This window comes from Simochromis diagramma, unplaced genomic scaffold (assembly GCF_900408965.1).
Source record: "Simochromis diagramma unplaced genomic scaffold, fSimDia1.1 OVJJ01000816.1, whole genome shotgun sequence".
Lineage (NCBI taxonomy): Eukaryota > Metazoa > Chordata > Actinopteri > Cichliformes > Cichlidae > Simochromis > Simochromis diagramma.
Genome location: NW_024386908.1, coordinates 414,660 through 536,555, shown reverse-complemented (window position 1 = coordinate 536,555; position 121,896 = coordinate 414,660). Strand labels below are relative to the sequence as shown.

The 121,896-nt window shown below is 43.6% G+C and overlaps 8 protein-coding genes and 1 long non-coding RNA gene across 13 annotated transcripts in view; 4 read left to right on the top strand and 5 right to left on the bottom strand.

The window, feature by feature from the left end:
* Positions 1-952: 952 nt before the first annotated feature.
* Positions 953-4,346, bottom strand: LOC120736142. Its single transcript, XR_005696422.1, has 3 exons — positions 3,920-4,346; positions 3,712-3,792; positions 953-2,463 (listed from the first exon to the last, which is right to left on the bottom strand). It is a non-coding gene; the product is annotated as an uncharacterized LOC120736142 (long non-coding RNA).
* A 3,187-nt stretch (positions 4,347-7,533) lies between these two features.
* Positions 7,534-16,415, bottom strand: ushbp1 (Usher syndrome 1C binding protein 1). The gene is made up of 14 exons (XM_040036099.1): positions 16,199-16,415; positions 14,986-15,209; positions 14,652-14,779; positions 14,299-14,462; positions 13,915-14,073; positions 13,546-13,793; positions 12,603-12,743; positions 12,386-12,474; positions 12,131-12,266; positions 11,788-12,001; positions 11,172-11,330; positions 9,837-9,934; positions 9,233-9,355; positions 7,534-9,121 (listed from the first exon to the last, which is right to left on the bottom strand). Exons 1-14 carry the CDS (start codon positions 16,202-16,204, stop codon positions 8,956-8,958), a joined length of 2,055 nt encoding a protein of 684 aa, XP_039892033.1. The 5' UTR covers positions 16,205-16,415; the 3' UTR covers positions 7,534-8,955.
* A 382-nt stretch (positions 16,416-16,797) lies between these two features.
* babam1 (BRISC and BRCA1 A complex member 1) lies at positions 16,798-21,937 on the top strand. The gene is made up of 9 exons (XM_040035983.1): positions 16,798-16,930; positions 17,820-18,269; positions 18,358-18,416; positions 18,492-18,612; positions 18,799-18,877; positions 18,958-18,982; positions 19,083-19,212; positions 19,311-19,397; positions 21,094-21,937. Exons 2-9 carry the CDS (start codon positions 17,835-17,837, stop codon positions 21,292-21,294), a joined length of 1,137 nt encoding a protein of 378 aa, XP_039891917.1. The 5' UTR covers positions 16,798-16,930; positions 17,820-17,834; the 3' UTR covers positions 21,295-21,937.
* Positions 21,938-23,993: 2,056 nt separating this feature from the next.
* Positions 23,994-28,429, top strand: plvapb (plasmalemma vesicle associated protein b). The gene is made up of 9 exons (XM_040035982.1): positions 23,994-24,399; positions 24,698-24,874; positions 24,956-25,037; positions 25,322-25,523; positions 25,611-25,830; positions 26,518-26,667; positions 26,828-26,884; positions 27,282-27,386; positions 27,545-28,429. Exons 1-9 carry the CDS (start codon positions 24,199-24,201, stop codon positions 27,551-27,553), a joined length of 1,203 nt encoding a protein of 400 aa, XP_039891916.1. The 5' UTR covers positions 23,994-24,198; the 3' UTR covers positions 27,554-28,429.
* Positions 28,430-31,991: 3,562 nt separating this feature from the next.
* Positions 31,992-49,431, bottom strand: gtpbp3 (GTP binding protein 3, mitochondrial). Of its 2 annotated transcripts, XM_040034935.1 has the most exons (11): positions 46,905-49,431; positions 46,333-46,607; positions 45,011-45,097; positions 44,207-44,289; positions 42,832-42,951; positions 40,024-40,096; positions 39,238-39,381; positions 36,024-36,189; positions 33,409-33,524; positions 33,045-33,219; positions 31,992-32,829 (listed from the first exon to the last, which is right to left on the bottom strand). In XM_040034935.1, exons 1-11 carry the CDS (start codon positions 46,967-46,969, stop codon positions 32,598-32,600), a joined length of 1,536 nt encoding a protein of 511 aa, XP_039890869.1. In that variant the 5' UTR covers positions 46,970-49,431; the 3' UTR covers positions 31,992-32,597. The 2 variants fall into 2 exon arrangements, with proteins under 2 accessions (XP_039890869.1, XP_039890870.1); XM_040034936.1 differs by lacking the exon at positions 39,238-39,381.
* Positions 49,432-49,550: 119 nt separating this feature from the next.
* Positions 49,551-85,663, top strand: ano8b (anoctamin 8b). Of its 3 annotated transcripts, none has more exons than XM_040034932.1 (20): positions 49,551-49,923; positions 68,490-68,600; positions 69,680-69,812; positions 72,840-72,978; positions 73,070-73,166; positions 73,315-73,431; positions 73,519-73,646; positions 73,737-73,898; positions 75,452-75,604; positions 75,868-75,994; positions 76,495-76,550; positions 76,635-76,709; positions 76,799-76,933; positions 78,856-79,103; positions 79,392-79,551; positions 79,634-80,011; positions 80,874-81,065; positions 81,222-81,353; positions 82,013-82,123; positions 82,444-85,663. In XM_040034932.1, the coding sequence occupies exons 1-20, from the start codon at positions 49,746-49,748 to the stop codon at positions 83,191-83,193; spliced, it is 3,582 nt and encodes a 1,193-aa protein (XP_039890866.1). In that variant the 5' UTR covers positions 49,551-49,745; the 3' UTR covers positions 83,194-85,663. The 3 variants fall into 3 exon arrangements, with proteins under 3 accessions (XP_039890866.1, XP_039890868.1, XP_039890867.1); XM_040034933.1 differs by lacking the exon at positions 49,551-49,923 and adding an exon at positions 65,492-66,460; XM_040034934.1 differs by lacking the exon at positions 76,799-76,933 and having other exon boundaries at positions 49,552-49,923.
* A 1,297-nt stretch (positions 85,664-86,960) lies between these two features.
* dda1 (DET1 and DDB1 associated 1) lies at positions 86,961-89,987 on the bottom strand. 2 transcript variants are annotated; one of them, XM_040034940.1, is made up of 6 exons: positions 89,895-89,987; positions 89,623-89,814; positions 88,988-89,068; positions 88,835-88,886; positions 88,648-88,709; positions 86,961-88,229 (listed from the first exon to the last, which is right to left on the bottom strand). In XM_040034940.1, exons 2-6 carry the CDS (start codon positions 89,629-89,631, stop codon positions 88,125-88,127), a joined length of 309 nt encoding a protein of 102 aa, XP_039890874.1. In that variant the 5' UTR covers positions 89,632-89,814; positions 89,895-89,987; the 3' UTR covers positions 86,961-88,124. The 2 variants fall into 2 exon arrangements, with proteins under 2 accessions (XP_039890874.1, XP_039890873.1); XM_040034939.1 differs by having other exon boundaries at positions 89,623-89,950.
* A 10,550-nt stretch (positions 89,988-100,537) lies between these two features.
* abhd8b (abhydrolase domain containing 8b) lies at positions 100,538-106,363 on the top strand. The gene is made up of 4 exons (XM_040034938.1): positions 100,538-101,962; positions 103,670-103,840; positions 104,181-104,397; positions 105,453-106,363. The coding sequence occupies exons 1-4, from the start codon at positions 101,055-101,057 to the stop codon at positions 105,690-105,692; spliced, it is 1,536 nt and encodes a 511-aa protein (XP_039890872.1). The 5' UTR covers positions 100,538-101,054; the 3' UTR covers positions 105,693-106,363.
* A 1,601-nt stretch (positions 106,364-107,964) lies between these two features.
* Positions 107,965-121,896, bottom strand: part of LOC120735546 (receptor-type tyrosine-protein phosphatase C-like) — a 16,269-nt gene continuing 2,337 nt past the window's right edge. Inside the window, 32 exon segments of the mRNA XM_040034941.1 lie at positions 107,965-109,220; positions 109,741-109,876; positions 110,651-110,814; positions 110,921-111,037; positions 111,119-111,253; positions 111,420-111,559; positions 111,643-111,733; positions 112,026-112,175; positions 112,745-112,880; positions 113,152-113,309; positions 113,427-113,552; positions 113,710-113,807; positions 113,890-113,926; positions 114,015-114,091; positions 114,179-114,269; positions 114,473-114,582; positions 115,127-115,164; positions 115,375-115,483; positions 115,606-115,666; positions 115,779-115,834; positions 115,836-116,003; positions 116,157-116,309; positions 116,814-116,963; positions 117,073-117,204; positions 117,364-117,474; positions 117,563-117,802; positions 117,910-118,191; positions 118,424-118,435; positions 118,644-118,793; positions 118,937-119,311; positions 120,616-120,636; positions 120,816-120,830. Coding sequence (XP_039890875.1) covers positions 108,903-109,220; positions 109,741-109,876; positions 110,651-110,814; positions 110,921-111,037; positions 111,119-111,253; positions 111,420-111,559; positions 111,643-111,733; positions 112,026-112,175; positions 112,745-112,880; positions 113,152-113,309; positions 113,427-113,552; positions 113,710-113,807; positions 113,890-113,926; positions 114,015-114,091; positions 114,179-114,269; positions 114,473-114,582; positions 115,127-115,164; positions 115,375-115,483; positions 115,606-115,666; positions 115,779-115,834; positions 115,836-116,003; positions 116,157-116,309; positions 116,814-116,963; positions 117,073-117,204; positions 117,364-117,474; positions 117,563-117,802; positions 117,910-118,191; positions 118,424-118,435; positions 118,644-118,793; positions 118,937-119,311; positions 120,616-120,636; positions 120,816-120,830 — 4,157 coding nt within the window. The 3' untranslated portion in view covers positions 107,965-108,902.

Here is a 121,896-nt window from a genome sequence, read left to right as displayed (position 1 = left end):
GGTGGGTTTTCCATGTCTTTGTGGAAAATTGTCCCCGCCGTTCAGTGGAACCGTTTAGATCACAAAGAATCTGTTTGTGACTGAAAGAGTGAATAAAAGTCATTAACGATCACATCACTGACTGGGAGGCAGTGGTATCTGGGAAAACAGCGCGATAAAGGGGACAGCAACACCGACATTAACAGAAAGTATCAGCAGCATCCGAGTGAACCCAAGCCCATGTTGTGATCCGATTACAGCGGCAGCATTATAATAAGATGCTGACTTCCTGACCCGTCAGTGCTTAAGCCCTTACTTGTGGTGATTACCGAGCCTGAGTGCGGTGTACTCCGGCTCAGTAACAATGGGGCTACACCCACCTTCAACCGACCTTCAGCTGTCTTGACAGTTGTGCTGAAATTGTGAAAGATTGCATGTTACACGGTTATGACATGAACATGTTGACAAAATCAACAGACAGACACACGCGCAAGCACGACAATTTTTCCTTAAGCACTTCAAACTGTCGTTGTGGTACCCTGTGCTGCAATCAGCATCTCCAGAAACGCAATTTTCCATAGTGAGACACACACCTGCGTTGACACTGACAGCAGCTGTGACAGACACCTTTGGGGCCCACATCACGTGCAGCTGGAGCTTTGTTTCAGGACACCGGCGTGGAGTTCGTGATCATCTGCGTTACTGCGTGTTTCATCTGCGATATCTTTGCCAACGTCGTTCGTCGGCTGTAGACAACAGGCTTTATGACGGGGTTGTGTCAGACTGATTGTACCTATAATCAATCCAGTCCTTTTTGGCCATTTAAAACATCTTCATAGAACTGTTATGTTCATTTTTAATTTCTCTTTGCTGTTTGGGCTGATTGGGACCTGATGACTGTAAAAACAAAGAATTACTGGATTTTTTTTACACTATAATGTCCTCGTAAGTGTATATCAGGCCTTTGTAGAGCAAAATTTTGTATTTTGATTTAGACAAACCAAAATGTGATGTCCACATATGTGGACGCCAGGTCCTAGGAGGTTAATGCTGATGTAGAAGGAAGCCTCCCGTCACTCTGATACTGAGGAAGTAAAATCTCTGATGAGCTGATCTGCAGCCCGGCGCTGAGCTCATTAAGCATGTGTGGCTCTCTTGCCAGGACTTCAGGCTTTTACCTTTGTGGTAAAAGTAAAATACTCCAGAATAATGCAATAATTGTATTGTGTAGGGTCTTCACCTTATGATATGAATCACTTTGAAATCACTGTTGTTGTGATTCGGTGCCATTTAAATAAAACTAGATTGTGTGATGGTGTGTTTCTTGTCCTGGTCTTTGTCCAGTCATTCAAAACAGAAAATCCCAGCACTGCTCAGAAGTGGAGACGTGTTAGAAGATGCAGGCTTGTGCGCAGTAGTAACTAATTACATTTACTTATTTACAATTACTTGAGTAAAAAAAATACTTTTAGGAGTAGTTTTACTACACTGTACTTTTTACTTTCACTTGAGTAATATGAGAAAAATGTGAAAACATTTCTGGCTGCTGAGTGTGAGTGACGTCACTGAATGAACAATAAACAGGAGACACAAACCTACAGTTTCTGTCAAAGTGAGACGTTTTGTTTGTGCATGAAGTTTGTTGTTGTGTCATTTGGAGAGCAAAGAAATGAAACTCCAGATATTATTAATATGAACTCTTTTTTTTTTTTGCTTTTCGGTGTTTCAAATACCAAAATTTGCTCTAAACTTTATATTTTTGTTTGTCTGATTGTCTCATTTTTAAACATTAAATCAGGTGTGATGTTCAGTTACTCAGTACTCAAGTAGCCTTGTTTACTAAATACTTTTTTACTCTTGCTTGAGTAATTTCTTGGACAGCTACTTTTTACTTTTACTTGAGTAAAAGTAGTGCTACTATTACTTGAGTACAATTTCTGGCTACTCTACCCACCTCTGCGTGCGCTACATTTCACTGACCATATCAAGATTTGTTGTTTTTTCCTGGAAATGATCGAATTCCGATATTTTTTCCAGGATTTTCCTGCTATAAAGTCATGGTTCCTGCTACTCTGTGGACAAACGCACAGACAGCAGCTGCAGACATAACAGACTTGAGCTGTAGTCTGCTTAGAGGTTGTGTGTAGCTAATACTTTGGTGGTTTCTTGTATTCACGCTCTGATGATGCCACTTGTGTCACTCTGACACAATCGGTCGCTCGGTTCGGTCACAGCGACACCATCTGTGTTACATTTGTGAATGAGTAACTTTAGCTTAGACTGAGAAAAGCAACACGAGGCCAAAGTATTAAAAAAGTCCTAAACATCAACAGAAGATGTTGGAAAACTGTGTTATTGGTCTTTTGGAACTTCCATCGTCAGCTGTGTGCTGTCGGAAACTGGAGGCACCTTCACTTCCTGCCGGAGTCCTTTCACTGATGTCGCCAGAGAGCTGCTGTGGTTTGTTGGTTCCTGTCTCAGTTGCTGTTTGATAAATAACAAAAAAACGTACTTTAGTGGTATTAATATGTATGTAAACAGGTCTGTATGTAGCCCATCTCCTTAACAGTGGGGAGAAACTAAACATTACTCTGCATGAACATCAGATTATTAACATCTTTATGCTTTTCCAAAAACATTTCACCACTAAATACTAAAGACTTAGAAGAGTTTTGTTATTTGAAAGCCCACCGTGCTTTTTCACAATTATTATCATCATTATACCACCGTACAATCGTTATAGATGTCTAACACGTCAAATACAAATCCGTGTGTACTTCAAGGGTACATACATCTACAGATTTTAAGCAGTTGTTTCCAGTACAGCTTAAAATAGACTAAAATGCACAAGGTGTGATCAGCTGCACCTAAAAGCTTCTATAAGTGGGTTTTTGATTAGGTCGCTGACCTCTTCCACAGACCAAACAGCAGTCTCGAGCCTGAAGAAAGCAGATGCATGACCAGAAGCATTTCCATCTCTTTTTTTAATCCAACATTGGCAGGTTGTCCACCATTCATCCACTCCCCACAGTCAGTCTGATGTCTGTGGACTTCAGACATGAACTGGAGCACTTGCCGTCTTATAGGCAGGATAAGCATAAAAATAGCAACTTTGCTCTTTTTTCATAGTAAAATATGAAGCAATGGGTCACCAGTTTGAGATGCAGTGTGCTCAGACATGCCCACCATCAAGTCATCAGAGCCGGACCACCCGAGAAAGATCCAAATCTTTCAGGTGGCCTATGAGCCGTGGCTCAGTTTAAATCAAGTATTTCAGCTTTTACAGGCACAGTCAGAACAAATGTGATATTGGTGACATCGAACATCTGTTGGCGATGTTTTGTTATGAAGCCTTGAGTTGAGTTTGGAGTTTTCTTGATCATCATCTCAGTGTTTTCAGACTGAGCTTGAGGAAGACGAGCAGATCTAACGAAACCTTGGACACATCCTGCTTTCTGACTCTAAAAATGACTCGTTTAGAAAATGAACTAACTCATAAATTCAGTTCCACAGAAGTCGTTTTGAAAACAGGGGCCAATGAAGAGAATGGAGGTTCAAGGCGATTCTGCATTAGCTTCACTTTTCAAACCTGCAAGCTCAATTTTTTATACTGACCTGTAACTTTTTAATTCCACCTTCAAACTAAGCAAGTACAGGCAAACACACACTGATAACACCACAGTTTATAAAATCCCAGCAGCATGAAACAGCAAAGGTACAGACTAAGTTTACCCATCAGGCTTCCACAGCTGGAATAACCAGAGTCTGAAATATGTCATCAAACAGGGACAGTTTAAGCCTTCGGACTGTTCACTGGAGGATAATGAGAAGAACCAGAGAACAAATCATTATTAATGCTGTAGATGCCCACAGCGTGTTTGCTGAACAATAACTCCAGATAGCTAGCTGTTAGCATATTTCCTTGTGGTCCAACACTTACAGGAGATGAAGGTTTGTGAGGTTTGGACTTGCAGGAGGCCTGAAGCAATGACGGCTTGCTGTCATAAATCCCCATTCATATTCATACGTCAGGTAATGAGAAAAGCCTGCAACCTATTCTGGGATACAGCTGGATTTGAAGGGAATGAATACTTAGCTTACATTGGAAGATAAGTGAGCTCCCACATCTGCTCAGGGGGCGGAGCTTTGGGAGGTTAGCTGCCGGCTAACCGCCTATGGTGAAGGAAAAAAGTAGAAGTATAAAGGTACATGGCTCTATGAATAATTACTTATTAGTTATTTATCATTAACATTAACTAATGCTGACAGTAGCCAAACAGGCTGAAGCTTTGTGCGGTGAACTTAGGCGATGTTGTCAACCACAGGTGATTGGTAACCTACTGTTAGCTCGCTAGTCGTTATTTTAATATAAGTTAAATTATATTTGCATTGTTATGTAAAACATCGTATTTAGGTGTTTGTTAAGTTCTTTGTGACTGCTCTGCCTGTTTACACGTTTCAAAAACAATCAAAACGGTTAGCTTGTTTTAAAAAAGCATCAGCAGCTGGTTTATTTTCTTTCTTTCCAGCACAATAGGCTGTGATAATGGTTGTGTTAAATGTATAAAGCAGAAATGATCAAGCATGAACAATATATAGTTAATATTTTCCAGAGGAGGGTTGGGAACGCTTTTAGCTGAGGTCAGCGCCAAAGTTAAATTCTGCTCTGATATCGAGAGCACCAAACCACCTGTCGGTGTGGTGTGTGGACGAGCAGGTGAAAGTGTGAAGGTTATTAAAGTAAGTGAATTTATAATGCGTCCTTCACAGGCAAATAAAGCAGTTAAAAAAGAAATAAAACGGATAAAGGTGAGACAAATATTCCTTAAACTGAGTGTGAAAGCTCTGAGATTTACTGCAGTGGTTAAAACAAGATTTTAAAAATGTGTCTATAAAGTTAAAAAACATTTTTTAAACCTGAAGAGATCTCGTTCCCGAATTAGTTAAAAGACATGCCGCTCCGTTTTAAAGAGATGATTTGTTAAGACGGGTAAATAGAGAGTTGCATTGATCCCAACGAGGAAAGATAAAAGTATGAACAATTTCCAGCAGTGATGAATGAGGGCTGAGTCAGCTTCCTGCCAGTCTAAAGACAAAAACTGTTCAGGATAACCTCAAAGTCACATAAGCTAGATGTAGCCAACCGATTTAACCAAGACCTGATGGCAGCTTGTTAGGTTGGAAAGAACAGGAGAGATGGATGTCATCTGCATACAAAATATGGTTAAAAAAAAAAATGACCAAATTATACAACATACAAGCTAAACAGTATAGGTCCCAAAACTGATCCCTTTGGGACAAGTAGCCTTTTCCAAAAGACGGAGATTAATGGTGATAAAACAGAAAATTCTGTTTGGTAAAATTGAAACCAGTCTAATGCTGATTTAAACACAATCGTCATGGCTTTAAGATTGTTGCAGGACATGAAATCAGCACAAGTAGATGAAGATACGGTGCTGAGGTAGCTGGGATAGGTTCCAGCCCCTTACCCTTCTGCTCCCTGATAAGGATACGCAAAAATGGATGGAAATGGTACTGTTAGAGAATATGGGGGATGCCAGAAAAAGATAGCGACACCAGCCTGTTTATTGCATCAAAAGGGACTTAAGGATTTCTCTTCCTGCGTGATATAAGATTAGCAAGAATTTGTAGTTCCGGCTTCCTTTATACCAACATTATAAAAACAGTTGTGCACTCTCTCAGATGAAGTCTGTGCATTTCTAATTTTTACCACATGTACTTGATATACAGTATGTGTTCCATTACAATAAATCACATACTGGTGTTGAATATTGCATTGTACAGAGAAGCACATTAGAATAGGAGCACGCTGTAAAAATGACCTTAAAATCTTGTTTTTGTTCATTTTTCTGATGTGGAAGCTGTTTCCATGAAAGCTTTAGCTCTGATCGAAGCACAATGAAACACTGATCTTAACTGAATTTGTAAATCTAAACAGCTTTCTCAACCTGCTGACAGGCAAGCATGCAATCCTATAAAAGCATGAAAATTCCCTAAGTGGACTTATAATGTGCAACAAGATTGCAGTCTTTATCTGTCGGCCTCAGTGGTGCGATGGGCTGCTGGCCTGAGCTGTTTGATCTCATTATCTGAGTGTGTGTGAGCACAAAAGCAGATGTGATAGGCCGTTTGATTGAGGTCAAATCTCTTTTGCGCTCCGCCGTGCCAAAAGCCCCCTCCATCATGCTCCCGACCCCTCTGATGGGCCGGCTGGTGTCAGAGAGCTCAGGAGTGACATGTCAGGTCAGCGAGGCAGTGTCCTATGGCACCAAGCAGAGAAGAGAGGCGTAAAGAGAGCAGGAGATGGAGTGGAGATGGAGTGGTTGTGGTAGGTGAGCTAATGGCTTTGAGAAAGAAGAGGTACAGGCCTGAAGGTGCAGACTGTGATGTCTTTATACAGCGTACGAAGGGACAAATTATTAAAATGCAGGAACGGATGCAGAGAGTAAATGACTTGACCTAAAACCCATGGGTCAGCACCCCCACCCCTCCACCCCCATCTCCGTATGTGCATGTGTGATTGTGTCCACCCCCACACTGATTGACAGCCGCTGTCTTTGTCTAATAATGCTTTGGGTATTTTTCCCAGGCACTAAAAGAAACGCTGCTGTCCAAAGGCTCGAGTGGAGGCTGCTACACGTGGGGGTAGAAGTGTGTCCAGAAATATGGAGCCTAAATGCTAACAGATGAGACTGTTGGGGCTAATCGCTCGGTTCTCATGCTCTTTGTTTGACTTTCCAATCTCACATCCTTTGGGAGTGCACTTTTGCAAAACTGTATTTCAGCGCATGCTTCAGCGCACACGTATCAGCTAGATTAGATTAGACCTTTCTCGCTTTCTCACTTTTTAATGGTGGAAAACTACATTAGATCACAGGCGTTTAACATTACATTGAACTATTTTATTTTTGTAATTATGTTGCAAATGAATTCAGTTGAATTAGGATTTTACATGCACACAAAAACGGCCAGAAGAAACAGCTGTAGTCATTATATATCTGTATGTTTGTGGACTGTTAATGAGTCGGAAACGAGTCAGTCTTTTTTATTATTTTATTAAAAATGTTTCAAATGGTCGGCTCAGTTGTGTTTAAAGAACAAAAACATTTCATGTGGGCTAACGTAATACACACATCTTTAAATAACAAACATGGAATATTAGCAGGGAGCCGGACAACAGCAAATATATATGCATTTATTGAAATCAGACATTTTTTGTTGTATCTACTCGATCTGGAACTTTGTGTGTGCATTTCTCAAAACAGGCAGTAATAATGTATCAAAGTATATTTAATGATTACTGCACTTACACTATGTTAGTATATTTTAAATGAAAATATACATTTTACTCCAGTTTGCCATGGTGGCGAGATATCTGAAAAATAATACGCTGTTTAAAATGAATAAACTGTCACTACTTTTATTTTGATAATTGAAAGACGACTTTTAATAGAGTGCTTTTAGGTACCGAAATAAAACATCTGGACACTTTTTCACCCCTCGAGGATAAACAAAAGAACAAAAATCCATTTCTTTCCAAGAGACATTTTGCTTTATTGCGTTGCCTTTGACACAAGAGTCACACAGAGGTTACAACAATCGTGTCATCGAAAAAACCTTTGATGAACTCAGAAGCTTAACGCAGATCTTAGAGAGCGGCAACACAAAATGGAAAGATAATTGTATCATCTGCTCTAATGGCAGCTATTACAACAATGGCGATGGTGACCTGGAGGCGTGGGGGGAGCGGGAGGACGGGCCCTCTCCGGTGACCTCTGCTCGGGAAAGGGCGAGCTCAGGCAGGAGTCGGAGCGTCAGGGGCTCGCCACCTCGTCTGGCACTGTGAACTCTCCATTCACAGCCTAACACAACAGGCAGGCATCGCTGTGACCCTGTGGGTGTGACACTCAACCTTTGCCTTAACCTCCTGACCGGCAGTCACAGCTGCAGCTAACCGGCTCGGGCAGGTCAGGGCGAGGGGTGAGAGATGAGAGAGGGGAAGATGGAGGGGGAGGAAATAAAGAGTAAAGGCAGAGCGACTGAAATATGAACGAGTGGGTGACAAAGAAGGTGAGAAGCTCAATAAGCCGGGTCTTAAAGGGTCAATCCACTGAATTTAGAAATAATAATTTAAAAAAGCCCAGTGCATCTGGAAGTATGCACATTACCAACAAATAAATAGGTACACTAGAATAAAGAGGTAACAAATAAGGTTTTTACAGGATATAAAGAAATAATTATACTCTAAGTAAATTTAAAGACTGTCATTTCCTGGTGATTTAACAGAAAAACAAACAACATGGGTACTTTTCAGGGTGCAGACTGCATTATGGAAACCTTATGTTTAACCTTGCATAAAATGTTCCTCAGTATAACGGGATTACAGCATAAATGTACAAGGCAGATATTTCCAGACACGATAACTATACACAAGGTAAGTTTAGACACACGAGAGTGAGGCGAGGCTTAGAAAATGAGTAGTTACGCTACTATGTCGACTACTAACCCTGCTGTCACAAAAGGAAGGATGCCTGGCAGCAGCTTCGTGCAGTTGGCGTTTGCAGGAAAATGGACGCGTGCACTGTTGAGGTCAGTCCCGAGGCCTTTAGTGGGCTCAGTCTTTGAGTCCCAGCTGTTTGTCTGATGTGGATCCTTTTAGAGACGCCAAGCTTTAGAGTCCAATTCAGTTTATTGATAAATCTTACACAACCGTTCAGGTAGAAATCACAGTGCTATGTTTTATTTTTTACCCCCCAAGAGCCAAAGAAAGTGCTGGATGTCATTAATGATTGCTAGATAAATAGATATTCTTTACAGGCCCAGAAAAAGGCTAAAAATATAAGCATGTAATATAAACTAGATAAAAGCAGAAAGCTATACTCGTCATATTTACACATGTAGCTGATGTGATTAAGATACGGATGTCGAGATGGCTTTCAGCGAAGACTTGATGTCTTATAAAACAGTCTCTTCCCTCCTCCACTCCAAGGCTTCCTCTGCAGCTTTTGCAGCTCCGCCCTGGCTGTGTCGACTCTCCATCGAGGCCGCCAATTTCTGCTCCAGCCGCCACACCTGCTCCCGATACTTCCTCCGTATCTGACGGTATGAACTCAAGGCTTTGCTGCGACGAAAAGATCCACATGACTTTTTAACTTTGACTCAAGCTGAGCACAAAGGGCCTGATGAACAGACACCAAAGAAGTATATTCAGCAGCTTTCTTTTTCCATTCACCTGTGAGCTTGTGTGAGGCGAGCTATCTGCTCCGCATTGTCCCTCCTGTGGGAGGAACTGTCTGAGACGGCTGCGTTCAGTGACTCATGGACCAAAGCCAGCCGCTTCTTCAAGGCTTGCTCCCTGGAAAAAGAAATAGTGAGGTCAGTGGGTAAACATGCTGTGAGGTTATTCATTTTGCTGCAAGCACAAAAGATGTTTACTCACAGACTCATATTTAATATGCGTCCTTGGCCTTAGGGCCGCTGTGACGCATTGTGTTAACAGGAGTGCTTTATTTAAAAGTATTCAGCACTCTAGGTCAGAAGAGAAAAGGTGCTCTCTGAAGCACATCGTGGAGAGAAACAGCTAGAAATTCTTTATGTGCAAAGTCTGCAGCGTTCCTAAGCAACAGTTCAAAGCGGCCAAGAGATGTCTGACACATTTTCAAACCTGATTATATTCAAGTACGTCCACATATTCAACATCCAGATAATTACTATCATAATTATTATCAGATTTTATTGTTAAGACACGAAACTAGAAGTTATCAAGAGCTAAAGTGCTTCTATAAAGAGGCCATATAACACCGATAGGTATGGAAAAGACCGAATCCAACCCTCACCTCTGCAGGACCGCCTGCAGCTCTTTCAGGATGGGTCTTGTCCTATAACCAGCGATGTCCCCTTCACAACCGAGCTTCGCTGCGTTCTCACAGAGCCTCTGAAACACAACGTTCAGTTAAGATAACGCCCAAAGTCCCAAAGGTGTCTTCACTTCTCTTCTGGCGTATGTGCACTTTAATCTAAAGCTGTGGCTCCAGGCGTCAGACTGTCATCATGCAATGTCTCGTGTTTTTAGCTCTGAAGTGCTTTTACACTTTAAGGCTGATGGGACACTGTTGGCCGTGGACACCGAAGTTTGTGAGTATGGTAGCTTGAAAATGAGGTGGATTTGATATCCCAATATTGACCTCAAGGTCAAGGTCAGAGGTCAAGTTTTCTCAAAATCTTGTGAATGCAATTAATTGAGATTTTCTAATTCATACCATACGAGCTACTATGAGGCTGGGGCTGCTGGTCGCCAGTATTTCTTGCAGTTCAGTGTCCAACAGACCGAATAAAGTGATCCGCGAGGCCAGTAGTGTTGTGGGGATGGAGCTGGACTCTCAAAGGGGTGTCAGAGAGGTGGACGTTGTCCAGGACAAGGACGACGCTGGACGATACCTCCCACCCACTACATGACGTGTTGGCCAGTGACAGGAGCACGCTCAGTGAGAGACAGAGGAACCATCCCTGCCTGTGGTCAGCTACTGCTCTTACTGTCTCAGAGCGATGTGACCGCATAATTTCCTCAAACGTATTCTGATTCTAACATCATTTGTTTTTATCATTGACCGTATCAGGGACATAATACTTGGGTCTAATTTCTCCAGCTGAGCAAAATCAGCTGGTTCAGACGCCTGCATGTACACGCAGCATTTATTACACGGCCTGGGCGCTGACTGAGATTTTAGGTGAAGTAGCCAAACAGGACACAGTCTGCAGAAACCAGGCAGCGTGCAGCACAGGAAGTTTGAAAGCTATTCACATTTGTAATCTGGAGGCAAAGAGCCAGTGCAAATTAACATCACGGGGGGAAGGAAAGCTAAAGGAGCTGTTCCACTCTTTGTCATTTGACAATGACAGAGATGCGCGGTATGAATCTGTGCTGCAGTGACAGGACAGCTCAGCAGAAGACCTTGTGGAACCAAAATATCCTTCCTGGCCTGGAGGGATTCTGCTTTTGTAGATGTGTGATTTCCCACGTGGGGCACCCATATTTGAATCGGGTCTGTCACAGTAGACCAGCGTCCTGCTCCCTCTTGCTCGTTTCACCTTGACTTTGTATTATTTTCCAATTTGAAAAAAAGAAAGGATAAAAACCCCGTCTGGATTGCTGCTGCGGGAGTGTATCCTACCTGTTGTTCAGTCCTACGATCCTCCACCTCCTCTTGGAGACTTTCTGGGATGAAGACTCCAGCTGCTCCCTGAGCCTTCTGGCCCATTAAACTCCACTCCAGACACCTCAGCTCTTTCTCCTTGAGGCGGATTAAAGCTCGCAGATCTGACATCTCCTCCTGAACAAAAGCGGTTATTTAAAGAGTAAATGGCAGCTACATGATTGGATAGAGGAACCAAAGCCCAGCTTTGGTGCCTCTATTGATTTGATAAATATTACCTCAGATTGTCAATGCATGAAGATTTCTTTAGAATATCCTGATGTTGTGTCCCCTGATTTTTCTTTTTTGTTTGCATGTAAATTCATGAAACTCTGTCTCGTTTAGCTGGTTTGCACTTTTGTTTGAGTTATTATGAATTTATTATAAAGGCCAATCTGTATATTCATGGCGTCTCATCCACTATATCCTGCATATGTATTTAGAGTACTATGCAAACAGTGTTTTAGGAAATTGTGCAAATATTTTACTCCTTTCATAGAATAAATCTGTTTCACTCATAATCTCTTTGCATCCATAGTTTTGCATGCTTTTATTTTTTTTCCTGGCCATGGTGTGATTGTAATGTACGTCATACCCTGACTGAGATCAGTTCATAAAACAGGGAAGCCTTCTCCTTCTTGTTATCAGCAGGTTTGTCTTTAGTCATGTGACCCCCTCTTTGTCCAGGTGGGCTCAGTTTGGCCTCTGCTCCTGGACCTGGCTTAGGGAGGCAAATGGCTGCCCGGTCCCTCTTCAGGCGCTCAATTTGCTGCCGGAGAGCCGCCTCCCGATCCTCGGGCTCGGCCGTCCTGTGGGGTTACTTGCAGTGAACAAGCTGACAAAAGCGCAGCCCAAGAAATTTGCATATTTGAAGTTCCTACACGGTGATCTCGAACTCTTTCGTCAGCTTTGTTGTGTGTAAGCGTTTTAAACATCACCTCTGCCCCGTGTGACTCGCTGTTTCCGTCTCCTCTGTGACCCCTGCTGTTGAGAAGGAGGTGGACAGCTCTTCAGTGCCCATTTTCCTCAGCTGAGCTAATGGACTGTCTGGGTCCCGACTGTCACCGACCGGCTCTGATGATGGGAAAAAGAGAGAACCCAACTGTGTCTGATGCTTGAAAGCCGTATATTGTACATGTGAGTGTGTGAGTGCTCTTTGGTGCGAGCAGTATTAAAACTCGGTATTCCATCACCTGCTGAGACACTCTGCTGAGGACTGCTTTGCTGCTTCCTGGCGTCATAAAGCGACAGCAGCTCGCCGTAGGCCTCTTCACACTCCTCACTGTCAGTCGCAAAACACAAAACGTGACCTTGCTAATACTGTTAAACCGACCTGTGCGTGCTGATGGTTTCTGACAGGTGATAACGAACTCGTCCAGCGTTGACACAGACAGAAATATTTATTGGTACCAGTATCTGAGAGCCATCTGCAGGGCCGAGCAGTCGGACTCAAGCCTGTTCAGCGTGAGATTGATCTGCTCCGACTCTCCTTTCCTTCGCTCCAGAGCTGCAGTGAGACGTTCGTTTCTGGCCTTCAGCCTCTCGATGCATCTGCGGTAAAGTGAGTGAGGATGAGGGGATTAATTCAATTCAATTTTATTTATATAGCGCCAAATCACAACAAAAGTCGCCTCAAGGCGCTTCATAGAGAAAAACCCAACAATCATATGACCCCCTATGAGCAAGCACTTTGGCGACAGTGGGAAGGAAAAACTCCCTTTTAACAGGAAGAAACCTCCGACAGAACCAGGCTCAGGGAGGGGCGGGGCCATCTGCTGTGATTGGTTGGGGTTAAGAGTGAAATGGCTTTAATGATCAAAATAACACATGTCACTAAGGAAGAAGCTGCTTTACTTGATTGGTTGAGTTAAACATCAGCAATTACATCATCAATCAGACCAGCGAGATTTGAGATTTGACCCTTATATGCACTTTGAGGCGGTCTTCAGGAGGTAGAGCAGGTCATCGACTAATGGCAAGGTTGGTGGTTCGATCCCTGGCTCCTCCAGCCTGTATGCTAATTATCCTTGGGCATAAAAAACTAATCCCAAGTCGGAGTGTGAATGTTAAATAGAAAGCACTGGTGAGTGTGGCATGTTGTATAAAATGCTTTGAGTACTCTGTTAGAGCAGAAAGGTGATAAGAACCAGTGTTACAGATATCTACCTGAATCTTTAACTGAGCTGTGGGAGGTTATAAGAACATGTAGTCATAAGTCTAGTAAGTGAAACTGTATCTGTGTCTTTCTTTACATACATGTAAATACAGGGACAGCGTGTGTCAACAATGTGGTAGTCGAGTTTTTATTTTTATTTATAACTCCTAAACCTTCTAAGCTGCTAATCACTCCCACCTGTTGAGCCGCTCTGTCTCAGACTCCAGGCTGAGGGGGCTGGGACAGAGACTGCCCGAGTTAACTGATCCCAGTGGAGATTCATCCCCACCCACAGTCAGAGGCGTCACAGCTCTGTTGGCTCTCCTGTGGAGTAAAGGTGAACCGGGATAGGGGGGCGAGGCCCAGTCTGGACTTAGGGCCCCAGCAGTGGACCGGTAGGAAGGAATGTGGCCGCCAGACCTCCAGGCTTTATGGAGACCAACCAGCTGAAACACAGGAGAAAGGCAGCTGCACTGATTCTTGTCAGTCTCTTGTAGTGTTTATTGGATCTTTGGCCACTGAACGAGATTCATTCTGGCTAATAAAGTACGAGACATCTTCTCCCACCTTGTTCTTCTCCTCTTCCACCTGGCTGATGCTGCTCTGTGGGGGGCTTCTGAGAGCAGACTCCTGTTTGTCCCCATCCAGCATGTCTTCCTGGTACTGGTCTCTTGGGAAGCTCGACCGGCACGAAATCCCAAACTCTCTTTCCATCTCTTCCAATATCTGTCGGAAATGAAGCAGGATCATGAAAGGGACTGATGGGAGTCTAAAGACAGTCTGAACAATGACATTTTTTTCTCATAAACTGATCCTTGCTGAATTTTCTTTTTTTATGAAAGAAGAAGAGCCAGTATATGGACCTGAAGCTCTTTTTCTTGGGCTTTGCAGCTTTAAATTACTTAATAGATGTTTTAATTGTGATTATTCTTATTTGTTTTTAACTTATACCTGGCTGGCTTTAACCCAGTTCTCTTGAGCTGCTCTCAGATGCTCTCTGTGCTTTTCCTGGTCAGAAGCTGTGATGGGGGCCGCCCAGGTCCTTCTGAAGCTGATGGAGTCCTCCACTGATGATAAAACCTCCTGCAGTTTGCTCCAGACAACACCACTGCCTCCTAGTGGATAGAAAGCAAAGGTGCAGGGATATATGCAGTATATGATGCTCAGACAAACATAAAATATGCAATAAAGGACATAAACATAAACTATTAATCATTCTCTTTGGTGGAAGCTTCTGGATTGGATGAAAGTGCATGGCATCAGCAGCTCTGCTGATGAACGAGTGATGCTATGGTAACGCCAACCTTGGTCATTCAGTGGAGGTTTAGATGTTGGGCTGTTTCTTTCTGGGCTGCTTCTAACGAGCCGGTGAGACAGAAGATCTGGAACCAGAGGCCTGGATGGAGCCGGCGGTCTCGTGTCATCTGGTTCACTGCAAGAGTAGTGCGTTTACACGAGCTATAGGTTGAATATCAAACTCCCTATTAATGTGAAAATATGTGTGGTATTGCCCACAAGGATGAATACAAATCCACAGATTTCAGGTGTCTTGTAAGGATGGCATTAGTATTCAAGTCAAAGTGGAGCCAAAGGTGATGCTGCAGTAAATCCAGCCGTCGCGCCGGGCGCCTCGCTTACCTCGGAGCTTTTAGTGACCCCATCTTCTTGTTCAGTTCAGCAATGATGTTGAGCAGCGTGCCCACTTCAGCCTCACACTGAGCCAGCTCTGCTGGTGTAGGCTCGAGGATGACTGCAGGGTCACAGCCCTCGTGGTAGAGGGAGATATAGTCACTCGGGCTCATCGCCTCCTTGTCACACCTTGACCCTGCATCCAGACTGTCACATCTGCCTCGCCTGAAATCCTACAGAAACATGGAGTTGTGTTTGGACTGAAAGAAAAAATAACTTGGTGGACCCATTCATTTAGTTTTTTGCTGTATTTTTTTGTATATTTCTGCAATCTGTCACGTCTGTGTGCACCAATAATAACACACATCACACCCGATGTATGCAGCCTTCTTTCGTCCTGTGAACAAGCACCTTTCAGCGAGTACAGCAAAATAATTTAATTATATAATGTATCAGCATTAAAAATCTGTTACGCTATTGAGCCAAACATGTTTGGCAGCTATTGTTCTGAGCAACGGAAAAGGAGGAAACTAAAACATCCTGACATCCAACTTCCTGCCAAGCAAATATTTGTGGACCGAACCATCTATTGTTTTCATGAAGAACGCTGAACAAATCTCTCAGACACAAAATGTTGAATCAGAACAAAATGTTACTCTTTAATTATGGAATTAACTACAGTTAGATGTAGAATGAAAATGTACTTTTTAAATGATTGAACACATACATCTTTTTAATAACACACGTATATATGGTGCAGGCCAGAGTTGGCAACATACTTGAAATTCCTTATCCTCATTACCAAACTATTCCCAGTCAGTGTCAGAGAAAAGTCATTTAGGCATGAAAAGGGGGAATAAAGACTTTACGCATGCTGTCAGATCAACTCTCTGATTTCAGATTTGTGGATTTAATTACTTATGTGCAAAGTGCATGTTTTCAAACAGTAAAAAGTCTTACTCTGCCTTATCGATGGGGCAGATTAAATCATTTAAAAGTCTCTATTATGAGGCTGCAGCAGTTCTGCAAACAACAGTTCTTCTTTTATGGGGCATATTGGAGCAACATGCGACATCTGCATTAGGCATTTACCAGTGACAGCTTTGAACTGCATTACAAACTCATATACTGTGTCACATATCATAAGCTCTACTGGATTTATGTTGCTCCCAATCTCACTAAACCTTCAAAACAATCCCTCAAACATTTCATCATAACTTACCTCCATGCTCGCTGATCTGTGTGACTGCAGAAGTGACTCAGTTTACCACGTGTGTAAAAAAAAAATAAATTTGACAAAATGAGGGTCTGTTTTCTTCCGTCCTACTATTTTGTGTAATTATATTTTCCAAGAGTCAGTCAGTCTCTGTAATAAGTCTGCTCTCTCCATGTCTGCCTAACACTGTTTTGTGTGATGGGTGAAGTAAGTGGAAAAGTCATCCCCACCCATTCCCTTTCACTCTGAGTCCTTTCCTGTTTTGTCCGTAGTGTGCTTCCATGTCTGATTATGACCAAAAGGGGGTGTGAATTATCCTATCTGGTTAAAATGTGATATATACGCAGGAAAATGCTACCTGTTTATTTTTTGGATACATTCTGCAGACCGGTGTTGGCAAAAAATATAGTAAAAGACTCATTTTGGTAGAATAAATTCAATACATCAATAAATCAATCGATTACTTATGCATGACAGTATCTGTGGACTTTTTATGATACTACTACTACTGCTACTGCAGTAAAAACTATATTATTAGGTCAGCAAAACTGTTTTTGAGCACCACAATCTATAAACTTCATTACCCACAATTCCATTGTACCCGTTCCAGTTTCTGGTTATATCATTTCCGTTCAGGAAGTGTCCGTTCAAAACAAATGTTAGCTCGCTGTTGGAATATTTCTCAGTCCTCAATGAGTTTTTACCGTATATAAATACAAGACCTGTCGTAATAATTAAGTAAGTGTCTGTTCTTCTTCTTCCAAATGTAAAAGTTATACTTCAGTTCACAGAGTGACTGATTTGACGTATTTGTTTTAGTTAAAGCTAACTAATGCTAACGGCTAATGTTGCTACAGCCGTGGAGCATCAGCTGCTCTGTCTGCTGTGGTTTTTAGCACTTTGTCAGGTTTTCTGGTCGCATTGACTCAAGCTTTTGCCAATTAATAATATTTCCTGTAAATATACACCACTGCGTTTATCTACACATTACACTCGAGCTAACACGTAGAGAAGCAGTCCTTGTGTGTAAAATGAACTTTACACTGGACTGAGTTTGTACTGAAAGTAGAAATATGATTTTAAAGTTAATGAGAATGGTTGTGTGGTGGTCTGGTGTAAATGTGCCCTCTGTAAGATAGGGACAAGCGGTGTCGTTTATGAGAAGCCCGTGTTTAGGATTTTAGGTGGATTTGCACTCGTTGGTCTTTGTGAAGGATGGACAATAATAATAATAATGGATTGGATTTATATAGCGCTTTTCAAGGCACCCAAAGCGCTTTACAATGCCACTATTCCTTCACTCTCACATTCACACACTGGTGGAGGCAGCTACGGTTGTAGCCACAGCTGCCCTGGGGCAGACTGACAGAAGCGAGGCTGCCATATCGCGCCATTGGCCCCTCTGGCCAACACCAATAGGCGGTAGGGTAAAGTGTCTTGCCCAAGGACACAACGACCAGGACAGAGAGAGCAGGGGATCGAACTGGCGACCTTCCGGTTACAAGCAAGCAAAGTTACAAATATTATACCAGCCTTTTAATGTCAAGTGATTCCATCACCTGTTAAATGCTAGAAATCTTTGAGAGCCAGAATAACTAACTTCACCTCACCACCTCCACTTCTGTAGCTTCCTCCTTTATCAATGGACACACCAGAGCCCGGCCAGGCAGATGGAGAGGAGCGTCTCGTAGAGCTCCGACCTCGAACGCGCTCCAACCCAGAGGGTGCTGAGGACCGACGCAGCAGCACCGGCAGCCTCGGAGGCAACGGGAACCCCAGCATATCTCAGCCTGCCGTGGGGAGTCGTGTGGAGGGAGAAGGTGAGGCCTCGACCAGCGACAGCCCTCCAAGTTCCACCACCGCAACCATCTCAGTGTCTACGGCTCAGGCTGTGGCTCCCACTGCCGTCACAGGTGCGACTGCTGCGGCCAGTGCTGCGGTACCACTGTCCACTACGGCCGTGTCAACCAAAGACAGGCCAAAGTCCACACAGCAGCACCCCACACTCACCACGTCCGTCCCTTCACCGGCAGAGTATCAGCTCAGAGTGCCCCGTGTAAACTGCCCAGAGAAAGTGGTGGGTCCTCTTAGCATTTCTGATTTTTGAAGAGTCACAAGAAAAAAAAGGAGTCATTTTCACTGTCAGTTCTTCTCTTTTATGACAGATTATCTGCTTAGATCTTTCTGAAGAGATGTCTTTGCCAAAGCTGGAGTCCTTTAACGGGTAGGCGGCTGCATGGTAAACTTCATTGTGTGTCGTCAAAGTTTCACCGCCTAATTTGACTGTTTTTCAACCTAGGTCTAAAACGAATGCTCTGAACATATCCCAGAAGATGATTGAGATGTTTGTCAGAACAAAACACAAGATTGACAAACGGCACGAGTTTGCTCTGGTGGTCGTCAACGATGACGCCCTGTGGGTGAGTACGAGAGCTGTTAGGATGCTTTTCCTTATGTGTGACTTCTAAAAAATGTAGAAGACTCAACACACTCTTAGCCGTTTGTTTGGGCATGATCATGTAGTTCCTTTTGTTGTTGTTGTCTATGGCGGTTGAATGCACTTCCCTAATGTAACGTCATTTAATCCATCTGTGGACATACCTCAGCTGTCAGGCTTTACCTCTGATCCCAGGGAGCTGTGTAGCTGCTTGTATGACCTGGAGACCAACGTGTGCGAGTCCTTCAGTATCCTTAAACTGAAATTGACAAAAAAATGCTAGTAACTTCTAGATGTTTGGTTTTGACCCTTAACTCCCCTTTTATAGACCTGGAAGATCTCCTTAATGTCATGTAAGTAACAGATCTGCTGTAAATTTGATTAAAAATGCGATTTTTTTAGCTTCTAAACACATAAGTGTTTCAACTGTTTGCTCATTTTGTGCCTTTGCAGACGTCAGAAAATCGAGCTGCCGTTGATGGAGAATATTCAGACTATCCCGCCTCCGTATGTGGTGCGGACTGTGCTTATCTACAGCCGTCATGCTGGGCAGCTGCAGTTCAACCCATCTGAGGCTGTTAGTGTAAGTACAGCACAGTCTCTCTTTGTGTCCGTATTTTAGTTTTTACACGTGGGACCTGTTCCTGACTGTGCACTTTGTGTTTCTCTGTCCTGTCACAGAAAATGCTGCAGTCGCCATATTTTTTCTTCGACGTGGTCTATTTGCACAACGGGGTGGAAGAGCAGGGGGATGAGACCAGCTGGAGGGTGAGTGCAGAAGCTGGTGATGGAGGGTTATTGGTTCAAACTGTGTGCAGCAGCTCCATGTACCAGGTTTGACCCCCTTTTACCTTCAGAAGTGCCTTAAATCTGTATGACACGGGTTCAACAAGGTGCTGGAAACATTCATCAGAGGTCTCGGTCCATAAACCATTGCATCAAATAGTATCCAGTCTCAAACTGACGCAGCCTTAGACTGTCACTGACTTAAAGGAGTCAAACAAGCTTCATGCTGTGCCACAGCGATGCAGTTACTGTCCTACCAAAGGGGGGGACGTGTGGATGAATATTAACATGAGGAATAAGAAAACAGAGGAACATAAAATACCTCGTGATCAAGATCAAATCTGCTAAAATAAGTTAGTTCAGTGGATAAGACGACACAATAATGGCACACAGTGCGTGAGTGCTTTACTGACAACAAACTTTTCAGCTAGCAAGTATTACACAAGCCACACTATACGCTCATGATTACTATCTAGGCAAGCATAAGTTGCGTATGCAAATATCGGCCATCCAGTCAGCATCAGGTGATTAAGTCCTTTAACGTGACGTTTTTGGTGCTGAAGTTGAAGCAGACGGGCTACAACAGCAGGAGAGCGCGTGCTGCTCGTCAGTTACAAACGGAAAATGGGCAGCTCTGCACAGGTTCAACAAAATTAGAAGATTGGAGTGTGGCAAATATTTCCTTGGCACACTTTGGTCCTTTTAGTACCAGCTGAGAATCGTTTAAACCAGGGGTGTCCAACTCCAGGCCTCGAGGGTGTCCTGCAGGTTTTAGATCTCACCCTGGGACAACACGCCTGAATCAAACGATGAGTTCATTGCCAGGCCTCTGGAGAACTACAAGATATTTAAACCAGCTGTGTTGGATCAAGGACACATTTGAAACCTGCAGGACACCTTGAGGCCTGGAGTTGGACACCCCTGAGTATTGTTGCTGACCACAGTGATGCGATCTCCTGATGGCTGCTCCCAGCAGCGTGACGCACCATCTCATAAAGCTTAAATCATCTCAAGCTGGTTTCTTGAACGTGACGATGAGATCACTGCACTTAGATGGCCTCTGCCGTTAGAGCGCGTTGGCCTTTCGGATGTGGTGGAACGGGAGATTTCCACGATGACTGTGCAGCAACTGCGTGATGCTATCACGTCAAGAAGAACCAAAAACTCTGAGAAATGTTTCCAGCGTTTTGTTGAATCAGTGACCCAAAGGATTGAGACAGCTGAGACAAGCGGTACCAACAAGGTCCAGTGAGTGCATGTTGTAACCTTTGAATAAATCCAAACCTTTACTTGTCTAAACATAAAGTACGTCCTTGTTTCTCTTCAGTGTTCAGCATGTTTGAAAAGTCTTCTCTCCACTGTCCCATCTCATTAAAGGCTAAAAACCCCCCAAAATATATATTTGAAAAAATGAACCATCTATGCCTCCAAGCTTAAAAAGTTTTCTGCACATTGTAAGACAGCGATGCCAAACTCTGGGCTGTGGAGCTTTTGCACGCCCGACTCACCTTCAAACCCTTTGCTGCTCTCGTGTTCACACCCGGTGATGATAAAACTGCAGTACTGACACTAAAAACCAGCACCGGCCTTTTGATTCTGTATGTAAAAAGCTGTTTTACACTGTCTCACCTGATATTCTCTCGCATACTCTTAAACTGAGTATTTGCTTTTTCTCCAGGACAACTTCACCTCTTTCAGTAACCTGGACTCTAAGGGCATGTGTTACCGCTTTGAGGTTTCCTTAGGCGGACCCGCCATTGAGCTGCACAATTGCATGGCCAAACTTCTGGCTCACCCTTTACAAAGGCCTTTCCAGAGTCATGCATCTTACAGCCTGCTGGAGGGGGACGACCCCCAGGACATTGAGGCAACAGTTTAAAATGGGACACTGGCTTCTCTGTGAAATCCACACGCACGCGTTTCGGTTTTTCCTCCACATTATGACCATTTTTTCTCTTAGCTGCTGTAATTCATGTATTATTTGGGATGTAGGTGTAGATCTAAGGATAACCAAGGGGTTTGGTAAGTTGCCAACTGCACAGACATTGTATGTCCATACTAAAATAGACGAGTGATTTTTTTCTTCATCTTAGCTGCAGACATGCAGCTGTTAGCTGCAGGTGTCGTGAGAATGATTAAAAGTCCCAGAATCCAAGAAAAAGATAAAAGAGCAGCTAAACGGTGTAAAGGCATCATTCATCCCTCGTTGCTTTCTAACACACCACGCTGCTCCGAAGCAGGCGATCGGGAAACTAATGAACCTTAATTTGAAGTAGTGAATCACAGAGACACGTGATCCTGCCTGTACGTCTGTTGCCTGTTTTAATCTACTTTGTTTTATAAGGGCTTGTTTTCTTTCTTAGCTGTCACACTTACGTTATGTTACACAAGCAATGAAAAAATAAAGGGTATGATTGTAAAAATGGCCCTTTGCACTGCCCGTAGATGCACTCGAAACACGTTGTGTACAGATGACGTTTGTAAAACTGTTTCTGCGGATTAAAAACGTTCGTTTAATGACACGTGTCGTGTTCGTGTGTTTGATGTCATTTTTTTAATGTCTAGCTTTTGTCAGGAGATGGCAGCAAAGCCTCTGCTGGGATCCTTCAGCTGTAACTATGATTTCACTGCAGCTCAGATGTCTTTATATTCGTGTTTATGGCGGTGATTGAGCAGTCGAGCAGCAGACACCGTTGTAAACAGGAAGTCTTCTCCAGTTGTAGCATGAAGATGAATTCAGTGTGGAGGTTCTCAGTCTTGTTCTGATGCTTCACGTGTGTTTGAATGTTAGTGAAGCACTGACGGCATCAGTCATGTCTCTATCATATTCAGTTTGGTTCCGCTCCCTATTTTCCCCTCGTTGAGCTGCAGCGCTCTGTCCCCCGGGTTGAGAATCACCGCTGTAGCTGTAAAATATGTTTTCCCGTCACCTCAAAGATGTCTAGTCTGTTATCTTAAAAGGTGTCTTATCACGGTCTTCAGCCATTTGGTTTCCTGCTTTTGTTCACGTTTTCTAACACCTCTTTCCCGACTCGTTGTCTTCTGTCACTCTTAACATGCCTCATAAATAAGTTTTTTCCACTTGAGGACAGGTTGTCAGGGAGACAATGGGGAGCAGGAAAGCTTCAGGCTCAGAGGCCCTTTCCCCTTTCACACCCTTCCCCGGCTGACCCGACTGCGCCTGACGTCACCGGCTCTGCCGTGGATGCCGTGGGTGGGACGGGGGGTGAAGGGTGTCTGCGCTCTGCAGGGAGAATTTGTTATTCCCCATCCCCACAGAATGACAGGTCCCTATTGTTTTCACTCCTTCACTCCTCCACTACCACGACTCCTTTCCGTGCTCGTTCAAGACAGGATATGCTGGAAAAAAATTTTTTTGTTTGGCATTTTCTGCTTTTACTCCTTAAATGGTTCATATTGTTCATCAAGCACCAGGGGAATACATCAGTCTGCAGCAGCTATAATTAAATAGGAATATTTCCTGTTGTTTCTTCATTATTTTTATATCTCATGAAGTCATGGGTAAAAAAAAACATAAGCAGTCTTACTAAAGTACTGAACGTCTGTGCTTCTGGTGGACATGAGTCCTGACTGATTGGATATTTATCTGAGAAAATATGATGTATGTAGTTTATGAATGTGGCGTGGTTGTTGATGCAGCTGAGCTGCTTGGAGTATTTGAGAAACTGTTGATCTGCTGGGATTTTACTGCACATCCATCTCTAGTGTTAAAAAAGAGGTTTTATTTATGTAGTGGCAAATTACAACTGTTACTTTATACGTAAGGTCAAGACCGTACAGTAATACAAAGAGAAACCAGAGCGCTTCAACCAACGTTTGTAGAAGAGCGTCTATGAACGACTGTGGCAGATGGGCCCCAGCAGCAGGAGGCCTCACCTGCCAACAGGAACCTGAGGATTGAAACTGGACCACAGAAGATTAGAAAAATGTTGCCCGATCAAATCATCGACCCATCCCGCTGCAGCCCAGCCTGGGTGTTGTTGCTGGGTCCATATCTATGACTGCAGTGCACCTTCTTCTGATGCCGCTGTGATGCTGTCGCACCAATATGGACCAAAATCCCTGAGAAATGTTTGCAGCACCTTGTTGTTTCTGTGCCGCAAATTATTATTAAAGTGCTTCTGAATGCAAAAGTGGGTCCGACCCGTTACCACTGAGGCACAATGAAGTGATTGCTCGCTTATTTTAAACCCTAATTTAAGGTCATTTAATAGAGTTCGTAGATTCCACTACAGGAGAGCATGCAGCCTCTGCAAAGGCGACTTCTTTAGGCAGCGTGAGCACATTTTGTTAGAACTGACGGTTCTCTTACAGTTTTTGTTGAAAAGCTTTAAATGTATTTATGTCTTGAAGATCTTTAAATCTAATTCCCATCACACCAACTTATTTTTGTTTGAAACGTTCCATGGAAAGTTTCTGATAACTTGGGCAGCTTTGCAGCAGGAGGCTGTCCTGCGACACAGGCTGATTAGGGACGGGAGGGGAAGAGGCAGGAGAGGTTGGGCTGGGATGGGCAGGAAGTGTGCCTCTAGCACCAATTATAAACATGACCCTTCTGGACACCTAAGGGTCATTGTTTACGTCCATCATTGCCTGCCACTTGTGCCTGTCTGCTTCTTCACGTCGGCAGGGCTGCAGAGCTGTAAAAGGTGAGCAGAAGTCCGGGAAACCATCACCTCACTGCACGCTCGACTTCTTCCATCTTCCAGGGGGAATACTTGCGGATTTTCTTTATGGACAAATAATTTCTCTGTAGTCAGTCATGTACAGCTCCAGCTACTCTCGGGCCAAACTGAGCCCAGGGGTAAGGCACCTGAACAAGTCCAAAGCGAAGAGCTGCGGCTACTACATGAGGATCGTCTTCCTCTTTTCTTCTCTCATCCAGTCGCTCATCATCGTCAGCTTGGTGCTTTTTGTCATCTACGGACAGCCGGAGAAGACTGCAGCAGATAAAAGGGTCAAGGTCAGTGAGCTGGTCTAAGTTTGGTTTATTAAACTGAAGCATTCAAATATTTTAAAGACATTTGAATGTCCCGGCCCACCTTAAATAACAATACAACAGCTTATTAGTAGGATTATTTTCTGAGAGGTTTTCTTAGATTTCAGTGATGTCATGTTCAGAAACCATTAATGTGTTTTTTTCACTGTAAATATTTTAATTCTAATTATTTTAGTATTTTACGTGATTTCCCAGTTGTTCTACCATCATGTGTAGAGCTGTAAGAAGCATGGCTTTGATGCTGAGTGCTGTTATCCTGCAGGAGCTGGAGCTGGGCTTCAATAAACTGAGTGACAACAACATCGAGCTGAGGAAGGAGAAAAGTAAGCTGGAAGCTCAGCTGAAGGCTCGCGCTGAGGAGAGAGCAGCTCTGGAGAAAGAGATGGCGAAGCAGCAGATTGACGCCAACAAGACGGAGCAGGATCTGAAGAAAAAGTCTGTAAGTTCACTTCCCCGTTGGTCACCAGGGCAAGAAAATATAATCGTGAATCAAATGTCTTTGTGTGTGCTTTCTTCACAGGAGGACTGCAACAGGTTACTGAACCTAGCACGGCGCCCCCTCCCTCCGATACAGCCCCATATCACTAGAAGCAGCACGAGCAGTATGTACCTCAGTGCCATCTTCTTCTTCTCAGGCATTTGTCGTCTCATCAAACATGAAACACAAACAGTGTCTGCAGACGTCACTCCGAAGTTGAACAGTTAAAAGAGTCTTGATGCTGCGGAGGTTGATCTCGTTCTGCCCAAACAGTTAAACATGTTGCAAACCATCTGGAAACTCGTTATCTAATAACTCTGAAGCATTAATAAATGATGCGTTAAGCCTTAATTAGCATTATTGCAGTTGGCCTTAATAAGAGTGAAAGTTTCTGTCTGAATCCTCCAGGCGAGCTGAGTAATCTGAAGAGACTCTACGATCAGCAGGAGGCCAAGCTGGACGTCGTCAACTCAAACTTCACCCAGACGGTGCAGAATCTGCGGGATGAGTTAGACACAGCCGTCAAAGACCGAACGCGCCTCAACGACGAGGTGGTGGAGCTGCGGCGCGACAACACCTTTCTCAGGGAGCAGCACGCCTTGTACACCAGGTAGGTGTGTGTGGCGTGTGCGACTGAAACAACCTGAAAAATAAGCAAAGTTAAAGCGTTTTATTTTATTCTTTCTGCCTCCACCAGCAAGTGCAAAGAGGACTTTGCAAATTCTCTAGAAGGCATCACGACGGTGACCAGAGAATTCTTGGACCGGATTAACAAACTGTTTCCTCACCAGCTCACCTTTCACCTCACCTGCAGCAGCCAGCGGGAGCACATGGACAAGATCAAAAACAGCTGCACGAACCTGTCCAGAGACGTGGAGAACAAGTTCCAGGTTTATCTCGACAATGTGGGGAAAATGGTAATTTAACATTTTTAATGCCTCAGTGGAACCGTGGTTATACTTTCAAATCACTCTTTGGTGCAGCTGCTGCCAACTCAGAGATGCATCAGACAATCAACCAGATCTGTTTTTGTTTTTAAAGGAGGGGTGATAGGCAATCGGGATTTCAGTTCTCATTTTATTCTGAAAGGTCAGATAAATATAGTGAGCTATAACGTGGCAGAGAGATGTCTGCATAAAAGAGGTTTGCTTCAGTAAATTAACTACTTGAGGGAGAGGACGTGTTTATTTTCAGGTCAGACTTTCAGCCTTTAAACTTTTGAACTCTCCCTGAAGAAGTTAATTCTGTGGAACATCCCAGAGTACAATCTGAGTGGGAAACCGCTTTCTCAAGGGAGGAAGTCTCTGCATTGTATCATTGCTGATAAATGCAGCTAAAGAGACAGATGTCCTGTGAGGCAGTGCCAGGTTAAAGCAGACGTGAAGTATGTGTCTCTGCTGATGCAGCACTTTAAAATGAGCCTCGGACGCCTTGAAAGTGTCGGGTCAAAGTTCTCAAAACAGCTTAAAAACGTTGGAAACGTCATAAATATTTTGATATTTTTCATGTTTTTACTCAAAATTGCAGCAGGGAAAGCAAAAAAGAATTCTATCTACTCATATGTTGTCCAAGATTAAAATAAAATTGTGTTGTTTTGCTCTCAGGTGTCTGAAATTCAAGAAAAGTCCAGTCAGCTGGAAGTGAAAAACAAACACTTAATCTCCGACTTCGAGGAGTGTCAACGCAATCACTCGGAGTTTGTTGAAAAAACGTCCAAACAGTCGCAGATCACACAAAAAGCTCATGATGATAAGGTAAATCAGATCTGGGTGGACGGGAAGCGAGAGCCACTGTGTCGTTACAAAGCAAATGTTCATCTACTCCTGTTTTATCTGCTTTTCTAAGAGTGCAAATCCTGCAGTTTCATATTCGACACAAACACTGTTTGACTTACACCGTGTGTACTTTCCACAGGTTGAGAAATTACTGCGGGAGAAGGAAGAACTGAGACAACAACTGTCCAATATGAAGGTAAAAGACACAAACAAATTAATACTCTGTCACAGAACGAGAGCTTGATTAGGACTCGGGACAGATGTTCACTTATTGTATTTACATTTGACTCAGTCTTGAATCTCAGCTGATGAAGATTCGATTTCCCTCCAATCGGAATTATTATTTATCCCCAAAAGCAGAGATGTAATCATGTCACATCCTTCTCGGAGTGTCATCCACCTCTGAGCTGTGAAATCACAGCAGATCTGGTGATTACATAGACGTCAGTGCAGAGGTGAGGTGGTGAGGGGGAATTGGACAGGAATCTGAGAATCTGCAGCAGCTGCAGGGCGGATGGAGAAGGCGAGATGACAAAAGAAAGCTGCACTAATGTGCTGACTGTGTCTAACGTTAAATGACCTTTGTTTTGCAGCCCGGCGCTAAACCTGCAGGCTTTCAGGCGTCCTCGCTGCAGGGCAGACACACTCCAACTAACTGGACTTCTGTAGGAATAACCGGCATCTTCAAAGCTCCAACGGTAAACCTTCAGATTGCTGTTGACTGCGAGCTCGAAGCTTCATCAGCCTGCAGATATCATCCCTGTGACAATGATAAAATACTGATGCTGAGCAGGGATGAGACCTTTTACACGTCCAGCTTACTTTACTTACAATTTTTTGATGTTTTATCTTCCAGGTGAAATGAAATAATGCGTCCTGGTGGTCAGAGAGAGGAGAGAGGCAAATCCAGCCCACAGCGCTCAGGACTTTGTTTTTTAAAGCATGTGTATATACTAGAGTGTGCAGATGCTTTGCCTCCATATAGTAACTGCATCGTGTGTTTTTGAACTTCTGCTCTGAAGCATGTTTGTACCCAGGTAAATGTAAGAAGTAGGTGTACATGTGTCCTTTTGTGTGTCTCTCTGTGCAGGTAGAAAAACTGACTCTGGAAAAATACTTTTGTTTGCTGTGAAACGATGAAATTTCGTCCCGCTGACATTAAAAATGTAACAAAGACTCAGACAACAGCTGCTCACTGGGCTGTGAGAAACAGACTAGTCTTAAAATAGCAACTGTTAGGTGTCCCAGTGGCTGGCAGGTCTTCACACGAGATGCTAACGTAGCCTGGATGACAGTACAGACGTCCATTAAGTCATAAACACGTGGTCACGTCAGCCGAGTCGCTCGAAGTCGTAAACACTGGATGTCAAAAAGAGGAATCCTGAATTTGACTGAAAACACTTTGTTTTTATTATCAGCTTAAAGAAAAGAAAGAAAAACAACAAAACAGCTGAGTCTTCATGAACTGTCCCAGTTTCGTTGCAGTTTTCAGGCTTTACTGCTTCCTTTGCTCATCATAAGCACGCTGAGCACGTCCGGTCTGTGGCAGGAAACAGAAGCCTGCTTTTATGATTATTGTGGATCCGTTTGGACATGAAAAAGATGTCAGGAAAACAACAAACACAGTGAAAAGTCGTGTTATTTGCAGTGTTTTCAGCTTCTGACTGAAGACTGTTTCATGGCTACTATTCATGTAAATACTGTATATTTAATAAAAGAATAAACAACCATTTGATGTTAACAGTTATGCAGTTTTGTTTTTATTTTATCAGACGTTCAGCTTTACAGGGTTAAACAAAAGTTACATCGTTATACAAACATCCTCAGAAACTCAAAGCTGCAGGTGACTGACAACCAGTTTCACACAAGTGTTCTTTCATTTCAGAGGTGAAGCTTGTGTCGCGTTATCTTTTCACTGTAATAATTCTTTGAGGTCCAAATGCACGTCACAGCCTGAACTCACAAAAACACGCTTTTTAGTTTTTAAATGCAAAAACCAAACGCTGAGAGACCCACAAACAAGCAGCAGCTGAGGCGGCTGCAGCGACGGCCTGGCACAGCACGTTAACGAGGACACGCAGCACTGGTGTCTGTGGGCCCGACTCGTGTCCTATGAAGCCTTTAAGGGATTTTGTGCATTAACACTGAGACGGTCACCGCCTCCTCGTTGATTAGTGAACACGGTGTTTAAGTTCAGACACAAAAGCGTTTTTGCAGAACATCTTTGCCTATTTGTGTAGATAATAGCATCACTTCTTTTATCCTGTTAGACACCAGTGCACGTTTTCTATCATTTGCACGATTATCTAACAGGTTGTGTCCTCATTTAAGTTTGTGTGAAGTCACAGAAGATGTTTAACCTTTGACCAACAAATTCTACTCAGTTTATTCCTGAATCTGATGCAATAATTGTGCTAAATTTAAAGATATTTCCTCCAGGTGTTCTGCATTCACAAGAACGGGATCATGGTGACCTTTGACCGGCTCCATCTCAACAAAGTTTTTCTGTTCTGTCTTATAAATCCCGAGGATTTGTTTTAGTTTCATTTTGTGACAAACTTGCGTCAGAAGTGGAAGAAATAAGGCCAGACAGAACAAATATTTGAGTTCGTTTCCATATTACATAAGAAACAAACCAGGATTATCTCCCAGACTCGCTGTACACAAGGATGTGTGTGTTACAGGTGAGCTGGTCTGCCTCCTGTTTTCAGGAAATCCTTTGTTTTGCATCAAGTGTTTCCAGTGCCGTGTATAGCTACGAATGCACTCACACTGGTTTAAGTAAAATGCGTGCAGGGTGGACCTGGCTGCAGCGGAGCGGACAGTCATTAATCAAACCTACAGGAAGCTAAAAGTACCCATCATCAGTCACATACGGACCAAACTGTGACGATGAGGTTAAGCTTATGCGTCATCTCTTTTTCCCATTCGTGTGCAGACTGATGATTATGAGGACATGTTATCATGTTGAATTTGTTTAACTACATTGTTATAACTCAGGGCACTGATATTTGCAATCGTGATGATTCAGCTAAAATAAAACACCTCAGGTTTAGTCAACACGAGGCACTGATGGGCGAGAATATCCAGAGCTGCGCTTTTACTGTCACAGATCTCTGTCATATACCCTCCAGATAAAAAGAATTAAAATTACATTTTCTGGTTCTTACGAAACATGAATGCAGATCTAAGCCATCAGCACTACAGTGGTGCAGGACGTCGGCGCAATTATTCTTCTGGGAATCCTGAATTTGTAGATAAAATATCAACAGGACACATAAAATTGACAACAACCACTGAGCTTTCACAGAGCGGCACCATTAGCGTTGTGAGGTCCCAAAGAAGTACAACTTTCCTACTGATATACAAAACATCCGACTTTCACAGCTGTAGTAAACACAGTGACCCGGAGGCCATCGCACACGGGCAGGGCTTCAAAGACAAAGCTCCAGAATTTACTACCACTAATTTGTCTGACAACAAGCCCCACTTTTAGTTTACACTTCCCTTGTTTTGCAATTAATCAACGCAGAACATGAAAGTCAACAAAAAGGGTGACAGAGCAGCACAGGAAGAGGAAAGGTCAGATAGCACAGCCAGACGCCAGAGACGCAGAAAAGGCAGAAAGGCAGCGGTGGTGCTGGGTAACAGAGGTGCAAATGTCGTCAGAGACGGGGCAAGAAGACACCAACTGGGGAAGAAGGGTGAGGAGTTCAGCGTGGAAACATAAATATTTGATCAAGGCTAAACTGACAGGGAAACAAAGGGCACAGAAAGCAGTGCCAACAAGAATGTGTCTAACAAAGGGAACGCTGGCTTTAGACAACACTAAGCCAGTCTCTGTAGGAACAGACAGGAATATATGTAACGCATAATGAAGAAGGTTAAAGCATGCGATTCGTGCAATCTGTTCTTCGCCTTTACTTCTCTACTGTAACACGTCCGTGCACCTTTAAACTTGTGTAATAAAGATTAATTCAAATCATCGCTGAGCGACACATTCCTGTTTCACCAGTGATGCAATGGACTGTGGAAGTCATCCCAGTACAATGAACTCACCGTCATGTTCAAGAAACCAGTCCGGGATGATCCGAGCTTTGTGACATGCCACACCTGCAGACCTGTGGTCATAAAGGGACGGACGGTGCTCAGGTAGGCTGTGGTGTTTGGACAATGCTCATCTGATACTAAGGGGCACAAAGTGCGTTAAGACAATTTTGTGGATGTGGTCTGTAATAGTTCAGCAGCCCATTTAGCACCAACGATCACACCATGGTCAAAGTCACTTAAATCGCTTTTCTACACAAATCAATTTTATTTATACAGCCGTGCTTTATATTGTACAGTAGATCCTACAATAATACATACAGAGAAAAGCCCAACAATCATATGACCCCCTATGAGCAGCACTTTGGCGACAGTGGGAAGGAAAAACTCCCTTTTAACAGGAAGAAACCTCCAACAGAACCAGGCTCAGGGAGGGGCGGGGCCATCTGCTGCGATTGGTTGGGGAGCGAGAAGGAAGACAGGATGAAGACATGCTGTGGAAGAGAGACAGAGGTTAATAACAGATATGATTCAATGCAGAGAGGTCTGTTAACACATAGTGAGTGAAGAAGAAACACCCAGTGCGTCATGGGAATCCCCGGCAGCCTACGTCTATTGCAGCATAACTAAGGGAGGATTCAGGGTCACCTGGTCCAGCCCTAACTATATGCTTTAGCAAAAAGGAAAGTTTGAAGCCTAATCTTGAAAGTAGAGATAGTGTCTGTCTCCTGAATCCAAACTGGAAGCTGGTTCCACAGAAGAGGGGCCTGAAAACTGAAGGCTCTGCCTCCCATTCTACTTTTAAATACTCTAGGAACAACAAGTAGGCCTGCAGAGCGAGAGCGAAGTGCTCTAATAGGGTGATATGGTACTACAAGGTCATTAAGATAAGATGGGGCCTGATTATTTAAGACCTTGTATGTGAGGAGCAGGATTTTGAATTCTGGATTTAACAGGAAGCCAAAACAGCAGAAAGTTAGAGGCCATCCAGGTCTTTATATCTTTAAGACATTCCTGCAGTCTAACTCATTGGTGTGTGTTATATTTGTTTATTATGTAATATGTAGTAATATGTTTTGAAAAGCTGTAAAAATCCCTTGATGTTTAATAGCATGAGGGAGGCTAATTTTGTACTGTTAACGAGTAGCTGATGGGTTTATATTATTATTTTTATTATTAGTGACTCAAAGAGGGCACAGAGTATTTTTAGTTCACTGTTTTATCTTCAGCAAAAAAACAAGAACGTAGCTTCTGTGTATCTTTAAAGAGAATTTTTATTTGTTACAAAAATACACACGATCTCATTTATTTGAGGGTCCAAAGTAACGTAACACAGCAACATGTAACAAAGCGACACAATCGTTCTGATTAGTATTAGTTCTTTTTTGGAAAATAAATAAATGTAATAAAGGTGCAAAGTAAAAAAATAAGTCATGTTCCTGCGGTACAAGTAAACACCCAAACCTTCAGTCCATGACCTTGCAGGTTATATTTGAAAGATCTGGGCTGTTGTGTTGCAGCCCAGGAGGCCGATCTTCAAAGGATTTCGACATCTATTTTCAAATTACGACTCAAGGCTTGCCAAACACTTGTTCGGTATATTGGGCCTTTGAGGCACCTGTCATCATGCTCAAACTATTTTGGCTGATAAAAAGCATCAACAGAAAACATTTTAGCGTCCTGGGAGCGCACGCGTTCAGCGGCCAAGAACACAGAGTTTTTTCTTTCAGCTGTGTGTCGACGCCTGGCCCAGCGCCCAGCGGTGTCCTTTCAGTCCTGTTTTCTGACACCGTGAGACTGCAGGAATGCGATTTTCCTCTCAGAGCAGCCGGCGATCGCATATCTGTCAGTTTTTCACTCTTTTATTTTCCAATGCAGAAGTCTTTGAAGATGATGTCCAGGATCTCCTCTGCGCCGACCCGTCCAGTGATCCGGCCCAGGCTGGTGACAGCTAAACGGACACCTTCGGCTGCCAGAGCGAGGTCAGTGTCACGGTACCGCTGATACTGAGCCAGAGCCGCCGCGCACCGCTGCAGGTGGGCCCTGTGGCGAGCCTGTGTCAGGGTGGGGGCACCGAACAGAGGGTCGCCACACCTACAGAGGAAGTTAATCAGCAAATGTGAAGAGCCTCTGGAGGAGAACTACAAAGATAAAGATGCACTGGGAAGACTGCCTTAACAAATAAACAGTTAAGATTGATCCCTGCCATCAGTTCAGTTTGTACAGCCATCTCACACATCCTGCAAGAGGACATTCAAATGAGACTTGGCCTTCGCACTGGGGCAACAAAACAAAAAACTCAAACTCACAGAGTCTTGACTCTGCTGTGCAGCACTGTGAGGAAGTCCTTCAGTCCCTCGTTAGTCTGGCAGGAGATCAGACGGACAGCAGGGAGACCAGAGACACCCCTCAGCTCCGTGTCCAGCTTTTGTCTCTGCTTCTCAGGCAGCAGATCGGCCTTATTCAACACCAGGAGACACCTGTCTGCAGGACACGATGTGGTAAGTTAACTTGACTGATCCTCATTTGTCTCTGCCTGGGGTTACCTCATGCACACGTTTAAGACTCTAACTAACTAACTGCAGACAGCTACAGGCACCAAGGCTTTCTGTGAAAGTCAAACGTCTTTAAAATGCAGTCGGTGCATCAGTAGACAAACGCATGGCACGGTACCTGTGTCAGGCAGCACACTCCTCAGGTGCTCCCGCAGGAACGCCGCGGCTCGGTCTACCTCAGAGGGGAGATGAGCAGAGTCCACGACCACCAGCGTCAGATCTGCCTGCTCCACCCTGGAGAAACAGAGCAGCCTCCACTTTAGTCACAAACCCTCTGACACTCGACCTGTAATGATGGCGTGGCAGGTATTTCTCATCACCGTGTGCGTTTCCATGGCTGAATGTGTTCTGGTAACCACAACAAGGACAGTCGTGAGTATTTCAGACGTGGATCCTGAAATGTGTTTATTCGAGGCAACTTTTCCACAACAGCGTGAAAATCGTAAGATGCAGTCAGGACACTTTATGGGCGATAGCTGAGGTCAAAATGAAGGTGAAGGGCGAAAGTAGTTGTAGTCCAAACCAGGAGTACTGAGTAAAAGTAATCTGGGGCCTCTTGCTTCTTACTTTGACGATTTATGGTTCAGACCCCACCGATCTTTGACCATGACCTTCACATCTGTATCTTGCACTGTACACTGACGAACAAACACCGGCACTCAAAACTGCTTTTGTGGTGGTTTTTGTGCTACAGGTGGTTCCTCTAGGATAAAGTATAGCTCCTTTATGCTCTACAATCTATGGCAGTACTGTTGGGAAATACATCAAGCCCAAACACGTTTCCCACCACCTGTGCCCGCTCTTGGCTGCGCACCAAGATATCTCAGAGCAGAGACTGTTGTTCTGTTTCACAAACGAACTATAAGCTATAGCCCGGAAAAGCTGGCAGGGACATCCCATCACTCTAAATGGTATTCACGTGAAATACTGGTTCCTTGCATCCGTCTCACTGCGAGGTAGCAGCAGGAGTGGAGGCGGATGCTTGTACTTACCATGTCCTTCCTGTAGTGACCCAGGTCACGAGCCTTTCTCCTGCTCCCTGCAAAAGCAGTTTCCCACAGAACACAAACTGCCTGCCCTTCCTATAGAGCCACCAGGTCAGGCACATAACTTAAACAAGGAGTGAAGGGATGAGTCTGCATTTGCACTGGAAATGGCATTCCTCTGGACACACCTGGATTTATACCAGCAGTGACAGCAAAGCTGATACTGTGCTCATTTTGGGAGTCGGGAGGTGACGAATAAGAAAAATACAGCGTAGTACTGTGAAGGCTGACACATGTATGAGGTTCAGTATTCACTTTACTCTATACCAGTGAGTACAGCCTGCAAGTATGAGGGTCCTTCTTTCACTGCAGGCCCCTTCATGTCCCACTGACTCACATACTAGCCACCCATCCATCCACCCGTCCATCAGTCCCTCCACCCATCCATCAGTCCCTCCACCCGTCCATCTGTCCTTCCATCCATCCATCTTAACTTCATATTCAGTTTAGGACAGCAGGGGGACTGAAGCCCACCTTTGCCCATCACAGGGCTCAGCTGTCTTTATGTGGTGTAGAAACATACACTGTTTATGTAAAGTTAATGTGAAAGCTTTAAGGTTTTAGCCCTTTCATTAGCTCGCACACTGAACTGACATTGAAACCTTGTTCTACATCAGCTACCTGAAGCCATCTGCCCGACTAGTTTACACAAGTTTGATCTGGTCTAATATATTTAAAAACCCACTGTAGTCTAAATAAGCCTACTTCCTGCCGTCCTACCACCTCACCTCCCTAAAGAGGCACAAATGAGTCATAAGTAATACCGTTCAGGATGTGTCCTTCATTTTTGGTTTAAGTACGCTGTGGCGCAGCCTGTGCTTGAGACCTTGATAACCTTGATCTCTTCTATAATTTCAGGTTCGTTTCCAATATTTCTAAAACTAATATTAGGGAGAAAGTCTGTCTTTAAATCAAACACACTCAGTGTGCAGATGTTTTATTAACACTTGGCACTAACGACTCGGCTTTAGCTTCCGTTAACACTGTAGAGCCCAGCGCTATCTCGTTTGGCGGGCATGCATGCACTGCAACCAGCTTTAAGTTATAATTGTCAAACAGAAGATTTTCTGTGTGCCTCACCTGCTTCCTCGGGGCTCCTACCAGCCTCTACTCTTGACCTGTTTCTTTATTCTCTGTGCCGTTTGTATGTTTCCTCTGTTTGCTATTTATTCCTCATGTCTTTACTAGTTTACTATTTCTATGTGGAACTTCTAAACTTGTTTTAAAGCCTTCGCGGCTCCATCACGGCGGATACTGTTTTCTATTTTTGAGTCTGACTGCAGAGATGTATGTGTTGTCATGCTGAATGGCCTGATACTGTATGTTCATCTCTCCTACACACGAAGCTTCTCGACGGTACAACGAGGAAAGGGGACTCTTCGTTACGCAACCTCCTGAGAGTGTTTGCACTGTGTATTTATAACTAGCATCAATATAAACTCTGGGGTAGGACAGACATTACAGAAATGACTTATTTCTTCCTTCCTTTGTTTCCAGGGTCACTTCACATTGGTCTGCAGGCCAATATGTTCTGTTAAATCATACATAATGCAGTACTTTGCAATAAATACTCGCTTGCATTCCTGTCCTGTGCAAGTATTCGAACATCAGTCTTCATTTCTTTCTATTAACATGAAAGCAAAACAATGCAACAGAAGTCCAACTTTAAGAGGTTTCCATGCGCTACCTTTCCCGAGCGCGGCGGACGCCCTCTCTCTCCACCAGGTCCGAGCTGTCTCTGAGGCCAGCTGTGTCACTCAGGAGGACGGGGAACCCACCGAGGTCCAGAGCCGTCTCCACCACATCTCTGGTGGTGCCAGCAATGGGAGACACAATGGCTGCAGGTCTCTGACCTGGAATACAAAATGTTTTTAAATGTTAATGAATAAACTTGCCTGTCACAAAAAAACAAGCATTGTGTGCATTTCTCAAAGTAATAATTTGGTCATTTCATCACCTGCAATACAGCAGATCATTTATAACCAGAGAAATCTCCCGGGTCTAATAACGCTGACATATCTGTGCTTCTGGGTGTGAGCTCGAGCCACCGGAGCACGAATCAGAGCAGGAAGGACTTTATCTGACATCTGTCAAATACACCGATCGCTCTGATACGAAGACATCCGAGCTTCAAGACCGGAGAGCTTACATTAAAAGGTTCGACATTATGTCAGGAAACATGTCCTCATATTACAAAACACCAAACATATACATAATTAGAGAGAAGCGGCACATTTAAACTCTACAGAAGCGTATCTAACAAATGTGAAAATATTACTTTCATCTTAAATGTTTTTATTCTTTTAAGTGTTTATTCTACAGATTAGGGCTGCCACGATTACGTCGACTATCAAAATCGTCGACGACTGATTTAATAGTCGACGCGTCGTTTGAAGCTTTGTAAGATCACAAAAGACGCAGGAATAAGTAGCAGGATTTAAGAGTGTAATAACGGACTGAAACAGAAGATGGCAGCACTGCATGTACAAGGATGCCAGCTGCCGTTAAACCCTGAAGAAGAAGAAGAAGAAGCCGTGTCCCAGAATTCATAGCCCAGCTCAGTTTCCAACAATGGCGGCAGCTAGTTAGTTTTAATATTACTCTTATTATTCTTTCTGGGTCACAAAATAAACGTTTAACATATTTTCAGGCGAGAATGTAGCTGTGTAAACCTCAAATATCTGCTCAGTTTATCAAGACACCACATATTTTCAAAAGTGCTCCGACATTTTCGGAGACGTCTGTTACCCACTAGCTCGATAGCTAGCCGGGGGCTAGGTCACTAGAGCCGCGAGAACACCGGACTCCCGGCAAATCGTTTTCAAACCCACCGCCGTCTTTCGCTACTCAGGTTAAACATGATATATGAGTCACTTAGATAACTTAAAATGTTATTGTTTGGCTTTTTTCAGTATTTTATTTGTTCCTGAGTAAATCGGTTTGGCTGAGATTAAAGTTATAGTTTTTACACAGCTGAATAAACGTCAAGCAGACAGCTGATTATCAGAAGTGTGAGATGCTCAGAATTTACTCCGGTGTCCTGTTATATTTTAGATAGCAAGGAGTTTATTAAACTTCACCGAAACAATCTGCAAATTTCATTAAAATTTAATAAACTATCATCTTGTCTTTATTTTTAGTTAGCACAGACCTTACACACTTAAAGCTGTAAGCTAATGATAGTTATATAAGAGCAGATGCTGCTGGTGCAATAAGCTGTACGTTTTACATCCAATGGATGATGATCTGATTAGTCGACTAATCGCAAAAATAATCGCTGACTAGTCGACTATCAAAATAATCGTTTGTGGCAGCCCTACTACAGATTGACTCCACTGTCACCTGAAGCACCAGCACAAGCGTAAAACAGAGATAAAGGTTCCCGTCTTTCATACAAAAATCTGGGATGAAAAACAGAAGTTAAAAACTTTCACCTTTTGATTAGACGAAAGGTGAAAGTTTTGTCTCATCAAAAACTAGAACAAACTCTTTGACTTAAGCTGCAGCGTAAAGGTGTGAAAGCTCTCAGGTGCATTTATGTTTCCATCCAGACTCCTTTCATTATTATTCTTTCACATTTAGTGAAGAATATGAAGGATTGAACTGAAGGAACTGGGCACAAAGGTAAGTCACCAACTCTTTATCCAACCAAATATGAAACATGGTCACAATCTCCTCTTTGGTTCTGAATCAGGGCTGAGCATCGACTTCTATGTATAAAAACAAAGCTGACACTTCATCAGAGCTGTAACTTTGTGTGACTGAGGATAAAACACAGGCCTGGCTTTTTATAGCAGATGACCTTAAAAATATTCTGCAGTAAATCAAAAACTGAAGAAAACCATGAATCAACATGTGAACGTTACCTGATGCTGCTGAAGTGAAGCAAAGTTACAGAGGCAGAATTTTAAAAAGTTTACATTTCCTCTGGATTGAACAGCAGAAATGAGGCCGACAGCTCTGAACACAACAGCAGACTTGTGCGTAATAATCAGTGAATAATGCAGAAAGCAGAGATGTTGATGGTAAACTGGTCTCCGAGTACACTGAGAGAGAGCTGTGCAGGAAGTGAGACTTTTATCGTGGTGGAAACAAAACAGCCAAAGTCAGAGAGATTAATGACGTGAAGTTTTCATCTTCTTTTGCTGCTTCAGTCAGTTTTGGTCAGAGTGACGAAACCTGCAGCTTCAGAATCTGAGACGTCGACTTTCAGCCCCGACGGCGTGTCCGTGTTGTCGGGTGCATCCTTGTGTGGATCCGTGTAGCTGCCCTCATTTGCTGTTTTAAATTGTTTTGTGAGCTTTAACCTGAGATTCTGGCGTTTCTGGTAAAGTACATTTAATGAATCGATATCGCTTCATTCAAACTAAAAATGATTTGAATCAGGAAATCGATATTTAAACCCAGCCCAAGTCTGAATTATGGTTTTAAATATATCACCATGCTGATGTCACAGTGAAGCTGAACGTTGACTTCTGGATATAAAATGTAACCAAGCTGTCCACGTTTTCATTCACAAACATGTTCACTGTGGTCACAGTGACGCTGGGCCGTGATTGGCTCGTCTCTGACTCCACGTTGTTGTTTGCACCAAATGTGCTGCGATTCCCTAAAGTCGTTCCTGATGCTGCACTGGATGAACCGGATCGATCCATCAGAAACTTTTGCACTTTTCAAACAGATGCTAAAAACTTCTGATGAGAAGGAAAAACCAGGTTTCTTGTGCTTGATGGGACGCAGCACAGACTTCCTCTGACTTCTGAGATGACAGATATCTTTTTCCCTGATTCGCCATCAAAATATATATTAAAAATATTCTTTGTACATTATAATGTACAATTATTACATTATAATGATCCTTTGGCTGTATGTGAGGGTGTGTCCGACTCCGGCTCTCTTACAGAGTTTGTTAAGAAGGCTACTTTTTCCTGCATTCGTAGCTCCCGCGATCACCACCTGGACCCCGCTGCGAAGCCGCTCGCCCCGTCTCTCGTCCTTCAGGTGTCGCTCAATCTCCGCTTGCAGATCACTTACTGACACGTCCACTATGAGGGGATCAGCACAGACACAGACACAGAGGCGTTATAAAATACATTGCTGTCCTCTTTTTCCTTAAAACTCTTCGAACTCTTCGATGGACAAAGTACTTCACTCAAATTTTGGCCACTTTGAAGGTAAAAATGAACACAATGTCAGATAAATCTTTGCAGGTGGAAAAGCAAAGTATTTATACCACCTTTCCTATTTTTGAAAGTCTATTATTAAGTCTATTATTATTTTCCGCTCTGTGGCATGAGCCAACATTAGTCACCACCAAAACAAACACCCGTTCCCAGGCTTTGTGCTCAAATCTCAAAACATTTGAGACTTATGAAAGAATCTGGCAGTGCCAGACGACCGGCGACACTCACAGGGGAGGTCGCTCCCTCTCAGGTCTGCTGAGAGGATAGGAAACCCAGTCGGGCCGCTGACGGCACTCTTCCTGGGAGTAGGCTTGTTTTTGAAATGCCTCAACTGCCCTTCTGGCCGTCCTCTCAACACATCCTAAGAAAATGACCCTCGGAAAAATTGCCACTTAGAGCTCATAACAGGAAGAGCAGTCGGACTCCTCTCTCCCTTTAACCCCTTTAAACCCCAAAGCATGACTGCCCTGTTGCTGTTTCGCAAAGGTCAAAGTGCACAGGTACCTCGGTTCAAGACCCCGTCCTCAATGAGCTCATCCTCGCTGAAGTCTATGAAGGCCTCGACGTGGGCCAAACACTGTGAAGACACAGGGAGGGGAGGGGTGAAATCAGGGAGCTAAAGCTCAGCTCCTTCAACGACTTAAGCATAACATTTATTTTTACTGCAAAGCTTATTTACATGAAATGTGACACCAGGCCAGAAAAATACACGACAGAGAGCCGGAGACTCGTGAACAGCAGATCGCTGTGCCTGCAGTGATGCAGTGATGTCATTCAGAAACAAGCCTGTAAGTCACTGATATCACTCAGTGTTTGTCCTCTAAGTTCAGTTTGAAGGTAAAAGCAAGAAGAAGCTCTCTCCTTTTGAGCCGTCCAGTTATTCACGTCACTTATCTGCAGATATGAACATAAATCCCTTTTGCTGAGTCTTTCTGTAGGTTTGCTTCACTGCCAGGTTTAAGCTCAGGAATAGCTCTGTATAGAGAAAAGCTTCAGCATTTCCACCAAGATCAGTATCTTCACTGACACTGTGGAACATAAACACAATAGCGGTATAGCTCCAGAAAAACAGGAAGCATCAGATTCCCATAGTTCAATCAATTTATAAATGTGGGAAACCTATGGTTAAAAAAGCCGCATTGTTTAGTGTCAAATGCAGGTTTGACCTCCACCAACATGAACATATAGGATACTTTTTTATTAGCAATCTTCTCAGAAATGCGCGTCCAAAATAAAGCCGTGTTTTAAAAGCTTCTGGGAACCGAGCTCAGCAGCTGCCAACAAGCAAATTAAGAAGGTTTTCTCAGGGGAGAACACCTGGACCGGCTGGTCAGGTCTGGTGCCAAAGTATTGAAAGACCAACGTTTTATGCTTTTCAAAACAGGTCAGAGTACAAAAGGGCTTGGCCCACATCCAGCGAGTTCAAGTGTTCATCCGCGGTCAGCGACCTTCTCCTGTGAGCTGCCTCCGCAAAACGCCAACAAAAACCACGATCAGGTCAGGATTACACAAACGCACGGCAACACGTCAGCGTCCTTTAACTTTGGGCTCGACTCACAATGACTTCTTTATCATTTTGGACTGCATGCATCAACTCAACCACAAATGAACAACGTTGCTTTTTAAATCTTTAGAAATAATAAAGCAAAATAAGGCACCGAGCTACAGTATCGGAGCAAAAACGGTCTAACCTGGGATTTAAATTTGCGTTCATTTCTCCCAACCTGAGCTACACCTACTGATTTATGACACACAGGATACTTCACACAGATAAGAAGAACAATACCGCTGCACGTACCGTATCATGCTTTTATTCGACCGTGGTCATTTTCAGATAAACGTTAGCCATGCTTCAGACGTTCAGTAAACACTGCAGCAGGTTTTAACCACTTTTCTAAAACGACAGATGTGCCGCTTTGTCTGCTCACTAATATCACACTTTTCCTCAGGAAATAAAAATGTTAACACAGGTCTGATGCCACGAATGCTAAAAATTACAGTTTTCTCTGGAAAGTGAATCACATCACTGATCCGAGGAAACGCTGCCGTTACTCACTCGACCGCTGCTGACTCTCCCGTCTGAGCATTTTATCCGTATCTGTGAGAAATGTTCAATCATTTAAAAAGTTAAGACTTTAGAAACCTTCTGTTTAACTGTTACGCTGGCTGATTGGATTCATATGATTTTCTTTTAATTCCATGTCTGCGAGGTCAAACTGAACTGACTTTAATATTTTAAAAGTACTTTGTGTACATGTGCCCTGGAAAGACTATCACTTTGAATCCAAGCATTGAACAGAAACACACGGACTGCAGCAACTTGAAAACAGGAAGCCTCAGACTCCCATAGGTTGCTGCATCAACACTGCAGTCTTGGAGGTACAAAAATGCATTGTGTTGGTACGAAGCAAGTGAATCCCGACCTACAGCACAGTCCGGACAGGTTCTTTCCTGAGTTTCTTCTGGGAAAACTCCAGAAGTTCCCCTCGTTTCAGGTGCCAAGCTAACTCGGAATGAGTTAAAACAGATGCTTTCTGTTTGTGCAGAGACGCGAGGAGGAGAGACCGGGTGTCAAAGCTGCTGCGTCCAGTCCAGCTGAAGACCGGAGCAAGTTTAGGATTTTCTTGTAGGCGGCAGAATTCATGGTTTCAGCTCCAGACCATCACACGACCACCGCCAGGTTTGACTGAATCGCCGCGTCAGTTTTTCAATTCAATGCAATTCAGCTTTATTTATACAGTCGCCGCAACGTGCTTTATATTGTAAGGTAGACCCTACAATAATACACACAGAGGAAAACCCAACAACATCAGAGCAAGCACTTTGGCGACAGTGGGAAGGAAAAACTCCCTTTTAACAGGAAGAAACCTCCAGCAGAACCAGGCTCAGGGAGGGGCGGAGCCATCTGCTGTGATTGGCTGGGGCGACGTGGATGACCTCAAATACTCCAAAAAGTCCAGCTTTTGACTCATCAGGATATGTCCTCAATTCATTTTCCCACATGAGCCCTGCAGCTCTCTAGATGTTCTTCCTCCTGGATGAGTCGTCGATGTGAGTAATTTTGGTCGGCCGGTCACTCCTGGATTGTTCCCCGCAGCTGAAAGACGATGCTCTGCGACTCTTTCCAAGCTGACTGTGTTTCTCAGCAGTTTCTCTTTCAGATCTTTTATACTACTTCATTTTCTCTCGATTCAGCAGGTCCGGCAGGTGTAAATGAATTAAATATGTATGTGTGACACAGAAATAACTAAAACATCATGAAAACGGGCAAATACTTCTTCAAACCAGCTGCTTTTCTACCAGAGGACGTACCCGTTTCAGTCTGTCGCTCCAGTCCTGATACAGGCGTCCCAGTTCGCCTGACATCTGTCTAAGAGCCTGCCTCCTCTGGGCCTCTGTCTCTGCGTGGATCAGATCCCCAAGCCCCTCCACCTATGAATCACACACCATATGTCACATATATCCTTATACTGGAATGTTTAATGTGTACACATCCTTTCTGTCTCCTGTCATAACAAACGTTTCTCCCTATAAGTTTAAAATAAAGTGAAAAATTCAATAATTTCCAAATCATTAAAAGAGTATTTAAACACAACGTATCAAATGTTAAAAGTTAGAAATGTCATTGTTATTATTTTTTAACATAACACAACATAACTAATAATCTTTTGGATTTGATGAAGCCGACATCTTTCACAAACTGCAGGAGTTTTAGGGTATAAAATACTGGGAACACCCAGCGCTTGCCCTCAGCCTCCCAGCAGACATCCCTGTGCTAGCAACAGTTTCACAATCCTACATTGACCTGTTTTCAAGTTATCGCAGTCACTGGATTTTCAGGAAACTTGCCCTCTGACCTTTGACCTTTTGGTCGAAGACACTGAACTCGTCTGACCCCCCCCCCACTCAGCCCTTTATGGCTGAGGCGTATATAAATATATGTAATGCAGCCCATTGAATACGCAGATGTGGGTCTTCAGGCCTGTTCAGCACCCAGAGTCTGGCTGCTGGGATACGTGCAGAACCCATTTTGGCGCCCACGATTTCCAAAAAACATATCTGCAAACTTTAACGTGTCCCATCATCTTTTCCAACACCAATTTTAAAATGAATTGTGTTCACTGACAACAGTTTTCAGAAGTGGTGCGGGCTGTTTCATCAAGTGTTTTTCCCTTATTATGTCCATTAGGTGTTATCTACAGGAAAGTGCATCCTGCTGCTGTTTAGAGAGGGATGTCGCTGCCACAGCTTGGACACTGATGCCAAATTCCTTTCAGCACCAATAAAACTCATCTTATCTGAAAGTCCTGCGAGCGTTTGGCTCATCTGCTATTTTACTTTTCCTCTCAAAACAGTCCGTTAAAAACTTTATTAAATTGTTCGTACGTGTTATTCATATCCAGTGTCCTGTGTGAGGTTAATATATTGCTTTTTACGCTTCACAGAACATCCAAACAGACTTTTATTAATGCTTCAGGCTGTATATTAAAAAAACATCTACAGAGGCCCAGTTGTTGCATTAATGCGGGAATATCAGACAACTCAATGAAATAAAATCGCCAAAGGGCAAAATATGCAAAAGGAGAAGTTGTCCCTGTTTACATTTCATGCATATGAAATCCCCGAACAGCCGCTGTAATAACTCTAGATGCACAACAATGTGTTTTACACATTCCTCTCCACTCACCTCCGTTAAACCGAGTTTCCCTGCTTGAAAAGCTCTCCGCGTGAACTCCCCCGCTTCGGCCGGCCTCAAGCCAGGTACGCTTCCTGAAAAACACACGTAAACACAAATATGAAGAAATGTATGAGACGTGTGTGCACACAATGCACACACTGAGGACAAAACATAAGGTCAATGACTCACGCAGAGAGCAAAAACAGGCACAACTACAGGTTAAGTAGGTTCATTGTTTTCTCAGACACTTTGCAAATCTCATCAGGAGAGACAATAGTGAGTGCAAAACCAAACGTGGGTCACCGCCTCCTGATTACAGACATTTTAGCCGACTGATCTCACCGACACGCTCGGTGTTTTTGGTTTCCAAATGAAGGCAACAATTTTATGTGAATGAACCTTGAAAACAAAGGTAATGTAATATTAAATATTCCTCCCTGCTTAGAAAAAAAACACCTTACAGCACATAAACTCTCTGCTTTGTACAATGCTGCCCCCTGGGAGGTCAACAGGAGAACTGCAGTAAAAACATCAAGCACAGGAGGACTGTCACGCTTGCCACAGCGCATATTAAAAGTATCTCAGACGCGGCGATGCATGCGTCAGTTCTCTGTTTTAAGTCGCAGTGATGGATGGCCGCCTGACTCCAACAGATATCGTACTTACGGAGGCTTAGAGCTCAGGAAGCTACAAAGACTCAAACTTCAAAACGCTCTTCAAAGGGACGGCTGCATCTCAAGTCTGGATATGTTTGCTTGTCACATTGAATTATATCAAGTTTTTTAAAACATTATACTGAGAATCACATCTTACCAAGAGCCTGTAAGACAGCAGTAACGACAGCGGGACCTCCGTGGATATGGAACTCCACGCTATCTTCTCCGGAGAAACTACGAGGAGCTGATGAAACAAACAAAGGAATAACAACACTCTGTGCATCCTTTAGTTATTTAAATATGTAAAGAGAACTGAAGTGAATAACAGGCAGGACGTGAGATGCTAGAAAGATTTATTACTGGTTTTAGATCAAACACAGCAGCTATGGTTGTGGGTTAGTGAGAAATGACGTGGTTTTACCAAACTCTGTCATGTTGTTTAGAGAATGTGTCCCACCGTTAAAGCAGCCACCGCTCTATTTCCACCGTTTAGCCTCTACACGCTATTTCCAAACAATGCAGTGAAAAACCTTATTTCACGAGTGGAAAACATTCGAGGCAGATGCTCCACTTCTCAGGCGTAGACCTTCCACCAAAGTCAGTCCAAGCTCAGGTCGTGTTCAGAGAAATGAGGGAAAAAACTAAACAAAGAACTACGTCTCAGACTCAGTTAGCATGTTTGGTTTGCATGGCTGCATCTGCCAAACACAAACCTTCTGGAACAATGTGCTTTAGGCAGATGAGACCAACAGCATCTTAGCACAAATTCTTCAGCACAGTGATGTAGTGATGAAGGTTTGGGCTTGTTTTACAGCCTTGTGGCTTAATAAATAGCCACAAACATCAGTGAACTGAAGCACATTTGAAAAGAAGAGTGAGCCTATAATCCTCCACAACAATACTTCAAGCTATTGCTGCCAAATGGGGTTCTACCAGTTCCTGAATCATGGAGTGTAGTTAGTTTTTCACACACTGCTTCTGTATTTTGGCTTAGCATCCCAACCCCACCCTCTCCTCTTGTTGGTACCCAGGACTTAGAAGAAACTGCTGATCCTCTTTGAGGCCTTCCCCAAACCGCAGCATCAATCAAGATCTTTGCTCGCTCCATCCATCATCCTGTTTCAATAAGCACTGTTTAATCAGAACTAAGGTGTGGTCCCTGCCTGAGGAATAACGACACTGTGTAATACATCATAAGGCATTACTCATCTCAGGTTGTATTTACCTACTTTTATTGCCTGGCAAACACTACATCGTTTTTATATTGTGTGCTGATATGTAAAACAATAACACTGGCTGAGGGAATACTTCCTTTTATCATAATTAAGTACGAGTCTGTCTACATATCTGGGACATGCTGATAAACCTTTGGACATGGATGTAACTTATGTGCTTCTAAACAAAAACATATCCACATCCTCATATTTTCAGACAAAAACAGAGAAGAACAAAATGTTAGAACGGTCCAGTGGAACTGACCTGGAAACCACAGGACGAGCCCACGGTCCAGCACTTCTGTGGAGCGGGGGTCTGTGATGCTGCGTAACAGGGCGGTGCGTGGAGGGGGCAGACGCTGCGTGAACCCAGCCATACACCTCAGGGCTGTAGCTGAGGCGGGACCGCTGACACGTACCACTGCCACCCCGCACCTGCCGTGCCCGGACGACAGCGCAAAGATGGTGTCAGCATCAGCCAGTGCAGCTGGGGCTCCATCACAGGTAGAGGAGAGGAGCCTGTAGGGTGGAGCTCCATGGCTGGAAATAAGAAAATGACTGATTCATACTATACCATATTCTACATCTTGTTTTCAGTTATTATACCTCTATTATATTATTTAAACTCAAAATCAAAGTTATAAATGAGCACTTAAATAAACAACACTGCAAGTTAAGTTAGTGTAACAACAAGCATTAAACTTGAGTGGGTAAATAATGAAAAGTGCCCAAAGAAATCTATCTAACTATATTTTAATAGCACTATTTTGCTTCTGTGAATGCAGCCATAAAAATAAAGACATGAATTTGACATAGAGGCCGGGAAACAGAACGAACCTCATCCTGACTGTGTGCACAGCAGCTCTCCATATCCCACCACACACGGGCCGCAGCGGCAGCATGAGTATGAGACACCAAACGTTTCATTTATTTGCCGCTTCTCCTACAGACCGACACCCAACACATTATTTCCACTTTGCTTCTTTTCAGTTAACGTCGGAGTGTCTGTGAAGCTAATGTTAGCTGCCAAATCCGGACATTCACTCTTTGCGTCTTATCTTATGTTATATTAAAGTATAATTTACACACTCATCCCACTCGTGACTTTTCCTTCCCATCTTTCAGTCACATTTATGTAGCTCCTCCCACTCTTGATTTCGATTGGTTAGCGTTTCTCACAACGACAGCAGATTAAGCACTCCCGTTTGTTCGACGCTTGTCAATCTAGCTTAAGCCACGCCCATCGCACGCTGAAAATTCGGTCCGTGTGACTATTTCAAATATGATCGGTTCCGGGATCAAAGGTCTGATTTTCAGCCTTTTTTGTTGTTTTATATCACGTTAAACAAATACATCCATTTAAACATTAAAATATAAAATGTTGGTTATTTTGTGGAAGGAATCTGTTTGACAGTAATCTTTTGTCCCTCCACAAAAGTAGCTTTGCATGAAATAAAGCATGAAAATAACTCTTGTTGTCTTGTTTAACTTGAAATTGTGTTGTGATATTTACAAATCTTCCTCTAATATGAAGGGATTTTATGTGATTTAGGCCACAAAAAGGTTCATTAACACTGTCATTGGTGTACATCGATCATTGCTGCAAATTCCAATGTTTTACTTTTTGTGTATGTAGCTAATATCGTTCTTATTGCGGCTATAAACGTTTCACTTTTTATCACTACTGTTTTTTTTAAACTTATGTTTACATGAACTCAAATGATTAACTCAGTGATGCACCTGCTATCAAAGGATCTACTGTTTGTGTGATGTACGTGCCAACGTGTCTGTCACCTTTGTTTTGTGGTTAGTATATGGAAAAAGGAGGATGTAAAATTCAGTTCAGGACAGACCACAGTTTGTTTTACTGCCAATTTACTTACCAAATCATCAAAGACTGGGGGAAACATCTCTGGCACATTAAGCAGAATGCACATGTTAACCAGGAAACAAATCAGCAGTCAAGTTTTGTTTTTTTCAGCACAATGTGGAAGGTATCCCTTAGTGTGTGAGAATCAACAGCAGTGCAAACAGCATTCTTACAGCACTACTATTTTTAATTTATTTCAAATGATAAGTTTTACAGTATTTGTTTAGATTGTGTTCTGTCTATTAAAACTAACAGTGCTTTGATCTGTGGTTCTTCATAGACTACATAAATGCGTGCATGTAACAGAATATAAACAGAGACTGTGTGCATCAGTGTGTGTGTGTGTGTGTGTGTGTGTGCGCGCCCCACTGCAGCGTCTTGCAGCTGTCATCCCAGAGAGTGGTGAGTAAGCAGAATTTGTGCTCACAGATGAGATGCTTCTGAGCCATACGAGGGGGCGGGCTGCCAGCCTGCCTCTGTAGCCGCACAGTGAACCACGGCCTCCAGGAGGGACGACCAAGATGATAGATTGTGTACACGGTGAAGAGGCATGGCCCAAGGCCTGGGAGCAATCTTTAACCTGGGATCTAAATAATTTATAGACTGCTCAGTGTGTGCACAGAGCATGACAGCTGCCACCTCACAGCTGCTGAATACAGTCCAAACAGAGACAGTTACCTCTCAGCCCCGATTATGATTCCAGGTTATGAAATGATCTTTGTCTATAACGATAGCTGTGTTCACCTTCCTTGCACACACAAGCACTCCTAACATATGCTTTAGCAACTCCCCCACAGGTTGAAAAGGGGCAGACACAATAATTTAAGACAAAGCACATATTTTACCTGCAGATGATAAACTTGCTCTGCTGTAACAACATTTATTTTGAGGGCCGTGTGTCTCTTTAGGGTGGAGGACTGCTCTTTGCTCTCTTTTCAAGACAGTGTGACCATGTAAACTGGCCTTAGCGATACAGTGATGGAATGACCAAGCTTATTAAGCAGCAAAGCAAACATTACACAGCTCCACGCCGTGTTTACTGTAGAGTGTTTGACTGAGAAGCGATATTACCGGTAGCCACACCCAAGCGTCACTAAAAATTTAATCCATGAAGATATTTTTTGCACAGCTTCTTCAGTTTTCCCATCATAGTCAAAGAAGAGTGATAGTCTATGAAAGGATTATCAAAGGCGTGCACATTAAGAGCACCAGATCATCTGATTGGGCATCTTGCCTGTGAAGTAATGTCATCACTGTGAAAACCATGCATTTTGAATGAGTTTTCCTTTAATGTAGCCATTTGGATTCTATTTTTGGCCTCGATCTGCAGCCTGCGAGGTGATAAAAATACACTTCTCTCAGAGATGGAGGAACCGCTACTACATGCATGCATAAAATGATCCTAACAGACAGATTTTTTTTAATTCCTACAGCATGCGTGGTGCGGGTTTGTTACATTTAACAGTTTTGGTAATGTAATCTGAGACAACAATCAGTCAGCGACCGTGAAGGTGCATGTGTGTCACACAGCCCCCTCCATCCACCCCTCCCTGCCTCTCTTTGTCCCTCCTCCTGTAGTGGTTGGAGGAGCGCTCTCCATCTAACCGCGCATCCTGCTCCAGAGTACCACCAGGATGATCCGCCGCTGCGCCAACGCCGACAACCTTCACTTCACTTTCATTCTCATTTAACCCCCACTCTGACCCCCACGCTACACCCATGCTTTGCCTTCCTCTTGAGATGCGACACCGCTGCACGATTTCCCGGAGAATACCTTTATCCTCAGTCGCTCCTCGCTGATAGAGAGCATGCCCGACACGGGGACGGCAGCGGCGGGCGCTGCTGCAGCCGGGGCGGCCGCCGGTGGCGCGACCACCTCCGGGGACGGCCCCGAGAGTTCCCGGCACCGACACCGAGCGCCGCAAGGAGACGCAGAGAGGCCGGATCCAGGCTCGGCTCCGCCACAGACCTCCTCCGGCGTGCTGGGTGAGTGAGAGGAGGCGGAGGGGAAGGACAGGTGAACGCGACGCTGTTGGAAAACGAGACAAGAGGCGCACTGCCGTCGCGCACCTCGCGGTGGCACGGTTCTTTTGTCTCCACGAGGGCGTCCCAAAATCAACACCTGGTCAGGCAGCAGGCCTGTAAACGATGGCTCTGACTGGCATTTCGTGCTGTTTCCAAAATTCACTGCTGTGATAATAGGTGTTCAGGAAAAATGGCCACTTTGGCACATCCGAGTTATGACCTTCTGGTCGGTTATTGTCTGTTTAGCCCATTAGCCTGCCTCCTGATATGAGCCCATTTGTTCCCTCTGGGCAGCTGTTGTTGTCCATACTATCCTCACACGCAGCTCACGGGCCTTGATTGGATGATAGTTAGCCTATTTTTATTGAAGGGGGTTCTCTCTTGTCAGTCATCTCCTCTGGTTTAAGGTTGTTTACCTTCGAGATCACTTTCCTCGGGATTTCCGAACTATTGCAGGTGGACTGCACTATTGCACACCGCGTCGTGCACCTCAGTGTCAGTTTCCATGCTATTGGACAGACTCGAGAACAGGTGCATGTTTAATCTGCTTTGAGCTCGCAGTGTTTGCCTTTTCTCGGTTCACACCTCCTCACATTTCATTGTATTTTGGTCTCCGGTGCTGTTCTTGTATTGGAGGCTGCAAGAAAAAAGTACATCATAAAATCGACTTTTCCCTCCTTCTTCTTTACAAAGGATAATCAGAACCAGCCTGCTTCATGTTAATACTCCGTGCCTGTGACAGTGGATTTGAACAGCCCATATCTTAGTTGTCTCTTTGCAAGATTTGCAAGTCAGGCTATTTTTGGATCAGACCACAATATTAGCTGGGACAGGGAGCCTCAGCTGCCAAGGCAGGATTGTTTTCCTGCATGCGGGGTGCAGAGACAGCCTCTGTGCCTCCTGAGTGCTGCTGCAGAGTGATGCAGTGGAGCAGTGGGCTGTCAGCAGATGAGACCTTCTTTCCACTCTTGGTCGAGGTAACCTGAGCAGGCAGCTGCCGAATGGAAGAGCAACCTGTCATTCAGTTGAGAGGGTGGCACCCAGTGGTCCTTGAATGGGTTACAGGCTGTTGGAGGGCCAGTGAAATGGAGATGAGTTCAACTTTACGGTGGCTCGACTAGCTAGAGGCAGCGCCGGGGCAAAGAGAAGAAACTAGGGCTTTAAAGCTGGCTAGACACACATGTGTAGGACAAATCTAAATAGTATCAAGTATGCAGAGCTGTGCAGAAAGCATTGGATGCTTGATCAGACGTCTAACACTGTGTTTTTAATCTTCAGGTCAGATCAGAGGAATCCCAGTTTTATTCAGATGTTGGCTTTGTTTGACTCGATATGTTTATTAAGTTTAATGAAAGAAGAGATGAGTTTATAGAAAGTCCCCGTGCTTCCCACAGTGCAGGGACAGTAACTTAACAGCAGACATAATAGCCCAATGCTTCCAAAGGTTTCTGTGACATGAACTAGGCTGTGAGATGTTTATTGTTCCCATCTGTGCTCGAGAATATTATGTGTAGAAATAAACATCAACATGCGTGGCAGGTGGTGAGGTGGTTAGCACGGTTGCCTCACAGTAAGGAGGTGCTGGGTTTGAATCCAGGTTTGTCCTGTTTTGTTTGCACATTCTGTCAGCGTGGGTTCAGCCTGGTGAATCTCAGGACGCGAGCGAGCGATTGGTGACCTGTCAGCGAGCTCGCATAGCCTGAATTAAATAAGCATAAGATCATAAATGGATGGTTAAACTTCAAAACCATCTACAGTGTGGGAATCTACATGAAAACAGATGCTTTTGTGTAATAGTTTCGCCCAGCATTACAGAAACACGCATGTAGAGATGCAAATAGTGGGAAAGGATTTTCAGCACATCTGGCTCTACTATTACACCTGCAGTCGTTCGGTGAATCAAGACTGTTTCACCGATAGCAGCGATGATGAAATGATGCAGTGACGTTTCCATGAAGCAGTTCTTAAAGGGGTAGTTCACCACGAAATCCAGGGTTTTTCCTCTGAGCTGTGCTGCTGTTTATCGACACTGTTTCTGCTGTGAGCTCCCAGTGTTGGAGTTATCAGAGATGTCTGCTTTCCCTTAAATATGATGGAGCTATCTTCGAGAATGTGAACTGTACCGCTGTGCAGAAGCAAGGGTGCTTTCAACCGTGAGGAGGGGCTCGCGCTCATGGCAGTGTGACACGATGTAAACATTAATGCTGCTGCCCTAAGCTGAGCTTAAATTTCAGCTTGCTGCCAGCTTCCATCAGCTGTTAGGTGAGAGAAACTCGTTCCTACGTGAAGGTTTGTGTATTTTCTTTGAGTAACTGGTTCAGGATTTCTGAAAAGAGACACTGCTGCAGAGTTTTATGTATTTTTCTGCAGATTTGCAATTTTGTTCTCCTATTTTTATATAAAAGTTGAAATAACTATAAGATTTTGGAGTGACCTGCCTCATTTACTTATAATAAATACTTGTTAATTATATACACAAAGGGAAAAGCCTTGAGGCCAATAGCTCAGGGGTGTCCAACTGTCCTGCAGGTTTTAGATGTGTCCTTGATCCAACACAGCTGATTTAAATTACCTCCTCAACATGTCTTGAAGTTCTCCAGAGGCCTGGTACTGAACTAATCATGTGATTCAGGTGTGCTGACCCAGGGTGAGATCTAAACCCTGCAGGGACACCGGCCCTCGAGGCCTGGAGTTCGACACCCCTGCAGTAGCCACTGTGTTTTTAGGGAACCAGCTACATTTTTTGTCCTAACGTTCTCCTTTAGTTTGGTGCATAAACAACATGCATGCTTACGAAACTCATAATCACTCACATCTGTCACAAACTACAAAATCAAAACAACAACCCGCTGTCAGTAGTTACTGCAGCAGTAACTCCTTCCTGTGTCTGTTCTCCTGCATGGGTTACGAAAAAGAGGCTCTGGGACTTCAGTGGGATTACTACGATATCACATAACGCCCTCGCACGTGTCAGTGTCAGTCAGCGAGCAAAGCACAAGGGCAGGGTGACTTCTTCGTGCAGCCGGGGTCTTGGTTGTGCTCTGGAACCGAAAGGCTCGGGTGCTCGATTGTCTCCGTGCCTCCACCGTATTTTGCTAATCTCTCCCACCGCAGCAGACTGGAATGACTTTGATCCTCGCAGCCATCCTCCTTTGTAGCCTCAAAACTCAAAAGCCCGCGTCTCAAGGATTAATTAGACACCCAACGTTAACGCCTCAGCAATTAGTTTGTGTTCCCTCTGAGGCCAGTGTTGATAAGATTTGTTATGGAAATTAGGCCATGCAATTTGTGGTTTAGGATTAAGGACACGTATGTGCTGAGGTTATTCCTGCACTGATAACGGTTCACTTTTTTCACAGTGCTGTTAAAAGCTTCTTTTGACCCAAAACACCAGTTAGTGGATTGTAGATGTGGATGTTCTTCATAAATTAGCCCAAAACTTGGGAATAAAAATGTAACTTTGTGATCACTGTGTGATCCTTTGATGTAAACTCTATATACATTTGACAATAAGTTCACAGGTGATAGTCCGAAACCATCCTTGGACCCCTGCTTCTTTCTGCAACTCGAGTCTGATCCAGTGGGGAGACTGGAGCGGCCCATTTCTATCCCTGTAAACTTGTCTGACCTCGTCCTCATGAGAACAACATTAAGCAGTCACCCGTGCACTCTTTGCCAGAGCGCCGCTCTCTCTGAATCTCCGGCTCTCTCGCCTCTTCAGCGAGCTGAATGCCTCAGCTTTGCCTCAGACAGATTTAGTCAGGTTGAGTGTCACACAGGCTGCTTTAAATACAGCAGCGTGAGGGGAAAGCATCCCACTGAACTTCCTAAAAGAAGAGCTGCTTTTCACAGCAGCGGCAGACGAGCCTCTGCTTTTGTGCCCTCCCACGGCTTCGTAATGAAAGGGCTGATGAATGTCGTGCAGTATGATATAATGACACATGTGTTGTGCCTAATGACTCTGAACTTAATGTCTCTCTTGCATCTGCCTCCTCGCCTGTGTCCCCCGATATTCATCGCACGCTCCGCAGAGATGTATTTCCTGTTCCTCCCTCTCTCCTCGCCTTCTGGTGTAAGCGCTGAGCTGCACATTAGCTGCATTAGCAGTCAAGGAAAAATGCCTCTGTGTGGGGTGACCTTGCTGCTGTAGCTTTATCAGCCTTTCCCCGACACATCACACGCACAGCTGACTGATCGCTTTGGCGACTATAAAATGAAACGGCCCGCTCTTTAGATGAGCAGCTTGCCTTCAAATTGTGAAGTCAAGCTGCCGACCAGATGATATTAAACACTGCAGTTAATGCTGCAATGATTTTCTGTCGATGGTGACAGCGGTGGTGTGTTTGTGGGGACAGTGGATCTTTGTGTGTGCCAGAAAAATGTCAGACTACAAAGCATCCCTGTGAGTTCCAACAAAGGGAGCTTCCCCAGATTGCTAAAGGAGCTGAGCTGAGCACAGGTCTTAAATTTGGCATAAGGAGATGAACCGAGTTATCCATGCTGACTGTTCACTGAACAGATCTGTTTTCTCAATTTATTCTGATCATGCAAACCTGCGGTGTCCAACTCCAGGCCTCGAGGGCCGGTGTCCTGCAGGTTTTAGGGTCAACGCACCTGAATCAGATGATTAGTTCATCACCAGGCCTCTGGAGAACTTCAGGACACTTTGAGGAGGTCATTTAGGTAAAGATCAAGGACACGTCTAAACCCTGCAGCACACCGGCCCTCGAGGCCTGGAGTTGGACACCCCTGATGTAAACAATATACAGAAAGTCATTTAGCAAAAAAACTATACAAGATAAAGCAAAATACCCTCTAACTATTCTCAGTTTACATATCCAAAAGCATTGAGAAGAAGTGCACACTTATTTAATTCCATCCTTGTCCATAATCTGTCAGCAATAGACATATTTCTAATAACACTGACTATTAAACTGCTTAAAATACAAATTATTATCATGTTATTTAATTTTAACAACTCATAACTCCACACATTAAAGCCAATGACCTCCAGTTGTGGAGCATTCACTGTAAAATCTGAATAAGAACGAAGCAGCAACTTACTGAACCGAGACATTTACTTTTCCTCTTCTGTGGAGTTCCTCTTTTTGAAGTGCTTTATGTTTGGACATTGTTTTAACTCCACACTCAAACTGTTCCACACACAGAAACACAAAAACGTTCCCTGATAGCCACACGTTCACAGCCAAAGTCGGAAAAACGACTTAAAAGCACCTTAAATGATAAGTTGCTGTAACTCTTTAGTGCACTGGCCTGATGACGCAGCCGTCTTTGCTCTGATTCTGCACTGCATGAAAGGAACAGCATCATTATTGGACCTTCGTGACAGGATGAGTTTATGATGGACCCGAGAAAACAGATTGTTTCTGTTTCTTTTTTCTAACGCAGGCTTTCGGAGGTGTCCTTTAAATATGTGTGCTGGTTTTACTGGCCCAGCCCCCTGTAGGCCATACTGGGACCAGCCCATGAGCTAAAGTCAGTAATATGAACTGAAACATGAACTAAAGAAAATCTAAAACAAACCGAGAGCGATCTGCTGTGATGAACTTGGTCAGTGTGACCCTGCCCTTGGTCAGTATAGCCCCGCCCTTGGTCAGTGTGGCCCCGCCCCCCCCTTCTTGTTACCTGCTTGTTGGTTGCTTTTTCTAAACTGCAGAGATGCTCCAGAACACACAAACTTGTGTTATCAGGCTTCCTGCTGCGTAGGTGTTTGTGTGTATCCAGCAACATTAGATGATATGTTTTAGGAAGTTACAGATAATTTCCCAGAGCTGCGATAAACCGTCTGTCTTGCCAGCAGTGATTCACTTGCCCTACATTCTCAAGTTTTTAATGGCTTAATCATATCCTCCATAATGCCTCTTTGCTTCTAGCCAATCGACTTCGAAAAACTCCATTCATGGCCTCTGGAAGTTTACACTCCTCCATTTATAGCCATGAAGATTATCGTTCCTGCACGCAGAAAACGATAATGCACACTCCAGAGCTTAATGTGCGTGAGGCGCGCAGAGCTGCTGGTGTTGCCCGTCCGCCTGTTTGTGTGGAAGCAGTGACACAATGCAGAAACCTTATCAGCGGGTTTAGGCTCCACTCTGTCATCAAAGCACGGTCCTGTGCAGGCTGATAGCTCGTTCCTGAAAGGAAAAAACAGAAATACGAGGACTGAGAGGAGTTGGGTCAGCGCACCCTTTATCCTGTGTGACTGCACTGACTAGGCCTGGATTTGATTCCCTTCTTTTTTCATCAGTTGCTAAGCAAAGCCAGGAGAAATCCAGTGACCATGGTGAAGAATGCTGTTTCCTGTCGCAGTCGTAGGAAACCGCTCTACATTAGCTGCTCCGCAGTGTCCACAAAGACCAAAGGTTCGTCAGAGCGTCGTGTATGACTCACCAGGGAGGGATGCTCTTTCTCCTGAAGCTCATAACCGGACATATCCGTGTCAGTGTTAGCACGGAGACAGTTTTAAAGCACAGTAACGTTGGTTCTTGTCCTATTTATCACTCACGGTTCTCAGTAAATACCCTCCCGTGACTCATTTTGTTTCAGCCACTAAGTTTGATTTTTTTGTGGGTAGCGAGGTGCAATCAGTCCTCGCGCTCGTGTCCTTCACCCCTCTGAAGCAGCCTGAATGCAGACAACGTCTGTCTGACGCACTGTCAGAAATGTTACAGCTCCCTGTGATTGCTTGTCTGGTTTTTCTTCGAGGTGCTTGTCACCCTGGTTGTCTGACGCGGCTCCGTGTGCATGTATATGATTTGGTTTCGTGTAAGGGAGACACGGAGCTAGTTTAGTGCAAATGAGGATCAGAATCAGGGTTTGTTGTTCCAAACTGAAGCAGCTGCATGTGTGAGTGTAAAAAAACAATGTTTTTTTTGCTTTGATATGAGCACAAAGCTCAGAGCTGTAGATGACAGATTACAGCGTCGCTCTGGGCTTTTCTTTGAATGTCCTCTTAAAATGCTCCACTTTTGTTCTTGGCAGAGAACTGCTGCTCATTGGATAGTTCGTCTTTCTCCTCCATTGTGGCGGAGTCACCAGGTTGGACTTCGGCAGGCCGTCTTGGTCATGTTTACGTCCCTGAATGTCCCAAATTCCTGCAACGTGACTCGCTCATTAGATATTTGATGATATGAGCCTTTGAACAGGTGTACCTAACAAACTGGCTGGTGATTCCAACCAGCAATGAAACCATTATATGTCTTTTAAGCCTCCATACGCTCACAGCTGTATTCTTCAACAGGATGGAAATATTCTTTATTTATGTGTTACTGTTTGTTTCCTGCGATACAAGTTGACATATTTGAAGTCTTTAAAGGTTTCTGACCTCCATCCGTGTTTGAAACGATGTTCTGTGAGATGTGATGAAGCTCGGCCGTGTAGCGTGAGTCTGTACAGCCTGATGGGCTTGTGGGGTTGAAGAGTGTGTAACGAGGTCATTTTCATTCCTCGTTCTTTGTTTGAGTCCTTTGTTCCTTATCTGAAAAACGTGAGTCAGATCTTGGCCGGTGCCTTTAATGTGAACTTGAATGTGGTGAAAGTCCACAGCTGAACAGGAACACACAGTTCCAGCTGTGATGGAGCAGAGGTTTCTTCCTCCTCCGTTTTCTTCTTTCTCCTTGCTTATCTTTACTCTTGAGTCTACATCATCACGATATATATATATATATATATATATATAAATAAAAGGACACAAACTCAGTGTGTCCTCTGCGGCTACGCGCCCTTTGTCTTCCTGGTAGCTTTTACTCCAGCTCGTTCGATGTGGAAAAGCGCGCTGAGGGACAGGATCTGCATCGCCACTGCTATAACACCCGTATGTGGCTGTGAGAGAGGGTGATCTCCCGTTTTCACGTTTCCCCTGATCACTGTTTATTCAGGCAAAGCAGCTGAGCGCCTAACGTTTGCTTTAAGGTCTTTGAGTGCGACTGTGTGGCCTCCTTCTAACAGAAGAGGATTCGCCAGCTCAAAGACGCTGCGACTTTGAATTAGGCCTCACGCCGACCATTTCCATGAGTTCAGCTACATCTGTTTAAACTGTGTTAGCTTCTTGTAGCGTGCACGGTGGCGTAACCGACCATCCCAACATCTCTCTCTCTCTGCGTGCGCTGCCAGGCTAAATGAATTATGATGATTTGCTGCATTTCCTCCTTTTGAAAAAGCTGAAGAAATCAAAGCTGACTAAGTCATTAATGATATCCTCATGGGAGGAATGGTGTCGTTATGTCCAATAATCACTGGTTCCTCCGGGGTATTGATCCGACTCGGAGCCTCCTTTCCGGCTTTCCTGTCCAGGAATAGAGTATGGTACCATCGTACAGACAGAGCTCCATCAGACTGACTGACTGTAGTACCTTTTCTCCAAATTATCTAATTATCCTCCCCTTATGCTTTCTGACATGAATAAAAGCGCCCAGTTTGCCCAGTGTTTACTGGGATCTCTCACTGCACCACATTATCTGATTATCAAATGATTAATAGTGTTTTCTGATCTCCCGGGGTGCTGGTAGGAGCTGGATCCTCTGAGTCATTGCGAATACGACATCAGAGGATCTGACAACAATTCAATCAACCTTCCCAAATAGCTCGGTCCGACCGCAGTCCCACTGAAACGACTGCTAAACTCTAAGCTTAGTAAAGTCAGTCCCTTTCACAATAACAGAGCTCGTGTACTTTGGACACTAATGCACTAAAAGCTTTTTAAAAATGCATGAGTCTGTTTTCTCTCCGTGCCTCAGCTGTTCAGTCGTCCACACTCTGCACGATCTCTGAATAAAAGGTTGTGTTGTTGATTCTCCGTGAAACAATCACCAGCAGGACTTTGTCCAGATTTCACTTTGCACCTCATTTAGATAAGCTGATGGCTTTTACTAGGGGTGCAACGATACACAAAATTCACGGTTCGGTTCGATACTTTGGTGTCACGGTTTGATATTTTTTCGATACAAAAAAAATGTTCATGCCTTTTTAATTTGTCATTTATTAAAATTGTAAATATATATTTTAACTCAAAAGTACAGTTTTTAAATTTAATGTTGCTGAAACAACAAAGTAATAAATAATAAATCTATCTGATGGAGGAATCCCTCATCTTTGGAAAAGAGAGTTTATTACAGAGAAATGGCTCTTTCAAAATAAAAGCTATACTATACGCTTCTTCTGGGCTATATTCTCAGCAGCATATTAAACATATCAGGTCCCCATAAGGAGAATCCTGTGCTAATACTGTCTAAATGACTCGGGTAAAGTTGCGTGCTTGTTGTTTTTGTCTGCTTCCACTTGTCTTTGCACTAGGATGCTGTCGGAGTAAATGTGCAGTCATATTTGTTGTGTTCCTGCTAGTGCTGTCAGTGTTAATCTGAAATGACGTTAACGCCACAACACGGCAAATCTCCGTTAACGAGTTGCCTCGGATCGCCCCGTGGGTGGGGCTGGACGGCGTCAACAAGCTAACTGCGCTAACGCACTAGTTCCCACCAATGTAATTGAGCATTGCGTGGCACATCCGACATGATGTTTTATTTTAGTCCATGACGCGCTTACCTTCAAGGTCATACTTCACCTGAAGACCAAAATAGTTCCAAAGGCCAGATCTGAATGAGGGTGGGGGAGGTTCAATTTGCCATGTAGCAACGAGCTTAGCTCCTGTCTTGCTAGCTTGCGCTGCGCTCAGTGGCTCTGCGCTCGACAGTGCAGCCTAGGCGGAGTAGTCGAACGCAGATCCACTGAGCACTCAACACAGACAGCATCGTCAGAAGGAAAGTTGATAAAATAAATTTAAAAAATGTTGTATTGTTCATACATTTGCGTACCGAACCGAAAGCACTGTATGAACGGTTGCACCCCTAGCTTTTACACATCGAGAACTCGTATCCGTGACGTTTGTGACGTGTCCAAACGAAGCGAATCGATGTGTTTTCTCAAATAACGTCTCTGAATATTTTTCTTCCACGTCAAGCTCTTCGCCAGAAACTAACAACGTTGTCAGTTCTTAGCAAGTTTATTGTTTATTTTGAGCTCAAATGTAGCCAGAACTACATCTAATCTGTCACTGAAGTGAAAACGTTGCTGCTCAGAAAGGCCCGCTTGCCCGCGTTGCCTTTTTGCTCCGTGCCCCTCAGAAAAGCCTTCCTCCACACTGGCAGTTGTCCACTGCTCAACAAGGAGGTTTGTTTGCTTCACAAAGGCTGCTATTCAGTCCACTATATTCATCATCACCACTCACTTATTCATGATTCGTAATCCCTGCTTGACAATGTTCAGTTCATGCAGTTAGATAACCAGTCTGTGGTTGTCTGAAGGCGTGCTCTGCACCGACTGGGCACGAGAGGGATTCTGTTTATGATTATTACCTGATGAATGCACACAGCCCCTAGTTTTATATTGTAAACAACAGCCGAGGCCCTGCTTCTCTGCTTTTCCGCTGCGGTTGCTCATTTAAATTAACCAGCTAACCTGAAATGAACCAGCGATCAGCCCACTTGGCAGAAGAAAGAGAGTCGGAAATAAAGGCGTCACATTTAGAGAGACTAGGTTTGAAGTGCAGGAAAAAAAGTGATGTAAAGGGTAGAAAGACGCTGGGATGGGAGACGCCATGCTTTGATTATTCTGCCATGTGAGCGGTGGGGCTCTTTTCTTGCCTCGTCCTCTTGGCTCTCAGCCACAGGCGGCTCCAGTGTCATAAGCAATCATTGTCATTTTGAAGCCAAGGATGAGTCTCTGTTATCCTCCCTGCGTCTGTTAATGAGGAAACCAGAGTTCTGACATCCACGGGCATTCGCGTCTTTATCCCATTTGTCACAAACGTGTAACAAACACAGAAATCTTTATCCGAGCGACGTCATCGATACGTGCTTTTATCTCAGGACAGCTCTCTGCACTTCTGTCTCTGTTGGAACCAATTTGTCACGAGTTTCAACAACATTTTATGGAAATTGTTTTCAATAAAACAACAGTATTGCAAATAAACACTGAGGGTTTTTTTCCTGAATATTCTCACGCTAAATATTTCATACTTGTAGTTTTGAATTAGATGTCCTAACAACTGTAATTCAGCATTAAATATGAATGTTCTTGGTGTCAGTGAAACACAGTCACTCTAATTTTAATCCAGCATCAGGAGACTGTGTCACTGGGTCAAGATAACATTAGATATTTTATTTATCCCATATTTGGAAAATGCTTTGGTGCAAAAACACGCTGCTAACACTAGCATGTTATCACTGTCACTATGAGTAGAAACGAATGAAGCTGCCTTGCCACAGTCAGTAGCTCTGCTCTCTGTTTGATGTGTCTGTGGCTGGAATCGAACCAACAACCTTTTACTTGCGCAGGTGTTGGAGATACATAAACTGGCTGATATATTGCTATCAGCATTAAGAACCGATGGGAGAGACACCATTCAACTATGTTATGAGCATTGATGTTGTGAGGTTTATCCACCAGAGGGCGCTCTGCAGGCCCCCGATGGCAACAACCAGTGACTGTTTAAAATATAGTGATAATTTAGCTAAGCACCATGTTTTAACAGGTATGTTGATATTAATAAAAAAAAACCTCTTTACTTTTTACTTAATGATGACATGTTAAGATGTGGGAATTTCAAAGTATGAATCTTAGCTGTTGTAATTATTGTGTCTTAATGCAGCGGTCTCCAACCTTTTTTGCGCCACGGACCGGTTTATGCCCGACAATATTTTCACGGACCGGCCTTTAACGTGTCGCGGATAAATACAACAAAATAAAACTAGTACCGGTACCGAAAAAAAGAAGATTTATTCATAACACACGTGAAAAGACCCAGGAAAACAGAGTAAATGATAAAAACGATAACAAAATAACGCTGAAAACCGATAAAAACCCTGAAAACCAAACATTTCACACCTGAGCCTCAACTCTCGCGGCCCGGTACCAAACGACTCACGGACCGGCACCGGCCTACCGCTGTCTTAATGGGTCATTTTCCTGCTGGTTGTAGTGCAACCAGCAGGAAAACGGCCAGGCTACGTAAAAGTTAAGAGGGGGTTGTACTGACGAATGTCTGTGGGTGGGAGTTTCATACCACGGCTCCACCCGTGGTTACTACTGCGCAGATCCTGGCTTCAAATTCAAGATGGCGTCTCCCAGATCCGGGATATTTTGGCTTCATTTATACAAAATGGGAGGAGGTGGAGCCACGTCGTCCATGTTCTTTACAGTCATTGGCAACAACCAGCAGAGCGTAAAGGAATTAATCCACAACTTGTTTGAATTAAAACAGATTTAGTTTTAAACTGCATTGTTGTGCTAGCTAGGGACGGACTCACAAATAGCTACACGTAAAACGATGTCAGAAAAATCTGTTTGTGGGCGGAGCTCAGGGGGCCACGTTCAAGTCTGACCTGGAGCCTGTTAGCTTTCACTGCTCCTCTATCCAAGGAAGCCGAAAATGTAAAAAAAGTCTTAAAAAGAAAGAGATGTGTCTGAAAGAAAAAAAATCTGTCAGCTGATTGATGATGATTAAATATGGGTGTTGAAAATGCTACATCAGCTCTAACTGTGAGCATGGTAGGACTTATCCCAAAGTACCTTAACATCCTGTGGTAACGGCTGTAAAAAGACGATGGCTCGTTGTCATTGGGCCTGGCTGTTTGAAACCTCAGCTGGTGCGTTTGTGTGTTTTTAATTAAAACGGCGTGATCTTCCTCGCGTACCTTCAGTGATGAAGAAGGTTTAGGGTGAGGGTAATTTCGAAGGAAAGCTCTCTCGTAGTATTGGCTCCTGGAGCAGAGCACACTGCCTGTGTGAAGGCATCAGCCCTAAGAGCTCTGTGTACACAATGATGACAAATATCTCTTGAGACGACTGAGAGAGGAGGCAGGAGAGCTGAAGGAGAGAAACGGATAAAACGGAAGCATGGCGGGAAGGAGGGATTGATAGATTCTGCCTTGAGGGGCTGGAAAGAGAAGATTTAGATGGAGGAAAAGAGACGGTGGTGCCAAAAAGATATGAAGAGGAGAGAGAGCAGACTGAGGGGAAAGAAAGTGAGAGACTGCAGGAAGGCTGTGCTGCTTTGGGATGAGGGCCTTTCATATCCTCTAAACACATCTGTGTGTGCAGCTGCCAGAAGGACGTGGTGTACGAGAGTCGATGTCGGTGTCTGTACGTGTACCTTGCGGTACAGAGAGGTGGCCGCTGCCACAGCGATGGAGTGAGTCAGTGTTTGGGAGCAGGAGGAAGCAGGACGGATCTGGTTTCTATCCCTTTCCTCGAGACGCGCAGGATCATTTTGTGCTCGGGCGAAATGATCGAATGTTTTATTTATTCCAAACGTCTCGGCGCCACGATTTGATTTGACGACTCGGTGTAAAAATGCTGTCAGTCTTTGTGTTGGGGTTACAGATCAGCTCTGGGTCCTCTGTGGCTGTTTGTGGACTCGTCTACACAGGATGGCAACAAGTCAGGAACATAAATGAAACTGTTGGGCGTTTGAACCCGATTAGGCTCGCTGTCCCACTTACTGATGTAATCGTTGTAACAGGGTCATTTGCACACTAGATGTGACAGTACAAGTATTTTCTGCCTGTTTTATATTTTGCCGTCCTTCCTCTGTCTGCTGGGAGCTGTGTCTGTCTCTCTGCCTTTATTACTTTATGTCTGTCTCAGGCTCTCTGTTGAATAGACGAAAACATCCAGTCTTCAGAAGCTCAATGCAGACTTTCATTAAGCTGATTTTACAGATTTCATCACCTGCAGCGAATCACCAAACCTGCTGTTTTCTCAGGATGTGATATTTGAGGAAAATAATTCAGATTCACGGTGACAGAATCTCTGACGTGTAAAATATTTGATAAAGACTACATAATATTGTTACAGATAGTTTATTATGATGATGAAGGCTGATTGTGTGTGTGTGCTTTCTTTTGATGCTTTCTGTTTAAATGAAACCTGTTTATAAGTCGACGCTTCACCGAACTTCCTCCTGTGTGAAACACAGAAGCTATTACTGCTAAACCATAAACATGTTCCTGGTTGTTACTTAAAGCGACACATTTTATTTCTGTTCGGGACGTCTGTGACCATATTTTCAGGAATGTGGTTTGAAGCGATGAGCTGAAAGTTCGTGAAGAGAAATGTGCGGTCGTCAAATGTCCTGCGGTTCATCATAGGACCTGAAAGCTGCAGTAAAAGTTTAATGAGATTTCTAAGGATGCTCATTAAGGACCTCTGTAGTTCTGCCACTCAAAGCTTTGCACCACAAGGTAAAAGCATCTTCGTTTAGGTTCATATTCCCACATTAATCAGCTTTATCAGTCGTAGGCTCCCAGCAGCTCTGGATGTTGGGGTCACATGACACCGTGTGCATATTGGTCAAGAGTTGTCCGCCATATTGGAAATTATACAACCTCCAGTTGCTAGGTAAAGATGTGTCTTTATCCGTCGGTTGGGTGTGGCTCCTGGAGGTTGCGCCGGTTGCACAGAAGGTGCTGCAACAATAATCTGTGATTTCTTTAGTTTGGAGCCAATTTTCTGTGTTTCTCTGTAAATACTCATGAAATATCCCAGCAGTAGTGAAACTTGGAAACGTGCATTTTTAGAGTAACTGTTTGTAAAGTCCGGCTCTTCCATTCAAACCGATGCAGCAAAACAGTCACTGGGAGGTTTTGGCCAACTGGTTGGGGAAGGCAGGTGGTTGCCAGGGGTTACTGTAGGCCTCTGTGACGAGCCTCACCAAACAATTTCACTACAACTGCCATCAACTTCCAGCAACCGCTGGCCAGCGTTTGGGGACTCATTCAGTCATTTTTCACTCATGATCAGAAATTGCCAGCCGACCCGTCTGCAGGCTGTGTGGGCCCTTATTCACTTATTCGTTGTCACTTGTTTATTTGACATTGAAATGAGGTTTTCAAGGACTTCAAACTGAAATCTGCTTATTCAGACAGTTTAATGAGGCTTATTTTTCCATAGCACGTTCATTTGATCTTTTTCCTGAATGCACATCTTTTGGCAGAGAACAAAAAAACCTCATGTCTAACCGGACTGAGTGAGAAACGAAAGAACATTAATTATTTGTGCACAAACTCAATAACACATAAAAACATATTATTATCAGTTTGCTGGTTTATGGAGTTTGAAGGCTTAACTTGTGCTGTGACCATGTTTGGTACCTGATGGAGTCACTGTTGCCGGCTTCATTTCTCAGGCGTGCAGGTTGCTGCTTGCTTTCAGTCCCAGCTTTTATCCCACGTGGAAGAAAAAAGTTCATAAAACTTTAAAAACAAACGTGCTTTTACCTGGCAAAGCAAAATCTTTAAAGGAGGCTCAAGGTTACATAAATGGCAATCAGTTATCAAACTGCTCACAGAGAAGACACATCAGGTCTGTGACCTTCATTTAAAAGCTTTGCTTGAGTTTCATGACTGAATTACACCCCATTAATCTCATACTTTATATCTCATGTTCACACACACACACACACACACACACACACACACACACACACACACACACACACACACACACACACACATATACACACACACACACACACACACACGCAGACGTCCCAGAGAAACACTTCAGAGAGCGTCTCAGATCACAGAACGACGCCCTGCTTGTTATGCCTGCCTGGCTGCTGTCTGATAAGCCCCACAGCAGCTGCCTGACTCTGAAGGCCGTGAGTGATGCAGGATTCATCTGTACGACTGCGAGTCCTGGACCAGCCGAGTCCACACTGACCTGGTTTCTGTTACGAGGCCAAAGGGGCTTTCAAGCTCAGACTCACCGACCAAAATGACATCCGGGATCTTTTGTTTTTCTGTGTAGCTGCTCCACAGTCTTTACCGAGATGTTGTTTAAAGATAAATATGGATCAAAAGAGTAAACAAACACACGACCCTCACTGCACAGGTCCTGTTTAATACCGTTATTATTTGCTGCTGTTTTACAAACCGTTACCTCAAAACACTCCAAAAATAGCTGCTTATCTGGCCGTGCTCTCATTTGTGCTGCTTGATGAAAATACATTTCTATGAAACTGACAACAACTTATTCCCAGAACATGAGAGGCGGGTTATTTCTATAGCAAAGGGGGGACGTGCAAACACAAAGCTGCAGCACGAGCCCGTCTGTGCATTCAAGCCTTGACGGGCGACGTATGAATCAAACATCGGGACACATGAAGTGAAGCTTTGTTGAATTGTTGAAACCAATCTGTTAGCTGCTCGTGTGTGTGTGTGTGTGTGTGTGTGTGTGTGTGTGTGTGTTGCCTTCAGCGATGAATACAGGACTCATTAGAATTGCTGTCATGTTGCAGCGCTGCCTGCAGCATCTCATCTAAAGCACAGTGGAACAACCAGTCACATTTCAGTATCCAGGAGAAGCACTGAAGAATAAAAAGACAAACACCTCCGTCTCCTGTTTGGCCTGTTGAGATGTTTAAAAATGTTCTTCAGAGGAAAATCAGCGTGGAACCAGATAAAGCGGTTGCAGCCTCTTCGTAAGTACTCGGGGGACTCTTTAAATACTGATGTTGGTACTGAAATCATTATTCTCGACAAAAGACACCAGATAGGAGGCAGACGAATCTTTAGATTTCCTGGATATATTTGATAAATAATAATAATAATAATAATGGCCTTAATTAATAAAAACAGTAAAAAAGTAGGTGTTGCTCCTACAGCGTAACCTTAATGCTGTTATTTATATTTTATAATATCCAACTATGGTGGATCCATCCATTCTTAATAATACCAAAGAATGTTCCCTGCTTGCAGTGAAACGTGCTGCTCGTTATCGTCTTCGTCCGCGACGTTACTTGTTGCTTTCTGTTCAGTTTGCACAAACTGAACTTGACAAAAGAGCTTTTGTCCATTTAGCACCCTCAGCTTGGAACGAGCTGCCGAACGACCGGAAAACGTCAGAATTTATTTCATTAAGTGCTTTTAAATCAAAACTCTGAATCCTGGAGGATTTTTGTAACTGCGAGATACTCGCTGCTGCCATCTTGGCCAGTTTTTAATCTCAGTGGGATTTTCCTGGTTAAATACATTTTTAAAAATCACCCAAAGCTTCCTGTTCATACGTCTTACACATGTGCAGTGTTGTAGTGTATTTGTTGTAGTTAGCCCAGCACAGTGTGCTGCGTGCTTGATGTGTGACTTACAGAGGGTTTTATCGGTGATCTGTCAGACATGAACAAACAGCTCGAGTGCCTGTAACACCTGCGTGGTGCACCTGGTAATTTGCTCTTTTTGTTTAAAAAAATAAATCTGCATTAATAGAGCTTTAAACACTGAGGGACTTTTCATGAATACAGAGATGACTTCATAGTGCACGTTGATCCAGTGCTGATGCGCATACATAATGTGAAGGTGAAAAACAAATCTAGATGTGCAAATACACTCTGTGGCTTTTTCCCCGAAGCCCCACCGGGCGTCCCTCTGTTCACAGTTCCAGGAAGCAGGATGACACGCTGACTGGCAGCAGCGCAGAGATGCATTAATGTGACAGTTTGAGTTAAAGCACTGTAATAAAATTAGCAGCCACTTCCCTGTTTGCCACATTTTAAAAGCATTTAAGTGATATCTGAACTGATAAGACTGACGAGCTTTTACATTTGTAAGATTCATTTTACTGCTTCAAACATACAAAAATAAACTTTCATGACTGCGATTCCACCTTTCTTGACTTTGCTCTTCATTAAGGGGGGGATGCTGTGGGATGGCCTCTCCACGCTGCTGTCGTTGTTATTTAGGACTCGTAAACAGTTTACACAGACGGTCCTGTGACAGCTGAGCAGGATGTGAGCTTTCGCCCATCGCAGTTCACTCGGCTTTCTTTTGACTCTTTGCACTGGCTCCGATTTTTCGGCGAGGTTGTTGAAAGATGAGCGAGGTGTCAGGGACAGCAAAGATTGCAGCGATGTTACAGGATCCAGGGAGGAAAATTTATTGTGTTGGTCTTCCTTCAGCCCGCCTGGAGTTGGCAGCGTTTTGAATGTCACATTACTGTGACAGTCGAGCTATTTCCAGTTTGCTCTGGACTTCAGGGACCAGAGATGAAGTAGATGCACACAGACCGAGTTCATGCATGTGTGTGTGTACAGAGCATTGCATTGTCTCTGAGACTCATTACATATCACAGCACTCAGAAATAACCGCTTTAAGTGTGTGTGCATGTGTGTGTGCGTGTCTGTGTGTGTGTGATAAATCATAGCAGAGGGTGGTGAACAATGTGTGGCCTCTGGTCTTGGCAGGGCAGGATTATTTCAGTCAGTGTCGTGTTGTGAGTCAGAGGGGTGTGACATTTAAATCTGTCCTGTCAAGAAAGACAGTTGTGTGTGTGTGTGTGTGTGTCTTTGTGTTGTGGCAGCAGGGGTAAGGGTTTGGAGAAAGTGGGGTCAGGTGGCGGGGGTGTGTGAAAATGTTAAAAATGCCATTTCTGCTTACACCCTGTCTCTTTGAAAAGGTGACTGTCCCCGTCTCCGTGGGTCCGTCTGACTGTCCGTCTGTCTCTCCGTCTTTCAGATAAGCTGTTCGGGAAGCGGCTGCTGCAGGCTGGAAGACACATCATGTCTCATAAGTCTTGGATGAAAACGGTGCCCACAGAGAACTGCGACGTCCTCATGACATTTGCAGGTCAAACAAACACACACATTCCTGCTGGTTTCATACGTGTGAGAATCCTGACTGACAGCTTTCACATCACAAACACAGAACTATGTCTGCAGTTAACCCTCAGTGTGGAGCTGCTGCTCATCATCACTTTTTAATTTGCTTTTCACATAGGAAAAGAGGGTAATCCCCGTGTTTGAAACGCTGGAACAATTTTCTGTTCTATCACAGAGGATCTGTGTCCTTTTGTATTGTTGGGCCCATTGTGATGTCCTGGGAATGTCTTGAGGAAACAGTTTTGGCAGAAACAATCACATGGACCCAAAAACTGAAATAATTCATGTTCAGGGGACAGACACTGTCTCTGTTTTTAAGATGAGGCTTACAGCGCTCCTTTTCGATAAAGCTTAAAGTTAAACCTGGATCAGATCTAACTTAGACCGCTGAGGGCTGCACTGTTTCTTCTTCTACTCTCTGTATGTTTAAACACAATTTGGCATTTAATCATTAGTTATTATTCCTCTCTGGCTCTCTTCCACGGGGCGTCTTTAGTCTTGCCTTGCTCCCCTCACTCCCAACAGGTCCCAGCAGAGGGCCGCCCATCCCCGAATCTGATTCTGCTTTAGGTTTCTTCCTGTTTCGAGGCAGTTTTTCCTTCCCACTGTCACCAAGTTGTGCCTCACAGAGGATCATGTGATTGTCGGGGTTTCCATGACTGCAGGGTCTTCACTTACCACGATGACTGTTGGGAGCTGATTGGCGGTGGCATACAATATGACTTATGTTACATGTTAACTTTGCAATAACTGCAGTGAACACGAGCTTTTACTCTGACGCTCAGTCAGTCACTGTAGTGTCGGTGGAAAAATGTTAGATGCGCTCTTATTTCCTAGTTTCACCTTCAGCTGTAAGCTTAGGCTGGCGCCCTGCAGGCCGAGAAGAACGTGAGGATTTTTGCAGCAACAGTGTTTCTTCTGTGTTCAGTAGTATGACCTCACACCTCCAGCTGCTGCTCAGAGATAAAAGCAAAGACTGTGGGAGTACTCGGCAGATCCTACGGGGGCGTCAACACGAACTCTTTGTTTTTCCACTTCCTGTTACAGATACTACAGATGACCACACGTTACTATGGCTACTGAACCACATCCGACTGGGAATCCCAGAGCTCATCATCCAGATCCGACATCATAAACACACGCGAGTCTACGCATTCTTCATCACCGCTACGTATGAAAAGTAAGAAATCAACCAATCAAATCAGAAAGGAGCCTCTGGTTCGTGCTTCTGTTCATTTTGCCTCTGTCAGGGCGCCCCAGGGTGGCTGTGGCTACAATGTAGCTGCCATCACCAGTGTGTGACTGGATGTGTAAAGCGCTTTGGGGTCCTTAGGGACGAGTAAAGCGCTATACAAATACAGGCCATTTGTTGGCTGATGCTGCTGACAGTAGGACCGCAGCACTGATTATCAAACTGTTCTTTTAGTTAATCAGTTAGTTCAATGTTTCACTCTCTCCTTTAAAATGATTAGACTATTACAGCTTTATGATCAAACTTGCTTGTTCTCGCCTTCACTGCTTCTTCAGACATATCATAGTTCGGGATGTTGGTGCTGTTTTAACTGTGATCAATAATTAACAAACGACCCATCTCAGATATTACTTAATATCGCCTCTTCCTCCACTGGCTCGAGGTGTAGTTATTTTTGAACGTTACTACGGGAGTCGGGATGTAAAAGGCGAGAATAACCCTGCTGTGCTGTGTCGGTGTGAAGCAGCGCCTCCGTTTATCATAGTTTTAAATGTAGTTGCAGCTTATAGTAGGCGCAGCAGATTAGCTCGTACACTGTGAATCACGAGTGAAGCTGATGCCTGGTGAATCAGCATTGCTCCTCTGCTGCTGGTCTTTCAAGTTTTCCAGAGGCTTTAGCGTCATGCTAACCTCTGTGTAGTGGATTTGCTGTGATTTCACTCCCACTGTCACAGACAGTCACAGGTGAGTGCAGGGTCACTTTAATATCAGTGCTGACTTTGACGTATAAATACAGAGAAATACAATCTGGGGATCAGGGCGGCAGCTGCTCCCGTGCTGCATTTCACCACAAATGTTGAATCCTCTGTGCTGACTGCGCTTTTAGACGACGGGCTTATCTAAAATAAACCTTTTACCTGTGAATGCAGTAAGAGCGGACAGATTGTGGGAAAGAAGAGAGAGAGACAAGCGGGTGTGACAGAGAGAGAGAGAGAGAAAAGCAGAAAGGATGCAAGGTAAAGAAACGCAAAGAGGAAGCAGTGAGGAAAGGTGGTGAGGAAGGATGGACTGAGTGCTTTTTTTAAAGTGTGCCAGTGGGTTTTGGATGAAAAGCTCAAAGAAAGTGCTGCTTGACCACACACACACACACACACACACACACACACACACACACACACACACACACACACACACACACACACACACAAACGTGTTTTCATATCTTTGTGGGGACATCTCATTGGGATAATGCTTTCCCTAGCCCCTACCGTAACCATGAAAAATCAATGCCTAATCCTAACCCTCAGCCTAACCGTAACCTAACTGCAACCCTGACACTAAAACCACATTTTGAGTCTCAAACTCATTTGGTCCCGACAAAGATATGTAAACACACACACACACACACACCTGCTGTGGGGTCGGTTGACCTACATTTTATGTGGTAGAAATCATAACCCAGAAAGTACTCCACGTCCTCTTGAATTCCCCTCGGATAATGATTCCCGGTCCACCATGAAGCAGCGTGAAAAATCCTTTCCTGTTTTAGTTTTGTTGGATATGTTCAGCTGTGCCATTTGTTCAGTATGTTTTCATATCGTCACATGATTTATAGTTGTGTTGTTATCATCGCTGAAAGAGTCAGGATGGAGCTGTACGTGTGGGAGTGTTTTGTACGTTTTTTCAGAAAGGCTTCATTCATTTAACTGAAAGCAGCAAATTCAGCTGTAACAGAACATTTTCTTACCTGACATGTCATCAGTTACTCATTCTGCTGCTCTGACGGGCAGTTTACGGTTTGCCATTTGGATCTGCTGAGTTTCTGCATTACCTACATTAGCATAAACACGCAGAGCTCTCCATCAGCAGTGTTACTTTACAAGGTTAGCTTTGTCCACGCTTTGCGTCCAGCCTCACTGTAAGACTTTCTCTCTTTGTGTTTTTGTATTTTCTTGTTAAAAAGCTGAACACTTTTTGATGAAATAAGAAAAGAGAGAATCTCATTAAGATTCCTGGCAGCAGCTGCTCACCTCTAAAAGGCCTCCTGGTTTTGGCTTCGATTACTAAACAGTTGGTTTAAACAGATAAAGCCTCGTTTTTTTCTTCCTCACACAAGGACCTTTATTGTGACGGTTCTGCGCTGTAAGCAGTATTCAGGCGTGAAACACAAGCTTACACCTCAGATTTCTGTTGTAATCCATCAGGTGCCGTCCGTGCTTCTTTGTGCTGCCCCTGCGAGTACATGGAGCTGCATGATGGATGGCTGTTACACATCGGCCGTACGTCTTTGTGTGTGCGTGTAAAGACTATATATACATGTGAGGGCGAGGTGAGCTCTCAGCCTGCGGGGAACAGAGAGGGAGCTGCATTATTATTGAGATTTCAGCACAAGGCCGGCGGGAAGGACAGACGGAGATGGAAAAAAGGATGATGGGATAGAAGGAGGGGAGGAGAGCGATGGATGAAGAGGGGAGGCTGAGAGAAGACGGCGTGGGCATGAAAGAGGACGAGAGCATGGGGATAGAAGATGTGCAGGAAGGCATGATGGGAAATGAGATGAGGTTCAGACATTACAGCTGAAGGACAAACCATTGCTTTTTTTAGTAATGTGGAAAAGTGGCCAAACAGAAGTGCTGCAGTGTTGTGAATTAAGATAAATCAGGTGATTATTGGGATTATTTTTAGTGTCAATCATCAGTTTAACCAACATGTTAGAAGAAAAAAGGACCATCCCAGTATGCAGGCATACATGTTTATAGCTCATAGCTGTAAAAAGAGAGACAACACCGCGTGTTGCTGTTACTATGCAATTACTCCCATTATTCCTCTCGCCGCCTCCATAATGTGCGGTGTTACCACCAGCAGAGTGTGAGAGCCCGGGTGTCGCCGCGTAGGCAATTAGAAACAAAAGATTTAATTAGACGAGATTAATGCACTGCAGATGACACAGATTACACGTGTAGCGTGGGCGTCTGAGGCCGGCTTAAAAAAAACCTGCCCGATGTTGTCGTGCAGTTTGCTGCGAGGCGCCGAGGAAATGGGACTGAGGAAAGCAGTGAAGCCCGAGTTTGGCGGAGGAACACGGAGCTTCTCCTGCGAGGAGGACTACATCTACGAGAACATCGAGAGCGAGCTGTGCTTCTTCACCTCGCAGGTCAGTGCGACTCCAGTTATTCCCAGGTACCTACACTGGGGAAAGTTTTTCTCACGTTGCTTCCTCCTCCTCCTCTTCCCGGCGGCTGCAGGAGAGGCAGAGCATCATTAAATACTGGCTGGACAACCTACGTGCCAAACAAGGGGAGGTGCTTCATAACATCAGCTTCCTGGAAGGCCAGCCAATCAGTAAGTGATCAGAGCTAAAAGCTCCGTTGTCTTCAGCGGGCCGCGGCGTGTGATTGATGGTTTCCTCTCCTCGAGTGCTTCTCTCTCTAACTAAATAAAGTAAATCATCTGCTTAAATATGTTTTGCTGCTCGCTTTACTCTCTGCAGTCCCGGAGCTGAGTGCGAGAGGTGTGATCCAGCAGGTGTTCCCTCTGCATGAGCAGAGGATCCTCAGCCAGCTGATGAAGTCTTGGGTCCAGGCTGTTTGTGAGAAGCAGCCGTTAGGTTAATAAATCAAAGCTCGCTTTTACGCTGTTTCCATCTCTGACTTTGCTGTTTGCCTCACTGTTATCTTATCGATCTCACAAACAGATGATATCTGTGACTACTTCGGGGTGAAGATTGCCATGTATTTTGCCTGGCTGGGTTTCTACACCACCTCCATGTTATATCCCGCCGTGATCGGTTTCGTGCTTTGGATGCTCACCGAGTCCGATCAGGTGAGCAGAGATGAGCCGTGTGCTTGTGTAGGAAAAGGAAACAATGACACCGCCCAGTCAAACCGATAAATGTCTGCATGCTTGCCTCAGACGAGCCGGGACATCTGCTGCGTGGTGTTTGCCCTCTTCAATGTGGTGTGGGCCACTCTGTTTCTGGAGCGGTGGAAGCGGAGGGGGGCGGAGCTGGCGTATAAGTGGGGAACGCTGGACGCGCCTGCGGAGTCCCTGGAGGAACCACGGCCTCAGTTCCGGGTGAGAGAAATTAAACTCTGATTCAGTCAAAGTGCTTTACAGCGTCAGATGAAGACAATGCAGCAGAGTAACACTGAACAAAGCTTTGCAACAGGAATTAAAGGCGAACGATGTGGATTCAGTTCAGTTATAGCTGATGAGAAACAGGAGGACAGATTTAAAGCAGAGCATGGAGCAACAAATAGTCCAACGTGTAAGGAAGCTGAGTGATATTTGCTCTATAGTGGGCAAATATCCAGATAATATTTAAAAATGAAGAAGCTCCCAGTATAACACACTGGAGAAACTGGTTACATGCTGTCCTTGTTATGGGAAAACATCCCTGCAGGACTACAGCTGAAAATAGACGACCTGTTGTTAAATGCTCACCAATGATAGCGAGCGAATCAGAATGATGCACAAAAACTTTAATTATGTACTTTGGGAACAGCTTTAGTTACTCTTCCACTACAAGGAGATGTCAGAAGTGGAACTGAGGATTGATTGATTGATTGATTGATTGATTGATTGGGTGGCTGTAGCTCAGGAGTCGAGCAGGTCGTCCACTAATCGCAGGGTCGGTGGTTTGATCGCTGGCTGCTCCAGCCTGCAGCCGAATCCTCGGGAAAGAAAATAATGAAGTATGACTGTTAGATAGAAAGCACTTCAGTACAAAAAGCATAAACAGTGTTTGTGAGAATTTCACTTCAAAAACAACATAACAGCTGATCAACGTGCTGTACCAAACTAAGAGAACAAAAGAATAAATGGGTACACAGGGCAAAAACAAAGACGACAACTCACACGGGCTAAAGGCCGAGGAGGAGAGGTGTGTTTTTAAATGAGCTTTAAAAGCAGCGAGGGATGGAGCCTGCCTGAGCTCCAGAGGAAGCTCATTCCACATTTTGGGAGACAAAGCTGCAAAGACTCGGTCTCCTCGGGATTTCTAAAATGTTTCTGGGACAGCTAGCTGATCTAAGAGCACGAGACGGCACGTAAGGGTGAAGCAGCTCAGACAAATAATAAGAGGCGAGACCGTTAAGACTTAAAAACAAATACAAGAATTTTAAAATGGGTTCAAAACTCAATGGAAGCCAATGAATTGCAGTAAATGCTCAGATCAGAGTCTCAACAGGACGGGTCTAATTTTTGACGGCTGCCTCAGCTGAAAGAAGGAGAACTTCACCACAGTGTCGATGTGAGTCCATGAGGCGAGTTGTTTAAAGTGCTTTGAGCAGTGAGAGTAGAAAACAGCACGTTTATGTGCGTTTATGTGAAACGTGCTTCTTCATGTGCAAATGCAAAGAGGAGAAAAAGCACAAAATAAAAATATGTTACTGTGATTATCTAACAGCGTCACTAATGTGGGGTCCAGGGTCTCCTGACCCACCCCTAAAATATTGTCTTTATCAAAAAGGAGCATTTAAAGCCAACAACAAAGGCAGCGAGTCTCCTGTGTGACGGCTGGCTGAAGGCTCCGCTTCACATTTTACCTTTGAGAACTCAAATGAGTGCTTTGTGCGTTTTCCCTCCAGCCTCTCCTCTTTACGCTGTTTCATATCCTCTGTCTGCAGGGAATCAAGCGCTGCAGTCCTATAACGGGATGCGAGGAGTTCTACTATCCTCCGTGGCGGAGGCGTCTATTCAGGTGGCTGGTCAGCCTGCCCATCTGTATCCTCTGTCTCTGTTTTGTCTTCCTGGTCATGCTCATCTGCTTTGAGCTGCAGGTCAGTCCAGCTGTCAGCATCTGTTCTCTTTGTTGTGTCCCGCTTTGATGAATACAGCAGCAAATTTAACGCAAGAAAATCATCTTCTTTTGTCAGATTTCTTTTAGAGTTTGACGTAATGAAGCGTTTTAAAGAAGCTTTAATGGCCACGAAACCAAAAACCACAGACAGTAACTAATAATAAACAAACAGACTCCACGCGTCATAGAATGGGAGTGTTTATTTCCTTTGGGGGCTGAGAAGTTGTATTTGTGTCTCTGCAGGAGTTTGTGATGGGGATCAAGGAAATGCCTCGGCTGGCTCGCTTCATCCCCAAAATCATGCTCGCTATCACTGTGACTGCGTGTGATGAGGTGTACAGGAAGATCGCCTGCTGGCTCAATGACATGGGTGAGCGCCGAGCTTCTAGGCCGGCAAAACGTAACCGCAGATTCAGAGCAGAGCGTCTCTTACTCAAGATGATCTCCTGAAAGTCGCGTCCTTAATATTAGTTATTAATATTAGTTATTAATAACTAATATTAATAACTAATATTAGTTATTAATATTAGTTATGGATCGCTGGCAATTCCTTTTGAGCGCTGAGCTGGCTGTGGCTCGAGAGGTCGAGCAGGTCGCACGAATCAGAAGGTTCCTGTGGTCTGGACTCGATGCGTCCATGTGCGTGTGTGTGTGTGTGTGAGTGTGTGTGTGTGTGTGTGTGTGTGAGTGTGTGTGTGTGAGAGTGTGTGAGTGTGTGTGTGTGTAGAAGTGCTTTGAGTGCTCAAATAAAGGGGTGAAGCTCTACGGTTCATTAGTTACTAATTAAGCAGTCAATGATTGAAGCTTTTACTGTGCTGCATGTTTTTAATGGCTCGCCAGGTGTGTTACGCTGATGTTGTGTTTCCACAGAAAACTATAGACTCCAGAGTGCCTATGAGAAAAATCTCATCATCAAAATGGTTCTTGTAAGTGTCGTCCTTTGCTTTGGGATTGGGTGGAGCTAATTCCTCTTCCTGTTTAATCACACCTGGCCTTTCTGTCTCTTGCAGTTTCAGTTTGTAAATTCCTATCTCAGCCTTTTTTACATCGGATTCTACCTCAAAGACATGGAGCGCCTGAAAGAGGTGAGACGTTTCCGCCGCTCAGACACTCGCACTCACTCGTCGACGTCGTCATTAATCCGCACATCCGTGCGTTTGTCCGTTTGTGGAAGATGCTGCTGGTGTTGTCTCTGATCAGGAGTCTGCAGCGGCAGGTCCGGGTCAATGTGCTGCCTCACGTCTCCCTGAAGATGAAGATGCTGGTGGTCTCTGTTCCCTGGTTCTTCAGGGCTTTGCTCGGGAACAAAGTACGATCCCTGTTACGCGTAGGGAAGGTCAGAGGTCTGTTTCTGACCACCTCCGTTATGCCTTTGCATGCCAGCTCGGTGCCAATCGGTGAGCAGGTGTGCTTGGAAAGAACGTGTGCTGGAGCTCCAAACCTCCACGCTGTTAAATGGCTGCAGGGCTGTTTTCATTACATCTCTGTATTTGGGAGACTTGGGACTTTGTAGCTGTCAGCAGATAATGTCTGATTATCTAAAACCAACTTTATATTCAATGACATCAACTCTCAAAACGCGCCTCTTCATACTTCTTCTATTGGGTCCTTTCATCTGAAGATCGGTCTTCCTGGTATTCCTTGTGATGGGAATTGTGGATTTCTTTCTTGGGCTTTTTTCCCTCTGTGAGTCATCTTGTCCCTCAGCTTCTCACCATCTGCTCCACCTTTCGGACTCTCGATGTCAGCTGACTTCCCAGTTTTCCCAGTTTACACCAGCACAGCTCAGGCTCTCCACATGTCGGTAAAGCTTTCTGATTTACTGGAACTACCATGAAAGGCTAAAATCATTTAAAACACGTGAGACTTTTCTTGTTTCCAGTTGATGAGAGAGACGTCAGCTGTTATGTGTCTGAGATATGTTAGCAATCAGAGAGCAGCGTCTCCGTCTCTCAGTCCCTGTGCTGTCCATTATTGATTATGTCCTGTATGCTCTCTGTTTCTGTGCTGTAGCATCTTCTGCGCAGCGTGTTGTGCATCAGTGTTTGACCTGAAGGAGCTGCTTTCAGATTAAAGGCAACAATGGATCGTGAGCTTTGTGGTGATGCAGTCGCTGTCTAACCTCTGCGTGTGTGTATTATATGATTGAAGACATATTAAACTCTTGGCTTTGACTGTTAAAGCTCAATTATGGTTTGATGCAACTCGGTTTCTTTTTCTGTGCTTATTGACAAGATCAGAGAAACAAAGAAACGTTTTTTGTCGTAGAAACCAGGAGATCACTGAGTTTAACCAGATTAAACTCTTAAGCAACTTTATTTTGTAAAGCTAAATAAATACTTTGTGCACAGAGACACGTTCACATCGAACCTAAATGAAGGTTTATTAAAAAATGGTAATGAATCCCAAAATGATAAGAGTATAGTTGTGTTCAGTTACCCGTTTAATCTTAATCTCTGTATTTATTCTCACGCATAATTTACATGTCTTCTTCCAGATTACTTTTTCAGAAACAAAGAACTGTGTCTGTGTTGGACTCACGCATGAGATTTTATTTGTAGCCGTTCTGCTTCCCGTCAGTTCCTGTTCTGGACGCCTCCCGTTCGCCCACAGGTCAAAGTATTTGGACGAGGGACCGGGCCGTGGGTGCCGCAGCGTCTCCTGTTGCATGAAGCGTCCGTGACAGAGCCGGGAAAACATGACAACTTTGAGGTTTCTAGTCAGCTGTCCACAAATAAGCCCGTCGCACGTCTTGACTGCTGCGTCTAAAGAAACTTTAGTTTCAAGACTGATGAACTTTTCACTCGAGCCTGTCACGGGGCGGAGGTGTAATTATTGTGCGTCGCTTTGTGTCTCGGCTTGGTGGAGCAGTTTAGTTGGTTCGTTCGTGTCTGCCGTGTGCAGCGAGGTCTGTAGGTGAGAGGCTGCTGTGCTTTTTAGAGTTCGAATGTGACACAGCGATTGCTGCCTAACACCTCAGGACCCCCGATTACAGGGTCCCTCCTACTGCTTGGAATAGGGAACCATTCGGGCGGAGCTTGCCTTGAGCACAGTCTGCATACATGTCTCTTTATTTGAAATGTTTTCACCTTATTTTATTAAGTCCTCTCTCGCTGCTCCTCCTGCGCTCTGTCCACTGTCATCTATCCTGTCTTGTTTCTTTTAAATGCTCCAATCAGTGCGCTGTGATCTGTGGGTGCTGCAGCTGTTTCTCTGCCTTGTGTTTGTCAGATGCTGGCCACTCTACTCATCATACGCCAGTTCCTTCAAAACGTTAAGGAGGTGCTGCAGCCTTACCTGTATGAGCGTCACAAGCTGGGAGAGCTTACGCTGCGAGCCGTGTGGGACCTGCTGCTCTCAGTGCTGCTGAAATACGCCCGGCTGGCAGCTGGAAAAGCCATGGCGTCTCCCACTGACCAGACCATGCCAGGACCCGGACTGAGGGGCACCAGGCCTGGAGTGGGGCAGCCAGAAAGAAGGTGGTGCTCTGAGCCGTTCAGTAAAGATGATGCAGTAAAGAAAGCGTGTGCTGAAAGATCCGTGACGTTCATGTGTTTAGCTGTCATTCACACCAACACTTACTGCGTTAGTCACTACAAGCAGAGCCGCTCGGGTGCAGACAGAACGACACTTTATCGTCCTCCGCTATTGTTCACGCACCGCATGCAGTTATGATTCATAGCTATCAGACACCGAGTGCACAGACCGCCAGAACAGGTTGGCACACAGTTACTCTGACGTTTATCTGTCTCTTCACCTGCTCTCAGGGAAAAGAAGTGTCTGAACGGAGGATGTGGAGTGCCTGATGAGGAGGAGGGAGCTGAGAAGGACGAGGCTGACAGCGGGAGGTTCAGCGAAGGAGAGACGGAGGAGGAAAGTTTGATCGACTGCGGCTTGAAGCTGAGGAAAGTGAGCTTCATAGAGAAGGTACAGTGCCGCGTGACCTGCGTTAGTACGTTCACGCTTTAGAGGTTGAATCATGTAACTGATCAGCGATGTCGTGGTTAAGGTGGACAGAAAGGCGGCGTGCAGTGGGCCCCCTGTGGACAGCAGCTTTCTGGAGGAGGGAAGCCCCACCATGGTGGAAAAGGGAATGGACCCGGCCTCGGTGTTCGAAATGTGCGACGACGACGACGACAACGGAATTCATGATGTGAAGGACTCGAGCGGGGGCAGGGCCGAGGCCGCTGATGCTGCCGCCTCCGCCGCCAGCCCGCTGCCTTCTGGATCTGAGAGCAGCGCGTCGCTGCGTCACAGAAGAAGAGGCCGAAGCGCCGAGAGGGTCGAGCCGAAAACGAAAAGGGAATCGTGGATGGATCCCCCCGAGGAGAGAGAGAGCACCACGCTCACTCAGGCGGAGATGGAGAGCTGCATGCAGACGTACTCAGTAAGTGCACATATGTACTCACCCTGCACGTACGGCTCAACTGACACCTTGGCTGATTGTGATTGGGTAGAGGATCAATAGGGGGTCCATGGCACTCTTTGGGACACTCCCACAGGGCTTAAATCTGAGATTCTCCACCAGTCCCATTTAGAACTGAAGAAGCTTCTCAGATGAGACGCTTTTCTTTCCAAGCTCCTTAGACTACTGACAGAAGGGAAATGCAAGTGAGGTCAGAGGTCAAATGTGACATATTTGGACCCAAACTGTAGTGTGATATTTAGTATCGTTTTAAAGATCAGAGATTTTCTTGAAAGTTTGACCTCATTTGAAGAAGTGATCAGAGGTGACTGAGTAACGTGATATTTACAATCACTATATGCCCGCATAGTTTTACATGCGCAGTGCAGCATTATTATCACTGAGGTTCAGATCAATCAAGTCAAATGTGATGTGATATTTTGAACCTTATAAAATCGGTACTTTATAAGTACCAGATGTTGACTGTGTGATACTCATCCCCGCAGACCTCGGTGGATGTAAGCCAAAGTTTCCCGGGTCGTTAACATGAGCCGACTCCACCTGCCTACAGAGTTTCATCACAGTTCATTCTAAACATCTGGTGTTTACAGGCAGAACGACTCGTTCTCTGTTATTCTCTTTAAAAACTGATCACGCTTTGAATCCTAGAACTACAACATGAATCCTACAGACCTTATAAATGCTTGTATGACTGCCATATCTTATTATATCTCATCTACAAATGAGTTTAGTCCACAGAAAATGCAGCGTCGTCCGCGGCAGCCATGTAGTCAGGTACTGCACAGACTGCATTTGGCTTATTGCTCCACTTTGTCCTTCTTAGGACACTTTCCAAGACTACCAGGAGATGTTTGTCCAGTTTGGCTACGTGGTGCTCTTCTCCTCTGCCTTTCCTCTGGCTGCCATGTGCGCTCTCATCAACAACATCATTGAGATCCGCAGTGATGCCTTTAAGCTCTGCACCGGCCTGCAGAGGCCCTTTGGAGTCCGAGTGGAGAGCATCGGCCAGTGGCAGGTAAGAAATGCACTGTGTGAACATGGGGAGCTGATTAACACACAAACGGCATTAATCTAATCAAGTTCATCAGTAATCAGAGTCTGGCTGAACTTGATTTAAGAGCAAAGCACAAAGTCAGAAAAAAATGGAAACCTTTTATTTTCCCGTTCACAGACTGCGATGGAAGCCATGGGCCTGATTGCCATCATAGTGAACTGCTACCTGATTGGTCAGTGTGGTCAGCTACAGCGTCTCTTTCCATGGCTCAGCCCTGAGATGGCCATCATCTCCATCGTCATCCTCGAGGTACCGCAGCTACTTCCTGCTCAGTCTGAAACACAGCGGCGCTCTTTCAGTCTTTTCCCGTCACACAGTTGTCCTACCTGTAAAGACTGGGACGGACATTTAACAGAACATTTACTCAAACCACTTCATCGGTCGGTAAACTGTTTAACACAGATTTCACTTTCATGACACGTAATGAAGTAGAAGCCCAGGAAATAGTTTACTAATGAGAAGATGAGATTGGCGGCCAGTCATGACACATGCTGTTATTTTCTAACTACGCATTTTATAGTTTTCGTGGTGAGATAATCGTTACTCGCTGAGCAAGTGTCAACCCGTGCTGTTCAAAGCGATGACATCAAACCAGTTTTAACTCACCAAACACGTGAACAAAGGAACTGAAACCGTCTGTGCACAACGCTGCTGCTACAGCTTGTCACATATTTAGAAACAGGCTGTGCTTCACTGTGCCGGCCGTCTGCATCCAGAGGGGTCGACAGCCTGCAGCTCTGTGCTGGCCTGATAAAGAAGTTTGAGCCCAAATGTTGCAAGAATGACCTCAAGTGACAAGTTGCTTAAAGAGGGCGTTTGAGGCACTGTGTCCTATTTACTGTATGTGAATTACTTTATAATTGTTTGACTTCACCTTCCTTGTTTTCCACCTCTCTGTCTGTTTGCAGCACTTTGCCATCCTGTTGAAATACATCATCCATGTGGCTATTCCCGACATTCCTACGTGGGTCAAAGAGGAGATGGCTAAGCTGGATTACCAGCGCAGGGAGGCCTTTAAGGTGACTTCAGGGAGTTCGAAGAAGCCCTTTAAAGTCTCCCTCATTAACCTTATGATGCTACAGCACTGCAGTTGTTTCTTTTTGGAAATAAATGACTAAAGTTGCTTTGATATTGTAGCAAAATGACTGTTACTGTAAAGGTTGTCAGCTGTGCTGCACAACACAGGAAAAGAGATTAGCTTGTAGCTGCCCCGGGAGCACTAATGCAAGATTCTGACTGCAGTAAGGGCTTTTAGACAAGTCGCGCTGCGGTAGTGTAGTAGTTGACTACTGCTGATTCTTTATGAATGCATTGTGAGAACGTTTCCCTTCCTCTGCAGAAGCACGAGCGGCAGGCGCAGCAGCATTACCAGCAGCTGCAGAGGAGGAAGAGGGAGGAGGAGGAGAGGCAAAGGCAGGCAGAGCACATGGCTCGCAGGGAGAGGGAGCGGGACGACAGCAAAGGCGACGTTTCGGGGGATCACCACCACGACAAAGGTCACGGCAGCAAATCACGTTCTGGGGGTGGAGGCGGAGGAGGGAGCGGCGGGTCGGACAAGCCCAAGAGGCCCAGCTCCCTGTTGGCCAATAATAATGTGATGAAGCTGAAGCAGATCATCCCGCTGCAGAGCAAGTTCTCCTCGGGTGGCGCCCGCTCCCCACAGTCACCCACGGGCAGCGAGCCAAAACTGCCCGGCTTCTTGAGCTTCAAATTCCTCAAGTCGCCTGAGAATAAGAGGGAAGGTGCCGCGGCTTCTGCGGCCGCCGGCACCACATCTGCCAGCGCCACGGCGACAGCGGCGCCGTCATCATCGTCATTATCAGGTAGCAGCTCTCAGGAGCGTTCTCAGTCACCCAATAAAGCCTTCAACCCCGGGAAATTGTTTAACTTTGGGAAATCCGAGGGAGGGACTTCCACGAACGGAGCTCCGCTGCCCAGGTCAGGAGAGGGGTCATCATCGCTGACGACGGAAAGACAGCCTTCCCGGTCTGACTTGAATGGCGTTCCGGACGAGATCCCCTCACCCGGAGGGGAAGGCGCAGAGAACGGACATTCGTCAGACTTGGACGCGGCTGGTTTTAAAATCTAGAAAACGACGACAAAAAAAGCGCAACTTGTCTTTGGTTCCATCTCACCTGAACAGGTGACGTGTTTACTGTGAGGAAGGCCTGACCTGCCCTCTGTGCTGTCACAGGCCGGTGCAGGAGAGCAGAAGCTGATGAGGCGAGACTCGTTCTGGTTTGCTTTTTCTGCTGCGAGACAAAAAAAATAAAATAGAGAAAGAAACAAAAAAAACAGGCTTTGTAAGAAAGACGAAAGCCCTTCTATCATGACCACACACACACACACACACACACACACACACACACACACACACACACACACACACACACACACACAAATATTCAAATTCTTCCTTGTCTGCAATACATAAAGAAATGCATGAGCTGCGTTTCTAATATTTTTACGCCTTTAAAGCAGAGCTTTGTTTCCTGATTTCTTCTTGTCAGAAATTGTAAACATCTCGGTGGCTTCACACCAACAGTCTGTCGTGGAGGGGAGGAGTTTAAGGGGAAAAAAAGCTTACATGGCGGTACGAACGGATTAGAGATTGTACATCAGATAATTCCTGAGTGTTTTTTAGCTGTCACCACACAAGCGATCGTTAGAAATCGGTCTCATTTTCAAACTGCGACGAGTTGTTGGGCCCTTCGCTTTCGTGCTGAAGCTGAAGAGTGGAAAAGCAATATGAGTCAGTGTTTTTGTTTTTTTATTAAGTGTCAATCATCGCATAAGCCCCTCCTTAACAGTCGCCCCTGATGTATCACCAGCTTTATTTTCAAAGCAGAGGTGAGGTCTGAGCTTTGCAGAACCCGGTTTGCTCCAATAGAAAGCGGCGAGCTTAGTAAGTCGTAAAAATCACAGTATTTTGGAAGAGCGAGCGGTTTTTGAGGAAAAGGAGCAGAGATACCCGTTGCATGCTGTTCTCCATCCGAGTCCGTAGAGCGCCTTGTAAACACAGATGGTGCCTCATGCCACAAACTCCAGCTAGACTTGGCAAACGAGCACAGAGTTAAAGAAGTAACATTTGCACTAAAGCCTGACGCCCTGCATAGAAACCACCTCGGCACAGAGGGCCCACACCAGCCTGCCTCATCATTATGCAAAAAATGCATTTCTGTTCATTTCCCCCTTTCACATGGTGCATGCAGTCGGCAGCAACGAGCTTTCAAAATATTCACGTTTTCTTTTCTTCTTGAACAGCTGTTTTTATTGGCAGAGGATGGAAATTCCCTTTTTTTTAACCAGTGCAGAACTTTTCAGATTATACTGTTAACCCAAGACGTACAGTACTCTATAAAGGTTTTAGGCACTAAAATATGTGAGAATACTTTGAAAGATGTCAGTTTACCTGACAGGAGTTCGGTAAATAGAAAAACCCTACATTAGTGGGAGCTTCATTTGACTACACAGTCGCTCAGTCATTATGAGATCTTACCCAGAATCCTTCTCTGGAGTCGGGCTGTGTCTCTCTTCATGCATTTACTGGCTCACTTGATGACGTCACCACAGAGCTTCTGCAGGGACCAATGCATGCGTTGCAGGACTCCCTTTTCTCACTGAAGATACATTTTAGGTCATCGTCATTTTTCAAAAAGCAGGATGGCATCATGTGATTTACAAAAACATGCAAACATCTCAGAGTGCCTAAAACTTTTTCACAGTACTGTACTTTGCATATTGTTTGCATGATCCATGTATTTTCAATGAGCCCAGCATCTACCCTTAGCTGGTATTTCACTTCTGCGGGGTCTCCAGAAGGTGGCGCTGGTTATTTAGTCACCACAGGCAGCAAAATTAAAGCAGTCTGACAAGTTTATGATGATATGAGACACTGAGAGAGGACTCAGAGGCCGCCGCACTGCCGAGATACGGAAACATTAACTATGCATTTCCACACGTTCACCTCCGGCGAGGATTTGGGCAATAACACAGCGTTGAAGTTGACGTGTAGTACTAAAGCTCGACACTAACCCAACCTCAAACCCCAACTCCAGCGCATCATCCTCATCCACTCTATGCATTTTCTTTCCCTTTATGTTTTAGTGTCAGCTCTCTCAGACCGCCTGTTTCCTATTTAATGTTGAGAACCTGCCCCGACCTGCATCGGCTTAACAGGTTTTTGTATTCTGTTACAGCTTTAATGTGTTAGTTTTAGAAGTCTGGTCCATTTTTCGCTCACACGCCTGCAGAAGAGACGAAAAATGTTCTTTCCGGGAGGCAAAAAGTTCTTACTGACATTAAATGCAATACCGAAATAGTCTGTGCAGTCATGTTATCATTTTTAGGAATATTTGGAAGGTACTGTTCATTATAAATGTAAACGGAGAAGGCCGAGGCTAAGAGAAACGTGACATCATCAGCGTGTGATCTTAAGAGCAGCAGAGCGAGACGGTGACGACGTAGCTGAGCACAGTCTCATTAAAAACCCTTGATATTCTTGCAGCATCAGGATTTCAGGGATAAGTGGCTTCATGGTGCGTAAGAGTCCATCGTTTGAAAAAGTCCCATAGAGAAGCAGAACTGGTGCGCTGAATAGATCCGCCGATGCCGAGCGAGGTCACTTCCATGTGTGCTTTCCCACCTTATTCAGGTAAAGCTGAAGAGCATCACAACAGACATCGGCTTGTTACTTTTTTCGTTTTTGCAGTGAAACATGTTCTGCGACGGAGATCTGTAACGTTTGGAGGAACGGCAGCGTCACGGCGCAGGCATCGCCTGCATCAGGACACAAGCTCGGACTCTTTATCAGAACAGCTTCTTTGAAAAGTTCGGACATCGTCTGTCTCATTTGGAATAAGCAGGAAAGGACTGAATGGACGTATTAATGTTTGTGTTTCAGAGTGGATGTGAACAGGCGAGACTCACCGCAGCTACATTACAGCCCGACCCGAACCTCAAAGACGAGACATTTTCATGGAAGCCTCACTTACACAACATCATACGCTCTTCCAATGTACCACTGTACAAAAAAGATCTTTTAAAGAAAAATACTGGGAAATGGGATTATTTATTTCTTTTAATTTATTTTGTCATATTTTTGTAAGACCTGACAAATAGTTAATAAAACTATTTCAAATGCATCCCATGTGTTGTGAACCGCTTCTTTACATTTTTTGAAGTACCACATAAACCAAAAGTGTTTTAATCCAGTTTTATTTCAGCAAAGCTAAAAAGAACATCTGATCTAACACATGTGGGGCAAGGCTTCGGGTGGTGTAGAACAGTCTGAGCAGAAGCATAATGAGGTTTTTATACTTGAAATAACAAGACGGGGTATTTACAGTGTAGATATGAAGATGACTGACTGCACCGTCGACCCACAAAACAGGAAAGAGAGGAGGTTACGTCGTGACTCAGCCGGGGAGTGATAAGAACGATTTTTTTAAAGGACAGAAAAAGAAAAGCCTTTTTTTTTTTTTTTGGGTGCATGGACACCAATACAAACTGAATCTCATACAAGGAACAAGGCAGGATGGCAGCTGCACTTTGCTGTGCATGCTTATTGTGCATTCTATGGCTGAAAGTATAATACTCTAATATACTGCTCACAGCAGCCAGCTCTCCATCGAGAAGGGAGAAAAATAAAATAAAAACCATCCGGAGCTGTCCCAAAGATGAGACGAGCAGTAACGCTGACCCGGGCCCTGAGCTGGATCCGAGTCTTAAGGCCTCTCGGCTAATACCTTCCACACAAAAATAACCCCCCCCTCCCAAACACTTTATTTCTGGTCCAGGATTATAACATCCAGCCACTGAAACAGTAACATGCAAGGCAAGATAACATCCACTGGACACTGGGGCTCTTCTCTACTTTATTCTGTAGTCTTTTACAAAAAGGCAGACACACAGATACTAAATCGGATAAGCTACTGTAATTATTTACACACGTTATGCATTCTTTTCCCTTTCCCACACATTGCTATAGACATTTCTCTTTAGTGTCTGTGCTGTTGCCAAAGTTGCGCGACTAAAAATGAAATCTCACATTTCTGTATTTTCCTATTAAGACGTAACAGCTCTTTCTTTTTCTTCACATCTTTCGGTGAAAGATCTGCTAAAACTTAGAGAGAGAGAATCCCCTTCTTACTCGCCTCGATCAGCCAGAGGGAGGTGCTAGACGTGACGCTGCTTCTCAGCCACGCCGACACAACATTAATCCTACAAGCACGAGTCCCAGGATAGAACACAGATATTAATATATTCACCATAAAACAAACAAAAGAAGCCACACGTTTAAAAAGGTGGGGGTCCGGAAGAGTCGCTTCTACTTTGTGCTGTTCTTCACAGTGCATTCTTGGTTCTGTCGATTCAAACAGTGTGGAAAAGAAGTCGCAATGCCCCCGTGTGGTTGCAGAGTGGGCAGTGAAACTGAGATGGTGGGCACTGTGGCTGGCAGGAAGCTCATTGCCATTTACAAACAACAACAAAAACATCATAAAATAAAATTAAAACAGTAACAAAATACTCACAAATCAGAACAGACTGTCCGGATGACAGAGAGGCTACACGAGTCTTGTACCAGTTACATTTTTAAGAGTAGTGTCTGACATTTTCTGTCCAGTCCGTCTCATCTTAATCCTACCATCCACTCGCAGTCCGCACTCACAGCTCAGCATGCACACAAACATATACATGTGTACTGGCCCACATGGGGAAGAGCCAACACAATCAAAACACCAGTAATGATTTCGCCTCCACGACTTGAGATCATTTCTACCAACGTTATTTTCGTACACTGTAAATGGCGGCTTTGTGAGTGGGAATTTCCCGCAATTCTCTCTGGAGTGACTTAACTTCATGCCAGGAAAGACATCCTGCTCTAGTCCAGGAAAAACCAGGAAGTCTGCATGCAGGAGGGATTATCCTATGGTTTTGCTTATATTGGCTATACCCTATTGATGCAAACACACATGTATACCCACCCACACACACACACACACAAAATCGGACGCGCACTTATGAGTCCTCGTTCATCTCTTGGCTATCTGTCCTGGCGATCTTCCTCGGGGGCGCCGGGCTGTCACCCTCAGCTTGTTCCTGTTCCCTTTTCTTTGCTGCATTCTGTTTGACACAGGATTACACAGGAATCAGCAAAATCACAGCCTCGCTCTCTTTCAACACGTCAGTGACAGAAGCACAGATGAACAGTTGCTTCATAGCATGTGATTATTTGAGACCTAATAAAGACTCCTTACAAAGACTTTTGAATTTCAGGAGTGGGACCGCAGCTCATACTCGGCCCTGCCAATTCCATCAATATATTTCCCTTCCTACATTATACACAGCATTTATTGAGGTTCTTGCATTAGTACCTGTTGCCACTCTTTACTGAGGCCTTCCCCAAACTGCAGTTTAAAATCTAAATCTTTATTTCATCTGCCATTCTCTTTCAAGAAATACTGTCAACTCTTAGCCCTAACCCTAGTTGAGGATGTGGTCTCTGCCAAATGAGAGAAATGAAAGAACTGCACATGCTCACCTTTTTGTCCCACTGCTGGTGGAGGTAACGCAGGAGAATGTTGGTTTTTTCTGTAACAATGACTGTAAACAAACACAGGCAAGATGTTTTACATACAAAACACATTACATAGGGTGCTAGTTTAGCCACGGTTAGTAAGCATTTGAAAACATCACCACAGCAGTTTTACAGTTTCAACTGTACTTACTCTGTTCAGAGGGGTATTCGCGTGTTGGTAGGTACACGGAGGGCCTGCGGTTCTATACGAGAGATCAGAAAGAGGCTGTGAATTAGAGCTGTGCCTTCTAGACATGAACAAACCTTTAAAAAACTGCATCAAGTGATTTTAAAGGCTACTTACAGATGCTTTACAAACTGAATCTGCATGAAACCTGCTGAAGTTGCTCTTGTTGTAGACAGGAAGTCCTTTCAAGAAATCAGCCTGTGGAAAGAAGGTGAGGTGACCGTTAGACTCTGCAGCTCTCATTTCATTTGTCTTTCATCTTCAACTTCATACATCCAAAGATCGCAAGTCTGAAATCATCTGACTTTCAGCAGTCAGACTGCTGTAGTTTACTCGTGTCGGCTGACAGCAACAGTGTAAATCATCACCACCGACATGAGTGTAGGTGTGCTCCTCTTAATGCAGATGCTGCTGAGCAGGTGACAGGTCCCTGCAGATGACTGGATACAGCATTCAGGGCGTTACCTCATCTTTCACGACAACAAACCTGCCGCCCTTCGACGTCGCCATTAACCTTCAAAGTGGATGCAATATCGCACAGTGTCCATCAAGAGGTTTCAAATGGGCAGGACAGAGCTGAGCAGCTCAGAGCACAAATCGATGCCGGCTTGGCCTTGAATACCAACAGGAGGAGCAGGTGTGGCTAGCAGCTAGCCGGTAGAATCAGTTAGCTGGCTTACAATAACTGTATGCCTTATAACACCAGCTATACAGCTTAAACCACAGTAATAAACATGGGGTATGCGAACTACCTTCTCCATGATGGTGGCAGAAACGTCCAACTGCCAAACGCCGACTTGTGGACTTGGTGTGTGTTGTTCTGGTCGTGATGGCCGCGCTAGCTTACAGGCTAGGAAACCGAGACCGCTGTCCTGCGTCCTTTTCGAAAGCAAAAATCACCGTCCTCAAACACAAGTTGCTGTTTCCATTTTACTTCCCAGTGACTGTGGAAAAAATGACACTACGCGCATAAAAAAGCCAAGACACCAAAACGCTCCGTACACGAGTTCGCAGAGCTACTTACACAGGACTTCTTCAGCTAGCATGATGGCACCGACGCTTTTCTAGGCCACGCCCCAAGTAGCGCCTATTGGCTTATTCTTACCCCCACCTGGTAGTAGCTTGACCGGACAACCAATTGTTAAAAACAACACAATTTAGCCCCTCCCTAAACCATTGACCAGGCAATCTGCTCTCTCTCATTGAGTTTCATTATGAAAACCATCAGCCACTATTGATCCGAGCTAGAGTCCAAGATTGATGTCATCATGTGGGCGCACGTATCTCCTGCACGCGCCAATGTTTATTAGTGTCTGCAGTAAAGGCTTCGGGAAACTGAAGGACTATTTAATTCTTTTGACTTTTGTTGTAAGTTTACACCAAGTTGAAAACTTCAGATTGAAAGGTGAGAAATTGAAAACTAGGGATAAAAAAGGGTTTTCATAACACAAAGTCATTTAGGAGGTGTTTTTGGTATTTTAAATCCTTTCAGATCTGAGTGTAGCGGAGAATTGTTCTTTGTATCATAAGAAATATCTAATTTATGATGGGTGCACAGCAATCACTGAAATCAAAGGTCCACAATATATTTATTCTTGTCATACAAAATCACACAACAGTCAAGCAAATGCAATAAACAGATAATAAATATACAGGACTGAGCAACATTAACATTAAGAATATAATGAATTATTTTAAAGACTGCATGTCAGTATACTGTGTCTACACCCAGACTCTTCTAATAAGGTGTTGTTAGGATCAGCCAGAATAAACTGGGCCTTCTAGCCTTATACAGGTGACGAAGGCCATTTTGCTGCACACTCTGACTATACTCGCAGTCTCTTAGTCTGCTTCTTAGGTTCAGTGACTTGTACCTGCACACAAAAGAGAAAGTCAGAATGGATTCAATCAAACAGGAATCCACATGAGTAAAGAGGGCAGGAGTATTTACTTTGTCCAGGAGATGAGATTTAAATCACATGATGGTAGGGGCTTAAGAAGCACAGTTGAAGAGTCACAGTATTGTGCTCTTTATTTTAAACAGTGCTCTTGCGTAACATCATAGACTTTAAAGGAGGAAACCTGGTCTTGTTAGGAGAGACGGCATCCATCCCACTTTGGATGGAGCAGCTCTCATTTCTAGAAATATGGACAAATTTATTAAACCCCCCAAAATATGACTTTCCAGAGTTGGGACCAGGAAGCAGAGTTGCAGTCTTACACGCCTCTCTGCAGCTTCTCTCCTCCTGCTACCCCCCCAAAAACCCATCTCCATAGAGACTGTGTCAGCTTCCAAACAGACAAAAAACAAACTAAAAACCAGCAACAAACAACTTAAACATAAACAATCACAAAGAAAGAACAATACAGTATCCACATCTGAACCAAAGAGTAAAACAGTGAAATGTGGATTATTAAATATTAGGTCTCTCTCCTCCAAGTCTCTGTTAGTACATGATTTAATAATTGATCAAAAAATTGATTTACTCTGCCTTACAGAAACCTGGTGGCAGCAGGATGATTATGTTAGTTTAAATGAATCAACACCCCCGAGTCATTCTAACTACCAGAAACCTCGAAGCACAGGCCGAGGGGGAGGTGTGGCAGCAATTTTTCACACCAGCCTATTAATTAATGAAAGACTCAGATAGACTTTTAATTCATTTGAAAGCCTGATGCTTAGCCTCGTCCACCCCAGCTGTAAAACTCAGAAACCAGACTCTTTTTCTCCAATTGATCTTTCTGAGTTAACTTCAATAATTACTTCCTCCAAACCATCAACGTGTCTTTTAGACCCCATTCCTACAAAACTGCTCAAAGTCCTGCCATTAATTAATGCTTCGATCTTAAATATGATCAACCTATCTCTAATGATCAGCTATGTACCACAGGCCTTCAAGCTGGCTGTAGTTAAACCTTTACTCAAAAAGCATCTCTAGACCCAGCAGTCTTAGCTAATTATAGGCCAATCTCCAACCTTCCTTTATATCAAACATCCTTGAAAGAGTAGTTGTCAAACAGCTAACAGATCATCTGCAGAGGAATGGTTTATTTGAAGAGTTTCAGTCAGGTTTCAGAGCTCAGCACAGCACAGAAACAGCTTTAGTGAAGGTTACAAATGATCTTCTTATGGCCTCTGACAGTGGACTCATCTCTGTGCTTGTCCTGCTAGACCTCAGTGCAGCGTTCGATACTGTCGACCATAATATCCTATTAGAGCGATTAGAACATGCTGTAGGTATTACAGGTACCGCGCTGCAGTGGTTTGTATCATATCTATCTAATAGACTCCAGTTTGTACATGTAAATGGAGAGTCCTCTTCACACACTGAGGTTAATTATGGAGTTCCACAGGGTTCAGTGCTAGGACCAATTCTGTTTACATTATACATGCTTCCCTTAGGCAGCATCATTAGAAGACATAGCATACATTTTCACTGCTATGCAGATGACACCCAGCTCTATCTGTCCATGAAGCCAGATAACACACACCAATTAGTTAAACTGCAGGAATGTCTTAAAGACATACAGGGAGTGCAGAATTATTAGGCAAGTTGTATTTTTGAGGAATAATGTTATTATTGAACAACAACCATGTTGTTGTTCAATAATAACTCATTAAACTCATATAAATAAATAAAACTCATTAATATCAAAGCTGAATGTTTTTGAAAGTAGTTTGTAGTCTGTTTTTAGTTTTAGCTATTTTAGGGGGATATCTGTGTGTGCAGGTGACTATTACTGTGTATAATTATTAGGCAACTTAACAAAAAACAAATATATACCCATTTCAATTATTTATTTTTACCAGTGAAACCAATATAACATCTCCACATTCACAAATATACATTTCTGACATTCAAAAACAAAACAAAAACAAATCAGCGACCAATATAGCCACCTTTCTTTGCAAGGACACTCAAAAGCCTGCCATCCATGGATTCTGTCAGTGTTTTGATCTGTTCACCATCAACATTGCGTGCAGCAGCAACCACAGCCTCCCAGACACTGTTCAGAGAGGTGTACTGTTTTCCCTCCTTGGAAATCTCACATTTGGTGATGGACCACAGGTTCTCAATGGGGTCCAGATCAGGTGAACAAGGAGGCCATGTCATTAGTTTTTCTTCTTTTATACCCTTTCTTGCCAGCCACGCTGTGGAGTACTTGAACACGTGTACTGGAGCATTGTCCTGCATGAAAATCATGTTTTTCTTGAAGGATGCAGACTTCTTCCTGTACCACTGCTTGAAGAAGGTGTCTTCCAGAAACTGGCAGTAGGACTGGGAGTTGAGCTTGACTCCATCCTCAACCCGAAAAGGCCCCACAAACTCATCTTTGATGATACTAGCCCAAACCAGTACTCCACCTCCACCTTGCTGGCGTCTGAGTCGGACTGGAGCTCTCTGCCCTTTACCAATCCAGCCACGGGCCCATCCATCTGGCCCATCAAGACTCACTCTCATTTCATCAGTCCATAAACCCTTAGAAAAACCAGTCTTGAGATATTTCTTGGCCCAGTCTTGACGTTTCAGCTTGTGTGTCTTGTTCAGTGGTGGTCATCTTTCAGCCTTTCTTACCTTGGCCATGTCTCTGAGTATTGCACACCTTGTGCTTTTGGGCACTCCAGTGATGTTGCAGCTCTGAAATATGGCCAAACTGGTGGCAAGTGGCATCTTGGCAGCTGCACGCTTGACTTTTCTCAGTTCATGGGCAGTTATTTTGCGCCTTGGTTTTTCCACACGCTTCTTGCGACCCTGTTGACTATTTTGAATGAAACGCTTGATTGTTCGATGATCACGCTTCAGAAGCTTTGCAATTTTGAGACTGCTGCATCCCTCTGCAAGATATCTCACTATTTTTGACTTTTCTGAGCCTGTCAAGTCCTTCCTTTGACCCATTTTGCCAAAGGAAAGGACGTTGCCTAATAATTATGCACACCTGATATAGGGCGTTGATGTCATTAGACCACACCCCTTCTCATTACAGAGATCCACATCACCTAATATGCTTAATTGGTAGTAGGCTTTCGAGCCTATACAGCTTGGAGTAAGACAACATGCATGAAGAGGATGATGTGGACAAAATACTCATTTGCCTAATGATTCTGCACTCCCTGTAAAGACCTGGATGGCCGCTAACTTTCTGCTTCTTACTTCAGATCAAACTGAGGTTATTGTACTCGGCCCTGAAAAGCTTAGAAATATGGTATCTAAGCAGATTCTTCCTCTGGATGGCATTACCTTGGCCTCCAGTAACACTGTGAGGAACCTTGGAGTCATTTTTGACCAGGACATGTCCTTCAACGCACATATTAAACAAACATGTAAGACTGCTTTCTTCCATTTGTGCAACATCTCTAAAGTTAGAAATATCCTGTCTCAGAGTGACGCTGAAGAACTAGTTCATGCATTTATTACTTCCAGGCTGGACGACTGTAATTCATTATTATCAGGAAGTCCTAAAAACTCCCTGAAAAGCCTTCAGCTGATCCAAAATGCTGCAGCAAGAGTCCTGACAGGGACTAGAAAGAGAGAGCATATTTCTCCTGTTTTGGCTTCCTGTTAAATCAAGAATTCAAAATCCTGCTCCTCACATACAAGGTCTTAAATAATCAGGCCCCATCTTATCTTAATGACCTTGTAGTACCATATCACCCTATTAGAGCACTTCGCTCTCACACTGCAGGCCTACTTGTTGTTCCTAGAGTATTTAAAAGTAGAATGGGAGGCAGAGCCTTCAGTTTTCAGGCCCCTCTTCTGTGGAACCAGCTTCCAGTTTGGATTCAGGAGACAGACACTATCTCTACTTTCAAGATTAGGCTTCAAACTTTCCTTTTTGCTAAAGCATATAGTTAGGGCTGGACCAGGTGACCCTGAATCCTCCCTTAGTTATGCTGCAATAGACGTAGGCTGCCGGGGATTCCCATAATGCATTGAGTTTTTCCTTTCCAGTCACCTTTCTCACTCACTATGTGTTAACAGACCTCTCTGCATTGAATCATATCTGTTATTAACCTCTGTCTCTCTTCCACAGCATGTCTTTATCTTGTCTTCCTTCTCTCACCCCAACCGGTCGCAGCAGATGGCCCCGCCCCTCCCTGAGCCTGGTTCTGCCGGAGATTTCTTTCTGTTAAAAGGGAGTTTTTCCTTCCCACTGTCGCCAAAGTGCTGCTCATAGGGGGTCATATGATTGTTGGGTTTTTCTCTGAATCTATGAAGCGCCTTGAGGCGACTTTTGTTGTGATTTGGCGCTATATAAATAAAATTGAATTGAATTGAATTGAATTGAATTGAATTGAATTGAAAAGGAGATGTAAATTATAACCGTGCATGAGGGGATTTGCCAGTCCTTCCGGTTTCTCGTGGATTGCTGGGTCTTGGTTTCTGTATGTTCTCCCACCTCGCTGTCACCTGCCTCCTTGGACTCTTTACAAGTAGTTACATAGCAACAACAGCCATGGCAACTTACACAGCAGCTCTGTATGATGTAAAAGGACAAAAAAATAAAATAAATTAAAAATAAAATAAAACATAAAAAAATGCAAAGATGGAGAGAATATTATTTGTGTATGACATCTGTTTTCACTGTAACTTAAGAAGATTTGTGCAAAAAAAAAAAAAAGAAAAAGCAAAATATCTGGATTTAAATGGGGCTTCTGGATAACAGGGACACTTAAATTATAACTGGCTGAGTGGCTTAGTTACATAGCAACAGCAGCCACGGGGCCTTATGATGCTGGAGGATAAATGCTAAGTAGATGGAGAGAGTATTCAGATTCACAAACTAACGTATTTAAGCTCTTTTAGATTACTGTTGTCTTGAAGGATGACTGTATAAATGAGACTGAATTGAATTTAACTGAACTGAATGTTCTGTGCTTATGACTTCTCATTAACTGGAGGGGTCATCTGAAATGGTAAAATGCCCTGTATTTGTATTAGGGCTGCCACAAACGACTATTTTGATAGTCGACTAATCAGATCATCATCCATTGGACGTAAAACGTACAGCTTGTTGCACCAGCAGCATCTGCTCTTATATAACTATCATTAGCTTACAGCTTTAAGTGTGTAAGGTATGTGCTAACTAAAAATAAAGGCAAGATGATAGTTTATTAAATTTTAATGAAATTGCAGATTGTTTCGGTGAAGTTTAATAAACTCCTTGCTATCTAAAATATAACAGGACACCGGAGTATATTCTGGAGCATCTCACACTTCTCATAATCAGCTGTCTGCTTGACGTTTATTCAGCTGTGTAAAAACTATAACTTTAATCTCAGCCAAACCGATTTACTCAGGAACAAATAAAATACTGAAAAAAAAAAAAAAAGCCAAACAATAACATTTTTAAGTTATCTAAGTGACTCATATATCATGTTTAACCTGAGTAGCAAAAGACGGCGGTGGGTTTGAAAACGATTTGCCGGGAGTCCGGTGTTCTCACGGCTCTAGTGAGCCTAGCCCCCGGCTAGCTATTGAGCTAGTGGGTAACAGACGTCTCCGAAAATGTCGGAGCGCTTTTGAAAATATGTGGTGTCTTGATAAACTGAGCAAATATTTGAGGTTTACACAGCTACATTCTCGCCTGAAAATATGTTAAACGTTTATTTTGTGACCCAGAAAGAATAATAAGAGTAATATTAAAACTAACTAGCTGCCACCATTGTTGGAAACTGGGCTGGGCTGCGCTATGAATTCTGGGACACAGCTTCTTCTTCTTTGGGGTTTAACGGCAGCTGGCATCCTTGTACAGTGCAGTGCTGCCATCTTCTGTTTCAGTCCGTTATTACACTCTTAAATCCTGCTACTTATTCCTGCGTCTTTTGGGATCTTACAAAGCTTCAAACGACGCGTCGACTATTAAATCAGTCGTCGACGATTTTGATAGTCGACGTAATCGTGGCAGCCCTAATTTGTATAGCGCTTTACTTTGTCCCTAAGGACCCCAAAGCGCTTTAAACTACATTCAGTCAACCACACATTCACACACTGGTGATGGCAAGCTACATTGTAGCCACAACCGCCCTGGGGCGCACTGACAGAGGCGAGGCTGCCGGACACTGGCGCCACCGGGCCCTCTGACCACCACCAGTAGGTTGCCTACAGGTGGTGCCTACTGGTGGTGGTCAGAGGGCACTGTTGCGGGTGAAGTGCCTTGCCCAAGGACACAACGACCGAGACTGCCCGGGGCTCGAACCGGCAGCCTTCCGATTACAAGACAAACTGCCAACTCTTGAGCCACGATCGCCCCTGTCATTGATATTCAAACCAAGACACTTTCAGAATTTGACCTTTCAAGTTAACCAGTGTAAAATCTAGCTTGCAAAATGCTTGGTGAGAGTTATTTAAAAGTGAGGTGAAGGAAGTATTATTAGAAGTGAGTGAAAGAATTCATGGTTTTGTTAAGCAAGGCTGTCTAAGAAATTGACCACATTTAAAGGGAAACTGTGGCTCAGCTAATTTGCTTTCCTGATCAACAAAAGAAGAGAGAGAGAGACAAAGGGGTGTGGCAGAGAGAGAGAGAGAGAGAGAGAGAGAGAGAGAAGCAGACAAGATGCAAGAAAAACAAAGAGGAAGCGGTGAGGAAAGGTGGCAAGGAAGAATGGACTGAGTGCTTTTCTAAAAGTGTTCCAGTGGGTTTCGGATGAAAAACCACCCCCCCCTCCCCTCTCTCACTCTCTCTCTCTCTCTCACACACACACACACACACACACACACACACACACACACACACACACAGGCAGGAACACCTCATGCCCTTAAATGTATGTCGACCAACAAGATTTTTAATGTCAATTGTTCAAACATTTATGCTTATAATAACTTTTTATTTTATTTTAGAAAAGCCGCAGGTATTGTTGTCCCCCCCGACACACACCCTTCTCTACGTTTCTTTTTCTTTGCTTTTTAATTGATTTAAATGTTAATCGGTTTTACTTCACTGGCACCTTTCCCGCCGGACAAACAGGTTTCTCCCCTTACATAGCAGCAGGGGACAAGTGTTCACTCCCACTAACAGAACCGGGAGCCAACGGTGTTTGTAAGACGATCAGCTATCGATGGATTAAAAGCATCCGCGGAGCTCCGGTGGGTTTCCGAGCGCACGCGCAGATATTTCAGCGTGGACGTGGAGTTTCTGGAGCGCGCAGATATGTGGATCTACCTGTGACCCACAAAGAGATGCGCTGTCAGTCGGTCGATACTGGCCGCCATGTGGAGGCTACCGACAGGGCAACAAAATCCAGATAAATTAGATTACTGGATTGACCGCAACAGATTATAGTTCTCCTACTTCCCCGATGCTTGACGAGAAAACAATCTGAAAAATTAGACGGAATTTGAGGGGAAACAGGGAAAGGTAAGCCTTCTGATTTAATTAGTGTGTTTATCCCATTTTTTTCTGCGGACTGTAAATATTCAGATTATAAAGTAGTTTAAGGATTTCTGCAGGAGGCAAGACGAAGGTCGCTATGTAAAGGTGAGCTCCGTCATTGAAGACGCACGGGTCATTCGTGTAAATAACGGAAAGGATTTTTATTTGACGTTACATTCTAGTGTACACTGAAAAGAGAAACCTTCTGGCACTTGCTTCACCTGATGCATCAGACAGTGAGTCTATTCAAAGAGCTTTGATTGTGTTTAGTGAATGGATGGGCCCAGCAGCTTTAAATACCAGGTACAAGACTCCTATTATTATTATTATTATTAGTAGTAGTAGAAGAAGACCACCACCCAAACCATTAGAGATGGATTTTCGTTGTTGTTTTGCTTAAATTATTTCTTAATGGTCACTTTGATGAATTTGTAGTTACAACAAACTGGTTATAAAAATGTATAACTTACTAACATATCACATTTCAAAGCTTCAGTCCACACCTGCTATGTGATTCTAGTTGTGTCAAACATGTGAGCAAATGCAATGGACCTTTAATGGTGCAGCACAACTAATACACTGATTAAATAAACAAGTGTGAGACTATAGCAACAGTGAAGCTAATGCAGTTGTTTTTAATCCGAATTACAGTCTCTACTCGTTTTTCTGGGCACCAGTCCTACTGTGATTGTGTCTAACCTGCATGCAATGTTATATAACAGCCAGTCACAGTCTCCGACCGCAGGGCCCGAGCAGGAACTTTAGCAAGAAGCAAACTCACTAATAGGGACGACTTTAATCAGGTGATATTTAAATGGACGGCACAGCCACAGGGAGGATGTTGTGAATATCTGCCTGTGAACATAAGCTCATCATTGTTCAATCAATAGATAGTAACACCCTGGCTGTACTTTGCATAAAAAAATATAGTGTTAGATGAATGTAGGTACTTTCATGTGTGACTTTGTGTTACAATGTGTTAAAAAAAGAGTCCTTCCCACTCTGCGTCTATGTGAATGTGTCCTGATTGTGTTAAGACCTTCTTTGTGTTCAGTTCATTTACATCAGGGGTGTCAAACTCGCGGCTCGGGGGCCACTTGCGGCCCACGTCACTTGAGGCCCGTATATTGACGTGAAGAAACATAATGCAATTTGAAGGGACTTCTTTTGTTTGGGAGGATTTGTTTGTTGTTGAGTGCGATGCTAAAATAAGTTCTTTAAAAAGCCAAAAATGATTCAATATGAAGGCAACATGAGCAGAGAGCACAAACATGCTGAGGGATCGGCTGTCTGCTGTCACAGACTCATGTGTGCACTTAATACAAACAAAACCATAGCAGAAGTGATGCCACGTGTGAAAGAGAGAACGAGTGTCATTATTTGGTATTTCAATCAAAGGCTTCAGTTAGTTATGAGTTTGCAGTTTTGTCTTGTTATACAATATTTGAAATGTAAATTCTGGTGAGGGGGATGAGGGGGGATCGGACTATGTGACAGGGGGCGTGGTAGATGGATAAATGTTTATTTTTTGTGCTTGTAAGCTGGTTTAGGTTATGATCCAGCCTCGCCAGTATTTTATACAAATGGAACAGGAAATAAAATGCGTCACTCCTTCTGCCTGATCAAAATGATGCCTTTTGTTGTGAGATGAATGGGCGACCCTCACTTATGTGAAAATGCCGCTCTCAGCCTCTTCCTGTCAGTACAGGCAGCACCGCACTGTTATTTGGAGAGTGGATGTGCCAGTATAAGCAGAAAGGGCTAAAAGGGCCAAGCAGGAATATTGTTTTACGTTGTGCTTATAATCCCCACATGAAAACAGGAGCTGATGTAAAGTTGAGAGAAAAACGCAACAGTATAAAACTGTCTCTGCACAGTGCCATAGTTTCCTGTTTTTATCCAGAGACAGATTGTGCTCTGTGGACTTAAACAGAGAGACTGAGAGTATAATCCTTTCTAGCAGGGAGGAAGGTAGGATAATGCAGCCAGCAGAGACGCTTGCAGACCCTGCATGGCTGCTGTTGCCATAGCAGATAATCAACCAACAACTGATACTGCAGGAGGACCTGTGTAATGCACAGCGACACCTTTTGGGGGCTGTTTAGTTACAAAATTGTTGCAGAAGTTTCAAAAGAAGCAAGGAAGTAGAAAGGTGGTTGTATTGGAATTGAAGAATATGATATACAGTAGAAGAAGAAGAGCATGTTGTCTATATGAGCTTAATTTACACCAAAGTAACACTCTGGCTTTTCTTTATTCATGAATATCCTTCAATAATCACTGAGCAACGCTTCAAAAAAGCACCTTTAATCACCGATGGGTTGTTGTGTGGTTTTAACCAGTAGCGCTGCTGTGTGTTGCTCCTGCAGAGCGATCACATGGTGGACAGCTTTAACTCAGGGAGCTATTACCATCCGTTCATGTCTATTAATACCACGAAAGGCCGTGCTGAGTAAAGATGGTGATCAGTTACGTCTGACAGAAAGCAGCAAGGCTTTAAGTTGTAAACAGATGCCGGGGTGTAAAGGCACCTGAACTTGTTTATTTCTCTGAATGGTACATTTAAGCTTCCCAGATAGTCAGCTGATGTAGAGAAGTCTGAAATGACATGCAGCATATATTTGGTTAATATTTGCCATTTAACTCTGCTGTTTCTCCAAATGCATGTGCTTGATGCATGTATGCATGTGTACTGTGCCTTCATCTCCTCATATTCATCTTCCTGAGCGAGTTTCTAATGACATGAGCAGAGAATCATTTTGCCATAGTTTTGTGTTCTTATTCTGGCTTAACTAGAGAGCTTGCTTGTATGATAAAGGTTCACATTGCTGCCTGTCTGCATCTCTTCAATGACCCTCTTCGCTCGTGTTTCTTATGTGTGTTTTTATGTGACTATATTCCCTGCAGACTGGCAGCCATGCTGACCAGCTTTCTGGAAGGTCTGCTCTGCTGCTTCACCTCAAAGCCGACCAATATTGTGGTTCCTGTAGAAACCTCAGAACCTGCTGATGGCTACGAGTTTGTGGAGGTAAAACCGGGCCGCATTCTGCGAGTTCGGCATATCATCCCCGACAGGCCGGTGGTGGAGGAGCCCACCGGGCTTGGTGGGAGTGTGAGCTGCAAACGAAAAATCACAGTTTACCGTAACGGACAGCTGTTCATTGAGAACTTGGGTGACAGGGCGAGCGCAGAGCTGAAAAGCTGCCAGAATGGAGAGACAGAACCCAACAGCACCATGGAGGTAGAACTGACGGACTGTGGTAAGTCGTCGCCGCCCGTCAACATTCCTGAGGCGAGATCAGACTCTGTCACGGCTGGAAACAACGGCGCATCGGACACAGCAGCAGCAGCAGGTGAGGCACCTGCTGCTGGACAGACTGACCAATCTCAGCAACCCAGGAAGCGCAGGCGGAAGCCCAAGCGCACTGTGGTGATCGACTGTGAAAGGAAGATATCAGCCTGTAAAGGGACACATCCAGATGTGGCGTTGTTCTTCATTCACGGGGTCGGAGGTTCGCTGGATATCTGGGGAAGCCAGCTGGACTTCTTTTCTCGGCTGGGCTACGAAGTGATTGCCCCGGACCTGGCAGGACACGGAGCCAGCTCAGCACCGCAGATTCCTGCAGCGTACACGTTCTATGCGCTGGCTGAGGATATGAGAATCATCTTCAAGAGATACGCTCGGAAGAGGAATATCCTCATAGGACACTCTTACGGGTGAGTCCCAGATCACAGCGTTCAAACAGAACACGGTCCGGAGGTCATCCAGAAGTGTTCAGGAAACCTCAGCGCCTCCTTGTTTCAGTCATTTGTCAGGCAAAGATGTGAGATCTTATTGGAGGTTCTGAAATATAAGAATTTACTCTGCAGTTTCATGTCAGTTAAAATTCAACATATTTAGATTTCATGAAGTTATTCAGATAAAACAAGAATTTTACCATACCATACCATACCAAACCAACTTCAAGCACTTTAACAGTCACAGCAGTTATAAAGTGTTGTACACAAAAATGATTAAATACATTAAAAACAATAAAAAGTACAAAAATAACACCAATTAAGCTACAATAAAAACAAATACACTGGTTCAAAGACCACGGGGGATGAATAATTAAAAATGTTCAAAACTAATAAAAATAGTTTTTTTTAGACACGTCATAATAAGCTATGGAAAATAAAGTTGCCAGTAAACAAAAGGTGTAGCAACATACAGTGGGACATGCTATACAGTAACAAAAGATACGTTAAGAAGAACTGTTAAACTTCTATAATTAGAGCTATAATTAAAACCACAAATGTAAATTATACAGCATAGACATTTAGTATGTGAATAACATATATATTTAATTTCAAAGGGACTTTCTAGTCTAACTAAATAAATGATTCTTTGCCCTCATAAGCATGAAACAATAACTTTGAGTAAAATACAACAGAATAAATGGTAAACAGACTGGTTCTTATAAAGTGCTTTTCTACTCTACTCAGCTCTCAGGTAGCTTTATACAACTTGCATGATTCATCCAAGCACTTTTTTCTATGCATATGTGCTTTCTGACTAACATTTACACTGATGGATGCATCAGAGAGCAACTTTAATTCATTTTTATTTATATAGCACCAAATCACAACAACAGTCGCCTCAAGGTGCTTTATAATGTAAGGTAGATCGTACAATAATAGATACAGAGAAAAACCCAACAATCATATGACCCCCTATGAGCAGCACTTTGGTGACAGTGGGAAGGAAAAACTCCCTTTTAACAGGAAGAAACCTCCGGTAGAACCAGGCTCAGGGAGGGGCGGGGCCATCTGCTGTGATTGGTTGGGGTTGGGGACTAACTTGGGTTTAGAATCTTTCCCAAGGATATTTGGCACCACCCACAAACCGCCAGCCTTCAGTTAGTATGTATGCTCTGCCTCCTGAATAAACCTGTAAACTGAATCTATGCCCATCCAGTGAACTTCTTTTGACCAGATTCTAATAAGTGTGTTTTGCATTGTACCTATGTAACAAAAATCCTGTAATTTCCTGCAAACAAATGACTTGAAGTCGGCATTTTGTGCATAAATACTTTTTTGAGTGTAGTGAATATAAATAATGCTAAATTTTATTCTGTCTGTTATTTAGCTGGGTCTTATGCTACGCTAACTTCCTTTTACTTCCTGTATAGCCATTAAAATCGGTGTTATTGCTGTTAACTGTGATAATTATTGCTCAGTTTCTTACACACTATATTTAATCCAGACTTTAAAGACGTGCTGACTTGTGAAAATGTGAGCAAGTGAAAAAGTGAGGCACAATATTTGGACTCACACATAAAAAAGGCCAATTCTGAACAGTTGATTTCAAAGATGACTACCACAGCATGATTTCCTGGTTTTTTCAGTCTGTCCTGTAACCGGCCTTTTGTTCTTTTTGTCTAGTGTGTCGTTCTGCACCTTCCTGGCTCATGAATATCCAGAACAAATTCACAAGATGGTGATGATCAACGGCGGCGGTCCCACAGCTCTGGAGCCCAGCCTCTGCTCCATCTTCAACCTGCCCACCTGTGTGCTTCACTGCCTCTCCCCGCTGCTCGCCTGGTGCTTTCTCAAGTAAGACAGCGAAACTGAAAGATCCTCCAAGGAAGGAGGCACGACTCAGTTTGTTTTCTGTTTCTCTAAACAGTTGAAGTTCAGGTTTGTAGCCTCCTAAACATAAATGCTTTAACGCAAGTACATTTATTTACACATTTTGCAGAAAGAGTGTAAGTAAGAGAGTTTGACAAAGAAATAAAAGTCGTGCAGACAGTAAAACTGTCTGTAGTAGCAAATCATGTTTATTGTATGTGTAATATCATGTATGGAGGATAATTCTTCTTATGTTTAATCTGCTGTTAAATTAATGTTTAAAATAATAATTTTTTCTTTGGTATAAATGTCGTCTACTCTGCAGGGCGGGCTTTGCTCGGCAGGGCGCCAGGGAGAAGCAGTTGCTGAAAGAGAACAATGCCTTCAATGTGTCGTCTTTTGTGTTGCGTGCCATGATGAGCGGGCAGTACTGGCCTGAGGGGGACGAGGTCTACCACGCTGAGCTGACAGTGCCCGTCCTGCTGGTGCATGGCATGCATGACAAATTTGTCCCTGTTGAAGAGGACCAACGAATGGCAGAAGTAAGTGGGGGGTCTCACACTTCCTAATGAAGCTATTGTTATTATAAATAACAGATTGTGGACTGAAAACATCATCCTGTGGTGAAAAGGATAAGAAATGTGTCCCAGTTTGGAAAGAAGAAAATCCAGTTAAAATCTTCATTAAAGCAGACGTTCAGCTTTATTTATACAGCAACAAAGCACAACAACAGGTGCCTCAATGTGCTTTATATTGTAAGGTAGCGAAAACCACAATAATCAGAAGATCCCCAATGAGCAAGCGCTATGGTGACAGTAGGAAGGAAAAACTCCCTTTTTAACAGGAAGAAACCTCAGAACCAGCTCAGGGAGGGGCGGGGCCATCTGCTGCAACCAGCTGGGGTGATTGGAGGAAGACGGGACAAAGACGTGGAAGAGCGTCATAATTTCATAACTATGTAATATAAGATAAAGCACCTGTTGGAGGAATCATCACCTTGCTTTGTGTTTCAAGTTGAACTCTCCGGTGAACATTTGATAATCTTTCAGCCTGGTTCTTCTCTCTGATGAAAATAGCTGCTCTGCACGCAGCGATGAAATTAGCTTAGGAAACAGATCGTTCCCTCAGGGGTCGGTAATCGAAGCAAAAGTAGAAATATAATTCTCAGGTGGCCAGAAAACTGCTAAACGAGCAGCAGTTTGCAAACAAATTCACCGTAACAAGCTGAAATATGAAATCAGGTCAGTTTACAGCATCCAGTGAATGTTTAAAAAAAATCAGCTGCTTTAACAAATTCTCAGGTAAACAGCAGCCAAAACGATGATGCAGCGGCTGAACTTTAGTGGCTGATTCATGAGAAGAGACACAGAAATTCATTTAAATGCCAAATCGTGTCCTTCTGTCAACTTACACACATAATGTGCTTGTTTTCCGCCCACTAAAAAGGACCAAAAGGTTTTGTTTGGATTCACACTTTGACTCTGATTCATTCATTTGAACTGTAGTTTGTTATTTGCAGAAATATTTGACAATATCATTCAGAAAGTGTTGAGCTGGTGATGAGTCTAACCTTTATTCTTATCCTTATTCTTATCAGATACTTCTAATGGCGTTCCTGAAGGTCTTGGAGGACGGCAGTCACATGGTCATGATGGAGTGTCCGGATCCTGTTAATACGCTCCTGCACGAGTTCTTCCTCTGGGAACCGCTGACCCTCCCAGCGCCAAAGAAAGAGTCCAAAACCCGTCCAGAGACCGCTAAAGCTCGAACTGATAACACTCAAGCGATAGCTGAGCCCAGCAAGGCCCGGCCTGCGACTGCTAAACCAGCCCAATGAAGCGGCAGCAGGTTCACATCAGAGCTGAAACACTGGTTGTTACGGTGAATCGAGGTCGGCCAGTCGGTGCATCACAAGCATCCCAGTGCATCTGGTGCAAGCTGTTAAACCTGATGGTGAGCCAGTTAACTGGTCCTGCTGGAGGCGGGACACTCTGCAGAGGTCACTGATTCCAAATAAACTCCCGCCACGTAACACACAGCAGCGAGGACGCGTTTGTGCCTTGAACTGATGCGTTACAGTGACGGTACCTGGATCGGGGAAGCACAAATGGAAACAGCCATGAAGGCAACGATGAAAACAGCTGCCAAGTGGGAAAGATGGTAAACTGGGACAAGAACATGTGGCTCCTGGTTGAGCACAAGCTGTAATTAACAGCTGAGACTCAACCTTATGAAGTGTAGCTGGATAGTCAGTCACTTTTTTTATTCCTCATAAGTATTGCAAACCTTACCTGTTGTAAAGGTAAGCATGTGAAAATAACACAATGCCATACACGAAATAACTAATTGAGAAGATGTTTTTTGATGAAAAACAAAACCTCCGTCCACTGGCCTTTTTCTTCTCTCTTCTCTTCTTCTCACTGATGCATGAAGCTCAGTGTAGCTATGAAAGCAGCTGCTTCTGGTATTTAATAGAAATGCATTAATGGGGGTTTAAGGGGGGGGGGGGATCCAGAAAGAAGTGAAAGTAAGTTTGCTGCTTCTGAGACATCAAGAAAATGATGTTCAATCGAGTGTGCACGGCTAAACTTAGCAATAACTGCAGGTCATCACTGAGTCCTACATTTACAGGAACAGCACGATCGCATGTATGCAGCGAGGTGTAACTGCAACAGGAAACGAAGCATGTCGAGCACTGCAACAGAGAACATGTCCAAGCTGAACACCACAAAGTATTTGCAGACATTATTGATTGTGTAGTGCTGCTACGTGTCGGTGCTGTAGCACCTCTGAGATTTCATTCCTCACTAAAACTGACTGAGAGTCACTGACAAACAGCTTCTACGTGTCCTTTATTACACTGTGTTGTGTTATTGTGTCTGCTGCATGCACACAAAAGAGTTTAGCTTGGAAACGTGTTACTGTCCAGTGCACCGACTGTAACGTTTGAGTCCTTCGTAGTTTAACGTGGACGTCTGTGACTCCACAGCGTAAACAATCAACACTAGGAAGCTGTTAAATCCTCTGTGACTGTAAAGGTTTAGTTCGTTAGAGGATTTAAATTCTGGCATTTGCTGTGTTCACAAACCCTCACAGGGCCTCAGTCAGCTGTACAGGGCACAGATCTCACCCTTTTCTTTCTTTTCAAGCATATTTGATTTTTTAAATTCGTAGGACAGACTTTTTATACTTTTGACTTCAGGTTAGGATGAATGTTTCTGAGATTCAAAGCAAGAAATGTTGCTTTTGATTCAAATAGAAGGAAACTGTCTGCTTTGTGTCTTGTGTGTCTTAAATTTTGTAACTGTTGGCCTTTGTCAAAGAAAAACATGATAAATTATTTACATGATCACAGTAAATGTGAATTTTCAAAAAAATAAAAGATAAATCTTCTGTTTTTTCTACATTTGGAGCAGCTGCCATTTTAATTTTCTTAAAATCAGAAACAACCTTCTTTACAGTTATATTGTTGCACACAAACAAACAGAAGCTGTCCAACCACAGCGAATTAGCACTGGGAGTCACAACGTCCCCCCCACACGTGCTGGAGGATTAAAGTGCTGACATCTGTGCGAGTATTCACAAAGCTTCCAAAGGTACAAACAATAATCTAAACTGTAAAATTTTGATATTTCTCACATGGTCCCGTCAAAGTTGAGACTAAATCTCGATAAAACAAAAGTAAAGACATAAAAACTGCTTCTAAGGTGAGACTGAAAGAAGGACTTAAGAGAATTTTAAGCAGCGAGGAAACAGAATATTCATAGTTCATATTATTCACTTAAATCATATTTATCCATTTAAGCAAAGGAAGATCCAAAGCACAGGTTATGCAAGACAGCCAATAAAATCAAGCCCAGCGGTTCTCATTAAATAAATGTAAGCAAACTATAAATGTCAACAGTGAGCAAAGTTTCTACATTTTTAAGGCAGAATGAATAAATGGTAAATGGCCTGTATGTGTATAGCGCTGTACACACTCACACACTGGTGTGAATGAATAACATCCTATTTACTGAAATGAGATGTTTCTATTTATGCGTTTTAAAGAGATTTAATTATATGACTGAGTCTATTTTTTTGCACTGTCAGTTTTCTATTTTGTTTTCCCATCTTTTGAAACAATCACACACTTAGCAACGACTTTTGATGAAGCTCGAGGTTTTGGTTTCTGGCTCAGAGCCGCCCTGAGACGAGCTGAGACGTGTTATTAGTGTGTTCTCTCTGCCTGATCGGCCGCTCAGCCCTGAAACTAATATGAAGAACAAAGACACGTGTATGATTTTAACCTCCTGAAGATTTGAGCTCGTTTTCACGTTTTTCTATTCAAGGAAAGATCCAGAGTAAAATGTCATCAGGTAAATTTATTGCAAACGAAAAAGAAAACTGTTGACCCAGTCTGCTCCACGAGTACGTTACTGGTGTGACTCAAAGAAACTCAGCACAACCAAAAAATGTTGATTCAAATGTTGCTCCAACTTCATTAGTGGGAGAAATATACAACAGATACTTCAAACCTTTCAGTGTTCCTGTAGTAAGAAGCTGAGTGAGGAACATACTTATCTTTTAAAGATATGCTTAACAAAGCCGATGACAGTGAGCAAATACAACGCATAAATACAACTGTAATAAAAAACGCAGTGTGCCATAAAACACTGACTTTAACTAAATGTTCAAAAAATGCTTGTTACTATGTATAAATGAGGAAAACAGAAGATGAACTAAATAACAGCGTAGAGGACAAAACAGCTCGTCCGCTGTATATTTCAGATTTAGTTGTTAGACCTCTTTAAATATCCAGTAAAGGGTCCAGTTTGATGACAGCTGTGCTGGTAAACTTTGTGAAAAGAGAGAAATTACATTTGCATTCAGAAACATTTATAACTTAATTTAAATCAAACACTTTGGAAACTGACGTGAGATATTTGGTCAAATTCTTCCACAAATCTAAAAGTTTTACAACGTTTATACATTCATAAGGTAATTTAAAAAAGCATAAAACTGAAGCGCTTATTTCCATCAGTGGACACAGTCACGGCCGGCACCCTCACACCTCCACCGTGACAGTGGGACCGTTGCTGGTGTCGTCCAGCGGCGTGGTCTCCGTGGGTGGGGCCTCTTTCTCCGCCTCCTCTTTCTTCTCTTCTTTGTCAGGCACCAGAGGAGTGCTCTCTGCTGCCGCCTGCTGCTCGTTGCTGGTAGTGCTGGCTGGCTCCTCAGCCTTGCCTTCGTCTTTCTGCTCGGCCGCTTTCGTCTCGTTGACGATTTGCACCGAGTCGGCTGCAGAGGCCTGCACCGGTTTCACTTCCCCGTTTTGAACGGGGAACACGGCCTCCACGGCGTCATATATAAACTGGTATTGCTCCTGTTAGAAACACAGGAAACAAATATTGTTTCAGTGTGTTTCTTGTTAGAGTGAATCTTGCTTTCTTTGCTGTCTTACACACTTCCCTAAATAACCAGCAGGAAGAATCCCACGAACACAACACAAACACTGAACCGATACTACTAAACTCTGTGTGGACAAGCACGGATATCACAGTGCTTCATATCAGACTTCTACTGTCGCCACAAACTAGTCATTACAGTTTCCAGCTGCTGTAAAAGTTCACATAATCGTGGACACACTGCTGAAAACAGGCAAAATGCAACAATGACTCAAGTTTACATCAGCAGCAGGGAGAAAACAAATGGGCGTGGCTTTTTCAGTGGATTTGTTATAAAATAAAAGGCAGAAATGATCTTTATGCTTGAGCTTACTTTTGTTTTTAAAACAGTAATATAAAATATACATTTCATAGTGAGCTAGAACAGGGAACTGGTGATGTGCAACACTGATCTCTGGTTATAAGCAGAGTGTGAACGATTGTGTTCCTCTTTCTCACCAGGCTGGAGACCATGCGCTGTCTCTCTTTGCGCAGCGTTTTGACCACTTGGAAAACATCCACCAGCTTCTCGCTCTCAGCGTTGTCCAGCACGTTCCACAGGGCGCAGAAAACCCCGGAGCGGGACGAGCCGTCGCTGAGGAGCACAAAACACCACAAGTTACATATCCATTTATGTATTAGACAGCTGTGGGCCTGTGAAGGACATCACATGAAAAACAAAAAGTCTGAAAGTGGATCTGTTGTCAAAGGAAATAAAAATATAACTAATTAAATCATCAAACAAATGATTTCCTTAAAAGAATAATTGATGTTGGGTTAAATTCATGGGAATACTCAAGCTATTCCTGATCGGCTGACCTTTACTGTCTTTCACACTAACATAGATGCATTTTACTGTGTGCACTCGGTAATCACACTTTGTGTGAGGTGGCTTTAGAGAGTGCGGTTGGGAGTATTCACACTATTTTTTATAACATATTCATGCCTCAAAGGAAATCAAATGCATGGTTTCCTTGAAATGAGGTGAGGCTGCAAAGCAGGGTGAGCTCATTTTCATCAAGATCTTTATCTAAAATTTGCAACGTAAATGATTGCTGCATTCATGCATGCTCTGTCAACTGTAGGGCTTGCACCAAAACATGTGGCAGCATCTGTATATGCGCAGAAATGCAGCTACGTAGCTGATTTCTCTGTTTAAAAGACATCCTGCTGCTTAGATTTTACCGAGCTCTTTATTTAAAAACACTGATCAAAGGGACACTAGTGTCCGCCCTGAAACCCAGCGAGATGGAGAAGTCGGCTGTTGCGACACATTTTACTGATCTGAACGCTGAGAACGATGACTCGTCCTCGCTGCGTGCTGCCCCGTTCTCATCTCGTCACTGAACTGTTCCCCGTGTGTTCTTACTCGCAGTGGACCACTATGGGGTTGTTCCTCTGTGATCTGCTGGTGCCGCAGTTTTGCTTGATGTCCTTGATCATGTCTGTGAGGTCTTGAGGTTTCTCCGGCACCTCCTCTTTGCTCGTCCACTTCAGGAACTGGAAATGGTTTATCTCCCGTCTGTCTTTCCTCTGTGGATAGAAGAGGACGAGAAGAGCACAGCCGGCTTACAAATGTCCGGTCTCATCAGCGGGCGAGGCTCGCTTACAGAGGCAGAGTAGGTGGCGGCTGTGTTACCTTGACGTGGCGGATCTGCATGGTGCGTCTGATGAAACTTGGCGAGTTGTCTGTGCTCGTCACCTCCACCTCAATCTCCCCAAAGCTCTTCTTCTCTTTGTCCCAGTAAATACAGTCCTGTTGAGCAGAAGAAATCAAGCATATTTACCACATGTACATTTAATGTGTGTCACTATAAGTATGTTATATTGTATGTACCGCGTCTCCTTCACTGCTGTCTGAAAGCATGACGACAGTATAAACTTTCTTCTGGTAAATCATCGACCAGAAGTCCCCCGTGGTGTCTGCCAGTGGGGTCTGCGCCACTATGAAGACACGGCAGCCCCAGTATCCCTGTGTGGGAGACAAACACATCGAGTCCAAACATAGAAGATGAGACATTTCGTTATCTGGTGCAACAGGAAAGAAGGTGGCAGGAAGCAGTTTGTCACAGTTTGACATCGGCTGGTATTTTTAGTAGTTTACATAGAAACGGGTTCATAAATAGGCTGAACGTTACCGTGATGTGCGAGGCGTTGATGTATTGAGTGGAGTCTTCATCCTCTTCATCTGAAGAATCTTCCTCCTCATCGTCTTCGTCAGGGTCACTGTCCTGACTTCGTCCTTCATCCAGCTTCAGGAGCACGCGGTTGAAGTCATCTGCAGGTTTGATATGAAAGAGGTGGAACTGAGCAGATGTAATCTTACATGCGAGCACACGCGTGCATGCAAAGCAAACTCACAGGGGATGACCGACGAAGAACGATTCTTCTTCTTGTTTTCTTCGGTCACTCCTGTGTTGAGCGTCCTCCAGTTTTTAAAGGTGGGGAGTCTCTGCAAGATCATTTTGTCTATTAAAAGTTTGCTTCCATCCAATCCATCGTGCAGGATGTGATGGAGAAGAGGACGACAGGCACACTTGATGATATTGTTAGATTTCAGCCGTTTGTGCTACATCAAAGTTTTAGGGTCATTTACATTATTCTGTCAGAGCTTTCTCAGACACTCTTTACGTGATTTCTCTGTGACTCACTCAGCGACTTAAACACGATCAAAGCTGCACTTTCGGTCCCTCGCACTGCTCTTCTGTAGTTTACAGCTATAAAAGTGATAAGACACGGCGTACCTCAAACTCCTCCTCCATGAGCGTGGGCTCGTCGTCCAAGTTTTTCTCTTTGAGCGTGTTCATTGTGCTGTGCAGATCAGACAGGCTGATCTCTGTCTCTCCAAACTGGTTGTGCTCCAGCAGGGCCTGGTGAATCAGGATGTACTGGGCCTGTGTGCACACAAATGCGCTCATGTTAATGCACGAGAGACAAACCTCGAATGTGCCGCAGCGTTTATATCTCATTTACCCTCATTTATTTAATACAGGATTTTAAAAAATGAAGCTTTGTTTATGTGCAGTGTAGTCAGTGTATGCACATCTAACACGCGGTGTTCCTCACATTTCTTTACACAGTAGGTGAAATATAAAGGTGAATGAGTCTATAATACGAACATGCAGACTAAAGAACAGGACTGCATGTACACACAGAGGGCTGACTGACACAAAGCTGCAGATGTAGGTGAAGAAAAAGAGGGCGGGGCCAAACACAAAGAGGAGAAACAACAACAAAACAAAAAAACAGGAAGCAAAACCGGAACAAGACAGGAGATAAAAACACCGAGGAAGACAGGAAATGACAGAGAGGGTACGGTGTACATGTTTAAAATACAACTTTTTATAAACATAACATTTTTAAAAATATATTAAAAAATATACATAATATATACAATTATACATATTTAAGTTTAGCTGATTTAACTAATTGTTAAACACACACACACACACAGATATTTTACCTCGACTTGGACCATGAGGCATCTCTGTCTGCGGAGTCTGACCACGTAACCGTAGATGTCCACTCTGCCCTCTGACTCCAGACCTTCCATCATGGCATCGATGCCAATGTAGGTTCCTGTCCTGCCGACCCCCGCGCTGCACGAGAAAGAAGTATCACCTATGAGTGCCGTTGTCTTATTTAACCTGATGTACAATGACGCACTTTAGATCTCAATTAACAGCTCGTGTTTTAATCTGAATTAAACTAAGAGGCGGTGATCTGAAGAAGTAGGTGTGGCTACAAATAGACGTCCATCCAGTCAGACTTTGCCTAATATCAGCCTACAGATGTACTGACATGGCTGATGGAACAAAGTGAAACAAACTTGTTAACCTGAGCCGAGCGTAGAGTGTGACCTCTTCATACCTGCAGTGAACAACGATCGGCCCACTGAAGAAATTCTTGAAGGCGTTGACGCGCCGCCTCAGTTTCAGGAGGAGGTGTGGCTCTCCAGGGACTCCGTGGTCGGGCCAACTCATGAACTGGATGTGGGTCACCTCCCTCTCTGAGTTCTTCTCTCTCTTCTGCAGGTGCAGTTATTGAGATAAATGTGCATGCTGAGCAACACTTCTACACAGATATGATTACAGACATTTAACACTTTTACAGTTTTGTCGGTTCAACATGTGACGGAGGCTTACGTTTGTCAGGCTGAGACGGCGGATGGTGTAATCTGGGTAGTGGTCCTCTGAGTTCAGCTTCACAATAAACTCCTCATAAAGCTCAGTCTCTCGGTCAGGAGACGGCCAGTACTGAGCACATTTAACCTGTGAAACGATGTGAGAGGAGAGAGGCTGACTGTCGCTCAGTGAGGAAGGAGAACGGAGCAAACAATACGAAGGTCTAACTAAATCAGATAAGAAGATTCTCAAAGAAAGGATATTTCTCTGTGACTCATTTTAAAAACTTTAAACACGATCTTACCCTGTTTCCCTCCTCACATCGTGTTACCATGACGATAATTGAGGACTGCTGTTCCCAGATCATCCTCCAGAAGTCATTTATAGTTTCTTCCTTTGGTCCTGCAGCGAGAACACCGTAGATAAGCATCATACATCACAGTCATTCAGTGCAGCTGTGTGAAGGACGGGAGCGTGACTTTACCTTGAGCTGCGATGTACTTTTTGGACTCTTTGAATCCCTGCAGGAAGAACAGGAGTGATGTTTGACCGTTTTATCGAACAGATGTCATGAACCTTATGTTGAACAAGCTGAACATTTTTACATACGTCAACGAAGCTGGCGTTGATGTAGTCGCATCCTGGCTCTCCATTTCCTGTGGTTAGCTGGACACGGTTATAATCATCTAGTTCAAGACAAAAAATAAAATAAAATAAATGATGACAGTCTTCACAGTGACTCTCAGTGATTTTGATAACATTGATCAGCTCACAGGGCAGAATGTCCACGTAGCGGTTCTTGATAGAATTGCAGGACTTCTTGGCCTCTTTCACCGTGTATCTTGAGAAAATTCTTGGGATGCTCTGCAAGCAAATATAAACTCTGTTATTTACAGACAAGACCCAGCACCCATTCACACTCTTTCATCTCTGTACTAGGCCAAGAACAACAAGCCTTTGTGTTTTTATATTGACTCCCTCACAGCCTGTTGTAAGCGAGGGAATAAAAAAATGGTAATAATAATAATTAAAATAAAACCCGAGAGAAAGCTGATAAATGAATTTACCTGAAACTCAGCCAGGAAAAGTCTCCCCTCATCAGCGAGCTTCCTCTTGTAGGTTTCCAGCAGGACCTCTGCTGCGATCGGCTCAACAAGCAACAGGTTTTCTTCATCATCTACAACAAGCAGTCAGCAAAGCAGAGATTATTACAAATAAACATAATTATATCCAACCACTGATTGTTATCCATATGTGTTTCATACAATATTAGCAAGCAAATAGCAAGGGAAACGCTTTAGTTATTTCATGTTGTGATCATGGATCTTACACATGAGTGACTTTAGGCATTTTCTTACTATGGCTGTGCCTGGCCTACGCAACAACCATGTGTTGATCTTTACCTCTTGGCATTGTTCATGTGCACTGTATGGTCAGCATCATTCAAAATCACAGTGAATCTCATTACTAAGAAAAGGAAGGTATTTTACATGCTATGCTTCTGTCTCTGTTATCATCTTCATCCTAAATGTAACATCTTTCCTTTTACTCAGCAGACATGGTTGAGATACAGGCTCCTAAAGGTTTTATTGAGTCCTGCTGCTGTATATAAACGTACTTTATAAACAGTGTGGAATATCAGCACATTTAATATCCTTTAATTATTATCAGTATGTGAACAGAGGGAAAAAATAAAATGACAATAAAAAAGCTCAACTCACTTGTTGTTGAAATAAGATGAATATTTTCACCCAGGTCACTGTGAAGAAGTTAGAAAAGACAAAGATTTTGAGTCGTATTCAGCATCTACATAAATAGTGCGATAACATTATAAAATCGAAATGAAAAGGCAACATGAATTTGCAATTTGCAATAAATTTTGCAATTTATATATAAAGATGTGTAAACAATAGAAAAAAGAGGCCTGATTTCAGAAAAAGTAAATGATCAAAAGCAAAAGTTTCCTTACTGGGACTGTCTGCGTTTTAAAATGTAGATCTTATAGATGACAAAAAGCAGAGCCACAGACGTGAGGATGATGAGGAAGACCAGAAACCCAATAACAGCTTTGTCGTTGTCTGTGAAATAATATTAAAAATTACATTTACATGAAAGATAAAATTTATAGAAACGTGTGTGCTTAAAATGAGACGAAGCATTTATGTCAGTAAACTGTATCATTAATGAAAACAGGACGTACACAAAGTGCTGATTTGACTTATTTGAGGGTCACTCTCATAGTGTCCGTTGTGAGCCGTCACCTTTAAAGACAAAATGTCAGTTCACTGTGAATTACAACATTCAGGAGTCTAAAATAATATTTATAAGCATAATAATTTATTTATTAAACCAAAAATGTTGGATTTAACAAACCTTCACTTTGTAGCTCGTAGAGTAGCTCAGATCTTTGAATTCGACTTCATATTTTGTACCTTTTGTCTTCTACCTTCTTCTTTGTCACTTCCTTATCATCAGCTGTATTTAGACGTATTATATATTTTTCCTCAGGTCCGTTGAATGTAGAGGGTTTGTCCCAGCTCACTTTGATCGTATTATGTTCGTGAACGTGCACCTGCAGCTTAGTGACTGCAGCAGGTGCTGTAAGAGAAATTTAAAGGAAGCCATATTTAAAGTAAAAAACTGACAGACCTGCAGCCCTTTGCTGCGTTTCCTTCCTGTTTATCTTCACTGCTCAAATATCCAGTGAGAAATAAATTCTAACATTATGTAATAAAAAGTTTGATTACTTACTTCCAACATCAGTTTTCAGTTTAACTTCACCCCCAGTGGAATTTTGAATCTTGTTCTTGTATTTGGGTCGGACTCGACAGGTATAATTAGTAAATGGATTTAATCCAGTAATAACACACGTTCTTCCATCAGGACTTGTAACTGTAACTGTAACTGTAACATAATTTCCATGAACCATGTGAAGTGTTATAGATTTAAATCAACATCATCATGTTAAGAAACTGTAAATGACAAATGTCAGGTTAAAGTTTCACAAACACATCAGCTGGTAGTTCTGTCAGCTGATCCATAAACTGGCACAAACCTGTTTCACTTACAGTCTGTTCCTGCTGACATGAAGCACTGATGCTACAAGCTTCTCATAGAAACTACGTACGTGTCAGAAAACCAACAGACTGACAAACTGTTTGTTGCTTTTTATAAAGACAATTACATTTCAAACATCAGATGTTACCTTCAAACAGCTCAAAGCTTCTCATCATTTCTTCTGTGTGAAAAAGTGAACTCGACTCTGATGTTTCAGCGTTTATTCTGTTTTATATTTGCTATTTATTTTAATAACTGTATTTATTCACACCCAGTCAGAGGTTTGGTTTTTCACCTACAGTCAAAGCATCATGAACATAAACACATAACAGGAGAAGCCGTCTCACTCACCTGGTTTTGGACCGTCTTTCTTACAACTGCAGTCATAAGAAAGCTTATGAAGGAGGGGAAGTTCCTGTTGACAGTTCTTACTGGTTGTTTTCCAGCTGAGCTCAATGGAAGTATTGGATGAAATTTTGTTTATGTTGGTTATTGTAAGCTCTGTTGGAACAAAGTAAACATCAGTAACAGTGAACAGCGTTTCCTTTGCTTCAAACTGTGTGAGAATAAAAGCTTTTATTTTGATGAGCTAAAGGAAATATAAACTCACCACAATCAACCCTGACGTGGACAGATGGAGTCGTCTTATTTATGCTGATGTTGTTCTGTAAGATCAGACCAGTACAGCTGTAGTCTGTGAACGGCTCCAGCTCAGACAGATTCACAACAGCTTTGTTATTGTCTGAGGAGACACAAAGATGACGTCATTGTTGTTCCTCAGTGTGTGAACATTCATCCTTTGGCTTTAGATTCAAACGTGAACACATTCAAAGAAATAAATCTGAACAGGTTCACAGAGAGCACAGAGCTCGTGTCTCTAGCTCGTAAAGTTTCCACTTACCTGAACAGGTGTAACTAACTGAGAGGTTTTTACACTTTGGTAACGTTGTGTTAATTTCTGCAGGAAGTCCAGTGGGTTTAATCTGCTGTATTTCACTGGAATTTAAGAAATCTGTGGAAAAAATGAATGAAGACAAACATGATTAAATGAGGTGTAAATGTTTGAATCTCAGGGCAGACGTGGACTCGTTCGTACGTACCAACACCGATGCTTTTGGTGAAGCTAAAGGAAGAGCCTCTGCACTCTCCTGGAGTAAAGGTTACAGTCAAATCTGAGCAAATGTCCTCGTTAGCAGGTCTGACACAGAAAGTCTTCTCATCATTTCTACATCCTACAACTGAACGGTTATTTGGTGTTGATATTGAAGAGCTGATGTCCCAGTCACTTCTATAACAAACATATCCAGGGATGCAGCTGGTTTCAGTAACGTCTCTTTCACCTGAATTAAACAAGTGATGCACAAATGTGTCAGTTTATAAAAGATTCATTTGTTAAGTTAAAAGAAGATGGATGTAAAACACAAATATATGAATTAATTGAACTCACTCATTGGATCTGTTTTAAATGTTTTTTTCATAGAGCGACAGAATATTTCTTTTCCAGTATCATTTAATGAAGGTTTTTCAGTAAATGAAACATTAAGACTGTAATCAGTGCACGGCTTCAGGTGTCCAGTTTTCCCCACTGGGATTTGATTCAACTGATCAGCTTGGATTATCTTTCCAGTCTGTGGTCGGCCTTCTTCAGAAACAGTCAGTGTGTAGTTACCACGGGGGTTTATTTCAATCTGCAAGCCAGACGTGTTGCTGTATTTGATGGTGTAAGAACCTGCAAAATGTTTGTCAGTAAGAATCAGTCAGTTACACTTTTTATCTCAGATAGTTTCTTCATTCTGATGTTGACCGTGATCAACATCATGGTGAAGATGAAAATACATTTTCTATAATCAGTGTAAAAAGACTTTCATTGTGATTCAGAGTAAATTTAGAGAGAAATGCTGAGCAGCAACAACAGTGTTTGAAAACATTCAATAAAACTGATCTTTTAAACTGATACTCACACTGTGGAGAGGCTGAGAGGACACATTTCAGTGAGATCAGAAAAGAAGAAAACAAATCATTAGTATATGATTATAATTATGCAATGAAAGTACCAGAAACACCTCAGAGCACCTTACAGCTGCTGGTACCTCAGAGGTGTTGGTGATCTCTGTCTGTACACTATATGTGAATTCAACAATCGTATCACTGTCCTGCATGATAAAAACAGAAACGTCCAACCTTTGGTCGTAGCTGCCACTGTGGTGGAGGGTGGAGTGACTGGAGGTGAGGTCTGGGTGTGAGAGCTGTTTGCCTGAGAGGCTGGTTGGATGCTGGATGTATTGGATGTGGGTGAGGTCTCTTTCGAGGTGATTGGAGGAGCAGTGACTGCTGTTGGAGAGCATGCTTGGAGTCAGCTTTAGGCAGAAAAACCTAACGACAGCAGTCTTACCTGATATGCTGTTTAACATTTTAGGACTTTGACTTAAAAATAATAACTAATGCAAACCTTGAGCTGAGGCTGAATACATTACCAGATATAGTAGTTGAATTGGATTCTGGAAATGAAGAGTTTGATTGGGTGGAGGTGTTATTTGGCAAACTAACTGAAGAGCTGGGGGTGGTTTGGATGACTGCGATTGTGGAAGCAGGTGCTGTGGAATTAGGTGCTGTGGAAGCAGGTGCTGTGGAAGCAGGTGCTGTGGAAGTAGGTGCTGTGACCGTGGAACGATTCACAGTGAGTGGAGGTGAGGAGGCGACTGACTGGTTTATTACAGGATCTGCACCCGTGCTTGGAGGTGAGGCGGCGACCAACATGTGTGTTACAGGATTTGTGGTCGTGCTTGGAGGTGAGGCGGCGACCAACATGTGTGTTACAGGATTTGTGGTCGTGCTTGGAGGTGAGGCGGCTGAAACATTTTCAATCCCAGAAAAAGAAGTAAGTATGACATCATGATGGTATTTTCATCAGCTGTGAAACGTGCTTCATGTACAGTTTTCCCTCCTCTCAGTATAAATATCCTACTTTTATATCTTTCCCCTCATTTACACCTACATATCTTTTCATGTTTGGGTAAAGGTGGATTTAATGTCACTGTGAATGTTATCCTATCAATAACTTAGTGCTTTAGATAAACACAGTATTATCTTCTGTTGTACAGGTTAGACAATCATTGACTTACAAGTTACAATGATGGATAGACTTGCGTGTGCACGACTCTAACACTTGGAAAATCTAAATCTCATCAGTACTTTGGACTCTATGAGACACAATAAACCCCAAACATGACAGTGTACGACTAGAGCTACACACCAGCGGTCCCCAACCTTTTTTGCGCCACGGTCTGGTTTAATGTCAGACAATATTTTCACAGACCGGCCTTTAAGGAGTCACTGATAAATACAACAAAATAAAATGATATGACCGAGACAAAACCTGTGGCATTTTGTAAATATAATAATAAACGTGTAATTGTGTAACTTTATTAGCAGCGTCCTCCTGAAATGTGCCAACAACACTGAGAGCAACATCCTCCTCACTGCCCCTTAATGCTCCCTGGTTGCTATGGTAACACGTAAATCTTTCTTACTACAACATGGGAAAGACCCCGGGAAACTGAGTTAACGATAAAAACCCTGAAAACCATGAATTTCACACCCGAGCCTCAAATCACGCAGCCCGGTACCAAACGACCCGGACCACAGAGCGACTGGAGACCGCTGGTATACAGCATGTTAATTTACTTTCATTCAGCTTCACAGAGGGTAAAACTGATTTGGAAAATACTTGATCACATATATGTGATTACCCATTCATGGAAAATTATCTGTGCAAAACAGCTGCTATATGAAAACAAGGATTTCACCTTTTTCACAGTAAACCTATGATTAAATGAAGACAAAGAACAATACATTTTACACATTTTGCAAAAACATAACTGTTTTTCGTTTTTGGTGTTTGCGTTTAAATTCTGTCTGACACAGATGACCCAGATCGAAGCTTCTGTTCATCAGTTTAAGTAAGAAGACACATTTCTGTCATTTCATAGTAAGTGTTTGAGGACTGTGTACATTTACACATGAGGCTGAGGGAGATGCATGCTACATCAGGAAGCACAGCAGGGGGACAACTGGAATTAAACAAGTCTGAAAACAACATAATAAGAAGTAAATGTTATAAACTGAATAACATCATAAATATATTGGAACTCACGTTTGGAGTCATCTGGAATTACTAGAGACAAGAATGTCAGAATTAGTGTTTTGGTCATGAAAACATTCACTGTGTATGCAGGAAAACACAAACAAACAAAAACACAAACAATGAGTGATTACTAAATGTTTGTCATGATGACTACGAGAAGTGAACAACTATAGAGATTCAATAACATGATAAAGTATAATGGTACTCACTTGTGTTGTTTTGAGCTGTAATTAAAAGAGAAAAAAAGTGTAAATCAGTTTGATTGTGATTAAATAATTTATTGTATTTGCAGGAAAAAGAAAACAAAACACAAACAACCAGTGATTACTAAATATTTTTACACATCTGTTGAACACAGCAGGGTGAACTTTGTTACCCAGCATCGTGTGGATGAGGTATCGCTGCTGTGTAACCTGGTTGCTATGACACTGTGACAAAGAGCCACAGTTGCTATATCAGAAAGCAAACCGCAGCTTCCTGCCTGCACTCCAACCTAGAACCGCCCCATACTTACAACACTGGTTTCGGTTTGGCCGCGTCACTGAACCAGACACAACCAAAAATACATTTTTAACCAAAGTGTTTCAATAAATACGGTTTCAGATAATATTTGTCAGGTATGAAGTTCTCTTTTGTTCTTTGTTTCAATTTCTCTTCTCCTAAAATCTGTATTTTCGACATTACAAAGAATAAAAAACAAATAAACACATTTGGATCATATTCACAAGTACATGAGTTAGTTTACTTTAAATGGGTTTGTTGATGTTGTCCATTTGTTCTTTATAACAATAGAAATGAGAACTGAATGACTGGGTGATTGGGGACAGTCAAACAATGAGACTCAGGATGTGGTTTTGGCGCGTTGTTGTTTCACTCAGTCGTGCAGAGATGCAACATGTTTGCAGCGACATTTCAGCGCCTCGCACAAACGCAGCTCATCGATTATTCGTTTGGAGATGACTGCAACAGGTTTAGTGAAGGTTTATTTATATCATAACTATGTCGTTATGATGTGTTTGAAGCCCAGGAACGTAAACATAAAGAAAACCTTTTCTTCACTATTTAAAGTCGTTTATTAAACTGGTTTTAAGTGTTTTCAGGAGAGTAGGTTTGTGATTTGCATGACAGTGTTGTAGTATTATGACAATCACAAATACAATAATGTGATTATCCCTGAATGCAGTAAAGACACGGACACAGTAACCAGCTCTGTCTCTAATTCATTGATTTTCTCTGTTTTACTGTTTTTCCTCCGTCTCATGTTTTGCGTTCACCACAGAGTCCTGCTCT

Coding starts and splice junctions, on each gene's coding strand:
- babam1 (XM_040035983.1), top strand. CDS start 17,835: ATGGACACACCAGAGCCCGGCCAGGCAGATGGAGAGGAGCGTCTCGTA. Junction 18,417..18,491: donor AAGCTGGAGTCCTTTAACGG/GTAGGCGGCTGC, acceptor TTTTCAACCTAG/GTCTAAAACGAATGCTCTGA. Junction 18,983..19,082: donor GAAGATCTCCTTAATGTCAT/GTAAGTAACAGA, acceptor GTGCCTTTGCAG/ACGTCAGAAAATCGAGCTGC.
- ano8b (XM_040034932.1), top strand. CDS start 49,746: ATGCCCGACACGGGGACGGCAGCGGCGGGCGCTGCTGCAGCCGGGGCG. Junction 49,924..68,489: donor GACCTCCTCCGGCGTGCTGG/GTGAGTGAGAGG, acceptor TCCGTCTTTCAG/ATAAGCTGTTCGGGAAGCGG. Junction 80,012..80,873: donor GCTGCATGCAGACGTACTCA/GTAAGTGCACAT, acceptor TGTCCTTCTTAG/GACACTTTCCAAGACTACCA.
- plvapb (XM_040035982.1), top strand. CDS start 24,199: ATGTACAGCTCCAGCTACTCTCGGGCCAAACTGAGCCCAGGGGTAAGG. Junction 24,875..24,955: donor AGGATCTGAAGAAAAAGTCT/GTAAGTTCACTT, acceptor CTTTCTTCACAG/GAGGACTGCAACAGGTTACT. Junction 25,038..25,321: donor CACTAGAAGCAGCACGAGCA/GTATGTACCTCA, acceptor TGAATCCTCCAG/GCGAGCTGAGTAATCTGAAG.
- ushbp1 (XM_040036099.1), bottom strand. Junction 12,744..13,545: donor GAGACAGAGCGGCTCAACAG/GTGGGAGTGATT, acceptor ACTTTACCGCAG/ATGCATCGAGAGGCTGAAGG. Junction 12,475..12,602: donor CAGATGGCTCTCAGATACTG/GTACCAATAAAT, acceptor TGCGACTGACAG/TGAGGAGTGTGAAGAGGCCT.
- abhd8b (XM_040034938.1), top strand. CDS start 101,055: ATGATAAAGGTTCACATTGCTGCCTGTCTGCATCTCTTCAATGACCCT. Junction 101,963..103,669: donor CTCATAGGACACTCTTACGG/GTGAGTCCCAGA, acceptor CTTTTTGTCTAG/TGTGTCGTTCTGCACCTTCC. Junction 104,398..105,452: donor AGGACCAACGAATGGCAGAA/GTAAGTGGGGGG, acceptor TATTCTTATCAG/ATACTTCTAATGGCGTTCCT.
- dda1 (XM_040034940.1), bottom strand. Junction 88,710..88,834: donor CGAATACCCCTCTGAACAGA/GTAAGTACAGTT, acceptor GTTTGTTTACAG/TCATTGTTACAGAAAAAACC. Junction 88,230..88,647: donor ACCAGCAGTGGGACAAAAAG/GTGAGCATGTGC, acceptor TGTGTCAAACAG/AATGCAGCAAAGAAAAGGGA.
- gtpbp3 (XM_040034935.1), bottom strand. CDS start 46,969: ATGCTGCCGCTGCGGCCCGTGTGTGGTGGGATATGGAGAGCTGCTGTG. Junction 44,290..45,010: donor TGCTGTCTTACAGGCTCTTG/GTAAGATGTGAT, acceptor TGTGTTTTTCAG/GAAGCGTACCTGGCTTGAGG. Junction 32,830..33,044: donor CACAGCAGAGTCAAGACTCT/GTGAGTTTGAGT, acceptor CTTCCTCTGTAG/GTGTGGCGACCCTCTGTTCG.